The sequence below is a fragment of the Phacochoerus africanus genome, chromosome 8, assembly GCF_016906955.1.
Source record: "Phacochoerus africanus isolate WHEZ1 chromosome 8, ROS_Pafr_v1, whole genome shotgun sequence".
Classification (NCBI taxonomy): domain Eukaryota; kingdom Metazoa; phylum Chordata; class Mammalia; order Artiodactyla; family Suidae; genus Phacochoerus; species Phacochoerus africanus.
Window position 1 is genome coordinate 128,018,408 of NC_062551.1, and position 144,179 is coordinate 128,162,586.

General features: G+C 38.9%; 1 pseudogene; it reads right to left on the reverse strand.

Annotated features, from left to right (window-relative positions):
- Positions 1-5,281: 5,281 nt before the first annotated feature.
- On the reverse strand, positions 5,282-74,846 carry LOC125133375 (ankyrin repeat domain-containing protein 26-like; annotated as a pseudogene).
- Between the last annotated feature and the right edge of the window lie 69,333 nt (positions 74,847-144,179).

Below are 144,179 nucleotides of genomic sequence, written 5' to 3' on the forward strand. Positions count from 1 at the left end.
TGATACTTGTTCTGAATTGTTGGATGATAACTAATGAGAAGTTGTCATTAAACTAATTTTAAGTTTGCATCATTATCCTCCAGCATGTTTCATCACAAGTGACTAGATAGCCATAAAAAAGAATGACATAATGCCATTTGCAGCAACATGGAAGGAGCTAGAGAACCTCATACTGAGTGAAATGAGCCAGAAAGACAAAGACAAATACCATATGATATCACTTATAACTGGAATCGAATATCCAGCACAAATGAACATCTCCTCAGAAAAGAAAATCATGGACTTGGAGAAGAGACTTGTGGCTGCCTGATGGGAGGGGGAGGGAGTGGGAGGGATCGGGAGCTTGGGCTTCTCAGACACAACTTAGAATAGATTTACAAGGAGATCCTGCTGAATAGCATTGAGAACTTTGTCTAGATACTCATGTTGCAACAGAAGAAAGGCCGGGGGAAAAATGTAATTGTAATGTATACATGTAAGGATAACCTGACCCCCTTGCTGTACAGTGGGAAAATAAAAAAAAATTAAAAAAAAATAAAAAAAAACAAGTGACTAGATATAGTTCCCTGTGCTATACAGCATTTTAATGATCTTAAAGCATAAAGATTTTAAAGATATCATCCCAAGACATCTTCTCAGGAAGCCCAAGATGAAGAGCTTATCTCAAAAAGATTCTTGTGAAGGTAGCATGTCCAATGGAATGAACCCCAATAAAATTCACAGGAAACTCAACGTTTTAAAGAGAACTGTGGAAGCAAAAACACTGCTACGACAGTTGGACTGAAAGAGACCAAGACAATACAAAATGAAAATGGTCTAAAAATGGCTTTCCTTAGAAGTTCTACAAGGAGGAAGCTGCCTGAGAAAACTACTAAGCTACAAACACAGGTCACTGCTTATGAAAATGATAGAATAAAGAGATCAGAGGATAGAACAAAGGAGAATTTCTCCCATGGTTAGGACTAAGTTCTAATCAAAGAACAGGCATCAGGCTGTATTTCAGAAGTGCTATGGGCCACTGTGCCTCTCATTTTCCATTTCTGAATGAGAGTCTTTAGCAGTTTACCAGAATGTTGTGTGTGTGGGTGGGTGGTAGACAACTTGATCCTTTATTTCCCAAGTTTTAGTAGTGAGAGGACTGTACTCAAGGGGCTAAACTCTAGAAACAACACCCAGGTACTCATCCCTATCTGTACCTGATGAAGATGGTATGATCTGGGACTCAAGCCTGAACCTGATACCCTAAAAACTGAGACTTGTGGGAGAACTGGATATGGATAAGTGTATTATTCATGTGGATGGAATTAAAACATTGTGCCAGTGAGTAAATAATGCTGGTTTTTAAACATAAACATAAGTTTTAAAAAATTCATCCCATAAAAAGTTATGATATGGGGTAAGCTTAAGTGACTTGCTCCAAATGAACAGAATGTGGTGAAAGTGATGTTGTGAAAACTGCAAGGCTAGGTTAAAAAAGGCAATACAGCTTCTGCCTGGCCCTTAACCTCAGAACCCAGAACCCTGGCTTGTGAGGAAGCTCAGGCCACAAAGAGAGCTCAGGGATTCAGGGCAGGTGTGCCACCTGCCTGCCCCAACCAAAGTTCCAGAAACCACCAACACCAACAGTCAGACATGTGAGTGAAGAGACCTTAATGTGATTCCAGCCCATGGCCTTTGAGCTGCCCCAGCTGAAGCTGAGGGTAACAGAGGCCAAATGTCCTGACCATGTTCTTCCCAAGTATAAACTGTGGACAAAATACACATTTTTAACTTAATCCACTAAACTTTGGAAAGTTTGTTGGAGAAAAACAGATAAACAAGAAAGTGGATGAAAAAAAGATAATAAGAAACATAACTATAGTAGAAACTGGTTTTCTATATACTGGAATTTAATAAATGCTGAGATTAACTTCTTAATGATAATACTTAAGAAAGGAAGCAGATAACTAGAAGAAATACTTAAGAACTACTGAGGAGGAAGTTTTTTAGTCCTTTCAAATTACAACTTCTTATAAGAAGGCATGTATACCACCTTAAAATTTTCCCTCAGTTTTGAGGATGGGGAAACCTGGTAAGCAAGGAGACACATGATTTGAAGCATAGTAACTGAAAAACAACTAGAAATAGTCAGTTTAATAACCAAAATCAGACTTTTTTAACCTCATTTTAATTAACTGAAATTCTAGAGTTAGGCAGCTTTGAGTATTAATCTAGCACTCATCCTTCATTTTCCTTTCCTCAGAGAATATACAAAACTCTATGGAAGCATTTTTAATTTCCTTGGTAGTAAAACAAATGTGGTGATCTTTGGCAGTATATTTAAGTTATTAAATACAGTCTTCCCTTTACTTTACTAAAAGCTTGTCCTTATTTGGAGATAAGACTATCTAATCTTATATTGTACCACAATGCTTACCCATATCACGCAAATAGGCTTTGACATTGTGAAATACAAATTATTAATTCATTATTTGTCTCTGTTAAATTATTGATTGTTACCTGATTTTTCCACCATACCTGTAACATTTGGAAGTTCCTTGACCTGGGATTGAACTTGTGTCACAGCAGCGACCTGAGCTGCTGCAGTGACAACGCTGGATGCTTAACCTGCTGTGCCACAAGGGAATTCTGAATATTATCTGATTTTTAACAGCTTATTATTGAAAATTTTTCTTTGGATGGGATGAAATATTTCTTCCACTAATTATGTATTAAGCTATAAAGTATAGTTATGCATCTCTTCCTCTTTAAGTAAAAGGTGGTGGCTACAAAGAGCTGTAGATTCTGAGAGCAGAATCTATGCCAAGAACAAGATCAGCACCAGTGCTTACACAAGACCAAATCAAACAAGGATTTGTGAATTGCATGATGGGTTAGATATACTTCCAAAGAGGAAAGCTGACAGCCCAGAGTTAATCTTCTTTTCCAGATGGTGAAACTTATGGATGACTCTATGAATTATAATGAATTAAACATAATAGAGTACACAGTAGACTGAGGCAGCAGATCCTGTGACCAGGATTTGATGGAAAGTGCAGTGAAGTGGGAGGCACTGGGTGAGAGACTAAAGGTTGGACTGGAGGGGACAAAAGAAGTGGACTTTATCTTTGCTAGCCTATCTTCTATCACATCATGGAGTCAGCAAGGCATAAGGTGGCCAAAGTTTCTTTAGAAGCAGAAATCTCCACAGCAGTATTTAAAAATGGTCCACTACATTGACTTTTTATCATTACATAAAACAGCTGGTAACAGGCAGGATGATTGGGAAAGAGTTTTCATAAAATCTGACTTAGTACTGGCAGAGGATAGACATACAAATCAATGCATTGCCACCGAGGCTCTAAAGAGAACCCCTTGCATTTACAGTTAATTAACTGACAAAATATTTTAATCTTAACAAATGGAACTGGGACAACTGGATATCCACACACAAAAGAATGAAATGAAACCTCTACCTCATACCATATGTAAAAAGATGTGGTATATATACACAATGGAATACTACTCAGCCATAAAAAAGAATAAAATAATGCTATTTGCAGCAACATGTATGGAACTAAGACTCTCATACTAAGTGAAGTAAGTCAGAAAGACAGATACCATATGATCTCATTTTTATCTAGAATCTAATACACAGCACAAATGAAAAGCAAATCAGGGACAAGGAGAACAGACTTGTGACTAGACATAGTTGCCGAGGCGGAGGGGGAGAGAATGGGATGGATTGGGAACTTGGGGTTAACAGATGCAGACTATTGCCTTTGGAATGGATAGGCAATGAGATCCTGCTGTGTAGCACTGGGGACTATGTCTGGTCACTTATGATGGAGCATGAAAATGTGAGAAAAAAGATTGTATACTTGTATGTGTAACTGGGTCACCATGCTGTACAGTAGAAAATTGACAGAACACTATAAACCAGCTATAATGAAAAAAATAAAAAAATTACTCAAAATGCAAGAGCAATAACAAAATTCTTTAGAAGAAAACAGGTGTATTATTTTCACGACTGGTTTGACAATTGTTTTTCAGATATGACACCAAAAGACAAAAAATAGATTAACTGAACTAGAAGAATTCTGTGCTTCAAATAATATCAAAAATGTGAAAAGGCAAGCTCCTAAATGAAAGAAAACATTGGAAAATCCTGTATCTAGTAAAAAATTGGTGTCTGGGGTGCAAAAAGAACTCTTACAATTCAATAATAAAAGGAAAATCCAATTTAAAATGGGAAAAAACTTGAATAGACAGTTCTTCAAAGAAGATACACAACTGGATAATAAGCACATGAATAGATAGATCCTCAACATTATTAGTCATCAGAAAAATGCAGATCAAAACCACAATGAGAGGCCACTTTATGCCTACTAGGGTGGCTATAATAAAAAAGACAGGGGAATGGGTAAGTGTTGACAGGCAGGTATAGTAATTGAAATGCTGACACACTTTGGATAAAAATGTAAAATGGTTCAGCCACTTTGGAAAAACAGTAGGGTGGTTCTTCAAAAGGCTAAACAGAGTTACCATGTGCTATGGCAATTCCAGTCATAAGTACATTCCCAAGTGAAATGAAAATATTTTCACACCGAAACTTGGACATAAATGTTCACACTGGAATTATTAACAAGAGTCCAAAAGTGGAAACATCCAAAGGTCCATCAACCGATAAATAAATAAATAAAATGTGGTATGTCTATAAAATGGAATAATACTCAGCAATAAAAAGAAATGAAGTAATGATACATGCTACAAAATAGATTAACTTGAAAATATGCTAAATGAAAGAAGGCAGTCACAAAAGACTCCACATTGTTTGATTCTATTGATACATGTTTAGAAAAGGCAAATCCTAGTTTAGAGATGAGGAGAGTAGTGGTTCCCTAGGACTGTAAAGAGTGGGGAAGGGGAAACTGGCACAAAGGTATAGGGTTTCTTTTCAGGGTGATGAAAATGTTCCAAAATTGTGGTGATAACTGCATAACTTTGAAAATACTAAAAGTCACTGAACTGTATAATTTAAAGGAATGTTTTATATTTCCCTGAGGCTGTCACCAAAGAACAGTTGATGCTCTGGGGTCAGTAACAGTGTGTTCAGCTTCAGATCACTGGTCAGGGTTCAAGACATAAGCGAGTCAACAGTGTGCCCTTTTGAATAGGAAAAACCTGGCTTTTTTACTCATATTAAATCTATAAAATTAATATGAAAAGCTGTGTTTCACTGCTCAAACATTGAATCATTTGTATTTCCCCACATTAAGTGATTTTGGGGTCCCAAAACTGATTAAAAATTATCCTCTTTTAGCATATTTATCTGAATATCCATTTCAGCTTGATTGGTTTTCAAATCACCATGGAAACTAAGCCCTCCATTTTCATATTCTTCTTGTCACTTCTAAGAGTTTATTAAATCTATAGAAATGTATAGAATAAGTCAAGTTCTTTAAGAGTAAAGAGTAATTACTTAAACAGATATATGTTCTACCATATAACATAAACCTATAAACCATGATCCTTTCTCATTTGTTCTAACATTGTTTGAAAGTATAATAACTCAATTATAATTTCAGATAAATAATATGAAGAATTTTATAAACATATATGGTAGGTAAAGTGTTAATATATGTACATATATATTACATTTTCATAGAGTTCTTATGTTATTTTTAATATCCATTTTTAGTATGTTAATATGAAACACTAACTTATTAAATATTGGCAATAAATCAGAGATCAGTACTCAAGGTGAAGAAGCAGCATGTACTTATATATGAATGTTTTGAAAAGATACATTACATTTTGGTTAGGCACTGATTACAGCTATAAAAAGAAAATAAAGTACACACAGAAAACATCAAGGCATTTACTCAACACAGAAAAAAGAAGAGAGAAAAATCTTTGGAGTCTTAATTGAGGGGCAAAAAAACCAGGAGAAGGTAATCAGCAGAGAGAGAATGTGTAACAGTCTCCTTAAGATGGTTTTAAGAGATCTAGAAATCTTCACTGGTATAATGTTAGCAAAATGCAAAACAACAAAGAGACAGCTAAATGAGAGAATAACATTGAAGAGAATCAGGAAACAACCCTAAGTATAATCAACCCTCGGAATCCACAGAGGGGGTTTGAAGACCACTGCATACACTGTGGATACCAAAATCCATAGATGCTCAAGTCTTTTCTATAAAATGGTGTGGTATCTGCATATACCCTGCATATCCTCTTCTATACACATGAAATCTTCTCTAGATCACTTCTAATGTCAAACACAATGTAAATACTATGCAAATAGCTGCCATTTTGAGGGCAACCCAAGTTTTGCTTTTTGAACTATCTGGAATTTTTTTTCTGAGGTTGGTTGAATCCAGGTGTGCTGAGGGTGAACTGTACTCAGCAAATAAATAGAAAGGAAGCCATGTGGGGGCTTAACAGTTGCACAGACACTGGGAAAACTTTTTTTTTCTGAGTGGTCAAAACATGATCACTAATTTTATTATTCTTTAAGTCATATATATATATTAATTTATTTATAACTCAAAACAGCAGAAAGAAAATATAAGCCAAACCGAGATAATCTTTGATGCTATTAAACATGATGCAGATAGGTTTTTAGATATTAAAATACTTGAATGCTGAAGGGGGAAGAACACTGCTAAAAGAAGGAAGGATTAACAAAATGAGCAAAGATACCGTGCAGAAATAAAAATTCAAGGTAGACAGTGAAGAGTAGAGTGACTATATGCAACAGTCTCTGCCATGATTATTTTAGAAATCATTAAAGAGTAAATGTACTGCATTCAAAAAAGTTTCAGACTGTGCTTTGAGTTTCCAAAGTCACTTTTAAATAGGATGATTTCTTTAATTATGAAAAACATATATAAAATGAGTTTGTTTTGGGGTTTTAATAATATAAAATTATAGTTAATTATAGTTGAAATTATAGTTAAATCAATGAAGTAATAGTTGAAACGATCTGAAATATTAAAATCTTACCCAGTAAGCTCTTTTTGCAATTTATCATTTTTCTTCATTTCTTGATCCAAACTAGTTTCCAGAGAGCGGTTTAACTTAGTAAGTTTCTTTAATCATTCCTTTCTATCCTCAGACTTTGAAAAAAAATTAAGCAAAATTGTTTTTTTAAAACCTAGAGACTGGAGTTCCTGTCATGGCTCAGTGGTAACGAACCTGACTAGGATCTGTGAGAATGCAGTTCGATCCCTGGCCTTGCTCAGTTGGTCAGGGATCTAGCGTTGCAGTGAGCTGTGGTGTAGGCTGTAGCTCCAATTCAACCCCTGGCCTGGGAACTTCATATGCCTTGAGTGTGGCCCTAAAAAACAAAAACAAAACAAACAAACCAAACCAAACCCAAACACCTAGAGTTTCATTATTCTTTCTTAAAAATTTTATTTCTTGGCATTCCCACTGTGGTTAAGGATCTAGTGTTGTCTCTGCAGAGGTGGATTTGATCCCCAGCCTGGTGGAGTGGGTTAAGGATCTGGCATTGCTGTGGCTGTGGTGTAGGTGGTAGCTGTAGCTTGGATTGGATCCCTGGCTCCCTGGCCTGGAAACTTCCATATGCCACCAATGTGACCAAAATATATACATATTTTTCATGAGTTCATGAGTAATATGTGTTCACAGTGAAACATAGTTTATAAACTTAATGCCGTAAGTACAGATTTCAAAAATAATGACTTTTCTTAAAACAACTTAAACTGATTAAACTGATTTTTCATTTTCATCACTTCATCATTTTTCTGGAATTTAAATTGTCAAAATTGATTTGTTAAAAACAGAGGTTTTTACACATAAAATACTAAGTGTTAATGAAAATATTTTTTAAAGAGTGGTTACATTTACAATTTACTTTCTAAAGATGCCTTAGAAATATTTTCATCCATGGTTCGAGATACTCCAGGTTTTGTTTAGCATATCTTACTAAAGTCACCTTTGAAAAATTCCCACACAATTCCCATTGCTTTTTTTTTGTCTTTTTAGGGCCACGCCCCTGGCATGCGATAGTTCCCAGGCTAGGGGTAAAATCAGAGCTGTAACTGCCAGCCTGCACCACAGCCACAGCCATAGCCATGCCAGATCTGGTCCAAGCCCCATCTGTGACTACACCACATCTCATGGCAACATGGGATACTTAACCCACTGAGGCCGGGGACTGAACCCTCATCCTCATGGATACTAGTTGGGTTCTTTACCACTGAACCATGACTGGAATTCCATTACATTTTATTATGATCACGTGGCTATGGGATGAGATACATTCTCTGTAAGTATTCCTGTATAAGTTTCAGTTTCTCCTTTTCTTTTTTCTTTTTTTGGCTGGGCCAGCAGCATGTGGAAGTGTCTGGGCCAGTGACTGACCCTGGGCCACAGCTACAACCCAAGCCTCTGCAATGACAGTGCTGGATCCTTAACTTGCTGCAGCACAAGAGAACTCCCCTCCTTTTCTATTAGCTATTTTTCTCTTTAAAAGTTTAAGTCTTCTCTATACAATACATAAGAATATAATTTTCTTGATTCATGTAGCTTTTTATTTTTCTCCCTTTCTGTCATATTCTAACATTCTTTAATGCATGGTCTCATCCACAGATTTATATTCTCAATTATTATCTTCTACACAAAAATATGGTCTTTTGGGGGCTGTTCCCATGGTATATGGAAGTTTTCAGACAAGGAATCAAAACTGTGCCATAGAAGCAACACAAGATACTGTGGTGACGGTGCTGGATCCTTAAACTGATGTGCCAAAAGAGAACTCCCTAAAGTCTGATTATCAATCTTGTAATTTCACTAATAGAGTTTTGTAGGTCATCAATGACTTTTTCTTTATTTTTTTATCCTGCTTTACTTATCAGCAGCAACTGGTAATCTGGAAACACCCTTCTCTAAGCCCCTTTCATGTCTAAATTTCAGTAATCCTTGATATTCAGTCCTGAATGTTTCTATACTGTTTTTTTCTTAATGGCTGCTCCTGTGGCATACAGAAGTTCCCAGGCTAGGCAGTGACTCAGACTTGCAGTTTAGACCTACACCAGAGCCATGGCAACACTGGATCCTTGGCACACTGAGCAAGGCTGTATCCTCATGGATACTAGTTGGGTTCTTGACCCTCTGAGCCACAATGGGAGTTCTTGCACAATCTTTTTAATTAAAATCATCCTACAAAAATCACTAATTTTATGAACTCAGTGAATGTCCTCTATAAAGGAATTACGCTATTTGTAGAAGTAGTATCATTATAAATATAAAAAATACTTTTTATTAATGAGATTTTTCATGTTTTCTAAAATATCCTTAAATATTGATAATAAAGAAATTAAAATTCCTTTTCAGTATGACAGAAACTAAAAGACTGTCTTACCACACTTGTACTTAACATCTATCTCTGAAGCTGTTCAATTATGCCCACTTGCTTTTTATTCATCACTTTTAACTTGGCATTTTCAAGTTCAAGCCTAAAATGTGTATTTGAAAATCATTGTTCTCACACATAGATTTTTCAAATACCACACAGTTTGTAAACTAACATCTGCAGGTTCAATCTTATAAGTTCTAAAATTTTGAAAAGTAGATGATCTGGCAATTGTGCCATTTTTTCTAGTTGTGTTCTGTGGATAATGGGGCAAATTTAGAAATAATGGGGCAAAACTGTGTATTTCAAAATGCCCCAAAACTGAAATTTTTAACCAGCTTCACATGGATATATTATTTATTATCATTCCTGATTGAATTCTTATACTATACTGCTTATCTGCTTTATACTTATACTCAAGTTATTCTCTGTGCCACTCTGTTGTACTTTTGCATGTGATCCTGTGTCTTCTCAGTATATTTCATGGCCTCTATATGTAGTTCTTGTGCTTCTTGCAGGTAAAATAAACAAAATTTTGTTTTACCTACTGATAATCTATGACAGATACACCTGTTTTTTTGTCTCTTTTATCTGCATATTGTTTATGGCTAATTTTTGTGCCATAAGAACAGAGCTGAGTTATTATAATGGAGACCTCATGGCTCACAAGGCCTTAAATATTTGCCCTCTGGTCCTACACCGGTTATCGACCTCTCCTCTAGTAGTAAAACACAACATTATTCATGCTTTAAATTATATCTTATCAAATAAAAATACAAATTTATAAATTGGCCACTCAGGGAAAGACAGAGAATTACCTTACAGTAAACATTTACATTTTTGTCTTCCAAGCTCCACATCAGCTATAACATTAAATATCCACATATGTGAGTGGCCATGGTTATTCCAGTGATTATGAAAGTTAATACTGCTTTTGAAGACAATTAGAGGTCTCATGAACTAGTTAGAGAGACACTGTCTACACAGCAGCCAGAACACGTGGTGCTCAGTCCCAGTCCCATCCATTATTAGCCGTGTGTCTTTAGCAGATTGCTTAAATTTTCTGTCTCAGTTTCCCCATCTGTAAAATGGAGATCATACTAGCATCTATCTCACTCAGATGTTGGGAAGATTAAATGTACTTGGAAGAGTAGGTGGCACATAGGAAGTGCTAAGTGTTTGCAATTAGCATTATTACTGTTGCTATAGTGTGTGTTCTAAACAATTTAGTACTTAGGCAGATGGCATGCCAATGGACTTGGTCTTCTATACAAGTCACACAGAAATCATTCTTCATACCACTGAAAGTGGCAGTAAGTGGGCAGAATGAGGCCCAGAATATATGCCCAGTACTTAAAAAACTTAGAAAGACTTACACTTATTCCACCAACCAACTAATACCTCTCCCACTTATAATAATTTGTAACTTGCTTCCTCTCTGTACTACTCAGTGGGCAGTGAGCATGGACTACAATGCAAATAGCACCTTCTGGATTGAGTAGTACAGGACTTACATGACCATTAGAGGAAACGTTCGTTAATCCACTAGCATGGATGTTACCCTACTGTTAAGTCAAATTTCTGAATCAATTTATTCCCAGTGACAGCTCATGTCCAGCTGCTCTGGCAAGTACTCAGATAAAAAAATTAAGGTTATGTGGTATGCAAATCAGAAAAGCTACCACCGGAGCTTTGCAGTTGGTGAAATTCTATCAATCTTTAAATCCCAGTTTTGGCTGCATAATGAAGGAAGGCAAATTAGATTTTTTTTTCCATAGTGGGGGGGAAAATGAGCATTTAATGGAAAAATAATTCTCCATTGATTAAGTGATTTCAATTTCATATTTAATTGCTTAAAGAACAGTTTAGTAAAAGTTTTATTATATCTTATCTCCATGAAGTAATTATTGGTACATTGTAAAGTACTTAATCTTATCCTAGTTCCTGTTAAGCTAAAATATTTTCAATTTATGCGAGGACAGGTGCCATGCATACCACTTAATATGCCCTGAAAGACAAATTTATACTTAGACAAGATTATTTCTCATGAAAAAAAAATTTTAAGTGTAAAATGAAGGTCTAAAGTATTCTGCACAGACCAGATAACAAGGGCTGGAGAGAATAGGGTCAATGACAGGAAGAACAGTCAGAGAAAGCTTCGTGTAGACAGAGATACTGGGAGCATGTCCAAATAAATGGAACATTAGGCTAGAGGAAAAGAAACTGAAAAGACAGAAAGGACAGCAGGAAGAAAGGCCAAGAACAGGTGAAATCAGCCAATTAACTCAGGATCAAATCCAACAGCAGGGAAATTATAAAAACAGGTCTATACCGTAACTTGAAAATGAATGTTCACAGCAGCATTACTTACAGCTGTGGAAAGAACACAAAGACCCATCAACTGATGAATGGATCAATGTTTTAATGGAGTATTGTTCCACAATGAACAGAAATGGAAGTGCTGATAATGGGCTATAACATAGAGATACCTCAAATACTTTGTCAAATGGAAAAAGCTAATCGTAAAGGACCACATACCATGTGATTCCATTTTTATGAAACACCCAGAATCAGCACATCTATGGAGACAGAAGTTAGCCTGGTGGTTGCCTGGGGTTGAAGGAGATGGGGGGCTGTGGGCAATCGCTAAGGGAGAGAGGGTTTCTTTCTGTGGTGATGGAAGTGTTCTAAAATTGATTGTGGGGATAGCTGCATAACTCTTTAAAATAGGAGATATGGAATTATACATTTTAAATGGGTGAATTATAGATATATCAATTATATCTTGATAAAGTTTTTTTAAAAAAAACTCCAATGGAAGGATCTAGTTAATTTTCTTAATTCCCTATTTTGGTTTCACATACTATACAAGATCTGAATATGTCCATGCTTCTAGAATATAGATCAAATGAAAAGAAAATAAAGGCAAAGCCTAACTCTGACTGGTTTATAGATTGACCTCTCTGGACAAATTAATCTAAAATCCATGAAATAAATATACAAAGATTCTATACCCTTTCACCAAAGTGAAGATGAGAAATGACAATTTTCTGGAACATTCCATTAAACATGACCCTGGCTTGTCTCATCATGGTGATAGAGATATTACTAAAAAATTGCTTAATAGAAAAAACAGTCTCTCAGCTTCTCTGAGGAATGGCGAATCATTCTCTACTTTCCCAAGGGGAAATAGCTTAAGAAAAAACATGCAATACCAACAGTCGAATAAAAGTCAGAGTTTAAGAAATAAGTGCATTATAAAGATAATAAAAATGTAACCAAATGATTGTAATGATATACAAAAGAAAGCTGTCCATGAAAATTAGTATCTTAGAACACTTTGTTATACATTAACTGTTGACATTAACATTTAACAATTTCATACATACTTGACTTATGATTTGACATAATTTCTTCTTTAAATCCCATGCCTCATCTTCTAAGTTAGCACAATAATGTGACATGACCTTCAGTGATTCCTCTGACATGGACTGCTTTTTTAGGGTATCTGCCAGTTCTTATTGAAGTTGTCTCACAACTACCTGAAAAGATGCTGTGTCACTGATTTTATAAATCACCTTATTATTTCTTATGTTAATAACAGATAACTTCAACATATATACTTGTAAAACTCACCACAGACATCAATTCATCTTTCCTTCACGTGCACATCTTCTAGCTCACTGAATTTGGTTAAAGATACAGAAGGTGTTACCCTCCTGCCTCATTGTCATTAAGTTACTTAAAAACAGATTCAGCCCTGCTAACCACTCCTCCACCCCCACCAATGAATTTGCAGAGCTTTATCACTTCCTGAAATGTCATAAAGAAGTTGATGTGAAAAAAAAAGAAAGAAAAAGAATAAAGGTGTTCTTTTGTGGCACATCAGGTTAAGGATCCATTGTTACTGTAGAGGCTTGGGTCACTTCTGTGGTGCGGGTTGGATCCCTGGCCCAGGAACTTCCACATGCAGCAGGTACAGCCCATCTCCCTCCAAAAAACAAAAAACAAGAAAAAAAGAAGAAAAAGAAAAAAATGGGCGTATAGGTCTGACAAGTAATGGTAAATTCCACATTGTGGAGATTTTCCCCTTCTTTTTGTTACAGGCTTCAATTAACTTCAGAGTTCCTACTGCAAATCAACCATACTTTCATAAAATTAAAAACAAAACAAAATAGAGTTCCTCACATATTCAATCTCATGCTCAAATCCTTCTGATAGATTCCTCCTTACTCAGAATAAAAACGAGGTCATGCCCATGGCCTCCAGGACCTCTTGATAACCTGACCTCTACCTGCCTCCCTGACTGCAGCCCCTACAGCCCCTCCATCCACCCACTCGATTCCTGCTACTCATGCTCATGACTCTGAAAATGGGAATCCAATGCCAAATTAATCAATTCTCTCTGTATTGAACAAAGTCATATCCAAATATAATAGTAATTGAGCTGTGAGATGAGAATTATGAGCAAATCTTCTGTAAAAATGCTCAAAGTAAATTATAAGTAGCAGTAGAAGATTAAATCAAATGCAGTTTTGCTAAGACTTACCACATTTGTCCCAAATGATGATTTAATTTTTAAAAAGCAGTTGGCTTTAAAGAGTTGAGAGGTTACAAGAATACATGATTTGAGACTGAACTTTTTCCAAATTTAATTCAAATTGACAGGAATAAAAAAACATTGTATCCATGAAAAAGGTATGAAAGGCTACTGAAGGAAAAAGGACTATGAGATAAAACATCTATACATCAGTCCATCCGGGGAAACCTGGGACAGACGATCAAGATCATCTGCACAACTGAATCTTAATATCAAAATACTCATTTTAGGTATGAGTGTTTCATTTATCTTCTCCATCATGATATTACAATTCCATGACATAAAGATTGAAATTATCATCTTAGTATAAATTATTAATACCTGTCTATATCTATTAACAATTTATAACTTAATCTCTTGAAATTTCATAGGTGACACAATGCCTTTACTCAAAATAGCACCTCTCAGGTCTAATTTTTGTTTGCTGGACACAAGATATGCTTTAGGTTGATTTATAGCTTTATATATATATATATATTTATATAGATATAATTTTTTATATTCAACTGGATTCAAATGTGGCCATCATCAAATATTACTCTGAATTTTCTTCAGGATGTCTGAGAATTCTCTCACCTTCTGGATACTTACTTCTCTGTTTTCTCATTTTCATACTGATACATCTTCTCTTTTAGATGGTCACAGTCATTCATTAACTTCTTGTTGCTTTCCTCCAGCGTTAAATGATTTCATTTTTAGTTTAAAGTTTTTTCACAGTATCCTGAAACTGTTCCTGGATATTAATTACAATTTTCTTTTTGCTGTCGACTTTGTTTTGCAAGTTATCCAGCTGCTGTGGCAGCAACAGGTTTTCACTCTCTAGTTGGGATAATCTCTCCTCCAAGGACTCTGGCTTGCCCTCTCCTCCAAGGACTCCAAGGACTCTGGCTTCACTTTGCCTTGTTCATGTTGGTACACGTGTAAAATTTCCTTTTTCTGACACTGAACTTGGCTTAGGTCTCTTTGTACATGTTCTAACACAAAAGACTTTTCTCTGAGAGCATCTCTCATGTGATGCAGCTCCATTCCTAGGCTACTGAATTTATTACTTTCAGCTTTAGACAGTTGCTGGGAATGCATCTCATTGTTATCTTTCATCCAAATTAATTTTGTTCTGTAAGCATAAGCACTTATCTTTTGCTTTCTGGGAGGCAAGGTCCAGGTCTCTTTTTAATGTCTGACTTTGCTCTTGATTGTATATGGCAGCAGCTAGCTTAGAATGGTATGATTCAATTTCTGTTTCTAGTTGTTTATTTTGTTTTCCATTCTCCAGTTCAGACCTTAGCATTGTATTCTCAGTTGTCAGAATATTAAGCTGTCCACTGTAGTGCAAGATTATTTTTATTAATGGTTTATTTAGTTTATTGTCTTTTGAAGTTCATCATTCCTTTCTTTTATAATTTCAAAGTCCTCGAAATATTTCTCTTCCTTTTCCTGGGTCTGATTTTTTTATTGTGTCTATTTCCACTTTTAATGTGGCAATTCCATCCTGCAACATGTGTTTTTTTATCCAACAGATTTTTTGATTTTTCATAACAGAAACAAAAGTAAAACAAAGGAGACTTTTAGCTAGTACTCAATAAATTGACACATGATTTCTTCTGAAATGAAATACTAGACTATATATGTTTATACAATGAGAAATTTGCAGTAAAGGGATATCCAAGTGGAAAAAATAAAAGTTGGCTACACCCATCAGACTTTACACAAGTAGGAATCCCCCAAAATTCAAAAATTTAACTGAAGACAAAGAATCCATGAAAATAAAAAAGAAACAACAAGAGGATTTTTAAGAAGCTCAGAAGTAGAAAGGCCTTTCTCTGAATTACAAGAAACCCAGAAGGCTTAAAATAAAAGATTAATACATCTGATGACACTTAAGAATTGCATATTGTATCTAACCTGTATGGCCACCCTACAGGGAGAGCCTTATCTCTGTACATATTTCAAACAGACTGAATTCTCTAAAAAACATTTTCCAGAGAATATTTCATAAATATTACACTTTCCTAATATTTTTACAGTCGGTTACAAATACTACATCTGCTGATAACTGAAAAATCTTGTCACTGAGAATTTCTATAAGCAGTAATTAACTCACTATGACAATTCTGGAATGAAGAAATTAAAAATATAAGCAAGATGAAGGATTTTCCACAGGTCTTCTGTTTCTACTATGAGTCCTCTACACCAAGCCACATCTACTTCTGTAGTATAAATATATAAACACAAAATAAGCCTTACATTTAACCAATGGTGAATCAAGTAAAATTTAATATTGTGGTTCTTAGAATGTCATGAGATTATTTGCTCCTGCAATAACTTTCATTTCCTCTTTATAATGTTTAAAATAGAAATATATGTGAAATAGCTCGGGTCACTGCTATGGTGCAGGTTCAGTCCCTGACCCAGGAACTTCTCCATGCTTCGGGCAGAGCCCAAAGTGGAACAAATAAACAAACAGAAATACAAACTGCACACATGGATTTGAGTTAATAAGATTACTTTGTTGGAGTTCCCATTGTGGCTCAATGGGAATGGCAGTGTCTCTGCAGCCCTAGGATGCAGGTTTATTCCCTGAAACTGTGGCTTAGATCTGCCTGTGAACTGCATATGCTGCAGGGCAACCAAAAAAAAAAAAAAAAGAAGAAGAAGAAGAAGAAGAATATTACTTTGTTGAATGGACCAAAAATGCCAAACATGATATTAATGATTAAGCTCAATCTACCTTCCATTCTGGCCATTCATAAAACATATACAGAGCTTCTATTAGAAGCCAAAAACTGCCATAAATTAATAATTTAAAATATAATTGTCATAGTTCATATTTAAGATGAAATAACTTTTTATTTGTTTTAAACTTAAACAATATATATCAAAGGGATATGATCAATAACACAGATGAAATAGTGTTAGAAATATGAAATTTTCACCAAAGATTAACTTACCTGGTTCTGATTATTTTTCACAGTCCTTAATTCCATGTTTAGTGTTTTGAGAGTGAGTTCAAGTTGCTGTTTCATTTCAACTTCATTATATTCCTTTTTTTCTCTTAACTGCATCCTAATTTCTTCATACAACATATTAGCATTTCTTCATTTCTTCTTGTTTTAAGGTGCATCTGTAGTTAAATGTGCTTACCTTAGAATTTGTTTTGTTAGAAAATAAAAAGTTCATTTTATGATCTGGTTCTTCATACTATACTTCATCTAATATACTAATGAAATGTCTATGTTCTCCATTTTTTTCCTTTCTAGGTTTCATATTTTGTCACTTCAGACTCTTCATAAAGATAGAAATATTTGAAAGGTAGCAATAAAAAAATCTGCTGCTTAGTTTTAACCAATAGAAATTAGTGAATAGTGCAGGAAAGAAATTGTGAAATTATTCAGTAAAATTAGAGTTGAAAACTACCCTTTTTTTCCCACATAGTCATAATTAGTTTTCCATTAGGACAGATAATTTAGTTACTATTTAAAAAGAGAAGCTGTTGTTTAGAGACAAGTTCAAAAGCTCACTAGAAATGAAGTTGAACCTTCATGAACTATTACAGGTACCCCTAAATGATTATAGTGCAAGATAACATCTGTAGATGTCTTTTACAGAATATCCATTTGCAGATGAGTATAATCCAAAATGAGGCTAAGAAGTCTAAGATCTGTTGCTCTATGTTTTTTTTTTTTCTTTTTCTGGCTGCACCTGTTGCATATAGAAGTTCCTGGGCCAGGGATCAAATCCAAGCTGCAGCTGTGTCCTATGCTACAGCTGTGGCAATGCCAGATCCTAAACCACTATGTGAGTCCAGGGATTGAACCACATCACCACAGAGATAATGCCAGATCCTTACTCTGCTGTGCCATAGCAGGAACTCCCTGCCCTACCCTTTTTATGTGTTTTCTTTTGCAACACTTTCAACTTATCTTGGTGATAATTATATATTTCATAAGTCATATTAAACCCTTTTTGGAACAAGACAGCATTCATATTAATTAATAAAAAATAAATAGTAACATGTGCCTTCAGCATAGACCATTGAAATTATATAGGAGAAAGATGTTGAATAAATCAACAATCACTTTCCATTTTACTTTTTATTCCATCCACACATATGTTAAAAGTAAAACTTCAAAAATATTTTTTAAAATTCTGTCTTGAGAAAAATGGCCATTTCATATGTCTGTGGGTGGGAATGCAAAGTAATATAATCTTCCTTGACAAAAATTCAGAAATATGGATCAAGGAGTTCCTGCTGTGATACCATGTATTAAGGATCTGGCTTGTCTCTGTGCATTGCCAGTTTGATCCCTGGCCTAAGAACTTCCATATGCCATGAGTACAACCAAAAGAGGAAAAAAACCCCAAACAAATGAAAAACAACCAAAATTCAATCTGTTAAATAAGTAATGAGGTTTTCCATAAGGTGGACTTTGGTATGGTCACGAAAATGATTATTTGGAAAAACAAATATATTAAATTATTAGAAGTTTTCATTGTCAAGAACTTACTGTATTTGTTCTAAGAATTCCATACTTCACAATACTAATGATGTTTTCTTCCCTGTAAAATGCTGGAAGGTAAGTTAGCAATTATAAAACTTTTATATATGCATCATGAAAATAAATTAAAAAGTTCAAATATGTCTTCAGATATTAAAACCAAGATGCTCAGTACCTTAATATACAGAGCTCTCATTGCCACTCCATGTTTTTATGCTCTGTGATTTCACTTTTTTAAGTTTATAATGATTTTTATTTTTTTCCATTATGGCTGGTTTACAGTATTCTGTCAATTTTCTGCTGTACAGCAAGGTGATCCAGTCACACATACATTCTTTTTTTCTCACATTACCATGCTCCATCATCAGTGCTATATTTACAGGAACAATTAAAGAAATGGAAAGTAAGATCAGTGGTCTACGAAAGGAGATCTCAGAAACAAAAGAAATGCTGCACTGAAAGAACTGAATCCCACATTTTCAATAACCTAACAGAATCTGCATTCAGAAGAAGAGAAAAATAGAAATGGAATATACAAGTAATTTTTGTAGATAAAGGACCATGCACTTTGGACATTCACTCATCCATACCTTGAACAAATACATATTGAGTAACTATAATATGGAAGGCATGATATTAAGCTCTGCAGCTAAATCAGACAAGACCCCTGACTCTTGTTTAGCTTAAAGTCTAGTAGAAGAGAAAGACAAATAATGATAAATTCAGATAGGTACTATAATACAGAGAGTGCTATGATCACATATCAGAAGTTGATGTAGATTACGTCCAGGAAAGATTTTCTCAAGGAAGAGATGGCTACACAGAGAGATGAAAGCTGAGCAGGAAGCACTGAGCAGAGGGGGAAGAAGAACAATGAAGACAGTTCTGCAGCATATGCCCACCACTTTCTCCTGCAAACTGCTTCTAGCCAAGACAGAGTAACAGGTATTGATTTACCTCATATCTGAAACAAGCAAAAGCAAAACAAACCAAATACACTACAAAAGATTTTCAAGACAAGAACTTCAGGCAATGAAGGACAATGATCTCTAGAAACACATGTGCTTAGCCTAAATAACATCCCAGGTCACTGCCTTGAAAGAATTTCCAGGCCATGACACAGGGAGAAGGAACTGAAGTTGAGGCCACCAGGCTCCTTGAATTGAACTGATAATACTGAAAGTTTGGTGAAAGCAAAGCAGATAGATATCACAGGTCAGAACATGAGAGGAGAGGGAGTTCCCTGGTGTAGATGTAGGTTAAGGATCCAGTGTTGTCACTGCAGTGACTCAGGTTGCTGCTGTGTTGTGGGTTCAGTCCCCAGCCTGGGAAGTTCCTTATGCCATGGGTGTGGCCAAAAAGTGAAATGATTAAAAATAAGTAAGCATTTAAAAAAACATGAAACAAAAATTGAGAGAACCACAAAGAGAAGCAGATAAGTTCACAGTCATACTCTGAGATTTCAATACCCCTCACTTAGTAAGTGATAGAAAGGACAGGCAATTCTGGGTCTTTTGTGCTTCCACACAAACTTTAAAATATTTTGTTCAAGTTCTGTGAAAAATGTCCTTGGTAATTTGATAGGGATTGCATTGAATCTGTATATTGCCTTAGGTAGTATAGTAATTTTGATAATAACTCTTCCAATCCACGAGCATGGTATATCTTTCCATCTATTTGTGTCATCTTTGATTTCTTTCATCAGTGTCTTATAGTTTTCAGAGTACAGGTCTTTTGTCTCTTTAGGCAGATTTACTCCTAGGTATTTTATTGTTTTGGATATGCTGGTAAACAGGATTGCTTCCCTAATTTCTTTCTGCTCTTTCATTGTTAGTGTATAGAAATTCAGTTGATTTCTCTGTATTAATTTTGTATCCTGTGACTTTGCAAAATTCATGGATGAGCTCTAACAGTTTTCTGGTAGAGTCTTTAGGATTCTCTAGGTATAGTATCATGTCATCTACAAATAGTGATAGTTTTACTTCTTCCTTTCCAATTTGGATTCCTGTTATTTCTTTTACTTCTCTGATTACCATGGCTAGGACTTCCAAAACTATGTTGGATAGTGGTGAGAGCAGACATCCTTGTCTTATTCTTGATCTCAGTGGGAATTCTTTCAGCTTTTCACCATTGAGAAGGATGTTCACTGTGGGTTTGTCATATATGGCCTTTATTATGTTGAGGTAGGTTCCCGTTATGCCCACTTTCTGAAGAGTTTTTATCAGAAATGGGTGTTGGATTTTGTCAAAGGCTTTTTCTGCATCTATTGAGAGGATCATATGGTTTTCATTCTTCAGTTTAATAATGTGGTATATCACACTGATTGATTTGCAGATATTGAAGAACCCTGGATAAGATTCCTTGGGATAAATCCCCCTTGATCATGATGTCCAAACCTTGAATGTATTGTTGGATGCGGTTTGCTAGTATTTTGTTGGGGATTTTTGCATTGATGTTCATCAGTGAAATTGGCCTGTAGTTTTCTTTTTTTGTGATATCTTTGTCTGGTTTTGGTATCAGGGTGATGGTGGCCTCATAGAATGAGTTTGGGAATATCCCTTCCTCTGCAATTTTTTGAAATAGTTTCAGAAGGAGAGGTGTTATTTCTTCTCTAAATGTTTGATAGAATTCGCCTGTGAAGCCATCTGGTCCTGGACTTTTGTTTGTTGGAAGTTTTTATTGTATTTTTTTATTATTTTTTATTTTTTTAATTTTTTTTCACCCCAAAGCAGTTAGTTTTATTTATTTATTCAACATTAATATTGATACAGGGTTTCTTTTTTTATAATTTTTTTTTATTTCCCCCCTGTACAGCAAGGGGGTCAGGTTATCATTACATGTATACATTACAATTACATTTTTCCCCCAACCTTGGTTCTGTTGCAACATGAGTATCTAGACAAAGTTCTCAATGCTATTCAGCAGGATCTCCTTGTAAATCTATTCTAAGTTGTGTCTGAGAAGCTCAAGCTCCCGATCCCTCCCACTCCCTCCCCCTCCCATCAGGCAGCCACAAGTCTCTTCTCCAAGTCCATGATTTTCTTTTCTGAGGAGATGTTCATTTGTGCTGGATATTCGATTCCGGTTATAAGTGATATCATATGGTATTTGTCTTTGTCTTTCTGGCTCATTTCACTCAGGATGAGATTCTCTAGCTCCATCCATGTTGCTGCAAATGGCATTATGTCATTCTTTTTTATGGCTGAGTAGTATTCCATTGTGTACATACACCACATCTTCTGAATCCAATCCTCTGTCGATGGACATTTGGGTTGTTTCCATGTCTTTGGCTATTGTGAATAGTGCTGCAATGAACATGCGGGTGCACGTGTCTCTTTTAAGTAGAGTTTTGTCCGGATAGATGCCCAAGAGTGGGATTGCGGGGTCATATGGAAGTTCTATGTATAGATTTCTAAGGTATCTCCAAACTGTTCTCCATAGTGGCTGTACCAGTTTACATTCCCACCAACAGTGCAGGAGGGTTCCCTTTTCTCCACACCCCCTCCAGCACTTGTTATTTGTGGATTTATTAATGATGGCCATTCTGACTGGTGTGAGGTGATATCTCATGGTAGTTTTGATTTGCATTTCTCTTATAATCAGCGATGTTGAGCATTTTTTCATGTGCTTGTTGGCCATCTGTGTATCTTCTTTGGAGAAATGTCTATTCAGGTCTTTTGCCCATTTTTCCATGGATTGATTGGCTTTTTTGCTGTTGGGTTGTATAAGTTGTATATATATTCTAGAGATTAAGCCCTTGTCGGTTGCATCATTTGAAACTGTTTTCTCCCATTCTGTAAGTTGTCTTTTTGTTTTCTTTTGGGTTTCCTTTGCTGTGCAAAAGCTTTTCAGTTTGATGAGGTCCCATGGGTTTATTTTTGCTCTAATTTCTCTTGCTTTGGGAGACTGACCTGAGAAAATATTCATGATGTTGATGTCCGAGAGTGTCTTGCCTATGTTTTCTTCTAGGAGTTTGATGGTGTCCTGTCGTATATTGAAGTCTTTCAGCCATTTGGAGTGTATTTGTGTGCATGGTGTGAGGGTGTGTTCTAGTTTCACTGCTTTGCATGCAGCTGTCCAGGTTTCCCAGCAATGCTTGCTGAATAGACTTTCTTTTTCCCATTTGATGTTCTTGCCTCCCTTGTCAAAGATTAACTGACCATAGGTGTCAGGGTTTATTTCCGGGTTCTCTATTCTGTTCCATTGGTCTGTCTGTCTGTTTTGATACCAGTACCACACTGTTTGGATGACTGTGGCTTTGTAGTATTTCTTGAAGTCTGGGAGAGTTATGCCTCCTGCTTGGTTTTTGTTTCTCAGGATTGCTTTGGCGATTCTGGGTCTTTTGTGGTTCCATATAAATGTTTGGATTGTTTGTTCTACTTCTGTGAAACATGTCATGGGTAATGTGATAGAGATTGCATTGAATTTGTAGATTGCTTTGGGTAGGATGGCCATTTTTCCAATATTGATTTTCCCAATCCAGGAACATGGAATATCTTTCCATTTCTTTACATCTTCTTTGATTTCTTAGATTAAAGTTTTATAGTTCTTGGCATATAGGTCCTTTACCTCCTTGGTCAGGTGTATTCCCAGGTATTTGATTTTGTGAGGTACAATTTTAAAAGGTATTATATTTTTGTATTCCTTTTCTAATATTTCATTGCTGGCATACAGAAATGCCACTGACTTCTGAATGTTCATCTTATATCCTGCTACTTTGCTGAATTTATGAATCGGTTCAAGTAGTTTTGGGGTTGAGTCCTTAGGGTTTTCTATGTATAGTATCATGTCATCTGCATACAGTGACAGTTTGATCTCTTCTCTTCCTATATGGATGCCTTTTATTTCTTTGGTTTGTCTAATTGCTGTGGCTAGGACTTCCAAAACGATGTTGAAGAGCAGTGGTGAGAGTGGGCATCCCTGTCTTGTTCCAGATTTGAGGGAGAAGGCTTTCAGTTTTTCCCCATTGAGGATTATATTTGCTGTGGGTTTATCATAAGTGGCTTTGATGATATTCAGGAATGTTCCCTCTATACCCACTTTGGCGAGGGTCTTGATCATGAATGGATGTTGGACTTTGTCAAATGCTTTTTCTGCGTCTATTGAGATGATCATATGATTTTTGACTTTTCTTTTGTTAATGTGGTGTATGATGCTGATTGATTTGCGTATGTTGAACCATCCTTGTGAACCTGGGATGAACCCCACCTGGTCATGGTGTATAATTTTTTTGGTATGTTGTTGGATTCGGTTGGCTAAGATTTTGTTGAGCATTTTTGCATCTATATTCATCAATGATATTGGCCGATAGTTTTCTTTTTTGGTGGTATCTCTGTCTGGTTTTGGAATGAGGGTGATGGTGGCATCCTAGAATGTCTTTGGGAGTATTCCTTCTTCTTCAACCTTTTGAAAGAGTTTAAGGAGGATGGGCACCAATTCCTCTTTATATGTTTGATAAAATTCACCTGTGAAGCCATCTGGTCCTGGACTTTTATTTGTAGGGAGTGATTTTATGACCTCTTCAATTTCATTTCTAGTGATCGGTCTGTTCAGTTGGTCTGTTTCTACTTGATTCAGTTTTGGCAGGCTGTAAGATTCTAGAAAATTGTCCATTTCTTCCAGATTGTCAAACTTGTTGCCGTATAGTTGTTCATAGTATTCTCTTACGGTTTTTTGTATTTCTGCTGTATCTGTTGTGATTTCTCCTTTTTCATTTATAATTTTGGTTATTTGGGTTCTTTCTCTCCTCTTTTTAGTGAGTCTGGCCGGGGGTTTGTCAATTTTTGTTCACCTTTACAAAGAACCAGCTCTTGGTTTTATTCATTTTCTCTATTGTTTTTTGAGTCTCTATTTTATGGATTTCTTCTTTGATCTTTATAATTTCCTTCCTTCTGCTGACTTTAGGCCTTTTTTGTTCTTCCTTTTCTAATTCATTTAGGTGGAGGGTTAAGTTGTCCTTTTGGGATCTTTCTTCTTTTTTGAGAAAGGCCTGTATTGCTATAAATTTCCCTCTGAGCACTGCTTTCGCAGCATCCCATAGATTTTGAGCGGTTGTGTCTTCATTATCATTTGTTTCAAGGTAGTTTTTAATTTCCTTCTTGATTTCCTCATTGACCCATTGGTTTTTAGTAGCATGTTGTTTAGTCTCCATGCAGTAGGTTTTTTTCTCTTTCCTTTTCCCATGGTTGATTTCTAATTTCATGGCATTGTGGTCAGAGAAGATACTTGAGATAATTTCTATGCTCCTCAATTTATTGAGATTAGCTTTGTGTCCCAATATGGGGTCGCTTCTTGAGAATGTTCCATGAGCATTTGAGAAGAATGTGTATTCTGCTTTTTTTGGATGTAGTGTCCTGAAGATATCAATGAAGTCTACCTTTTCTATTGTTTCCTTTAGGATCTCTGTTGCTTTATTGGTTTTCTGTCTAGAGGATCTGTCCATTGATGTGAGGGGGGTATTAAGGTCTCCTACTATGATTGTATTCTCATCAATATCTCCCTTTATGTCTGTTAATATTTGTTGTATGTATCTGGGTGCTCCTGTATTTGGGGCATATATGTTGACGATAGTAACATCCTCTCCTTGGATGGATCCCTTAATCATTAAGTAGTGTCCTTCTTTGTCTTTATGTCTTTTGTTTTAAAGTCTATTTTGTCTGATATGAGCGTTGCGACTCCTGCTTTTCTGTCATGTCTATTGGCGTGAAATATTTTTCCCCACCCTTTCACTTTCAATCTATATGTATCTTTTGTCCTAAGGTGAGTTTCTTGTAGGCAGCATATTGAAGGTTTTTGCCTTTTCATCCACTCAGCCACTCTGTGTCTTTTGATTTGGGTGTTCAGTCCATTGACATTTAAGGTGATAATTGATAGATGATTCTTTATTGCCATTTGAACCTTGTGTTCCAGTTGATTCTATGGTTCTCCATTCTTCCTTTCTTCTTTTTTTTTTTTTTGGTTGGATGGTCTCCTGTTATTATCTGCTTGAGTGTATTTTTTTTTTCATTTTTTGCAAATGCAATATTTGCTTTTGGCTTGTGGTTGCCTTGTTTTTTAAGTATGCTAACCCCTTCCCATAATTGTGTGTTTTAGCCTGATGGTCCTGTAAGTTCAAACCCTTCATTACTATATTAAAATTAAGAAGAGAAACATACAAACTAACAAACAAAAAGGGTTATTTACTTCCTAACATCCCTTGCCCACATTTTATGGTTTTGATGACTCTTTTTTATTTTTTTCTTTTTAATTTTATTTTGTTTGAGGCCTGTTCATGATTAATCTGTATGCTGGCTTATTTGAGTGACTGCTCTCTGATTGCGGTTTCCCTCAGTCCTAGTTCTTCCTCTGCTTCTTTCTTTCTTTCTTTTCTTTTCTTTTTCTTCCCTTTCCTTCCTTTCTTTTTTGGTTTAGAGAAGCCCTTTCAATATTTCCTTAACCTGGGTTTTGTGTTGCAGTATTCTTTAAGTTTTTGTTTGTTGGAAAAATTTTTATTTCCCCTTCTATTTTAAATGATATTCTTGCTGGATAGAGTATTCTAGGTTGCATATTTTTTCCTTTTAGCACTTTAAATATCTCTTGCCATTCCCTCCTGGCCTGTAGTGTTTCTGTAGAGAAGTCAGCTGATATTCTTATGGGGGTTCCCTTGTAGGTAACATTCTGTTTTTCTCTTGCTGCCTTTAGGATCCTCTCTTTATCACTAACTTTTGCCATTTTTATTATGATGTGTCTTGGTGTGGGTCTGTTTGGGTTCAGTTTGTTTGGGGCCCTCTGTGCTTCTTGTATCTTGAACCCAGCATCGTTTAGATTTGGGAAGTTTCCATCGATAATTTCTTCAAATATATTTTCCATCCCCTTATCTTTTTCTACTCCTTCTGGAATTCCTATTATGCGTAGATTGGCCCGCTTTATATTATCGCATAGGTGTCTTATATTGCTTTCATGTTTTTTGATTCGGTTTTCTGTCTGTTGACCGGATTGAGTGATTTCCATTATTCTATCTCCCATATCACTGATTCGTTCTTCCGCATTATTCATTCTGGTTTTACTGCCCTTAGTTCAGTCTGCATCTCTGCAAATGAATGTTCTAGTTTTTTCTTGGCTCCTCCTTATATTTTCTAGTTCCTTTCTGAGGGTGTCTGCATTACTGTTCATATCTTCTCTTAATTCCTTCAGTATTTTCACTATTTCTCTTTTGAACTCCAGGTCTGTCAGACTGCAGAGATCTGTTTCATTGTTGACTGTTTTAGGTGAGTTCTCCTGTTGGTTTGACTGGGGGTGGTTTCTTTGCTGGAAACCCAAGAGGCTCCTCCCCGGGGCAGCCCGACTCAGAAAAACTGTCCAAAAATTAGGCAGATCTATTCACGGCCTGGCTAGGCTTGTTCTAGCTTTTCTGGGCTGCAGGCCTCTTCTCGGGGGCTGGTGGTGTTTGGTGCTACTCTGCGGAAGTGTAGCCCCTCCAAAGGGCAAGCAGGCCTGTGCAGGGACAGCCCCTGCGGTGGTAGGCTTCAGGCAATTGTTGAGGCCAGCCCTCCTGGATGGCAGGCAGCCCCAGGTTCAGCGAGAGCGTAGGGGGTGGCGGGGGTGGGGGAGGGGATGCACTGGGAAGCACAGCTTTCAGCTAGCTAGTGGGCATGTAAGCTTGCTGTGGCGTGGGGGGTATTCTAAGGGGACCCACCCCTTCTTCTCTCCCCTCCCCAGCACGGGCGCAGACCAGGCTCTTCTCCCAGGTTCCCTCTGATGGGGCTTTCCACTTCCCCGCCCCTAGAGTATTGCTCCCTTCCTCTGAGACAGCTTTTTTTTCTAGTCTCCCAGGCAGTCTCTGCCCCGTCAAATGGTTTCTAGACCTCCCAAGCAGTTTCCGCTCCGCCCCGCCCCCCCAGCCCATTCTAGGGGTCTAACCTCTGGAGCCGAGGTCTCGGTGCCCAGCCCCCACCCAGGTGTCCCCCGTCCCTTTCCCGGGGACTAACCTCTGGAGTCGAGGTCTAGGTGCCCAGCCCCCACCCAGGCATCCCCTGGCCCTTTCCCGGGGACTAACCTCTGGAGCTGAGGACTCGGTGCCCAGCCCCCACCCAGGCATCTCAATTTTTGGTGACTGTGCCCGTAGTTCAGATGGTCCTTTTGGTTCTTGATCGTTTTTTCCGTACTCCAACTTACTGCTACACTCTTCTCTGCATCTGGAGATTCCTCCAGTTCATTTGATCTTTCCCCCGAGTAGGTGACTTTCCAGGGTGTGGGATCCCTTTCTCCTCCGCAGTTCCCTTTCGGGAGCGCCCGTCCCACTCGGATTCACCTTCTCTCACTCTCCTCTTTTCTCCCATTCTGCCCAGTAATGTCACAAACTTCTTGCCGTTATTGGAGTTTAGGTTCCTCTGCCAGTGATTGGTAGCTGTTCTGTGCGAGTCATTTATTCTGTAGATGTGCTTTTTTTTGTTGTGTTTGTGGGAGAGGGCGAGTGTGTCCCCCTACTCCTCCGCCATCTTGTCCTCCGAGGTCGCCATGGAACTCTTATCAAAAAGACAGTATTCTGGGTCATAAAATAAATCTTAATTAAATGAGTAAGTCTAAAGTTTCTAAGTTATACTAAGTATGTTCTCTGACTATGAAGCAATCAAATTGGAAATCAAGAACAAATATATCTCTGGAAAATCATCAAATATTTAGAAACTAAATAACACATCTAAGTAACCCTTGGATCAAAGAGACAATGAAAAGAGAAATTGAAAACTATTTTAACTGAATGAAAATGAAAACATATCATACCACTATTTATGGAATGCTGCCTACTTACAAGGAAATTTTTTAGTACTGCATGTCTATATCACAGAAAAAGAAAGGTCTCAAATCAAAGACTTTTGTCTCCACCATACAAAACTAGGAAAAGAACAAATTAAACCCAAAGCAAGCAGAGGAAAGGAAATAATAAACATCAAAGACAAAATCAATGAGAAAGAATATAAACAAAATTGTGGAAAATCAAACTGAATATTTTCAGGGATAAATAAAAATGATAAATGTCTAGCCAGGATGGTAAGGACAAAGAGAGAATGCACAAATTACCAATTTACAAAATGTGTAATTTGATATTGGTACAGATTTTACAAATAGAATTAGTTCTAGTGGACTGAGCTGCTCTGAGCTGTGGTATAGGTCGCAAACATGGCTCTGATCCAATGTTGCTGTGGTTGTGATGTAGGCTGGTGGCTGCAGCTCTGATTCATCCCCTAGCCTGGAAACTTCCATATCCAGTGGATGTGGCCCTAAGAAGCCAAAAAATAAAGAAAGAAAGAAAGAAAGAAAGAAAGAAAGAAAGAAAGAAAGAAAGAAAGAAAGAAAGAAAGAAAGAAAGAAAGAATACAGGAAAAAAATAAATTCAACATAAACTTTTCTCAAAAAATGAAGATGAAAAATATTTCCCAATGCATTCTATAAAACTAGTATTACCCCCAAACCAAAACCAGACAAAGGAATTAGAAGAAAGAAAATTATATCATGAAAATAGGGATAAAAATTCTAAATTAAAAATTAGCAGGAGTTCCCATTGTTGTTCAGTTGGTTAAGAACCTGACTAATATCCATGAGGAAGCAGGTTTGATCCCTGGCCTTGCTCAGTGGGTTAAGGATCCCAGGCTGCTGCAAGGTGAGGCATAGGTTGTGGATGCGGCTCAGATCTTACATTGCTGTGGCTGAGAACAGGCCTGTAGCTGCAGCTCCAATAGGACCCTTAGCCTGGAAACTTCCTAATGTCATGAGTGCAGCCCTAAAAAACCCCCCCAAAATTAGCAAATTAAATTGAAAAAAAACATTGAAAGGATAATTCATCATGACCAAATGGGGTGTATCCTGAGAATGCAGAGTTGCTTAAACATTTAAAAATCAATTAATGTTAATCACCATATTAACAAACTAAAAGAGAAACATCATATGATTATGATAGTAGATAAAAAGAGGCACTGGAAAAAACTCAACAACCTTTCTGATAAAAACTTCCAGCAAACTAGGAATACAAGGAAACTTCTTTGATATAATAAAGATCTATCATAATCCCACAGTTTACATCACATGTAATGATTAAAAACTGAATATCTTCCCAAAAGATAAGGAACAAGACAGAAACAGCTTCTTCTACTCCTATTCAGCACAATACTAGAGGTTCCAGCCAGAGAAATGGGGCAAAATAAAGAAACAAGATACTGGAGGGGAAATGAAGAAGTAAAGCCATCTGCTAATCAGAAGGAAACATGGTTACATAATAAGAGTTAGTTAACTATACTTTGTAGGCCAGGCTGCTTGTTTTTGTAAATAAAGTTCTCCTGAAATACACCCATGTCCATTAATTTATGTGTTGTCTGTGGCTACACTCACAGCACAATGGCAGAGCTGATACCCAGACAGAGAATGTGCTGGCTGCAAGTCTTAAATATGAAATATCTTTAGTAAAATAGAGTGTAAGAATGAAAAAGCTTGATAATATTTGGTTACATAGAAAATCTGAGAGAATCTACAAAAAATCCTCTAGAACTAATAAATGTTTGATAAGGTTGGAGGACACAGAATCAATATACAAAAATCAACTCTATTTCTCTAATTAGAATAAACAAATTAAAATTTAAAATATACTAATTACAACTGCAATGAGAAAAAAGAAATCCAGTTAATCTCATAAAAGGTGGAAAAATCTATACACTAAAAACTGTAAAATATTACTGAGAAAATCAAGGAAAGTCTATACAAATGGAGAAACAATCTTTGTTCAAGGATTGAAAATTCAATATTGTTAAGTCAATTCTCCCCCAAATAAATCTGTCAATCCATCATAATTCAAAATTAATGTCCAGAAGATCAGCAGATTTTTCAAATTTATTTTTTATTGTTATTTCCCCCAACACACTTTTCCCCCACTGTATAGCATGGGGACCCAGTTACACATACATGTATACATAATTTTTTCTCCCATTGTCATGCTGCATTGTATCTAGACATAGCTCTCAGTGCTACACAGCAGGATCTCATTGTTAATCCATTCCATTAGCAATAGTTTGCATCTGTTGACACCAAGCTCCCAATCCCTCCCACTGGGCAACCACTAGTCTATTCCCCAAGTCCATGATTTTATTTTCTGTGGAAAGTTTTCATTTGTGCTGTATGTTAGATACCAGATATGAGTGATATCATATGGTATTTGTCATTCTTTCTGACTTACTTCATTCAGTATGAGAGTCTCTAGTTCCATCCATGTTGCTGCAAATGGCATTATGTTGTTCTTTTTTATGACTGAGTAGTATTCCATTGTGTATATATACCATGTCTTCCTAATCCAATCATCTGTCAATGGACATTTGGGTTGTTTCCAGCTCTTGGCCATTGTGAATACAGCTGCAATGAACATGTGGGTGCATGTGTCTTTTTTTAAATGAACGTTTTGTCTGGATATATGCCCAAGAGTGGGATTGCTGGATGCTATGGTAATTCTATGTATAGATTTCTAAGGTACCTCCATAGTGGTTGTACCAGCTTACATTCCCACCAACAGTGCAGGAGGGTTCCCTTTTCTCCACACCCCCTACCACACTTGGTATTTGTGGACTTCTTAATGATGGCCATTCTGACTGGTGTGAGATGGTATCTCATGGTAGCTTTTATTTGCCTTTCTCTGATAATCAGTGATGTTGAGTATTTTTTCATGTGCTTGTTTGCCATCTGCATATCTTCCTTGGAGAACAGTCTATTCAGGTCCTTTGCCCATTTTTCTATTGGGTTGTTGGCTTTCTTGCTATGGAGTTGTATAAGTTGTTTGTATATTTTAGAGATTAAGCCCTTGTCTGTTGCATCATTTGACACTATTTTCTCCCATTCTGTAATCTGTCTTTTCGTTTTCTATTTGGTTTCCTTTGCTGTGCACAACTTGTCAGTTTGATTAGGTCCCATTGGTTTATTTTTGCTTTGATTTCTGTTGCTTTGGGAGACTGACCTGAGAAAACATTTGTCAGGTTGATGTCAAGAATGTTTTGCCTATGTTGTCTTCCAGGAGTTTGATGGTGTCTAATATTTAAGTCTTTCGGCAATTTGGAGTTTATTTTGGTGCATGGTGTGAGGATGTGTTCTAGTTTCATCGATTTGCATGCAGCAGTCCAGGTTTATCAGCAATTCTTGCTGAATAGACTTTCTTTTTCCCATTTTATGTTCTTGCCTCCTTTGTCAAAGATTAGTTGACCATAGGTGTCAGGGTTTATTTCTGGGTTCTCTATTCTCTTCCGTTCATCTGTACGTCTGTTTTGGTACCAGTACCACACTGTCTTGATGACTGTGGCTTTGTAATATTGCCTGAGGTCTGGGAGAATGATGCCTTCTGCTTGGTTTTTGTTTCTCAGGATGGCTTTGGTGATTCTTGTTTTTTTGTGGTTCCATATAAATTTTTGGATTGTTTGTTTTAGTTCTGTGAAACATGTCATGGGTCATTTGATAGGGATTGCATTGAATTTGTAGATTGCTTTGGGTAGTATGGCCATTTTTACAATATCAATTCTTCCAATCCAGGAACATGGAATAAATTTCCATTTCTTTACATTTTCTTCAATTTCCTTGATTAATGTTTTGTAGTTCTTGGCATATGAGTCCTTGGCCTGCTTGGTCAGGTGTATTCCTAGCTATTTGATTTTTGGGGGGTTCAATTTTAAAGGGTATTTTATTTCTATATTCCTTTTCTAATATTTCATTGTTAGTATGCAGAAATGTGATTGAATTCTGAATGTTAATCTTCTATCCTGCAACTTTGCTGAATTTGGTGATCAGTTCAAGCAGTTTTGGGGTTGAATCCTTAGGGTTTTCTATGTATGGTATCATGTCATCTGCATACAGTTACAGTTTTATCTCTTCTCTTCCTATTTGGATGCCTTTTATTTTTTTTGTTTGTCTGATTACTGTGGCTAGGACTTCCAATACTACATTGAATAGCAGTGGTGAGAGTGGGCATCTCTGTCATGTTCCAGATTCTAGTGGGAAGGCTTTCAGCTTTTCTCCTTTGAGTATTACACTTGTGGGTTTGTCATGAATGAGTTTTATTATGTTTAGGAATGTTCCCTCTATACCCACTTTGGTGAGAGCTTTTTCTTTTTTTATCATGAATGTATGTTGGACTTTGTCAAATGCTTTTTCTGCATCTGTTGAGATGATCATATGGTTTTCAATTTTTCTTTAGTTAATGTGGTGTGTTACAATGATTGATTTGCATCTGTTGAACCATCCTTGTGAACCTGGGATGAATCCCACCAGGTCATGGTGTGCAATCTTTTTGTTATGTTGTTGGATTTGGTTGGCTAAAATTTTGTTGAGAATTTTTGCGTCCATATTCAGCAAAGGTATTGGCCAATGTTTTTCTTTTTTGGTGGTATCTTTGTTTTTGGAATAGGTTGGTGGTGGTATCATAGAATGTCTTTGGAAGTGTTTCTTCTTCAACCTTTTGAAAAAGTTTAAGGAGGATGGGCACCAGTTCCTCCATGTATGTTTGGTAAAATTGGCCTGTAAAGCCATTTGGTCCTGGACTTTCATTTGTAGGGAGTGCTTTTATGAAATATTCATTTCTAGTGATTGGTTTGTTCAGTTGATCTATTTCTGCTTGATTCACTTTTGGCAGGCGGTAAGTCTCTAGAAAGATGTCCATTTCTTCTAGATTTTCAAATTTGTTGGTATATAATTGTTCATAGTATTCTCACATGGTTTTTGTATTTCTGCAGTATCCATTTTGATTTCTCTTTTTTCCTTTCTTATTTTATTTGGGTTTTATCTCTCCTCTTCTTTGTGAGTTTAGCCAGAGGTTTGTCAATTTTGTTCACCTTTACAAAGAACCAGCTCTTGTTTTGATTGATTTTGTCAATTGTTTTTTTGAATCTCTATTTTAGCAATTTCCTCTTTGATCTCTATGATTTCCTTCCTTCTGCTGACTTTAGGTTTTGTTTGTTCTTTTTCTAATTCATTTAGGTAGTGGGTTAAGTTGTCAAATTGAGATTTTTCTTCTTTTTTGAGGAAGGCCTGTATTGCTATGAATTCCCCTCTGAGCACTGCTTTCATGGCATCCCACAGATTTTGAGCGGTTGTGTCTTCATTTTCATTTGTCTCAAGGTATTGTTTAATTTCTTTCTTGTCTTCCTCATTGACCCATTGGTTTTTTTAGTAGCATGTTTTTTAGTCTCCAAGTAGTAAGTTTTTTCTCATTTATTTTCCTGTGGTTGATTTCTAGATTGAAAGTGATGGGATGGGAAAAGATATTTCATGCCAATGGACATGACAGGAAAGCAGGAGCTGCAATAATTATATCAGACAAAATAGACTTTAAAATTAAGGTCATAAAGAAAGACAAAGAAGGACACTACTTTATGGATAAAGGATCCTTTCAAGAAGGGGATATTACTATCAATATATATCCCCCTAATATGGGAACACCCAGATACCTACAACAAACACTAACAGACATAAAAGGAGAAATTGATGGGAATACAATCATAGTAGGAGACTTTAACACCCCACTCCCTACAATGGACAGATCCTCTAGACAGAAAACCAATAAAGCAACAGAGATCCTAAAGGAAACAATAGAAAAGGTAGGCCTAATTGACATTTTCAGGACATTACATCCAAAAAAATCAGAAGACACATTCTTCTCAAGTGCACATGAAACATTCTCAAGAATTGACCACATTTGGGGGCACAAAGCTAACCTCAACAAATTTAGGAGCACAGAAATTATTTCAAGTATCTTCTCTGACCACAATGGCATGAAACTAGAAATCAACCACAGGAAAATAAATGAGAAAAAACTTACTACTTGGAGACTAAAAAACATGCTACTAAAAAAACCAATGGGTCAATGAGGAAGACAAGAAAGAAATTAAACAATACCTTGAGACAAATGAAAATGAAGACACAACCGCTCAAAATCTGTGGGATGCCATGAAAGCAGTGCTCAGAGGGGAATTCATAGCAATACAGGCCTTCCTCAAAAAAGAAGAAAAATCTCAATTTGACAACTTAACCCACTACCTAAATGAATTAGAAAAAGAACAAACAAAACCTAAAGTCAGCAGAAGGAAGGAAATCATAGAGATCAAAGAGGAAATTGCTAAAATAGAGATTCAAAAAAACAATTGACAAAATCAATCAAAACAAGAGCTGGTTCTTTGTAAAGGTGAACAAAATTGACAAACCTCTGGCTAAACTCACAAAGAAGAGGAGAGATAAAACCCAAATAAAATAAGAAAGGAAAAAAGAGAAATCAAAATGGATACTGCAGAAATACAAAAACCATGTGAGAATACTATGAACAATTATATACCAACAAATTTGAAAATCTAGAAGAAATGGACATCTTTCTAGAGACTTACCGCCTGCCAAAAGTGAATCAAGCAGAAATAGATCAACTGAACAAACCAATCACTAGAAATGAAATGGAATATATCATAAAAACATTCCCTACAAATAAAAATTGGCTTCACAGGCCAATTTTACCAAACATACATGGAGGAACTGGTGCCCATCCTCCTTAAACTTTTTCAAAAGGCTGAAGAAGAATGAACACTCCCAAAGATATTCTATGATGACATCATCACTCTAATTACAAAACAAGACAAAGATACCACCCAAAAAAGAAAACTATAGGCCAATACCTTTGCTGAATATGGACGCAAAAATTCTCAACAAAATTTTAGCCAACCGAATCCAACAACATAACAAAAAGATTGCACACCATGACCAGGTGGGATTCATCCCAGGTTCACAAGGATCGTTCAACATATGCAAATCAATCAACATAATACAAAACATTAACTAAAAAAAGCTCAAAAACCATATGATCATCTCAACAGATGCAGAAAAAGCATTTGACAAAGTCCAACATACATTCATGATAAAAACTCTTACCAAAGTGGGTATAGAGGGAACATTCCTAAACATAATAAAACTCATTCATGACAAACCCACAGCAAATATGATACTCAAAGGAGAAAAGCTGAAAGCCTTCCCACTAGAATCTGGAACATGGCAAGGATGCCCACTCTCAGCACTGTTATTCAAAATAGTATTGGAAATCCTAGCCACAGTAATCAGACAAACAAAAGAAATAAAATACATCCAAATTAGAAGAAAAGAGGTAAAACTTCACTATCTGCAGATGACATGATACCATATATGGAAAATCCTAAGGACTCAACCCAAAACTGCTCAAACTGATCACCAAATTCAGCAAAGTAGCAGGATAGAAAATTAACATTCAGAAATCAATTGCACTTCTGTATACTAACAATGAAATATTAGAAACGGAATAGAAAAATACATTACCTTTTAACATTGCACCCCAAAAATCAAATACTTTGTCATAAACGTGACCAAAGAGGTGAAAGACTTATATGGTGAGAACTATAATGCATTAATATGGGAAATTAAAGAGGATGCAAAGAAATAGAAAGATATTCTATTCTCCTGCTTTGGAAGAATTGATATTGTAAAAATTGCCATACTACTCAAAGCAATCTACAGATTCAGTGCAATCCCTATCAAATCACCCATGACATTTTTTACAGAACTAGAATAAACAATCCAAAATTTTGTATGGAACCACAAAAGACCCAGAATTGCCAAAGCAATTCTGAGGAACAAAAACCAAGCAGGAGGCATCACTCTCCCAGACCTCAAGCAATATTACAAAACCACAGTCATCAAGACAGTGTGGTACTGGTACCAAAACAGACATACAGACCAATGGAACCGAATAGAGAATGCAGAAATAAGCCCAGACACCTATGGTCAATTAATCTTTGACAAAGGTGGTAAGAATATAAAATGGGAAAAATCTTTTTTCAGTAAGAATTGCTGGGAATTGGAGTTCCTGTCATGGCACAGTGGTTAACGAATACAACTACAAACCATGAGGTTGTGGGTTCAGTCCCTGCCCTTGCTCAGTGGGTTACAGATCCGGCATTGCCATGAGCTGTGGTGTAGGTCGCAGACACAGCTCGGATCCCGCGTTGCTGTGGCTCTGGCGTAGGCCAGCAGCTACAGCTCCGATTCAACCCCTAGCCTGGGAACCTCCATATGCCATGGGAGTGGCCCTAGAAAGGCAAAAAGACAAAAAAAAAATTTCTGGGAAACCTGGACAGCTACATGCAAAATAATGAAACTAGAACACACCCTCACACCATGCATGAAAATAAGCTCAAAATGGCTGAAGGACTTAAACATAAGACAAGATACCATCAAACTCCTGGAAGAGAACACAGGCAAAACATTCTCCGACATCAACCTTACAAATATTTTCTCAGGTCAGTCTCCCAAAGCAACAGAAATCAAAGCAAAAATAAACCAATGGGACCTAATCAAACTGACAAGCTTTTGCACAGCAAAGGAAACCAAAAAGAAAACAAAAATACAGCTTACAAAATGGGAGAAAATAGTGTCAGATAATGCAACAGACAAGGGCTTAATCTCTAGAATATACAAGCAATTTATACAACTCAACAGCAAAAAAGCCAACCACCCAATGAAAAAATGAGCAAAAGATCTGAACATCCAGTTCTCCAAGGAAGATATACAGATGGCAAATGAAAAAATGCTCAACATCCCTGATTATTAGAGAAATGCAAGTCAAAACTACCATGAGATACCACCTCACACCAGTCAGAATGGCCATCATTAGTGAGTCCAAAAATAACAAATGCTGGAAGGGGTGTGGAGAAAAGGGAATCCTCCTGCACTGTTGGTGGGAATGTAAGCTGGTACAACCACTATGGAGTACACTATGGAGGTACCTTAGAAATCTGCACATAGAACTACCATGTGACCCAGCAATCTCACTCTTGTGCATATATCCAGACAAAGCTAAAAAAGACATATGCACCCACATGTTCATTGCAGCACTATTCACAATAGCCAAAACATGGAAACAACCCAAACATCCATCAACAGATGATTGGATTAGGAAGATGTGGTATATATACACAATGGAATACTAGTTGGCCATAAAAAAGAACAAAACAATGCCATTTGCAGTAACATGGATGGAACTAGAGACTCTCATCCTGAGCGAAGTAAGTCAGAAAAAGATAAATACCATATGATATCACTTATACCTGGAATTTAATATACAGCACAAAGAGACCTTTCCACAGAAGAGAAAATCATGGACATGGAGTATAGACTAGTGGTTGCCCAGTGGGAGGGGGAGGGAGTGTGATGGACTGGGAGCTTGGAGTTAATAGATGCCAACTTTTGATTTTGGAATGGATTAGCAATGAGATCCTGCTGTGTAGCACTGGGAACTATGTCTAGTCACTGATGATGGAACTTGGTAATGTGAGATAAAACAGCATATTCATGTATGTGTAACTGGGTCTCCATGCTGTACAGTAGAAAAAAAATGCATTTGGAAATAAATTTAAAAAGATGAAAAACTAAAATTATAAAACATCAGTATAACTCAAAAAAAAAAAAAAGAAATGAAAGAAACCAGAAATAACTGGAGAGGATGTGGAGAAAAGGGAACCCTCATGCACTTTTGGTGGGAATGTAGATTGGTATAGCCACTATGGAAAACATTGTTGTGGTTTCTCTAAAAGCTAAAAATAGAAGTACCATATGACCCGGCAATTCCACTCCTGGGTATTTATTTGAAAAAATAATTATACCCCAATATTCATAGCATTATTTACAATAGCCAAAATATGGAAGCAGCTTAAGTGTCTATCAACAGATGAATGGATAAAGTAGATGTGGTTTATGTATACACACACATATATAAAATGGAATACTATTCAGCCAAAAAAAGTTCACAATTTGCAATAACTTGGATGGACTTAGGGGGAATTATGTTAAGTTAGACAAATCCTGTATGATGTTACTTATATGTGGAATCTAAAATTATAAAACAAACTAGTAAAGGTAACAAAAAAAAGAAGTAGACTCATTGATATAGAGAACCAACTAGTGGTTACCAGTGGGGAGAGGGAGAGGGGAAGGGCAAGATAGGGCTAAGGGATTGAAAGTACAAACAACTACATATAAAATAAATAAGTTGTAAAGATATATTGTATAGCCCAGGGAACATAGCTGGTATTTTATAGTAACTATAAATTGAATACAACCTTTGAAAATTGTGAATCGCCATGTTGTACACCTGTGCAATAGTATAACATATACGTCAATTATACCTCAATTAAAAAAAAAGTAAATTAAAAAATTCATGTGGAAAGAAGGGTATAAAATTGGTACAAGATGAAGCTAGAGGATTATGGCCTTTAACCATATAGCAAAGAAAAGCAGCTGGATTTTAAGCAAGGGGGTAACAGGACAAGACCCCCCCCCCCAATTTTTTTTCTGCTTTTAAAGCCACACCCATGGCATATGGAAGTTCCCAGGCTAGGGGTTGAATCAGCGCTACAGTTGCCAGCCTACACCACAGCCACAGAAACTCGGGATTCAAGCCATGTCTGCAACCTACACCACAGCTCACAGCAACGGCATATCCCTGACCCACTGAGCGAGGCTAGAGATTGAACCCGTATTCTCATGGATACTAGTCGGATTCATTTCCACCGTGCCACAACAGAAACTCCCCCCAAAGTTTAAAATACATAATAATTATGGTTACAGTGTAGACTAAGATTCCAGGAGATGGAATGTCAGGGAAAAAATTTCTGAGATTACTTCAGTATTCTAGGAGGAAAATGACTGAGATTACTTTGGTATTCTGGGAGGGAAATGATAACCTGATCTTGGGTGAAGGCACAGGAGAGAAGCAGAGTCAAAAAAAAAAAAGCATAGTGAGTGGGAATTATCACAGCCCTTTGGCTAAGAACACATAATATAATAACTCATTATTATTTTTTAGGTGAATATATATTTATTATTGTCCTACCACTGATTTATTTTTTTCTATAATGATTTTTCTTTCATTATAGCTGGTTTACACTGTTCTTTTAATTTTCTACTGTAAAGAATGGTGACCCAGTAATACATACATGTATACATTCTTTTTTCTCACACTATTATGCTCCATCATAAGTGACTAGATGTAGTTCCCAGTGCTACACAGCAGGATCTCATTGCTTATCCATTCCAAAGGCAACACTCTACATCTATTAATCCCAAATTCTCAATCCATCCCACTCACTCCCCCCATACAAATCATTTTTCTGAGAAGAACAGCACAGCTCCGTATCTGTGCTCCATGTGCAGTACTAGAAAAGGAGTAAAGCAACTCACAATTCTTTTTTTTTTTTTTGTCTTTTTGCCATTTCTTGGGCCGCTCCCCTGGCACATGGAGGTTCCCAGGCTAGGAGTCAAATTGGAGCCGCAGCCACCAGCCTAAGCCAGAGCCACAGCAGCGTGGGATCCGAGTCGCATCTGCAACCCTCACCACAGCTCACGGCAATGCCGGATCCTTAATCCACTGAGCAAGGCCAGGGACCAAACCCGAAACCTCACGGCTCCTAGTTGGATTCATTGCACCACCACGGGAAGTCCTTTTTTTTAAATTTTTTTACAATTCTTGAAAGCTATTTCAGATAACTGAGTTAAATCATCAAGGTCATCCATAGAATTAATTTGCTCTTTGGCTGACAAATAAATAATAATATTTCACAATGTCCCCAAATATTTATGAAAATATTGTGTACAGAGATAAATATTTTTGATGAAAGCAAAAACATAGATACTTCTTAAAAAATTTATTTTTATGAAAAGGATAAATTCATTAATAGTGTTTCTAAACTTTTTTTTTTTTATAGCCACACCACAGCATATGGAAGTATCCAGGCTAGGGGTCAAATGGGAGCTGCAGCTCAGCCTATGCTGCAGCCTATACCACAGCCATAGCAATATGGAATCTGAGTCACATCTTCAAACTATGCTGCAGCTTGTGGCAATGTCAGGTCCTTAACCTACTGAGTGAGGCCAACAATTGAACCTGCATCCTCATAGAGACAACACTGGGGCTTTGGCCCACTGAGCCCCAACAGTAACTCCTAAACTATTTTTTTCAAAGCAAATGTCTCTACAATGAAGCAAGATTTTCTGTTTTTCTTTCTTTCATACTTTTTATCTTGCCCACAGCATGTTGAAATTCCTGGGTTTTTTTGGCATCCTACTCTTGCCACAGCAGCAACCACAGGTGTAGCGGTGACAATGCCAGGTCCTTAATCCACTGGGCCATAAGGGAACTCTCCTACTTTTCACTATACCTTTTTTTTGGCCACATGCACAGCATATGGAAGTTCCTGGTCCAAGGATCACATCCGAGCTGCAGCTGCGACCTATGCCACAGCTGCACCAATGCCAGAGCCTTAACCCACTGGGCCACATAGGAACTCCCTCCACTATACCATTTTAAAGTATTTTTTTACTACAGGATAATATTTTTTATAATTAATTTTTACTATACCTTGTTCTTTTCATTAGATACTTACTTTAGAGGACTGGAAAAAAACCATTTTTTTTTGTCTTTTTGCTACTTCTTGGGCCGCTCCCGTGGCATATGGAGGTTCCCAGGCTAGGGGTCGAATTGGAGCTGCAGCCACCGGCCTACGCCAGAGCCACAGCAACGTGGGATCCGAGCTGCGTCTGCAACCTACACCACAGCTCACGGCAACGCCAGATCGTTAACCCACTAAGCAAGAGCAGGAACCGAACCCACAACCTCATGGTTCCTAGTTGGATTCATTAACCACTGTGCCACGATGGGAACTCCTGAAAAAAACCATTCTTTTCAGGCAAATATTAAATACTTAAAATACAAAGAATACCTGAACTCGTTGTTTTTTATATAAAATCATTGCATTGACAATTAAGATTCTATAAAATGGACTAAACAATAAATAGAAAGAGTAACATTAAAGGACAAAGAAAACATACCAATAATAATATGAGCATTAATATTAGATCACACTGACAATGGAAAAGCATTAATAATGTTACTTGCACTATTTCATAGGAAGAAATATATCAAGGGTTTTGTTGTGGTCATTTCCAATAAAAAACTAGCTTTTATGGCACTAAAACCTATCAAAAGTATCACTTAAGACGTTACCTAAAAGAAACCCTTTTTGAAAAATCATGGTAGTAGCTTTTTACAGACTAACTATGCCACTTGCTATGAATTTTTATAAGCACTTTACATGTCTAAAAGGCATTTAATCCCCACAAAATTCTGGGAGGTAGGTAATACATTAGGGACTTTAAACACAGAGAAAATGAGGCACAGAGAGGCTAAGTAACTTGGCCAAGCTCAGACAGCTTTCAGTAGCAGACCCAGAATTCAAACCCAGGAAATCTTCAACACTTGTGTTTCAGAATATGCTGAGAAAATAATATTCACTTTAAGTGTTTTAAGTAATATGATAGCAAATTAATCTATGTCATTACTCCACGTCTAGCTATAATTATAATTTCTGAATCTTTCACACATTTTTAAAAAGAAAAAGACTTTAGAAATAGCCAATATTAGAGATCTACTTTCAATAAAGATTTGTTTTTCAAAAGAAATTCATCAATAGGCATAAGTTCACCCATTCAGCTGTTTGTTCATGCATTTAATATATACTTATTGAGCATACAATATGTGTTAAAGACAGTTTTGGCACAGGAAGCATAGTTTTGTCATTTAGAATTTTATTATCCAAAAATAATAATGTGCAACAGACTTTATTTTTCTATTGTGTCTAACCAAAATCTTACCCTTTTCCCTGGAATCTCAATAACTATGAAGTTAATATAGTTTGATATTTTAGAGTACCTCACAAACCACAGTTACTCATGATGATACTGTAAAGATACTGTAATATCTAGAATCATCAAGGAATGATTAAATCATATTCAGTAGGGACTAAAGTTTGTATATTTATGATTATATAATTTTTAATACCTATGTATGATAGTATAACTTCTTAGTAATCATCTGCATATTCAATTATTTTAAAATATTACAATTCACAGCCAGTGAATAAGCCCTTAACATAAAACTGTACATGAATTGAGGTATTATGTATAATCAGTTTACTATGCTATTTTTAAAGATAATGGAATACTGGAGTTCCTGTTGTGGTGCAGTGGTTGATGAGTCTGACTAGGAACCATGAGGTTGCGGGTTTAATCCCTGGCCTTGCTCAGTGGGTTGAGGATCTGGCGTTGCCGTGAGCTGTGGTGTAGGTCACAGATGTGCCTCAGATCCTGCATTGCTGTGGCTCTGGTGTGGGCTGGTGGCTACAGCTCTGATTAGACCCTAGCATGGGAACTCAATGTGCTCTGGGAGTGGCCCTATAAAAAGGCAAAAATACAAAAATAAATAAATAAAAATAATGGAATACAATCAATAAGCCTTCTAATGTTGGAAATACAAATAAGACTAAATTGAAGAAACATGTCCTCTACTGAATCATTTCCAACATACAAAAATAACCTAAAAACACCCATCTTAACATAAAAAAAACTCCACTGAACTTCATGTTCCTCTTCAGTTATCATCCAGTTCTCTACCACTTTTCCCAGTAAATATTCTCTAAGGAGTTGATAATGCTTATTCACTCCAGTGCAGCTTCCATGGGGCCTATTTATTGAAACAACTTCCAGTCAAAGGCACTCATTCTCATCTTAGCCATTCAGCAGTGTCCATGTGAAATAGTTGAGAATTCTCTTGCTTTGGCCTGTGTATTATATTATGCTGTTCTATAACCAGAAAAAATATTCAATGATAATATTTTTTCACCTAGAAATAAAGAATTTGTAGATTTTACCTGCCATCATCCTGAGCTCTTTCACTTAAGCTGCTGTCATCATTCACGTGTAGTAAACCACCAGTCAGTGAATCAGTCTTCTCAAATATTGGTGTAATCACGGGTTCTTTTGATGTCCATTTTTCACTTTCGTTTATCCATACTTCTTTCACATGCATGCCAGGACTGTTATTTTAAAAAATCCACTATAAAGACAATGTTTTCTAATAATTCCACTGATAAAGAATAAAAAATGTGTAAAATTCCTACTCTTACCCACCTTAAGTAATTTATAAACTCAAAAAAAACAGGTATGAAGTACAAACAATATGCAAGGAAATACAAACTCTTGCTTCAAAGACAGTTTACAATTATGAAGACAATGTGTAAGAGTTCACATACAAAAGTTTAAGTGAATGTAAGGAAGGTTTTAGAGAAGAGGTGAAATAAGAGAGGAGGTCATGAGAGAAATACATGAGTGAAAATCTTTCTATTTAGAGATTAGAATGTGAGCACAAAGAATAGTCACATGATATCTAGGTGTTTCCAAAGCACTTGGAAGGAAAAGTACAAAATACATGGAAGCAAGTAGAGAGATGAGTCTGGAAAGAAATTCTGAAGAACCTCAAATATTGCACTAAAAAGCTGGAGTTCAATACCAAAAAGAAATGATTCAGACATGGAAGTAATATTTAGGTTTTTACTATATTTTCTTTGTTTCTAAGTATAATAATGCTTAATTTAAGTAATTTTTTAAAAAATAGCACAGTGCACATATAACTTGAAAGAAGCAATCATGGAAATATCTTGTGGGGGGAAATTTACTTTTATAACACCCATATGTTGTGGTGACAGTGACATCATTGCTGAAAGAGTTACCTCATCCTTCCCCCACAAGCCAAAATTTGGAATCCATCCACAGACATAAGTGGCTTTTGGGAGTTGCAGGATCCATCACCAGACACTAAGGGCCTTGGAGGTGTCCTGCCCATCTGTGCATTGAGTAACAGACATACAGAACACATTCCAGCCTTGGACCCAGCCTGCCCTATGAACTTGTTCCAGCCACTCTTAGCCACTTCCAGAAAGCCCATGGAAACGTTGTCTTAGATAATCTCCCATAGATTAGGGAGCCTTTGTGGAAATCCAGGTTTCCAGCAGAGAAGTCTCAGCACACCACTGGAATAAAAAAAATACGTGTTTGGACACACTGGAGAGGGCATTTATTAAAGACAAGAAGAGGTGACTGCTACTTGAAAGGCAAAGACAGCAATGCTAAACTTAAAGGAACATGAAAAATCAGGAAAACATGATACCATCAAAGGAACACAATAATCTTCCACTAACCAATCCCAAAGGCATGAAGAACAGCATTCTACATGATAAAGAACTAAAATAGCCATTTTACGGAAACTCAGTGAGCTACAAGAAAGCACAGAAAGACAACAAAATCAGGAAAATAATAAACAAAATAAGAAAGTTAACCAAAAGATGGAAATAATAATAAAGGGCCAAATGGAAATTCTGGTGACAAAGAACACAGTGAATGAAAGGAAAAACACAATGAAGAGGGCTGACAGCAGAATGGATTAAGCAGAAGAAAGAACCTATGAATTCAGAGACAGGAACTTTGAAATTATCCAGTAAGAGGAGAACAAATGAAAAAAGAAGGAAAACGTGTCAAGAAAGCCTACATGACTTACCAGGTACCAACAAAAGTAATTTCTGAATTAATGCAGTTAAGACAGGGAGAAAGTTGAAGACAGGGATATGAAAATATAGGGACATGCAAAGACAGAGAGGTGAAAAGATAGGGAGAAGGAGGTCCCGCCGCGGCGCAGTGGTTAACGAATCTGACTAGGAACCATGAGGTTGCGGGTTCGGTCCCTGCCCTTGCTCAGTGGGTTAACAATCCGGCATTGCCGTGAGCTGTGGTGTAGGTTGCAGACATGGCTCAGATCCAGCATTGCTGTGGCTCTGGCGTAGGCTGGTGGCTACAGCTCCGATTTGACCCCTGGCCTGGGAACTTCCATATGCCGCAGGAGCGGCCCAAGAAATAGCAAAAAGACAAAAAAAAAAAGATAGGGAGAAGGTGGCAGAAAGCTTACAGAAAAAATGACTGAGGACTTCCTATTTGGTGAGAGATTTGGACAGCCAAGTTCCTAAAGTTCGTAGATCACCAAACTCAACATAAAGAAATCTTCAGCAAAAGACATTATAATCAAACTGTCAAAAGTCAAAGACAAAGAATCTTAAAAGCAGCAGGAGAAAAGAGGCTTGTAAATTGTAAGTGAACCCCTTTAAGTCCCTCAGTGGGTCTCAAGAGAGTAGGATGACATATGCATAGCACTAAAAGAAAAAAAATGCCAACCAAGAATACTCTACCCCAAAAAGTTGTCTTTCAAAAATAAAGGCAACATTGATTTCCCCAGACAAACCAAAGCTGAGGAGTTCATCACTACTAGAACTGCTTCACAAAATATGCTGAAAGAAGTCTTCAAGCTGAAATGAAAGGACCCTAATTAGAAACATTGAACTTATTTAAATAGACATCACACTGGGAAAGGTCAGCATACAGTCAAATCCAGAATACTCTAACACTGTAATAAGTAATACTTACACTATTATATCCCTAGTAAAATATAAAATTTGTTAACCATGAACATTAGTTCAAATTAGAATGGGTTTTACAGGAAAGTAACAATAACTTACCATTAAATATTTATATAGCTTACCTGTCAGAATATACATTGTCCAGAGTAGGAAACTGCTGGTTATTAGTCCCTGACCCACTGCTGAATTAATCTTCTCTCATCAGCAGCATCACATTTGTTTTATGATACTGCCATTACACTCCTTCTGTGCTGCTCCTTTTCTTCTTGGACCTTTCATGAAAGTCTGACACTGAGGATAACTGTTATTACATTATTCATTATAAAGACTTTTTTGTCTTCATTATTTATCATTTGGCTCAGATTTTGGTCTGGTTTTAATTGCTAAAATATTTTTATGCCTACTTCATCATTACAAGTCATTGAAATTTTGGAAATTCTATTTCTGTCTGAGGAAAAGAAATAGAATTTCCAAAATTTCAAAAAGAACTTTCCTACTGTTGTGTTATATTTCTTATTCACATCCTGTTTCCCCTGTCTGACTGGTAGAGATAGAGAAATAACAAGGCAAGGACACAGAATTTATCCTCTTCTGACTTTACCGCCTGGATTATCTATTAATCAGCCAGATTTAGAAGGTGTGATGCTTGAGAACAAAAGGGAAACATTCTTCTTTCCACACTAAAGCTATTCTTCCTCCACTGTCTTTTACAATCCTTTTTTAAAATGTGTGTCCTGAGGATATGATGAAAGTGATGATGTTCACTAAAATACATGAATCAAAGTTGACCAAACCAGAAGGAACAGAGTGAAACTGATGAACTGTTAGTCAGTATGGAATTCTGGAAAATGAGTGCTGTTTCCAAATTTCATATCCAATAACCATAAAATCTTACAGATAGAGGGTACAGAAGTAATTATCTACTTTATCCATACTATTTACCGATAATGGGAATAAAACCAAGAAAGATAAATGATTTGTCTAAAGGCCCTGATGTAGCATTCCCTAGCATTTTAAGGCACCAAGAGATGATACAATTCTGTAACACTGAATCTGATAAATTACCAAATAAACTCATTAATCAGGTTAACTTACTGTAAAGTTACTTAAAGTGTGACTTTGGTAAAGTAATTCAATGTCTTAATTGGGGATAGGGTTCATCTCCTTTTTCTTTTAAAGAAGAATATCACCAGATTTGTCTATCTTTAAAACTCAGGACACCTATTATACAAAAGAGAAAACAAACAAATTTAAAAAATCTATTGCTTGAGGAAAAAAGCTCAATGCACCTTAATACTTAGTTTTCTCTTTTGGAGATAAATACTGATCTTTTTGTTTTTGCTGAGGGTTTATATTACCTATATGATAAAATCATATATGTCAAACCTTACTACATTTTATGAAACAACATAAAGTTCTGACAACAGAAACATCTGAAAGTAGTAATTAAATAATATGTAAGAGTACATATATTTCTTATTAAAAATATTTCAATATTGGAATATTTGGAATTCTAAGTGCCAAGGGACTGAGTAAAGGTAAAGTTGCACACATTAAAACACAATGAATAGATTAGAGTAAATAAATGTTTATGTCCCTTCTTTCAGTCACTGCTACCTTCTCATTCTATGGAAATGCAGTTTATAAATATTTAAGCAAATATATTTTAAGTGGGAAAAAATCCTCTAACTTATATATTTCTTTCTTTTTTTTTTTTTTGCTATTTCTTTGGGCCGCTCTCGTGGCATATGGAGGTTCCCAGGCTAGGGGTCGAATCGGAGCTGTAGCCACTGGCCTACGCCAGAGCCACAGCAACGAGGGACCCAAGCCACGTCTGCAACCTACACCACAGCTCACGGCAACGCCAGATAGTTAACCCACTGAGCAAGGGCAGGGACCGAACCCGCAACCTCATGGTTCCTAGCCCCATTCGTTAACCACTGCGCCGCGACGGGAACTCCTAGCTTATATATTTCTTAAGCAAATTCTTCAGTGCTTATTCTGGCTCAGAAGGTCACATGGTAGCTGAATTAGTTTCCCAGTCCATATGAAAGACTGACAGAGACTTAGGATGGTTAAGGAACAAAACCCACGAAAATATGTTCCTGAACTCCTTTTATTTAGATGGTGAAAATAGATTCTTTTTCACCAATTACATATTTAGATGACCCCGTTTTATACATAAGCTATTTTCATAAGGGAAAAATCAGAATGGATTGGAAAACTGATAAAGAGGGAAAAAAAGTCATAACAAATGAACCTCAATCTCTTTTTGAAGTTGAATTTTCTCTTGTTCTAAAACCAGGAACTGCATGTTTAACATGCCTACCTTACTCTTAAACCTTTTCATATATTGCTGTAATTCTTCATTTAAATATTCTTTGGATGTTCTGTTACTGTTCAGTGGAGAACTCCCATTTTATAATTGGGTTCCATGCGTCTATTATTTTTTTAGCACTGCATTTATATGCATGCCATATGTTCTGGATCCAATCTTGTACTGGTTTATTTTCTTAGAAGTTTTTGTACCAGCAGAAAAATAGTGATTTTTTTTCCTTTGAAAAATGGGTTTCATCTCCTTGGAGCAGAAAAATGGCAAATCAAAAGGGCTTTTGCAATCACTAGACTGAGGCAGATCTAGAAGAAGAAGAACAAACAAAACCTAAAGTCAGCAGAAGGAAGGAAATCATAAAGATCAGAGAGGAAATCAATAAAATAGAGATTCAAAAACCAATAGAAAAAATCAATAAAACCAAGAGCTTGTTCTTTGAAAGGGAAAACAAAATTGACAAACCTCTGGCCAGACTCACCAAGGATAAGAAAGAGAAAACCCAAATAAACAAAATAAGACATGAAAAAGGAGATAGCTCAATGGTTACTGCACAAATACAAAAAAAAAAAAGAGAGAGAGAGAGAGAATTCTGTGAACACTAACCACTAACATGCCAACAAATTTAACAACCTAAAAGAAGTGGATAATTTTACAGAGACATACAGCCCAGCAAAAATGAATCAAGAAGAAACAGATAAGTTGAAGAAACTGACCACTAGAAATGAAATTTAATATGTAATTAAAACAAGCCTTACAAATAAGGTCCAGGACCAGATCCTTTCACAGGCGAAATCTACCAAACATACAAAGCAGAAATTATACCCATCCTTCTTAAAATTTTCCAAAAGACTGAAGGAACATTCCCAAAACATTCTATGAAGCCACCATCACCCTAATACCCAAACCAGACAAAGAATACTAACAAAAAAGGAAAATTCTAGCCAAATACTTTTGATGAATACAGACAAAAAAATTCTTTACAAAATTTTAGCCAAGCAAGGCACATAAAAAAGATCATACTGGGAGTTCCCGTCGTGGCGCAGTGGTTAACGAATCCGACTAGGAACCATGAGGTTGCGGGTTCGGTCCCTGCCCTTGCTCAGTGGGTTAACGATCTGGCGTTGCCGTGAGCTGTGGTGCAGGTTGCAGACGCGGCTCGGATCCCGCGTTGCTGTAGCTCTGGCATAGGCCAGTGGCTACAGCTCGGATTCGACCCCTGGCCTGGGAACTTCCATATGCTGCGGGAGCGGCCCAAAGAAATCGCAAAAAAAAAAAAAAAAAAGACAAAAAAAAAGATCATACACCATGACCAAGTGGGATTTATCCCAAGTTCATAAGGATGGTTCAACATAACCTGAACCAATCAACATCATATACCCCACTAACAAAAGAAAAGTCGAAAACCACAAGATCAACTCAGTTGGTGCAGGAAAAGCATTTGACAAAATCCAGCTTTCCATTCATTATAAAAACTCTTACCTACCAAAGTGGGTAGAGAGGGAATATTTCTTAGCATAATAAAAACCATTGATGACAAAATCACAGCCAGTATAATTACACAAAGGAGAGAAAGCTGGCAGCCTTCTTGCTAAAATCTGGAAAATCGAGGATGCCACTCTAACCACTTTTATTCGACACACTGTTGGAAGTCCTAGCCACAGCAATCAGACAAACAAAAGAGAAAAACAAAGGTATCCAAATGGAAGAGAAGAGGTAAAATTGTTACTATATGCAGATGACATGATACTTATATAGAAAACCCTAAGGATGCCACATAAAAACTACTCAGACTGATCAACAAAGTCAGCAACGTAGCAGGATACAAGATTACCATTCACAAATCAGTTGCATTTCTGTACACTAACAATGATATACTAGAAAATGAATATAAAAAATAGCTTGTAAAATTGCACCCCCAAAATTAAATCCCTAGGAATAAATCTGGCCAAGGAAGTTAAAGACTTATAGGCTGAGAGCTATAAAACATTAATCAAGGAAATTAAATAGGATTAAAAGAAATGGAAAGATATCCCATGCTCCTGGATTGGAAGAATTAATATCATTAAAATGGCTCTACTACCCAAAGCAATCTACAGATTTTATGTGATCCCTACCAAATTACCCATGACATTTTTTACTAAACTATAACAAACAACCTCAAAATTTATATGGAACCAGAAAAGACCTATGATGGCCAAAGCAATCCTGAGGGACAAAAAACAAGCAGGATGCATAACTCTCCAAACCTTCAAACAATATTACAAAGCTATAGTAATCAAGACAGTGTGATAGTGGTACAAAAAAAGACATATGGACAGACAGAATGGAATAGAGAGCCTAGAGATAAACACAGGCACATATGGTCAATTAATTTTCAACAAAGTGGGCAAGAATATAAAGTGGGAAAAAGAGAGTCTCTTCACCAAGTTGTGCTGGCAAAACTGGACAGCTGCACATAAGTCAATGAAACTAGAAAGTACCTGCACACCACGCAAAAAAAAAAAAAACAACAAAAAACAAACAAACTCAAATGGCTTAGAGACTTAAACATAAGACAAGACACCATGAAATTCCTAGAAGAGAATATAGGCAAAAACTTCTCTGATATACAAATGGTTTCTTGCAACTCACTAGAACTAAAAACAAAAATAAACCACTGGGACCTAAATGAACTGACAAGCTTTTGCACAGGAAAGGAAACCATAAAAAAATGAAAAGACAACCTATGGAATGGGAGAAAATAGTTGCAGATGATGCAAATGACAATTGGTTATTCTCTAAAATATTCACACAACTTGTACAATTCAACAGCCAAGAAGGAAACAATACAATTGAAAAATGGGCAGAAGGCATAAACAGACATTTCTGTAAAGAAGACACATGGATGGCAAATAGGCACATGAAGAAATGCTCAACTTCACTATTAGAGAAATTCAAATCAAAACTACACTGAGGTACCACCTCACTCCAATCAGAACAGCTATCACTAATAAGTCCACAACTAACAAATGCTGGAAATGGTGTGGAGAAAAGGGTAACTTCCAACACTATTGTTGGGAATGCAAATTGGTAAAACCACTCTGAAAAACAGTGTGGAGGTTCCTCAGAAAAATAAAAATGTAACTATCATATGATCCATCAACCCCATTCCTGGGCATATATCCAGACAAAATGTTCACTCAATAGATACATGTACCCCTATGTTCATTGTAGCACTATTCACAATCATCAAGACAGGGAAACAACCTAAATGTCCATTGAGAGATGAATGGATTAGAAGATGTGTTACGTATACACAGTGGAATACTACTCAGTCAAAGACAATGCCATTTGCAGCAACATGGATGCAACTAGAGATTCTCACATTAAGTGAAGTCAGTCAGAAAGAGAAAGACAAACACCATATGATATCACCTATATGTGGAATATAAAATATGGCACAGATGAACCTATCTACAGACTCACAGGCATGGAGGGCAGACTTGTGATTTCCAAGAGGGAGGGAGAGAGAATGGGATGCATTGGGAGTTTGGTGTTAGTAGATGCAAACTATTACATTTAGAATGGATAAGCAATAGGGTCCTACTATATGGCACAGGGAACTATCTCCAATCACTTGTGGTAGAACATGATAGAAGATAATTTGAGAAGAATGTATATGTGCGTATGGCTGGGTCAATTTCCTGTACAGCATAATTTGAAAGAACATGGTTAATCAACTACAATAAAAATAATATAAAAAAGAGCATCCACCTCAACCAACAGTCTACAAAATGGCATGCTGCTGTTTTTCTCCATTCAATAACACCAATCAAAAACTAAACAAATAGTAAACTCTCTTTTGCTTATGCTTGTAAATACCTTTGAAAACACAGATACCAACAATAATATCTAACTTATTTATGTCAAATCTTTCAACTAAATTTTCCAAAAAAAGAATTAGGAGTAAGGAAGACTGTGAGAATTTCAAATATTTTAGTTTCCTTTCCAGAGTTAAATTTGTATTGCAAAATTTACCTAATCTGGATGTTTTTAAACCCTTTATTCCTACTGTCTCATTAGCAACAGAATTTTTCACCCCAACTGTAGGGGGAATGGGTTTGGAAAAGAGTTGATTAATAAATGACATACACATGATACAATCTGTAGTTGTATACTACAGATTATCAATATACTACTAGTATACTGCTAGTTATCAATACTCAAGATAAAAATATAAGAGTTTTTACTTACAAGTGGGGATATTTTTTCAGGAGAATCTAAAAGGAAAAAGGGACATATAATCAATTATCTATAAATAAGAAAGCCAGGTATACATTTATGCAGAATTAGTACCATGTGGAATCCTCATGCTTGGCTTTGGCAATAATATGTTAGGTTTTGGTGTTCATTTTGGGGGTAAGTTAGGACTGAAACAAGACAGAAACATGAATCCATTATAGACCCCAAAGAAAAAAGGGGAATATAGGTTTAACAAAACATGCAGTTAAGATTCCAAAAGGAAGATTGCGTTTCAAATTATTTTATAATAGAAAAGTATACATTTATCAATGTGAACATGGTAATTGATGAGGAGAAAAGTAATCTCTAATCAGAGGAACAAATCATTACTCAAGAAGATAAAGTGAAAGCTGATGGTAAAAGGCAACAGGCTAAATTTAATACAATATGGCAGCATCACTGATACCATCATACCCCCAGTGTTTATCATATTTTTCAATTTATCCTGTAATTTAGGAAATACACAGTTGTGATGACAGTTCAGTTGAACATATAATTCATTTCTCATCAGAAAAGGTATTATGAATTGATTAGCTTAGATACACACTTGTAGAATAATAGGTTCATAAAAATATTCCTTTTTCTCCATACCCATGTTGGCTTCTGGTATGCCTCTATTTCGTGGATCCTCTGGTTTAGGCACTTAAAATTTCTCAATCCATTCATTCAAGAAGTTATATAAAACAAATCTATGAAATAATGTATAGTAAGTTTTCAATATCGAAATACAATTATCAAAAAGGATAAAATAATTTCAATTGTAACAGCATTATCAGATGTTAAAGTTCTTTTATATTTCAAAATCAGTCTAGCATTTATGGAACAAACCCTATTAACTTCCTTTGTTTCCAAAATCAATTTGGTTTGGTATATCATGCTAACTGTGAAAAAGATTTTTGTGAGAACTGTCTTTAAAAAATTACCATTCTGTCAATTTTCTACTGTACAGGAAGGTAACCCAGTCACACATACATGTATACATTCTTTTTTCTCACATTCTCATGCTCCATCATAAGTGACTAGATATAGTTCCCAGTGCTATACAGCAGGATCTCACTGCTCATCCATTCCAAAGGCAATAGTTTGCATCTGTTAAGCTCAAATTCCCAGTCCATCTCCTCCCTAAATTGACAGAACACTGTAAACCAGCTATAATGGAAAAAATAAAAATCATTATTTAAAAAAAAGATGCACATAACTTTGCTGATAATTATAGCATCAGATCCTGCAGGATGTGATTATTAAAGTCGGTAGTGGGAGTCAGGGGATCAAATGACCTATAAAAAATCACATAGGTCAGGAGTATACCCCAGATTAATTAAATCATGACCTCTGGTGTTGAAAAAAAAATAGCTATCTTAAAAAAAGCTAATGCTTCCATATTCAAATTAATCTTATGTGCATAACAAATACCAATACAACATACATCTTTGATGCCTGATAGTTATGAAGAGTGGCTGTGATTTGCCCCAATTCTAGCACATCCTCCTGCTCCATTGTCTGGAGCAGCAATGATCTGATTTTGTTTCAGTGCAAATACACCAAAGAATTTATAAGGCCGTCTCTCAAATTTATTCGTTAACTCCAAAATCATCTACTTAATGCTTTTCTTTCCTCTCTCCTTCCTTTTACTATGTCCTTTCCTCTTCAAAGGCAGTCTCTAGATCTGTGGTCTGAATTCTTCCCCTTCTACATTCTTTTTATGGATCATCCCCACCACTTCCCTTTTCCTCTTTGCTTGTCAGTAGTATCTTACATGGATAATTCCTACTTCAATTCTTCACTTCCCTCTGGCTAGAAACATGGAAAGAAAGAAAAACAGGAGTTCTTTGTGGCCCAGCAGGTTAAGGAGCAGTGTTGTTACTACAGTGGCTCAGACTGCTGTTGTGGTGCAGGTTCCATCCCTGGCCTGGGAACTTCCCTGTGCCTTGGGCATGGCCAAAAAAAGAAAGGAAAGAAAGAAAAACAAAATAATGCTTTTTCTTGACCATGTTATGGCTTGAACTATCCAATCAATGGCTTGTCTCCCAGATTTCTCTCACCCAAGTCTACAACCTGACTACTGCAAATGTGGCCTGAAGACCAGTGACCTGGGTGTCCCTTGAGAGCTTGTGAAAAATGCAGAATCCCACACCTGCTTCTCAGAAGATGCATTTTTACAAGGTCTCCAGGTCACTCATTAAAATTTGAGGATATCTTGTCCATACGGAGTCTGCTTCTGCATTACTTCAACTTGATTTATCCTTCTGAAATCTAGTCTCAAGGTTCTCACTGCAACACTTCCCCAAACCTCAATCTACATTAAAAGTTATACATTTCTAATGGCCTCTTTTTCAGGATACAGCTTCCTTCATAGGAATAATGCACCCTGCTCTCTTCTTTCCAATTATCTCCTTTTGGTCCATTTGACATCATTCTATAAAGCAGCAACATTTCCTATGACATTAATGTATATACGTTTACAGTTGAGCACATATGTCCATGTCCAGCCATGGAGGGTAACACTGCACTGCTTGACCAGGGACCGCCATCCTGAATGGTTTCCTAACAATGAGAACTGTAAGAGTGAGGATATTTTGCTGTTCCTCTCTGACAAGTTCTCATGTTGGGTATTCATGTCACGTTTCAAATACCCCCCCTTCCTTTTTCTGAAGAACTATTTTAATTTACCATCTTCCACCACAGCCCCCAGCTTCCTTTTCCTTTATTTACTCCCTGCAGTCTCTGTCTCTCTCGTTCTTCATTCCTCTTTTCCTCTTTCCTCTTTACTTAGCTTGTAGAGGATCCTAAAATGGAGCTAATCATTTAGCTACTTAAACAGGACTCTGAATTTAAACTCTTGCTGACACCTGATAAGCCAAGCAACTTCATTTCATTTCTTGCCTTTTCCCTTGCTATGCATTCAACAAGTGCTTTTCTTTGGCTATTAGAACCTATCAGGGAGTTCCCTGGTGGCCCTGCAGTTGAAGATTCAGTTTTGTCACTTCTGTGGCTCAGGTTCAATCCCTGGCCTGGGAACTTCCTCCTTTTGCAGGTGCAGCCAATAAATAAATAAAAGTAAGTAAGCGAGTAAGTAAAGCAAGGAAGTCATAAAACACCAACACAGAATAATGTTTGAAAAAAGAGACTATATCAGAAATCCTGTTTTATTTTTTTCCTTTATTATTATTTTTTTATTACTCAAATGAATTTATCACATCTGTAGTTGTATAATGATCATAACAATCCAGTTTCACAGGATTTCCATCCCACAACCCAAGCACATCCCCCACACCCAAAACTGTCTCCTCCTGAGACCATAAGTTTTTCAATGTTTGTAAAACTCCTGCAGCAGCATCTGCAGAACTCCTGTTTTAAATCAAAATTCTGTCAAATGTCTTTTTTATAAAATACAGTGCTTACCTTCTACTTCTTCATTTACCCTATTTTTACCTCTTTGACCTGCAGCTCCAGATAAATGATCGATATACTTCTGTGGAAGACTCTGACAGATACTCTGTTAAAATTAACATTAAGAATGAGTTGCATAAAGATTTCCTAATCGTTTAGAAAATACCTGGATTTCCTATTTAATTTTTCTATTACTTTAGAAACAATTAGACTTAAAAATAACACAAGCATAGATTGAAAATAAAAATATTTAAATAGAAGACCTCATATATACTCTCCAGATCAAGTCTACCTTATATCTTCATTTGGCTAATGACTCTCTAAACAGAGCATGAAAAGACAGTAAATATTTTCACTAACAAAACTCTGACTTAATGCACATTTCAATGAAGGATAAACTTCAAAACACGTAACTCTATAGTCTCAAAAGAAAAAAGTATATTTTTAATATATATAAATATAAAATACATATAAACATATAAGCATATTTATTTATATATATTTCTTTAAGATGTATACCTGATATAAATTTAAAATATTTCAAAAGAAAGAAAAACTTTTAGTACTGAAATAACATTCTTGGCATGAAAAAGAAATCTTGGAGTATTAACACTGTTGAGTATAAACAGAACATTGTAGAAGCTGCTTCATTTAGGTAAACAAGAGCTTAGAAAGACCTATTGTTTGATACAATTTTATTGATGGGAAAAATAGTTGAATAGCAAAAGTAACAGCAAGGTATAAAAAAACTTTTATGTTTAAATAATAGCAAGAAAATTTAAATATAGCTATATAATTCTTCAAAAAAGTATAGTAAGATTAATGAAGGAGGAATAAGAACATTAATTTGTTAATGTTCTAAATGTTACAGGCCCTATTATGCATAGTTTCTTTTCTACATGCAACAATAATAAAAATGATCATAAGGAGGGGACCAGGCTGGGGTCCCTGGTGCTCACCCTTGGCATCGGGCTTGGGGCACTGGCAGGGGTCCCCAGGTGGGGCTGGAAAAAAAATGATCAATCACAAGGACATTTACACCACTTCCTGATTCCTGGTCATTCTAAGATGTGGGAACCCACTCTTCTCTGTCCAGAAGGTCCCTTCCCTAAAACTTCACATGACTGGCTCCTTCCCAACCTTCCCTTGGCAGCTCTTGTCATACTCAGATCTTTTCTAATGACCTCATTTCCACCCTCACTTCCATCATCTTCCAAATCCCTTCAATGTTGTCTAACCTAATGTTCTTCATTTTCTTTATATGAAGAACTTACAGTGACTTATAAAGAATTTTCTTTGTACTTGTTTTTCTACTCCTACCACTACAGCCTAACTCCTCACCTGGTATACTCAGTGTGTACCAGGCACATAGTTGGTATTCAATAAAAGGAATTTATTTAAGGTCAAAACATTTAAAATCTTGAGAGCACTATATACCTATAGCAGATCTCTGACAATAGTCTACTGAAACTTCACATACCACAAGTTAGAAATCCACACTCCTATTCTAACTTTCCCATTCTTAACACCACTATCGTTTTATTGTCCTTCAGGTTTTAAAAAGTATCCTTGGAGTTCCCATGTGGCGCAGTGGTATAAGGATTGGAATTGTTAATTTGGCAGCTTGGGTTGCTTCTGTGCTGCAGTTTGATCAATAGCCCTGGTCTTCCACATGCCACAAGTGTGGCCAAAAGGGAAAAAAAAACCAAAGAGACAAAAATACCCTCAACATTCAGTAAGCCACTATTTGCCTCTGGGATCATTTTTCTTTTCTTTTTCAGCAGCACCCAAGGCATAATGGAGGTTCCTGGTCCAGGCTTCAAAATCTGTGCCACCACAGGGACAATGCCAGATCTTTAAGCCACTGAGCCATAGCAGGAACTCTGCCACTCTGATCATTTTTTCTTACATTTATAAACTGCATCTTTTACAGTTTACAATTTGTTTTCCCATTTTTTACCACAACTGTTCACTATACTTACCTGAAAAGTACAAAGCAGTACCATTTTTATGAACAAGGTCACCAATACTCAAACAGGTTAGACAAATTTTTCCAAGATACCAAACCTAGTAAGTGATAGAACCAGGATGTTACTGTGTCTTTGGACTTCAAGCACAGCACTATACCATTCTGCAGCAGCTACCTGTATCTAAGAGATCAGGCCCTTCTTATCTCTTTCAATAGCTGTCACCAGAGAACAGTAATCATTACTTTATCCTTGCATTACTGAAGGTACAGCTGCCATAAAAGGACTCAGTGCATGCTACTTTAACTATCCAAAATGGTTTGTACTCATTAAAACATCTCTACACCAAACTCTTGTTTCACAACCCTACATATTCATTACTATCCCCATGATTTCTCTTGATAGATTCTTTACAGATCTAGATCTAACTGATAATCCAAATGTAGTAAAAGATTTTAAGTCTCAGGCACTATCTTTTCAAGGTGGAAGTTGTAAAAAACTACAATTCAACCTATTTATCTCTGAATTGCACTAGGAATTTTACACATCCATGTACATCAAAGAAACATAGATTTGGCCATAGACTGACCTGGAATAATGCTTTCATTTTTAGATAAACTTAAATTCAAAATTCAAGCCTAGACATTATAACTTCTTAGTCTTGCTTTTGCACTATACTACACTGGGGGTTCATTAGGTGAATCTTGCAAATTAACAGATGTGCCCTATGCCATAGTATTATATTTCACACATAATTATTAATTACTGACTAAAATAGCTAATGAAAGAAATCTGAAGGGTAAATGAAAGGTAAGAAAGTAAAGGCAAAACACTCTCTCTCTTATGTTTTAACATCACTCAGTGCTTATATTTTAAAATAATAATACCAGTAATAATAAAGCACCTCAGAATCCCAAGGTGATTATAAATCTTACTCTTCTACTACTCCTTTAATTTTTTTTTTTTGGCCTTTTAGGGCCACACCTGCAGCATATGGACGTTCCCAGGCTAGGGGTCAAATACGAGCTGTAGCTGCCAGCCTACACCACAGCCACAGCAATGCCAAATCTGAGCCGCGTCTGTGACCTACACTATGGCTCATGGCAATGCTGGATTCTTAACCCACTGGGCGAGGCCAGAGATTGAACCTGCATCTTCATGGATGCTAGTCAGATTCATTTCCACTGAGCCATGATGGGAACTCCTCCTACTCCTAATGCTGACAACACATCTATAAAATGTAGTCACAGATACATTAGTGAGAACATTGACTACTATGAATTTTATTTTATTTTTTGTTTTTTGTCTTTTTAGGTCAGAACCTGTGGCATATGGAGCTTCCCAGGCTAGGGGTCCAATGGAGCTGTAGCTACCAGCCTACATCACAGCTACAGCAACATCAGATCCAAGCTGTGTCTGTGACTTACACCACAGCTCCCAGCAATGCCGGATCCTTAACCCACTGAATGAGGCCAGGGATCGAACCCACAACCACATGGTTCCTAGTCAGATTCATTTCTATTGCGCCATAATGGGAGCTCCACTATGAATTTTAAATACACATAAAAGTCTGTCTCCATTCATGAGTATTTCATGAAGCATGAAACAAATTCAGAAGGTGGAAGAGTCTCAGGAAAAGAAAGTTGGTAGTAGTTGGGAAACGTATGAAGAAAGAGAACAAAAGAAAAATACTTTAAAAAATGGATATTTGAGTTCCCATTGTGGCTGAGGGGTTAAGGAACCAGCCTAGTAATCAATTTTCCCAGCACCACTTATTGAACAGGCTGTCTTTTCTTCATTGCATATTCTTGCCTACTTTGTCACAGATTGGCTGACTGTAGGTGCATGGGTTTAATTCTGGGCTGTCTATCTTGTTCCACTGATCTATATTTCTGTCTTTGTGCTGGTACCACACAGTTTTCATGACTGCAGCTTTGTAGTATAGTCTGAAGTCAGGGAGCTTGATTCCTCCAGCTCCATTTGTCTTTCTCAGGATGGCTTTGGTTATATTGGGTGTTTTATGCTTCCAAACAAACTTTAAACTATTTTTTTGAGTTCTGTGAAAAATGTCCTTGGTTATTTGGTAGGGATTGCATCAAATCTGTAGATCGCCTTAGGTAGTATAGTCATTTTGATAATATTGATTCTTCCAATTAAAGAGCATGGTTCCTCTTTCCATTTATTTGTGTCATCTTTGATTTCTTTCATCAGTGTCTTATAGTTTTCAGAGCACAGGTATTTTGTCTCTTTCAGTAGGTTTATTCCTAAGTATTTTATTCTTTTTGATGCAATGGTAAATGGAATTGCTTCCCTAATTTCTCTTTCTGGTCTTCCATTGTTAATATATAGAAATGCAGTCGATTTCTGTATGTTAATTTTGTATCCTGCAACTTTGCCAAATTCATGGATGAACTCTAACACTTTTCTGGTAGAGTCTTTAGGATTCTCTAGGTATAGTATCATCATCCCCAAAGAGTGATGGTTTTACTTCTTCCTTTCCAATTTGGATTCCTTTTATTTCTTTTACTTCTCTGATTGCTGTGGCTAGGACTTCCAAAACACTGTTGAATAGTAGTGTCAAGAGTGGACATCCTTGTCTTGTTCCTGTTCTCAGAGGGAATTCTTTCAGCTTTTCACCATTGAGAATGATGTTCACTGTGGGTTCGTCATACATGGTCTTTATTATGTTGAGGTAGGTTCCCTCTTATGCCAATTTTATGGAGAGTTTTTTTTTTAATCAGATATGGGTGTTGGATTTTGTCAAAGGTTTTTCTGCATCTATTGAGAGGATCATATGGTTTTTACTCTTCAGTTTGTTAATGTATATCACACTGATTGATTTGTGGATATTGAAGAATCTTTGCATCCCTGGGATAAATCCCACTTGATCATGATGTACAATCCTTTTAATGTAATGTTGGATTCAATTTGCTAGTATTTTGTAAGGATATTTGCATCTATGTTCATCAGTGATTTTCACCTGTAATTTTCTTTTATTGTGGTGTCTGGTTTTTGTTTCAGGGTGATGGTGGCCTCATAGAATGAGTTTGGAAGTGTCCCTTCCTGTGCAATTTTTTTCAAATATTTTCAGAAGGATAGGTGTTAGCTCTTCTATGAATGTTTGATAGAATTCGCCTGTGAAGCCATCTGGTCCTGGAATTTTGTTTTTTGGAAGTTTTTTATTCACACTTTCAATTTCAGTATTTGTAATTGTTCAATTCATCTTTTGTATTCTTTCTTGGTTTAGTCTTGGAAGATTGTACTTTTCTAAGAATTTGTCCATTTCTTCTAGGTTTCCATTTTATTGGCATATAGTTGCTTTTAGTAGTCTCTTATGATACTTTTTATTTCTGTGATATCCATTGTAACTTCTCCTTTTTCATTTGTAATTTTATTGATTTGAGTCTCTCCTCTCTCTTTCTTGATGAGTCTGGCTAAGGGTTTATCAATTTTGTTGATCTTTTCAAAGAACCAGCCTTGTTTCACTGATTTTTCTATGGTTTTCTTCATTTATATTTCATTTTTTAAAATCTTTTATTTATGTGTATATATTTTTTTCTACTGTAAAGCATGGTGACTCAGTTACATTTACACATATACATTCTTTTTTCTCATATTACATGTTCCATCATAAGTGACTAGACAGAGATCCCAGTGCTACACAGCAGTATTCCATTGCTAATCCATCCTGAAGGAAACATTCTGTATCTATTTACCCCAAGCTCTCAGTCTGTCCCACTCCCTCCCCTTCTCTCTTGGCAACCAAAAGTCTATTCTCCATGTCCATGATTTTCTTTTCTGTGGAAAGTTTCATTTGTGATATATATTAGATTTCAGATATAAGTGATATCATATGGTATTTGTCTTTCTCATTCTGGCTTACTTCTTACGATATGAGCGTCTCTGATTCCATCCATGTTGCCACAAATGGCATTATTTCATTCTTTTTTATGGATGAGTAGAATTCCACTGTGTATATATACCATATCTTCCTAATCCAATCATCTGTCAGTGGACATTTGGGTTGTTTCCATGTCTTGGATATTGTGAATAGTGATTCAATGAACATGTGGGAGCATGTGGCTTTTTTAGGGGAGTTTTGTCTGGATATATGCCTAAGAGTGGGATTGCTGGGTCATATGGTAGTTCTATGTATAGTTTTCTAAGGTGCCTCCCTACTATTCTCCATAGTGGTTGTACCAGCTTCCATTCCCATCAACAGTGCAGGAAGGTTCCCTTTTCCCCAAACCCCCTCTAGCACTTGTTATTTGCGGACTTATTAATGATGGCCATTCCTTGGAGAGATATCTGTTCAGGTCCTTTGCCCATTTTTCCATTGGTTTGTTGGCTTTTTTGCTGTCGAGTTGTATAAGTTGTTTGTATATTTTATAGATTAGGCCCTTGTCAGTTGCATCATTTGACAGTATTTTCTCCCATTCTGTAAATTGTCTTTTTGTTTTCTTTTTGGTTTCCTTTGCTGTGCAAAAGCTTGTCAGTTTGATTAGGTCCCATTGGTTTATTTTTGCTTTGATTTCTGTTTCTTTGGGAGACTGACCTGAGAAAATATTTGTAAGGTTGATGTCAGAGAAGGTTTTGCCTATGTTCTCTTCCAGATGTCTTGTCTTATATTTAAATCCTTGAGCCATTTTGAGTTTATTTTTGTGCATGGTGTGAGGGTGTGTTTTAGTTTCATTGATTTGTATGTAGCTATCCTGGTTTCCCAGAAATACTGTCTTTTCCCCATTTTATGTTCTTGCCTCCTTTGTCAAAGATTAATTGACCATAGGTGTCAGGGTTTATTTCTGGGTTCTCTGTTCTGTTCTGTTGGTCTCTATGTCTGTCTTTTCTGCGAGCATTTCATTTATTTCTGCTCTGACATTTATGGTTTCTTTCCTTATACTTGTTTAGGTCTTGTCTGTTCTCTTTCTATCTGCTTTAGATGTAAATTTAGGTTGTTTATTTGAGCTTTTTGTTGTTTCCTGAGATGGGCTTGTATTGGTATAAACTTTCCTTTTATAACTGCTTTTCTTGCATCCCATGGGTTTTGGAGTGTTGTATCTTTGTTGTCATTTGCTTCTAGATATTTTTAAATTTCCTGTTTGTTTTCTTCAGTGATCCATTGGTTGTTCAGCAGCATGTTGTTGAGTCTCATTTTTTTTGGCAGTTTTTTTTTCTTGTTGTTGATTTCCAGTCATATAGCGTTGTGGTCGGAAAAGATGCTTGATATGATTTCAATTTTCTTACAGTTACCAAGGCTTGATTTATAGCCCAGGATGTAACCAATATTAGAGAATGTTATATGTGTACTTGAGAAGAATGTGTATTCTGCTGCTTTTGGATGGAACATCCTATAAATATCTATTAAGTCCATCTGATCTAATGCCTCATTCAAGGCCTGTGTTTCTTTATTGATTTTCTGTGTGGATGATCTCTCCATTGCTGTAAGTGGAGGTTAAAGTCCCCCCAGTATTATTGTGCTATTGTTGATTTCTCCTTTTAAGGTCGTTAGCATTTGCCTTACATATTGTGGTGATCCTATGTTGGGTGCATAGATATTTACAATTGTTACTTCTTCTTCTTGGATTTATCCTATGATCACTATGTAATGTCCTTCCTTGTCTCTTAAAATATTCTTCATTTTATGGTATTTTTTTCTGATATGAGTATTGCTACTCCTGCTATCTTTTGATTCTCTTTGCATGGAATATTTTCTTCCATCCTCTCACTTTCAATTTGTATGTGTCCCTGGAACTGAAGTGGGTCTCTTGAAGACAGCATATATATGGGTCTTATTTCTGTATCCATTCAGCCAGTCTATGTCTTTTGGTTGGGGTGTTTAGTCCATTAACCTTTTAGGTAATTATTGATATATATGTTCTTACTGACATTTTATTAACCGTTTTGGATTGAGTTTTGTTGCTCTTTTTTCTTTCCATCTTCTGTTTTTTCCTCTTGTGGTTTGATGACTATCTTTAGTGTTGTGTTTGAGTGGATTTTTCTTGTTTATCAATTGTAGATTTTTGGTTTGCAGTTGCTCTGAAGTTTTGATATAGGCATCTATATATGTACAAGATTGTTTTAAATTGTTGGTCTCTTTATTGTAAGTGCATCTCCAGTATCCTGCATTTGCACCCTCCTCATGATTTCTGATTTTGGTAGAATATTTGTGTATGGGTTATTTTCTATCTTTACTGTATTTATGCCTTTACTGATGAGCTTTGTCATTTTGTCATATTTTTGTTTCTGGTTGTGGCCTTTTCTTTTCTGCCTAGAGAAGTTCCTTTAGTATTTGTTGTAAAGCTGGTTTAGTGGTGCTGAATTCTCTCAGCTTTTGCTTATCTCTAAAGCTTTTGCTTTCTCCTTCAAATCTGAATGATCACCTTGCTGGTAAAATAATCTTGGTTGCAGGTTTTTTCCTTTCATCACCTGAAGTATATCATGCCACTCCCTTCCGGCCTGCAGAGTTTCTGCTGAAAAACCTGCCAATAACCTTATTGGGGTTCCCTTGTATGTTATTTGTTTCTTTTCCCTAGCTGCTTTCAATATTTTCCCTTTGTCTTTAATTTTGGTCAGTGTGATTAATATGTGTCTTGGGGTGTTCTTCCTTGGGTTTATTTTATATGGTAAATGTTGTGTTCTCTAGATTTGAGTGAGTGGTTCCTTTCCCATGTTAGGGGAGTTTTCAGCTCTTATCTCTTTGAATATTTTTTTCTGTCCCTTTCTTTTCCTTCTGGCACTCCTATAATACAGATGTTGGTGCATTTAACATTGTCCTAGAGTTCTGAGACTCTCTTCATTTCTTTTCAATCTTTTTTCTCTTTTCTGTTCTGCATCCATAATTTCCACTAATCTGTACTCCACCTCACTTATTTGTTCTTCTGCCTCCTGTATTCTGCTGTTGGCTGTTTCTAGTGAATTTTTTATTTCGGTTATTGTATTTTGCATCTCTTGTTTAAGTTTTATATCTTGTATGTCTTTGCTCAGTGTTTCCTGTAAATTATCCATCTTTGCCTACAGTTTATTTCCAATGTTTTGCATCATCTTCAGCATCAACAGTCTAAAGTCTTTTTCCTGGAGGCTGAGAATCTCCTGATCACTTAGCTGTTTTTGTGGAGTTTCTCACTTATCTGAGTTATACTTCTCTGTCTTTTCATTTTTATAGGTTTTTGGTGTGGCAACCTTTTTTCAGACAATAGAGTTGTGGCTTCTAGCTTCTGGTGACTGCCCCCCCTTGTGGCTAAAGTTGGTTTGGGGGCTTGCTGTGGGCTTCCTGATGGGAGGGACTGGTGCCTGCCCACTTGTAGGTGGGGTGATTCCTATCCCTTTGGTGGATGAGACTTTGTCTCTGGGTGAGATTAGATGTGGCTGTGAGCCTAGGGTGTCATTAGGCAGCCTGTTTACTGATGGGTGGGGATGTAATCTCACTTGGATTGTTGTTTGGCCTGGGGTTTCTCAGCACTGATGGGTGGGGCCAAGTTTTCCCCAAATGACCACCTCCAGAGAAATGCACACTGATGAATATTACACCAAGAGCTCTGCCTCCAATGCCGTCTCCCACAATGAGCCACAGTCACCCCCTCTTTTCCCAGGATATCCTCCAAGAAGTGTAATCAGGTTCAACCCAGATTCCTATGGAGCCTTTGCTTTGCCCTGTGATCCGGTGCATGTGTCTGTGTGCACCTTTCAAGAATGGTGTCTTCATTTCCCCAAGTCCTGTGGAGCTCCTGAACACAAGCCCCACTGTCCTTCAATGCCAGATGCTCCAGGGGCTTTCTCCCAGTGCCAGATCCCCAGGCATGGGAATTTGATGTGAGGCTCAGAATTCTCACTCTTGTAGTTGAGTCTCTGTGATAGAGTTACTTTCCAGTCTGTGGGGCTTCCCACCTGGGAGTTATAGGGTTACTTAAATCACATAATCACCCCTCCTACCTCTTGATGTGGTTTCCTCTTTTTCTTCTGAAGTAGCATATGTTTTTTAAAGCTTCCAGTTGATTTGGTTGAAGGTTGCTCAGCATTTGTTTGTAATTTTGTTGTTTTTATAAGAGAAGTTGAGCTCCAGTCCTTCTATTCCACCATCTTAGTCCCATCTCCTTAGTGGTTTGGGCATGAACACAAACCTCATGCACCTGTGGGCACCTGTGGCCAGGCAGGATGGGCCTGGATGGTGCAGTCACCAAGAGGGTGAGTTTGCCTACCTGCTGGTCCCATACCACTCCCTCTGACTCCCTGAGTGAGTACAGTCTTAAACTAGCTAGCTCTTAAAAACCCTCCCAGATGTGCAGATACTTAAGGAGTGAGAGTGCTATAAAAACAGAGTCCTGGTAGCTATTCCTCTATTTTTTTACATACTGCTAAAATTCTTCCTTCCTAGAGGCTCCTATCTCAGATCACTCTTCTTCAGGGCTCAATCCTTTAAGGTTTCAGCTTATGAAGGCAATGATTCCTGAAAAAAGGGTGGGCTCAAACGACCATGAGGAGGAGCTCTCTAGTTCCCTGTACCTGGAAAACAGGCTAACCAGATCCTTGGTCATCCACTCCCAACACAGGCATGGTGCCAGCTACCCAACTAAGGTCAGTGACTGATAATGTAAAAAGAAAAGAGACTCTAGGAACAAAAGAGAAAACTTCAGAGATCCAGACAAGAGTATTAGTCTGAAGGGAAAATCAGACTTGGAAGTCAGTAAGTATAGAAATCAATTGGAAATATGCTCTCTATAGATGTTGAATTTAATTATACAACATTTCTATACATAGACACACTTCTACTACAAAAAAAATTCATCTTAAGGAGAATTGATATCATTATATCTAAGAAGACTTGCCTAATAAGGTCTTGTCTGTGTAAAACTATGGTTCTGTGGCTACAGCTACAAGGGTTCTTCCCTAACATTTTAATGGTAAAAACAAGGTACTAGCTACCACTATAACTGTCAAATACATCAGGACAAAGGTTTGGACTAACCAGGCTTCCTAGTATAGTTCGAAGTCAGAGTTCACATATAACTAGGTTTGACCTTCTGAGTTGAGTTGATCTAATTTAGGCCTATATCTTGACCCTAGTGTTGCATGGACTTCTCAATCTCTACTGAGGGTTGAGAAAGTGGGTCTGGGAGCCAGGCTGGCCAATGGTCAAATCACAGATCAGCTACTTTCTAACTATGTAATCATGGGTCAATTAATCAAACTCCCTAAATGGCAGTCACCTAATTAATGAAACATAGACTATAATAGAAGAGCTATTTTGCAAAGCCATGTGATGACTCTATGAGGTAACAAATATTAAGCACACAATACAGTGTTTAACCCAGAGGAGAACACACACAGATGTTAGTTTCTTTTTTCTGTGTTCCCTTAGTTAACCTATGATTTTTTAAAAATCCATAAAATCCTACCTGCTTAAAGAGTCTTCTTCAGAACTCTCATCCAAAAAAAAAAGGTAAAATACACCTTAAATTACCATAAAAATTTACAGAATATTTGAAGTATAAAACTGGTACTTTGTTTAGAATAACTTCAATGTATTCTTTAAAATTATACTGTGGACATGGAGACTACAGTGGACTGAATACTGATCATATTACTGATAGGCAATTAATGCAGAAGAACCACTTCCCCTCCTTTATATTGTGTCTCAGCAGGTTAAGGACCCAGTGTTGTCTCTGTGAGGATGTGGGCTCAATTCATGGCCTTGCTCAGAGGGCTACCAATCCAGTGTTGCTGTAAGCTGTGGTTTATATTGCATCTGCTGCTCGAATCCAGTAATTCCATGGCTGTGGCATAGGCCAGAGCTACAGCTCCAATTCAGTCCTTAGCCTAGGAATTTCCCTATGGCACAGGTGTGGCCATAAAAAGGAAAAAAACAACTTTTATCTATGCAAAGATATAATATGGGATTTTAGGGGCCATGGTTAAATGAATGGATTTTTTTTTTAGACAATACTATCTTTGATTTCAATTACCTACAATTGATTAAATAGTTCTGAATGCTAGACTACTAAGAAATTAATTTTAAAAATAAAATACATATGAAATTTATACAATATGTTTTTCATTGCTCTTTTCATTATCAAAACTTCCTCACTCTTTATCTATGGTAGGATCACTGAGAGTAATTCAACTACCATAAATATTACCTAGGTTGCCATCTAGAGAAGGACTTTTAGGTCTCTCTGTTTTTTTATATTCAGAAATCAGTTGGCTATGGCTATGTATAAAAATATAATGAATAATATTACCATTTTCATTCTAATGTGAAAAACTATTATGAAATATATTAAATTCTTAGATTATTTCAGACAATATCAGAGATAATGTCAAAACTTCAGCTGTCCCCTATACTTCAAATTTGCAAGTTCTACAAAAAATTATTTAGCCTATAATTAAAGGATTCAAACAAAGGTAGGTGAAGTAGTCATGAATTGAGGGTGGTAAAGCTAAGTAAGATAACTAGGGCAAGCTTGACATATGGAAAGGCTCTCAAAATCAGAAATCCTAGCTCTAAAACCAACAGTTATTTGTTTCTGGAAAAGTTGCTTCTCTTCAACTCAATGTCTTCCTCTATAACAGTGGAGTCTTACTGCCTTATTTCACAAGGGTATTAGTAGAATTTTATCAAAGTAATATACCTGCCAAATGCTCAGAGAAGTATCAAAAGAATGGAATAACTTGATCTTGAACTTTATTGCTAGAGATATTTTGGAATCCAAAGAAAATTATATGTGTGTTTTTTCATAGGTTTAACATCCCAACATTGTACTTTTCAGAATAATACTAATTATGGTGATTAGCTCTTCTCTCTTCGTGGTTTTTACTTTAGGAAATATCAGCTATTCTATAATTTGTAAGTAAATTTCTCTATCAATACATGGCTTCATTAAATTAGAGAACATCATGGTCCCCCATTATTTTAGATAATCACATCAAGAACAGAAAATTAATAGAAATCAGTACCTAGCTTGGACCACTACTGTTAACTTCTCTACATATTCAAACTCCGAACCATCAGGTCTTTATTACAATGACGCTTAATCTCCATGTTCATCTCAGGTTTACATGGAAGACATAATCCTACTTTTATACTGGACAGTGATGATTCGGGGACAGGGTTTACCTCTGCCAATGCGAACTAACCTACTTGAAATTCAGGGATTTCTGGTGAATGGCTTCCTTATGAAGTAGAATCTGAAAATATTTTGAAGATTGAGGTAGATGTAAATCCTTTGGAAGATTTTCATTATTGTGCAGACAAATTACTTGAAGGGCCAACCTTAACTATGGACTCTTGGGCCAGTTAGCACTCTGGGAAGGATGATAAGAGACCTTACATGATCTAAGAAAAGTGCTCCACAGGATACAAGGCAGGCTTGAGGTTTAAGTCTGGTACCAACAGAGAAAGAAAAGTCTGAACTCTCCTTGCAATATCATTGGAACCTCTCTGACATCCCAAAATGGTCCCCAATAACATCTGCTAGAGAAAAAATAAATAAAAGTCTCAAAGAGTAATTCCTCAGGAAGATCTGGGCTAGGATGTAGGCACCACATAAGGCCTGTGGTGAAAGGGACAGGGTGTGTATGACAAAAGATAGGAGGCCCAGCTGCCAGACTGGGTGCTGGTGCTGTGGAACAGTGGCTGAGCAATAAGCACACATAGGAAATTTTTAAAAAGGTGTCATTTTTCAGTCTAAGTGTGGGTCACCATGAAGATGGAAGAATTTGGATCAGAAAGGACCTCCTGGGAGCAAAGGTCAATCATGACCTGACTGCAGGACTGGTTTATTTTTTCCTTTAAAATGAGTATATTCAAGGTCTGTACAGAGCAACATCCAGACTCCAGACATCCAGCTGCCAAGGAGACCTTGTTAAGGCCAGTTTTAGAAGCAATACTGATGTAATAGAATCAATACTGATGTAATAGAATCAATGGAAACAATACAATGATCAGAACACCCCTTTTTCCTCCTCCTAATGATTGTGAAAGAGGGCTGTTTCTTTGATCTTAAAAGAATCCATTAGGTTCTTGGAAAAGTCAAGACAGAAAGTATAGAAGGAAGTCCCTGAGGGAAAAACAGGATTTTCTGCCAAACTAAACATTTAGAACACACATAACTAGTTAGAAAAATCAGAGATGTGACACTGTTTGTGCTCCATGAATAGGGGTTACACTTGGAATGAAATGGACAATTTTAGGATTCCTAAGGATCAAGATCTTAAAAGTTTCTGGATCAAGAATCCTATTCACAGGCTACAATGAACTACTCTGGCTTTTGGTCTGCTTTCCAGCTGTTGATGTGGAATATCTCACTGGCATTCCCAAAACACCTGCATCAAACTATGAACTCTCACCTGTCGTGTAACAAAGAACTGTTAAATTATTTTAAACCTCAGTTTAGTGGTAACTGGCATCTTAATGTAAATACTTACGTACGAAGACCACTAAGATGAGCACATTCTTCTGCAATCCATCCAGAGATATCTTGAGAAAAGACATCAATACCTTGCAAAGAAAAAAACATTTACTGGTTCTGAGCATCTTTGCTTCTCTCATAGTATTTATCAGGTAGACCATAAGTGTAGTTATTTTATTGATCTGCTACTACTCTAAACACTACCCCCAAAATAATAACTTAGCTATTAAAATCAATTGCATTTTAAGGAACAATGCTGAGGAGAAAGATGTAACAGTGTTTGCAATATGCATAATCTATTCAACTATTGCCATGATTAACCTCATAAGGTTTACAGACATTCCAATGGGAAGATGATTATTTACATGTATACGTAAAGAAAAAGAATTCCTCAAAAACTAATTTATGGAGTTCCTGCTGTGAAGCAGTGGGTTAAAGATCTGGTGTTGTCTGAGAGTTTGACCCTTGGCCTAGTGCAATGGGTTAGGGATACAGCATTGCTGCAGCTGTGACATAGGTTGCAGCTGCAGCCCAAATTCGATCCCTGGCCCAGGAACTTCCATATGCCATGTGTGTGCCCGCCCCCCCCCCAAAAAAAATAAAGCAATTTTTTAAGTTCTAACTTCCCATTCTTGAGAGATTACTGTAAAATATGAACTAGGCTATAAATTAATACAGATAATCTTTAAAATCTTAAAATATTTATCAGAATCAACTGTACATCAGGAATACTCAAATACAAAAGAGGCAAAGTGGGTAACCCGAGTAAGTGAAGAACTCAAGTGAGAACAGCAAACTGGGAACACAAGCTCCATGTGGAAGTGGTGGCCTCTGCATAGCAGACCAACAGTCCTAAGGGCTCAAGGGGGACCAGAGGGCTCAAGGGAGTCGAGATCAATTCTCTAAGAGGAGCCCAAAATGCATATTTCTGCATAAATCTCCTAAATGTTAAATGCTGACCCAATGTGTAGAGGCTGAGCCTTCCCTCCTAAGGGGAAATTTTATCTTCCGGGGTAAAGGGTGGCTGGAGACATGGCTTTGCCCTTTCCAAGGACACCACCTTTCTCTGGTACCCTGACATGGTTTCCATGGTACAGGGCATGATGGATTATTCAGTATACATATTGTCATAAACAAAACACATAACTAAAAAACAACATGTATGTAACAAAATGAAGTTAGTTGAGCCATACCTTGTTTCATGCCTAAATATTGGCATTGTGTGAAAGCAGCTTTGCTGCGATGGATATATTTTGACCAAGGGCAGCATAATGAGGGCAGTGTTGTCATTGACGTCCACAAGATTTGGATTGGCACCATGTTCCAGCAGAATACTTGCACGTTCCTTTTCCTGGCACTGGATGCCCTGTCAGTATTATGCCAAAAAACACACGGCAAATTCGAAGAATTCAAGGGAAACACTCCAAAAGTTTCACCAATTCCTTAGATTTAAATGAGGTAAATTCATTTTTACTCTAAGTCATGAAATTGAATCCATCTCCCTGTGACATGGTTGCCTACTACATACCCTTATCAGTGCTGTCCTGTTCTTGTTGTCACAGAGTTAGCTAAGCTGGCATTTACTCTCTACAAGGAGAATTACCACTGCTGGGTGGCCATTGGCACAGGCCAAATGGAGAGCAGTCCTATGAAACAAAAGTGAGAGGGATTTTTTAGGAAATTGTAGTGTACTCTTTCAAAACATACGACTTAACATAACTGTAAACATTCAGTAACATGCTGTTCCTATCCCTTGAAGACAAATACTTAATTTTCTTCTGGAGAAAGAAGAGTACTTTTTAGCTCATATTACTCAGCATATTAATGAAAGAAAGAACAACCTCTTCTGAAGAGAAAGAACATGACCCTAAGATTCAGCTCAACTTGGGTTTGAATTCTACTTAAACTCTATCACTTCTTTTTATGTATGTATGTATGTATGTATGTATGTATGTATGTATGTATGTATTTATTTATTTTTTGTCTTTTTGCCTTTTCTAGGGCCGCACCCGCAGCATGTGGAGGTTCCCAGGCTAGGGGTCCAATTGGAGCTGCAGCCGCCGGCCTACGCCAGAGCCACAGCAATGCAGGATCCAAGCCATGTCTGCAACCTACGCCACAGCTCAAGGCAACGCCGGATCCTTGACCCACTGAGCAAGGCCAGGAATCGAACCCTCAACCTCATGTTTCCTAGCTGAATTCGTTAACCACTGAGCCATGATGGGAACTCTATCACTTCTTATGTGTCACTTGACCTTTCTGTGCCTCCATTTCCTCATCAACAAAATGTGGATAAAGCAGTAGTTATCACACAGGACGCCATAGTGATGCTTAAATGAGAAGCTATGCAAAGTGTTTAGAGAAGGTCCTTGCACAAATAATGGTTAAGTAATTATGAAATAATATTATTACTATTACTATTATTTGGCAAAGATAATATTTCAATTACATAAAATTACATCATACCTTCTTTGCAGATATGTTTTAAGGATTAGAAAGAACACTACACCTCAATGATTCTAATATACTCATTTTCTCACATTTTAACATCTGACATTGGAAAGCAATTGATAATTCACAATGTCTTATAACTATAATTTGGCAGCATTATTTTTTATAGTTCCTCTTTTTTCCTGTTGGACTAATTATCCTAATCTCTTTTGTCTGTTTCTATTTTTTAATGGAAGTACAGTCAATATATAATATTACAAATGTTACAGGTGTATAATGATAAGATATAGTGATTCACAGTTTAAAAAGGTTATCTTCCATTTATAGTTATATAAAATATTGGCTCTATTCCTTGTCTTATAAAACATGTCCTTGTAGGTTATTTTAAAGCTAATAGTTTATACCTCTTAATCCCTATACTGCCTGCTACCCCTCCCTCTCCCAACTGGTAACCTCTAGTTTGTTCTCCATATCTGTGAGTTGGCAGCATTTTTAAAATATTATTTCTTTTTTTTTTTTGGCTGCACCTGCAGGAGGTGTAAGTTCCCAGGCCAGGGATCACACCTGCACCACAGCAGTGACCCATGCCACTGCAGAGATGATGCCAGATCCTTAACCTACTGCACCACAGTAGAACTCCTAAAATTTCTTATCGATACATAAAATAGGCAGGTATAATATAATCCATGGTGCCTTATGGATTAAGTGAAATAATGGTCTATACAACAGGTCTACTGCAGTTCTAGTCATATGCTTGGTATCGAAATAAATTTTAGTTCTTTTTTTTTTTTTTTTTTTTTTTTTTAGGGCTGCCTGTGGCATATGGAGGTTCCCAGGCTAGGGGTCCAATTGGAGCTTCAGCTGCCAGCCACAGCCACAGCCACATCAGATCTGAGCCACGTCTGTGACCTACACCAGAGCTCATGGCAATGCAGGATTATTAACCCACTGAGCAAGGCCAGGGATCAAACCTGAAAGTCATGGTTTCTAGTCAGATTCGTTTCCACTGCACCACAAAGGGAACTCCAAATTTTAGTTCTTAAAAGCATTATGGGCAATACTGTAAATCAACTATTCTTCAATTTTATAAAATATAATTAAAAAAAGCATTATGGGGAAAGAGAACTAAAATAACAAAATAAAACAAGAATTTTTTTAAAAGTCATTTTGTTTTTTTAATTTTAGGGCCACCCATGGCTGCATATGAAAGTTCCCAGGCTAGGTGACAAGTCAGAGCTGCAGCTGTCAGCCTAGGCCACAGCCATAGCAATGCAGGATCCAAGCTCTGTCTGTGATCTACACCACAGCTCATGAAAACACTGGACCCTTAAAAAACAGAGAGGACAGGGTTTGAATATGCATCATCTTGGATACTATTTGGGTTTTTAACTCACTGAGCCAAAAAAAGAACTTCTTACTCTGATTTTCAGGGAAATTTAAGCTCAAGAAAATTCAGGATTCAAATGAATAGGGATGGCTCATTTTATTCAACATTTAGATTTATAGATTTATGAAATCAGACATTTCCAATGGTCAATATTACTATATAATACTATTGTAAGTGTTCAAAAGAGCAGGTAGAGATTATCTTTCATAATTTCTTACCTTCAGAAAAGCTTTTGTTTGAAAGAAGGGAGGAAAAGCTTCAACTGTATTTAATTAATGTCAATTTTATTTTATTTTTTTGCTTTTTATTGCTTTTTAGGGTCACATGTGGCATATGGAATTCCCGGGCTAGGGGTTGAATCGGAGCTGCAGCTGCCAGCCAAAGCCACAGCCACAGCAATGGCAGGATCTAAGACACACCTACAACCTCACTACAGCTCACGGCATTGCTGGATAGTTAAGGCACTGAGTGAGCTGAGTGAGGCCAGGTATCAAACCTGTGTCCTCATGGATGCTAGTTGGGTTCATTACCATTGAGCCACAGTGGTAATGCCCCAATACTTCAATTTAAAATTTTTCATCCTCCCGCCACCCTGGTTACCTGTTTTTCTTCTCTCTGTTGTTTTAGGTCATTTTTCTTGAGCAACAGAATCTGCTGGACTCTGGTTACACTGCCTATGCTGGCTGCCTTGTGGGTCTTCTTGAGATCCTTGTCTGGGATATATATGGTACCTGGCCTGGGAGTTGACTCCGTGGGCTGGTGGAGGAGCCCAAGGGCAAGACGTGTTTCTTCCCTGGGAAGCCAAAAATCTTTTCCATTTTAAGGAAAAGAGGCTTCAGACAGACCTCACCCCACCTCACCACCCCCCTCAGCTTTTCGCCACATCTCAGATCCAAACACCAGTGCTGCAGATAAGCCACTGCAGTCTCATCTCAACATCCAACTGGCAAAGTAAGCAGTTTAGAATCTTTGAGCTCAGAGTAAATGTATCTAAGCAACACCTCTCAACATAGTGTGCATGTGCACCTAGAGGGGGAGGGGCGGCTGGAGGAGGGGGCATAAGATGCTAGGAAGAGGCATGATACTGTACTGGTCATCTCTGGAGGGGTATTTAGGAAGCAGGGGCCCACAAGAAAATTAGCTCTGGGCCTAGCGGCCCAGCCCTATTCCTATGCTCCTCTGACCCACTTGCTCTGCTTTCCAGGCTAAAGCCTCTTCCAGATATAGCATCCTTAAAACCATCCTGGTCAATTGCCTCTATTATTTTGTATAAATTTTTGCATTTTCTTTGTAATTCATTTGCATTTTCTATGTAGATTTTACCTTTGCAGAGGTTAATTAGGAAATTTAGTAATCTAATAAATTTTCTAGCTCTTCTCTCTCATTTTTTAATGATGGTCTAAGGAAAGCCTTACTAAAAGATTTCAAAAGCCAAAGCCAGATTTCTGATTTTCCTACAGTTACATGATTTCATGATTTGCATAATTTCCACAGGATGAAGGCGGGCACCTAGACCATGCTCACAGCTATCTCCCACCCTGCCCTTGCCTGGCTCCTACATCTGCAGCCCCATTCCAAGTTGAGAGAGCCCCTTGGACACTGGCTGCACCTGCCCCCAGCCAGCAGCAAGAGGGTCCCCACGAGGTCCACATCAACTACCCACCCACAGCAGCATTCCCCCACCGGCACTCAGAGTCTGAGGACCGAGTGGGCACCATGCCCCCAGCAGAGTCAGCCAGACCAGGTGTCCCCAGCACCCTGATGTCTGGCTCACTGTCACCAGCTCCCCTCCTCTGCAGCCCTGGGCTGGGCCCATCACCTTCAGAGGAGCACAGAGAGCAGAGATGGAGGGGGCACCATCTCCTCCAACAGGCAGGCTGCCCCAGGGCCAGGGAGCTGAGCTCCTGCTGCAGTAACAGATCTGAGGTGGCTGAGGGATGCTTGGCAGGTCCCAGCTCAGGCAGAGAGCTCCCTGAATTCCCCACACATGCACCCCCAAACCCCACTCCCCACTGCTCAGGTGGCTCCATGCTCCTGCTGACTGCCTGGGCCCACAGAAGGGGTGGGTACCATCATTTGTCCTGTATGTTTCAGGAATCTTCACACTAACTCTTCTAACCCAAGCCCACCTCCTCACACCCCCTCTCAGAAGTTAGCCTAAAGGAACTAACCCCATTAGAAAATATCAGAGTGAAGGCCAGGGCTGTATTTTGGCATGAAGGCTGCATACACACCAGGTGCATGGTAAAGTTTCAAGTCTGGGCCCTGGCTGTGATGACCCCTAAGCACAAAGGAAGGGGCTAATTCCTGTTTGTGCATCAAAACACACTGTTATATATAAGTGATATCATATGGTATTTGTCTTTCTCTTTCTGACCTACTTCAGTCACTATGAGAGTCTCTAGTTCCAACCATGTTGCTGCAAATGAATGAAACTTTCCACGGAAAAGAAAATCATGGACTTGGAGAATAGACTTGTGGTTGCCAAGGGGGAGGGGGAGGGACTGGGGTGGATTGGGAGCTTGGGGTTAATAGATGCAGACTACTGCCTTTGGAGTGGATTAGCAATGAGATCCTGCTGTGTAGCACTGGGAACTATGTCTAGTCACTTATGATGGAACATGGTAATGTGAGAAAAAAGAATGTATACATGCATGTGTAACTGGGTCACCATGCTGTACAGTAGAAAAAAATGTATTGGGAAATTAAAAAAAAATACACTGTAAGGTCTGAGAAGCCAAGAAAGAAATTAGAGGCCCCAGGAAGGGAAAGGCATAAACCACCCTACCACCACCATCAAGGAATGTCAGCTGTATAGGCCAGGCATATCCATTTGCCCTACCGGGTGATTTCTGATCTAGTGAAAACTGAAAGCTGGAAAAAAAAACTGATGCCCACCAGACAAAAAAAATTAAAAGTATCCAAATTGGATGATAAGAGGTAAAATTGTCATTGTATGCAGATGACATGATACTATATATAGGAAATCCTACTTACAGAACCCACAGGAAAACTACTAGAACTGATCAATGAATTCAGCAATGTAGCAGGATACAAAATTAACACATAGAAATCAGTTGTATTTCTTCACATTAACAATAAAATATCAGAAAGGTAAAGTTTTAAAAAATCTCTTTAAAGTGCATTAGAGGAAGGAGCAAGATTGTGGAAGAGTAAGAGGTCGTGCTCACCCTCTCCCACAAACACATCAAAAAAACATCTACGTGTAAAACGACTCACATAGAACATCAACTGAATGATGGCAGAAGAACTTAAACCCCCCAAAAGGGCAAGACACTCTTGACATAACTTAGTAGAACAAAAGAAAAAAGAGAGAGAGAGAGAGAAAAAGGGAATTGGGACTGCACTAGCATTCCAGAAAGGGCGCTGTGAAGGAGAAAAGGAACCCACACCCTGGGAAGCTTCCTAACTGATGGAAAGATCAGCCGAGTTAGAGGGACCTCAAAGTCGCTGAGAAAAGTGCAGCAGCAGGTATGAGAATGGAAAAGTAGAGTGAGAGCCAATGAGTTGATGAGGAAATCAAGAAGGAAATCCAAAAATACCTCAAGACAAATGATAGTGAAGACACAACTGCTTCAAATCTATGGGATGCTGCAAACTACTTATACAACTCAACAGCAAAAAAGCCTACAGCCCAATTGAAAAATGGGCAAAGGACCTGAAGAGACATTTCTCCAAGGAAGATATTCAGATGGCCAACAAGCACATGAAAAAATGCTAAATACCACTGATCATTAGAGAAATGCAAATCAAAACCTCCATGAGATACCACCTCACACCAGTCACAATGGCCATCATTAATAGAACCACAAATAACAAATGCTGGAGGGGGTGTGAAGAAAGGGAACCCTTTTGCGTTGTTGGTGGATATGTAAGCTGGTACAACCACTATATAACAGTATGGAAGTACTTTAGAAAACTATACATAGAACTACCATGTGACCCAGCAATCCCACTCTTGGGCATATATCTGGACAAAACTTTCCTTAAAAAAGATACGTGCACCCACATGTTCATTGCATCACTATTCACAATAGCCAAGGCATGGAAACAACCCAAATGTCCATTGACAGATGATTGGATTAGGAAGATATGGTATATATACACAATGGAATACTACTAAGCCATAATAAAGAATGAAATAATGCCATTTGCAGCAATATGGATGGAACTAGAGACTCTCATCCTGAGTGAAGTAAGTCAGAAAGAGAAAGACAAATACCATATGATATCACTTATATATGGACTCTAATATATGGCACAAATGAACCTTTCCAAAGAAAAGAAACTCATGGACTTGGAGAACAGACTTGCAGTTGCCATGTGGGGAGAGCAGGGAAGGGTTAGGCTAGACTGGGAGTCTGGACTTAATGGAGGCAAACTACTGCATTTGGTCTGGAAAAGCAATGGGGTCCTGCTGCACAGCACAGGGAAGCATAATGAATCCTTTGTGATGCAACATGATGGAGGACATTGTGTAAAAGAGAATGCATTTCTATGTATGGATAACGGTCTCATTTACTCTATAGCAGAATTTGATGGAACATTGTATATAGACCATAATGAAAAAAACTTATGGAACAAGACAAGGATGACCACTTACACCACCTTTATTCAACACAGTTTGGAAGTCCTAGCCACAGCAATCCAAAAACAACAAAAAAGAAATACAAGGTATCCAAATTGGAAGCCAAGAGGCAAAATTGTCATTGTACGCAGATGGCATGAAACGATTTATAGAAAACTCTAAGGACTCCACACAAAAACTATTCCAACAGATCTACGAATTCAGCAAAGTAGCATAATACAAGATTAACCTTCAGAAATCGATTGCATTGCTGTATACTAACAATGAAGTATCAGAAAAGGAATGTAAAAGCATAATACTTTTAACATTGCACCCAATAATTAAATACCTAGAAATAAACCTGACAAGAGGAGGTGAGAGGCCTATGAGCTAAGAACTACAAAACATTAATCAAGGAAATTAAAGAGCATCAAAGAAATGAAAAGATACTCTATGCTTCTGCTTTGAAAGAATCAATATTGTAAAAATGGCCATAACACCCAAAGCAATCTACAAATTCAATGCTATCACTATCAAGTTAGCCATGACAATTTCCACAGAACTATAGTAAATTATCCAAAAATGTATATAGAACCATAACGGCACAGAATTGCCAAAGAAACACTGAGGATATTATAAGAGAAGGAGGAATAAATCTCCCAGTCTTCAAGCAATATCAGAAAGCTACAGTATTCCAGACTTGTGGTCCTGATACCAAAACAGACCTAAAGAGCAATGGAACAGAAAAGAGAACTCAGACATGAACCGAGACCTCTAGCGTTAATCTTTGAGAAAGGATGCAAGAATATAAAATGATGAAAAGAGAGTCTTTTCAGCAAGTGGTGCTGACATAAATGGACAGCTGCATGGAAATCATCAAACCTGGAACCCAACTTCACACCATACAGGAAAATAAACTCAAAATGGCTGAAAGACTTCAACATAAGACAAGTCACCATCAAACTCCTAAAAGAGAATAGAGCCAAAAGTACTCTGACATCAACCTTACAAATGTTTTCTTACATCTGTCTCCCAAGGAAACAGAAAGAAAAGCAGAAATAAACGCAGGGGACCAAATGAAACTGACAAGCTTTGACACAGCAAAGGACACCATAAAAAAGAAACAAAGAAAAAGAAAATAAATAGAGAGCTGACCAAATGAGAGAAACTAGGGTCAAATGATGCAACTGACAAAGGGCTTGATTTATAGAATATACAAACAACATAGACAACTCAACTGCCAAAAAAAACACCAACCACCAGATTGAAAAATGAGCAAAAGACCTGAATAGACATTTCTCTAAAGATATATAGATGGCTAACAAGCACATGACAAAATGCTCAAAATCAGTGATTATTAGAAAAATGCAAAACTATTATGAGGTACCACCTCACCCATGTCAGAATGGGCATCATTAACAAGTCAACAAATAACAGATTCTGGAGAGGGTGTGGAGAAAAGGGAGCCCTCCTACACTGTTGGTGGGATAACAATTGGTATAACCACTGTGGAAAACAGTATGGAGGTACCTCAGAAAAGTAAATATAGAACAACTATAGGACCCAGCAATCCCCCTCTTGGGAATATATCCAGACAAAAATTTCCTCGATAAAGACATGTACCAGTGGGTTCACTGCAGCATGATTCTCCATAGCCAAGACATGAAAACAATCTAAATGTCCATCAACAGATGGGTGGATGGGTGAAGAAGCTATGCCATGTATACACAAGGTAATACAACTCAACCTTAGAAAGGAAAAAAAAAATAGAGAGGAAGAGGACAAGATGGCGGAGGAGTAGGGGGACACACTCGCCCTCTCCCACAAACACAACAAAAAAAAAGCACATCTACAGAATAAATGCCTCGCACAGAACAGCTACCAATCGCTGGCAGAAGAACCTAAACTCTAATAATGGCAAGAAGTTCGTGACATTATGGGGCAGAACGGGAGAAAAGAGGAGAGTGAGAGAAGGTGAATCTGAGCAGGACGGGCACTCCCGAAAGGGAACTGCGGAGGAGAAAAGGATCCCACACCCTGGAAAGTCACCTACACGGGGGAAAGATCAAACGAACTGGAGGAATCTCCAGATGCAGAAAAGAGTGTAGCAGTAAGTTGGAGTATGGAAAAGCCGATCAAGAACTGAATGGAACATCTGAACTACGGGCACAGTCACCAAAAATTGAGATGCCTGGGTGGGGGCTGGGCACTGAGACCTCGCCTCCAAAGGTTGGTCCCTGAGAAATGGCCAGGGGATGCCTGGGTGGGGGCTGGGCACTGAGACCTCGGCTCCAGAGGTTACTCCCCGGGCTGGGGGGGCGGGGTGGAGCAGAAACTGCTTGGGAGATCTAGAAACCATTTGATGGGGCAGAGACTGCCTGGGAGACTAGAAAACAAAGCTGTCTCAGAGGAAGGGAGCAATACTCTAGGGGCAGGGAAGTGGAAAGCCACATCAGAGGGAACCTGGGAGAAGAGCCTGGTCTGTGCCTGTGCTGGGGGAGGGAGAGAAGAAGGGGTGGGTCCCCATAGAATACCCCCCACACCACAGCAAGCTTACAGGCCTGCTAGCTAGCTGAAAGCTGTGCTTCCCAGTGCATCCCCTCCCCCCACCCCCGCCACCCCCTACGCTCTCGCTGAACCTGGGGCTGCCTGCCATCCAGGAGGGCTGGCCTCAACAATTGCCTGAAGCCTACCACCGCAGGGGCTGTCCCTGCACAGGCCTGCTTGCCCTTTGGAGGGGCTACAGTTCCGCAGAGAAGCACCAAACACCACCAGCCCCCGAGAAGAGGCCTGCAGCCCAGAAAAGCTAGAACAAGCCTAGCCAGGCCGTGAATAGATCTGCCTAATTCCTGGACGGTTTTTCTGAGTCAGGCTGCCCCGGGGAGGAGCCTCTTGGGTTTCCAGCAGCCCTGCTACCCGCCCAAGCCCCCAGGGGGTGCCAAGCTCTAGAGGATCAGCTGCATAGGACTGCCAGGTCCAGGCAGGACCCCCTGCAGCCAAGAAAAGCTGCAACAAGCTTGGCCAAGCTGTGAAAAGATCTCAGACGGTCTTTCTGAGTCGGGCTGCCCTGGGGAGGAGCCTCTTGGGTTTCCAGTGGCCCTGCTACCCACCCAAGCCCACAGGGGGTGCCCCACTCCCGCGGAATAGCTGCTCAGCACCAAAAACCCCTTGGAACAGCCCCTGCAGCCCAGAAAAGCTGCAACAAGCTTGGCCAGACTGTGAAAAGATCCGCCTACATTCTCAGGCCATCCTTCTGAGTTGGGCTGCCCTAGGGAAGAGCCTCTTAGGTTCTCAGTGACTCAGATAGCTGCTGCAGCCCCAGGGGGTGCTGCACTCCTGAGGAACAGCTGCCCAACACCGCCAACCCCCTGCAAGAACCCCACAGCCTAAAAACACCAGCGCAAGCTCTGCATGACCAAGTGAAATCTGCTACCATTGTGGTGTGGACCTCCCAGTCCTGTCTGCCCTCAGGAAATCCTCCTTTGCTTCAAAGAAACACTGGTAGCCCCATCAACACTCCAGAAAAGCCACACTGCCTCAAAAAAGATTGACCAACAACGCCAGCCCTCAGGAAATATTCCACAGCAGTGACAAGGCAAACACTGCCCGATAACGGAGAGTACAACTCCCTCAGGAGAAAGAAAACAACAAGCAAGATGAAGAAGCAGAGAAACCACCCCAGTCAAACCAACAGGAGAACTCACCTAAAACAGTCAACAATGAAACAGATCTCTGCAGTCTGACAGACCTGGAGTTCAAAAGAGAAATAGTGAAAATACTGAAGGAATTAAGAGAAGATATGAACAGTAATGCAGACACCCTCAGAAAGGAACTAGAAAATATAAGGAGGAGCCAAGAAAAACTAGAACATTCATTTGCAGAGATGCAAACTGAACTAAGGGCAGTAAAACCAGAATGAATAATGCGGAAGAACGAATCAGTGATATGGAAGATAGAATAATGGAAATCACTCAATCCGGTCAACAGACAGAAAACCGAATCAAAAAACATGAAAGCAATATAAGACACCTATGCGATAATATAAAGCGGGCCAATCTACGCATAATAGGAATTCCAGAAGGAGTAGAAAAAGATAAGGGGATGGAAAATATATTTGAAGAAATTATCGATGGAAACTTCCCAAATCTAAACGATGCTGGGTTCAAGATACAAGAAGCACAGAGGGCCCCAAACAAACTGAACCCAAACAGACCCACACCAAGACACATCATAATAAAAATGGCAAAAGTTAGTGATAAAGAGAGGATCCTAAAGGCAGCAAGAGAAAAACAGAATGTTACCTACAAGGGAACCCCCATAAGAATATCAGCTGACTTCTCTACAGAAACACTACAGGCCAGGAGGGAATGGCAAGAGATATTTAAAGTGCTAAAAGGAAAAAATATGCAACCTAGAATACTCTGTCCAGCAAGAATATCATTTAAAATAGAAGGGGAAATAAAAATTTTTCCAACAAACAAAAACTTAAAGAATACTGCAACACAAAACCCAGGTTAAAGGAAATATTGAAAGGGCTTCTCTAAACCAAAAAGAAAGGAAGGAAAGGGAAGAAAAAAGAAAAGAAAAGAAAAGAAAAGAAGCAGAGGAAGAACTAGGACTGAGGAAACCGCAATCAGAGAGCAGTCACTCAAATAAGCCAGCATACAGATTTAATCATGAACAGGCCTCAAACAAAATAAAATTAAAAAGAAAAAAATAAAAAAGAGTCATCAAAACCATAAAATGTGGGCAAGGGATGTTAGGAAGTAAATAACCCTTTTTGTTTGTATGTTTCTCTTCTTAATTTTAATATAGTAATGAAGGGTTTGAACTTACAGGACCATCAGGCTAAAACACACAATTATGGGAAGGGGTTAGCATACTTAAAGAACAAGGCAACCACAAGCCAAAAGCAAATATTGCATTTGCAAAAAATGAAAAAAAAATACACTCAAGCAGATAATAACAGGAGACCATCCAACCAAAAAAAAAAAAAAAAAGAAGAAAGGAAGAATGGAGAACCATAGAATCAACTGGAACACGAGGTTCAAATGGCAATAAAGAATCATCAATTATCACCTTAAATGTCAATGGACTGAACGCCCCAATCAAAAGACACAGAGTGGCTGAGTGGATAAAAAGGCAAAAACCTTCAATATGCTGCCTACAAGAAACTCACCTTAGGACAAAAGATACATATAGATTGAAAGTGAAAGGGTGGTGAAAAATATTTCACGCCAATAGACATGACAGAAAAGCAGGAGTTGCGATACTCATATCAGACAAAATAGACTTTAAAACAAAAGACATAAAGAAAGACAAAGAAGGACACTACTTAATGATTAAGGGATCCATCCAAGGAGAGGATGTTACTATCGTCAACATATATGCCCCAAATACAGGAGCACCCAGATACATACAACAAATATTAACAGACATAAAGGGAGATATTGATGAGAATACAATCATAGTAGGAGACCTTAATACCCCCCTCACATCAATGGACAGATCCTCTAGACAGAAAACCAATAAAGCAACAGAGATCCTAAAGGAAACAATAGAAAAGTTAGACTTCATTGATATCTTCAGGACACTACATCCAAAAAAAGCAGAAAACACATTCTTCTCAAATGCTCATGGAACATTCTCAAGAATCGACCACATATTGGGACACAAAGCTAATCTCAATAAATTGAGGAGCATAGAAATTATCTCAAGTATCTTCTCTGACCACAATGCCATGAAATTAGAAATCAACCATGGGAAAAGGAAAGAGAAAAAACCTACTGCATGGAGACTAAACAACATGCTACTAAAAAACCAATGGGTCAATGAGGAAATCAAGAAGGAAGTCAAAAACTACCTTGAAACAAATGATAATGAAGACACAACCGCTCAAAATCTATGGGATGCTGCGAAAGCAGTGCTCAGAGGGAAATTTATAGCAATATAGGCCTTTCGCAAAAAAGAAGAAAGATCCCAAAAGGACAACTTAACCCTCCACCTAAACAAAATAGAAAAAAGAACAAAAAAAGCCTAAAGTCAGCAGAAGGAAGGAAATTATAAAGATCAAAGAAGAAATCCATAAAATAGAGACTCAAAAAACAATAGAGAAAATGAATAAAACCAAGAGCTGGTTCTTTGTAAAGGTGAACAAAAATTGACAAACCCCTGGCCAGACTCACTAGAAAGAGGAGAGAAAGAACCCAAATAACCAAAATTATAAATGAAAAAGGGGAAATCACAACAGATACAGCAGAAATACAAAAAACCGTAAGAGAATACTATGAACAACTATACGGCAACAAGTTTGACAATCTGGAAGAAATGGACAATTTTCTAGAATCTTACAGCCTGCCAAAACTGAATCAAGTAGAAACAGACCAACTGAACAGACCGATCACTAGAAATGAAATTGAAGAGGTCATAAAATCACTCCCTACAAATAAAAGTCCAGGACCAGATGGCTTCACAGGTGAATTTTATCAAACATATAAAGAGGAATTGGTGCCCATCCTCCTGAAACTCTTTCAAAAGGTTGAAGAAGAAGGAATAACTCCCAAAGACATTCTAGGATGCCACCATCACCCTCATTCCAAAACCAGACAGAGATACCACCAAAAAAGAAAACTATCGGCCAATATCATTGATGAATATAGATGCAAAAATGCTCAACAAAATCTTAGCCAACCGAATCCAACAACATACCAAAAAAATTATACACCATGACCAGGTGGGGTTCATCCCAGGTTCACAAGGATGGTTCAACATACGCAAATCAATCAGCATCATACACCACATTAACAAAGAAAAGTCAAAAATCATATGATCATCTCAATAGACGCAGAAAAAGCATTTGACAAAGTCCAACATCCATTCATGATCAAGACCCCTCGCCAAAGTGGGTATAGAGGGAACATTCCTGAATATCATCAAAGCCACTTATGATAAACCCACAGCAAATATAATCCTCAATGGGGAAAAACTGAAAGCCTTCTCCCTCAAATCTGGAACAAGACAGGGATGCCCACTCTCACCACTGCTCTTCAACATCGTTTTGGAAGTCCTAGCCACAGCAATTAGACAAACCAAAGAAATAAAAGGCATCCATATAGGAAGAGAAGAGATCAAACTGTCACTGTATGCAGATGACATGATACTATACATAGAAAACCCTAAGGACTCAACCCCAAAACTACTTGAACCGATTCATAAATTCAGCAAAGTAGCAGGATATAAGATGAACATTCAGAAGTCAGTGGCATTTCTGTATGCCAGCAATGAAATATTAGAAAAGGAATACAAAAATATAATACCTTTTAAAATTGTACCTCACAAAATCAAATACCTCGGAATACACCTGACCAAGGAGGTAAAGGACCTATATGCCAAGAACTATAAAACTTTAATCAAGGAAATTAATGAAGATGTAAAGAAATGGAAAGATATTCCATGTTCCTGGATTGGGAAAATCAATATTGGAAAAATGGCCATCCTACCCAAAGCAATCTACAGATTCAATGCAATCTCTATCACATTACCCATGACATGTTTCACAGAAGTAGAACAAACAATCCAAACATTTATATGGAACCACAAAAGACCCAGAATCGCCAAAGCAATCCTGAGAAACAAAAACCAAGCAGGAGGCATAACTCTCCCAGACTTCAAGAAATACTACAAAGCCACAGTCATCCAAACAGTGTGGTACTGGTATCAAAACAGACAGACAGACCAATGGAACAGAATAGAGAACCCGGAAATAAACCCTGACACCTATGGTCAGTTAATCTTTGACAAGGGAGGCAAGAACATCAAATGGGAAAAAGAAAGTCTATTCAGCAAGCATTGCTGGGAAACCTGGACAGCTGCATGCAAAGCAGTGAAACTAGAACACACCCTCACACCATGCACACAAATACACTCCAAATGGCTGAAAGACTTAAATATATGACAGGACACCATCAAACTCCTAGAAGAAAACATAGGCAAAACACTCTCTGGCATCAACATCAGGAATATTTTCTCAGGTCAGTCTCCCAAAGCAAGAGAAATTAGAGCAAAAATAAACCCATGGGACCTCATCAAACTGAAAAGCTTTTGCACAGCAAAGGAAACCCAAAAGAAAACAAGAAGACAACTTACAGAATGGGAGAAAACAGTTTCAAATGATGCAACCGACAAGGGCTTAATCTCTAGAATATATAAACAACTTATACAACCCAACAGCAAAAAAAAACAATCAATCCATGGAAAAATGGGCAAAAGACCTGAATAGACATTTCTCCAACGAAGATATACAGATGGCCAACAAGCACATGAAAAAATGCTCAACATCGCTGATTATAAGAGAAATGCAAATCAAAACTACCATGAGATACCACCTCACACCAGTCAGAATGGCCATCATTAATAAATCCACAAATAACAAGTGCTGGAGGGGGTGTGGAGAAAAGGGAACCCTCCTGCACTGTTGGTGGGAATGTAAACTGGTACAGCCACTATGGAGAACAGTTTGGAGATACCTTAGAAATCTATACATAGAACTTCCATATGACCCCGCAATCCCACTCTTGGGCATCTATCCGGACAAAACTCTACTTAAAAGAGACACATCCACCCGCATGTTCATTGCAGCACTATTCACAATAGCCAGGACATGGAAACAACCCAAATGTCCATCAACAGAGGATTGGATTAGGAAGATGTGGTGTATGTACACAATGGAATACTACTCAGCCATAAAAAAGAATGACATAATGCCATTTGCAGCAACATGGATGGAGCTAGAGACTCTCATCCTGAGTGAAATGAGCCAGAAAGACAAAGACAAATACCATATGATATCACTCATAACTGGAATCGAATATCCAGCACAAATGAACATCTCCTCAGAAAAGAAAATCATGGACTTGGAGAAGAGACTTGTGGCTGCCTGATGGGAGGGGGAGGGAGTGGGAGGGATCGGGAGCTTGGGCTTATCAGACACAACTTAGAATAGATTTACAAGGAGATCCTGCTGAATAGCATTGAGAACTTTGTCTAGATACTCATGTTGCAACAGAAGAAAGGCTGGGGGAAAAATGTAATTGTAGTGTATACATGTAATGATAACCTGACCCCCTTGGTGTACAGTGGGAAAAAAAAATAGTTTAAAATCCTTAAAAAAAAATAAGGCCATTTGCAGCAACAGGAATGAAACTAGGGACTCAATTACTAGGTGAAATAATTCGAAAGAGAAAGCCAAATGCCATAGGCTATCATTTATATCTGGAATCAAATATATGACACAAAGTAAGTGCACCAGAGAAAATAAAACTAGGGACATGAGGAACAGAATTGTGTTTGGCATGTGGAGAGTTTTGGGGAGGGAGTAGACTGGACTGGGAATCTGTGGTTAATAGATACAAACTATGGCATTTGTTGGGGTAAGCAATGGGGTCATGCTGTACAGCACAGTGAAGTATAATGAACCTCTTATGATGGAAGATGATGAAGTATGATGTGTTAAAGGTAATACGTTTATGCACATGTTTAGAGGTCTCACTTTAGAGCAGAAAGTGACTGAAGATTGTATATCAACCATAATAAAAAAATTTATGGAACAAAAGGATACCCCACTCTCACCAATCTTATTCAACATACTTATGGAAGTCCTAACCACAGCAATCTGACAAATGAAATATAAGGTATCCAAATTGGAAGAGAAGAGGTGAAATTTTCACTGTATGTAGATGACATGGTACTATTTATAGAAAACCCTAAGGACTCCACACAAAAACTGCTCCAACTGATCAACAAATTCAGCAAAGTAGCAGGAATCAGAATTAACATTCAAGAATTGGTTGCATTTCTGTATACTAACAATTAAATATCAGAAAATGAATGTAAAAGCACAATACCATTTAAAATTGCACCCACAGGGAGTTCCCGTTGTGGTGCAGTGATTAGTGAGTCCGAGTAGGAACCATGAGGTTGCGGGTTCGATCCCTGCCCTTGCTCAGTGGGTTGATGATCCGGCATTGCTGTGAGCTGTGGTGTAGATCGCAGATGCAGCTCGGATCCTGCATTGCTGTGGCTCTGGCTTAGGCTGGTGGCTACAGCTCCGATTAGACCCCTAGCCTGGGAACCTCTCATATACCGCAGGAGTGGCCCAAGAAATGGCAAAAAGACAAAAAAAAATTGCACCCCCAAAATTAAATACCTAGAAATAAACCTGACAAAGGAGATGAAAAACGTATATGCTAAGAACTACAACACATTAATCAAGGAAATTAAAGAGGATTCAAAGAAATGGAAAGATATTCCATGCACCTGAGTTATAAACACTAACATTGTAAACATGGCCATACTACCCAAAGCTGACAGTACTTTCAATGAAAAATATACAGGCACTCATATGTTCACTGCAGCACTATCATAATAGCCAAGACATGGAGACAATCTCAATGTTCATTGACAGATGAATAGATTCTATGGCACATATATAGAAGGAATACTACTCACACATAAATAATAACAACATGATAGCATTTGCAGTAACATGAACAGAACTAGAGATTCTCATACTGAGAGAAGAAAGCCAGAAAGATAAAGAGACACCGTGGGATATCAATTATATGTGGAGTCTAAAATATGGCACTAATGATCTATCTACAACAAAACCAGATCATGGACATAGACAGACTTTTGTTTACCAGGGGAGAGAGGGGAGGGAGTGGGCCGGACAGGGAGTCTGGAGTTAATAGAGGCAAACTATTGCTTTCATAGTGGATAAGCAACAGAGTCCTGCTGCATAGCACAAGGAAATACATCCAATCATTTGTGATGGAGCACGATGGAGGCCAATGTGTAAAAGAAAGTTTCATCTCACTTTCCTCTACAGCATAAATTGACTGAACATTGTAAATCAAACATATCAAAAAAATTTTGGAACAAGAAAAGGATCCCTACTCTTGCCACTATCGTTCAACATAGTATTATTAGTCCTGACCACAGGAATCAGACAAACAAAAGAAATACAAGGTATTCAAATTGGAAGAGAGGAGGTAATATTGGCACTGAATGCAGATGATGCAATCCTATATATAGAACACCCTAAGAACTCCACACAAAAACTACACCAATTGATCAATGAATTCAGCCAAGTAGCAGGAATCAAGACTAAAATCCAGACATTGGTTGCTGTGGCTCTGTTGCAGTGGCTACAGCTCCGATTAAACCCCTAGCCTGGGAACCTCCACATGCCATGGGAGCAGCCGAAGAAATGGCAAAAAGGAAAAAAAAAGAAAGAAAAGAAAAAGAAAAAAGAAAAAGGATGCGAGAATATAAATATTTACAGCTCCATGTAAATCTTCAAACTTGGAACACACCCTCACATAACACACAAAGATGAACTCAAAATGCCTTAAAGACTTAAATACAAGACAAGGCACCATTAAACTCCTAAAAAAGTTTCTTGGCAAAAATACTCTGACATCAAAGATACAAATGTTTTCTTAGGTTAGTCGCACAAGGCAACAGAAATAAGAGCAAAAATATACCCAGGGGACCAAATCAAACTGACAAGCTTTGGCACAGCAAAGGACAACATTAAAAAAAAGAAGAAGAAGAAATAGGAAACTTAAGGAATGAGAGAAAATAGTTGTAATGATGCAGATGACAGGGGCTTGATCTCTAGAATATACAAGCAATATACACATCTCATCAGTCAAAAAAACCAACCACCCAATTGAAAAATGGGCAAAAGTCCTGAAAAGACATTTCTCTGAAGATGATATACAGATGGCCAACAAGCACATGACAAAATGGTCATATTCACTGATTATTTGAGAATTGAAAATCAATATTATTATGAGGTACAACCTCAACCATGTGAGACTGGGCATCATTATCAAGTCAACAAATAACAGAGGCTGGAGAGGGTGTGGAGAAAAGGCAGCACTCCTACACTGTTTGTGGGAATGTCAATTGGTACAACAACAATGGAAAACAGTATGGAGGTACCTCAGAAAACTAAATATAGAACAACAAGGGGACCCAGGAATCCACTGCTTGTGCATATATCCAGACAATAATTTCCTCAAAAATGGACATGCACCAGTGTGTTCACTGTAGCATGATTCACTGTAACCAAGACATGGAAACAACCTAAACGTCCATCCACAGATGGATGAATGAAGAAGAGGTGCTAGATATACACAATGGAATAAAATAAGGCCATTTGCTACAACATAGATAGAAGCAGAGACTCATACGAAGGGAAGTAATTCAGAAAGAGAAAGCCAAATACCCTAGGATATCACTTATCTCTGGACTCTAACATATGGCATAAATCAACCTTTCCAAAAAAAGAAACCTATGAAGTTGAAGAACAGACTTGTGGTTGCCATGTGGGGAGAGCAGGGAAGGGTTAGGCTGGACTGGGAGTCTGGACTTAATGGAGGCAAACTACTGCATTTGGTCTGGAAAAGCAATGGGGTCCTGCTGCACAGCACAGGGAAGCATAATGAATCCTTTGCGATGCAACATGATGGAGGACAATGTAAAAGAATATATTTCTATATATGTCTAATGGTCTCACTTTATAGCAGAAGTTGACTGAACATTGTATATCAAGTATAATAAAAAAAAATTATGGAACAAAACAAGGATGCCCACCATCATCACTATTATTCAACATGGTTCTGTAAGTCCAAGCCACACAGTCAGACAAACAAAAGAAATACAAGGTATCCAAAGTGGAAGAGAAGAGGCAAAATTGTCACTGTACACAGATGAAGCATTACTATTCAAAACCCTTAGGAATGCACAAAAACAACACTAACTGAACAAAGATTTCAGCAAAGTAGCAGGATACAAGATTAACATTCACAAAATGGTTGCATTTCTTTATACAAACAGTGAGATAGCAGAAAAGGAATGTAAAACACAATACCTTTTAAAGTTGCACCCCCCCAAATTAAATACCTAGAAATAAACCTGACAAAGTGAAAGACTTATATGCTAATAATTACAAAACATTAATCACAGAAATAGAAGAGGATTCAAAGAAATGGAAAGATATTTCATGCTCCTGGGTTGGAAGAATTAATGTCATAAAAATGGCCATACTATCCAAAGGAGAAAAATACACATGCACTCATATGTCCATTGCCACACTATTTGCAATAGCCAAGACAGGGAAACAATCTCAATGTCCATGAACAGGTGAATAGGTTAGGAAAACGTGGTCCATACATAGAAGGAATACCACTCACACATAAAAAATGACAACATGATAGCATTTGCAGTAACATGGATAGAACTAGTAATTCTCATATTGAGTGAAGAAAGTCAAAGACAAAGAGAGCCACCATAGGATATCAATTATATGAGAGTCTAAAATATGGCACAAATGATCTATCTACAAACAAAAACAGATCATGGACATAGACAGACTTGAGTTTGCCATGGGAAAGGGGGGAGGTAGTGGGCTGGAATGGGAGTCTGGGATTCAAAGAGGCAAACTATTGGTTTCAGAGTAGATAAGCAATGGAGTCCTGCAGTACAGCACAGGGAAGTTCGTCCAATTTCTTGTGATGGAACATGATGGAGACCAATGTGTAAAAGAGTGTTATTTATATACATGTACTATGAACTCACTTTCCTCTGCAGCAGAAAGTGACCATACCTTGTAAATAAACCATAACTAAAACATGTATGGAACAAGACAAGGATGTCCACTCTCACTTCTAATATTCAACATAGTATTGAAAGTCCTAGGCACAGGAATCAGACAAACAGAAGCAATACAAGGTATCTAAATTGGAAGAGAAGAGGTAATATTGGCAGTGTATGCAGATGATGTGATACTATATATACTACACCCAAGTATTCCACACAAAACTACTCCAACTGATCAACAAATTCAGCTAAGTAGCAGGATACAAGCTTAATATTCAGACATTGGTTACATTTCCCTATGATAACAATGAAGTATCAGAAAATGAATATAAAATTAAAATACCTTTTAAAATTGCACCCCCAAAATATTAAATACCTAGGAACAAACCTGAACAAGATGAAAAGGTGAAAGATTTATATGCTGAAAATTAGAAAACATTAATCAAGGAAATTAAGGAAGGTTCAAAGAAATGGAAGCTATCCATGCTCTTGCTTTGGAAATGTTAATATCCTAAAAATGGCCATACTACCCAAAGCAATATACAAATTCAATGCCATCACTATCAAATTAGCCATGACAATTTCCACAGAATTACAACAAACTATCCAAAAATTTATATGGAACTGAAAAAGACTCAGAATTGTCAAGGCAATCCTAAGGATCAAAAAATGAGGAGGCATAAATCTCCCAAGCTCCAGGCAATATTAAAAAGCTATAGCCATCCAGACTTGTGGTCCTGATACCAAAACAGAGATAAAGACCAATGGAACAGAATAGAGAACTCAGAATGGAACCTAGACGCCCATGGTCAATTAATCTTCAAAAAAGGATTCAAGAACATAAAAAGGAGAAAAGAGCTTTCTTTCAGCACGTGGTGCTGGCAAAACTGGACAGCTGCATGTAAATCATCAAAACTGGAACACACCCACACATCATGCACAAAAATAAACTCAAAATGCCCTAAGGCCCTTCAACATAAGACCGGATACCACCAAACTCCTAGAAGAGAATACAGGCAAAAATAGTCTGACATCAACCATATAAATGTGTTCTAAAGTCAGTCTCCCAAGGCAACAGAAAGAAAAACAAAAATAAACACAGGGGACCAAATCGAACTGACAAGTTTTGGCACAGCAAAGGACAGCTTAAGAAAAAAGAGATTAGGCCCTTGTCAGTTGCATAATTTGACACTATTTTCTCCCATTCTGTAAGCTGTCTTTTCATTTTCTTTCTGGTTACCCTTGTTGTGCACAACTTGTCAGTTTGATTAGGTCCCATTGGTTTATTTTTGCATTTATTTCTGTTGCTTTGGGAGACTGACCTGAGAAAACGTTTGCAAGGTTGATGTCAGAGAATGTTTTGCCTGTGTTCTCTTCCAGGAGTTTGATGGTATCTTGTCTTATATTTAAGTCTTTCAGCTATTTTGAGTTTATTTTTGCAAATGGTGTGAGGATGTGTTGTAGTTTCATTGATTTCCCAGCAATACTTGCTGAAAAGACTATCTTTTTCCCATTTTATACTCTTGCCTCCTTTGTCAAAGATTAATTGCCCATAGGTGTCTGGATATATTTCTGGGTTCTCTATTCTGTTCCATTTGTCTGTATGTCTGTTTTGGTACCAGTACCACACTGTCTTGATGACTGTGGCTTTGTAACGTTGCCTTATGTCTGGGAGAGTGATGCCTCTTGCTAGGTTTTTGTTCTTCAGGATAGCTTTGGCAATTCTGGGTCTTTTGTGGTTCCATATAAATTTTTGGTTTGTTCTAGTTCTGTGAAAAATGTCATGGGTAATTTCATAGGGATTGCAGCCAACAACCCAATTGGAAAATGGGCAAAAGACCTGAATAGACATTTCTCCAAGGAAGATATACAGAGGGCCAAGAAGCACATGAAAAAAATGCTCAACATCACTGATTATCAGAGAAATGCAAATCAAAACTACCATGAGATATCACCTCACACCAGTCAGAATGGCCATCATTAGTGAGTCCACAAATAACAAATGCTTGGGGGGTGTGAAGAAAAGGGAACCCTCCTGCACTGTTGGTGGGAATGGAAGCTGGGACAACCACTATGGAGAACAGTATGGAAGTACCTTAGAAAACTATACATAGTACTACCATATGACCCACCATTCTTGGGCATATATCTGGACAAAACTTTCCTTAAAAAAGACACATGCACCTGCATGTTCATTGCAGCACTATTCAAAATAGCCAAGATATGTAAATAACCCAAATGTCCATTGACAGATGATTGGATTAGGAAGATGTGGTATATATACACAATGGAATACTACTCAGCCATAAAAAAGAGCAAAATAATGCCATTTGCAGCAACATGGATGGAACTAGAGGCTCTCACCCTGAGTGAAGTAAGTCAAAAAGAAAAAGACAAATACCATATGATATCACTTAAATCTGGAATATAATATATGGCACAAAGAAACATTTCCACAGAAAAGAAAATCATGGACTTGGAGAATAGACTTGTGGTTGCCATGGGGGAAGGGGAGGGAATGGGAGGGACTGGGAGTCTGGGGTAAATAGATATAGAATGTTTCCTTTGGGATGGATTAACAATGAGATCCTGATGTGTAGCACTGGGAACTCTGTCTAGTCACTTGTGATGGAACATGTAATGTGAGAAAAAAGAATGTATACATGTAAGTGTAACTGGTCACCATGTTGTACAGTAGAAAAAAATATATATATGAAATGGAGTTTTAACTAAAGAACAACCCCCACCCCCTTGGCTAAGAAGGCAGCTGCAAGCCTTTTCAGCTATGCTCATCACTATACCACCCTTCTTGTAATAATGTAAAACTGTGTGCCCTCTGTCCAAGCCAGCAGCCCTGCTAGTCAGGTACCCAGCATTGCTTATCAGTTCTGCTTCTGTAACCTTGCCCACTCAGTTTCTTAGAGAGGAACAGTGTCTGCTTGGGGATGGGGGAGGTCTGGGATGCTTACATGGGAAAATCAAGACCTTGTAGTGTATAAAAGTTACTGAGAACAAAGACCTGGTGCTCAGACTCTGGAGGTGACCCCTCTGAGCCCGCACCGGTGCTGAATAAACCTTGCTTTTCCATATCTCCGAGTGCTGTTTGTCTCCTTCCACTGCCATGGTTTTTGCAGTTTCCGCAACATTTTGGTGCATTGGCCAGGAAGCCAACAATCGAGCTGGCCTCTTGTGCCACCGTTGTCGGGGAACCGGGGGAGGCCACGGTCGCCGGCCCAGTGACAGGTGGATAGCACACACCGGCCATTTTGCCGTATCCAGATCCTCACTCAGGCCATGCTGGCCTTGGCCCACACCACTTCCCAAACAGACTCAGAAGGAGAGTGGAAACAAGTTCCTGGACAGGACGTCAGACTGGTGAGTGCCCCGGGGACATCTGCCCAAGTTAGGACCCACCATATGGCGGAAGGAGAGACTGATCACCTCTCAGTGACCAAAGGGTCACTCAGGTCAGGGTTTGCTCCCTTGGGATCGGAAGGCTTGTCAATTCTGGTGTGTGTGTGTGTGTGTGTGTGTGTGTGTGTGTGTGTGTGTGTGTGTGTGTGTGTGAGTGACTGGAAAGAACAAGAGCCCATGCTCCACCATCTTTGGACTACGGAGCCAGAGTGAGTCCTAACCTGTAGTTCCATGGCGACCCAAAATACAGCTTATGGCAACCCTCTTCGGGGGGATCCTGATGTTGGGGTTTATACAGTCCCACCTATGCTAAGAGGCGCCTGAAATATCTCCTGCAGGGGAGTGGTCAGGTGGACGAAGTGATTGTTACCTGAGGCCTTGCCCTCACTGTTTGTCTTGCGTCACCGGCACAGGGTGGGACTTCACACAATGGGTAAATCGGCTTCCAAGCCCACTGTCTTAGAGTATATGGTTAAGAATTTTAAGAAAGGATTTTCTAGAGATTATGGTGTTAAGCTGAGTCCTGGAAAACCGTGTACCCTATGTACCCTAGAGTGGCCCTCCTTTGGTGTTGGCTGGCCTCCAGAAGGGACCTTAGATGTGTTCACAGTTACAGCAGTATATAATGTTATAACAGGAGACCCTGGACACCCAGACCCATTTCCGTATATTGATCAATGGTTGGAAATTTCCTATTTGAGGCCCCCATGGGTTCGGTTCTGCACCACAGGCCAGGGACAGTGTAGGGTGCTAGTAGCCCAGTCCAAGAATAAAACCTTGTCTCAAAAGAAGGTGCCATCTATTTATCAAGGGGAACCTGAGGACTTGCCCCCTATGCCACCACCTTATGTGCTGCCAGCCCCACCTCCAGGAGCCAAAGGTCCCCAGATGCCAGATAGCCCACTGCCTTCTGTTTCTCCTCCTCCTTCTACGTCTAAAGTTCCCGAGGCGATATCACCCCCGCAGCCAGATTCTCCAGAACCTATGAGCAGGCGTCTCCGGTCAGCTCAGGGAGCAGCCACTCCAGCATTACAAATGCCCTTACGGGAGACACGGGGACCACAGCAAGTCACCCCCGATGGGACCATACAAGAGGGGGGATGTGTTTATTATTACCAGCCTTTTTTCACTGCCGATCTCCTCAACTGGAAACACCATACTCCCTCATATTCTGAAAAGCTTCAGGCGCTGATTGATCTCTTAGAATTCATTTTCCAGACACACTGTCCCACCTGGATAGACTGCCGGCAACTCCTTTTTACTCTATTTGACACTGAAGGGCGCTGGTGAATTGTAACAGAAGCCCAAAAATGGCTTCAGGCCAATGAGGGGGGTCAAGCAGACTTGGCAAACTGGGTGAGGGAAGCCTTCCCAGAAGAAAACCCCCACTGGCACTATGACACTGAAGAAGGGAAACGTAATCTATAGAGGTACTGGCAGGCCTTCCTACAGGGGGAAAAAGCTGGGTCTAAAAAGCTCACTAATATAGCTAAGATCAATGAGATACTACAAGAGCTGAATGAAAGCCCAGCCAAATTCTATGAGAGACTATGTGAGGCTTTCCAAACCTACACCCCTTTTGATCCTGAGGCCCCTGAGAACCAATGGATGATAAATCCTGCCTTTGTGGGACAAGCCCAATCAGATATCCATAAAAAGCTACAGAAATAGAAGGCTTTGCAGGAGAGAATGCCACTAAACTGTTGGAAATAGCCAACAAGGTTTTTATTAACCAAGACCAGGTGGCCCGCCGTGATACAGAAAAGAACATAAAACAAAAAGTGACTCTTCTGGCAGCTGCCCTGTCAAAACCGGTGCCCCCAGACACAAGGCCAGGAAAAAGGAGTCCCCTGGAACATGACCAATGCGCTTACTACAAAGAAAAGGGACATTGGAAAAATAAATGCCCCAACCACCCTGAGAAAAAGACCAAGGCCCCACCTAGCCGGTACCGATCTGAGCCATTCAGCACCAATCTGATCGGCCTAGCTGAGTCTGATTGGGGGGACCAGGCTCTCTCCAACTGGGCCCCCATGAGCCTATGGTCAGAATTCAAGTAGGGGGCCACCCCATAGACTTTATGGTTGACACAGGTACTGAACTTTCTGTGGTTACACAACCTGTGGCTCCCCTCTCAGGGAAAGAAACCACCATCATTGGGGCCACAGGTAACCAAACCCACAGGCCCTTCGGTTAGGAGGCCATGAAGTAAATACATGAATTTCTTTACCTGCCTGACTGCCCAGTCCCCATGATGGGAAGAGACCTGCTGGCTAAAATGGGGGCACAAATTTCCTTTTCTACTGATGGATTGGCCCAACTTAAATTGACAGAACCCCCCTCTCCTTTAATCATGGCTCTTGCTGTAAAAAGAAGAGGAATGGCGCTTGTACTCTTCCCCTTCAGAAATGGGGACCATTCCCCCAGAACTAGAGACTAAATACCCATTGGTTTGGGCTGAAGGAAACCCACCAGGACTGGCAAAACACCACGCTCCTGTCTTGATTGATCTAAAACCCGGAGCTCAACCGGTAAAGCTACAGCAATACTCAATTCCCAGAGAAGCTCAACTGGGAATCCAGGTTCACCTGGATAGGCTGCTTCAGCATGGACTGTTAATAAAATGTCAGTCCTCTTGGAACACCCCTTTACTGCCCGTGAAAAAAACCAGGAACACAGGACTACCGCCCAGTACAGGACTTGAGAGCCATAAATGAAGCAACAGTCACATTACACCCGTCCGTCCCTAACCCATATACCCTGCTAGGGCTGATCCCCTCCACTGCTGAGTGGTTTACTTGCCTGGACTTAAAAGACACTTTTTTCCTGCCTCTGGGTGGCACCTGCCAGTCAGCCCTTGTTTGCTTTTGAATGGGAGAATCCACATACAGGGACAAAGGAACAGCTCACCTGGACTAGACTCCCACAAGGGTTCAAAAACTCTCCCACTCTTTTTAGCTGCACCTTAGCTGCTGACCTGGCTAAATTTCCTGGACAAAAACTGGGCTGTGTTTTGCTACAGTATGTTGACGACCTCTTACTAGCTGGCACCAAGGAGGCTCAGTGCCTAGAGGGAACAAGAGCCCTCCTTTCCCTACTGATGGAGGCAGGGTATCGGGTATCAAAGAAAAAGGCACAAATCTGCAAAAAAAAAAAAGTCAAGTATCTGGGCTTCAACATCATGCAGGGCCGACGAATGCTGGGGACTGAAAGAAAGCAGGCAGTTTGTGTCATTCCTGTCCCTACCACCCTCTGGAAGGTTCGTGAGTTCCTAGGGGCAGCAGGATTCTGCCGGATAAGGATCCCTGGGTTTTCAGACCTGGCCAAGTCTCTGTATGAGGCTCTAAAAGGGGAAGAAAAGGCTCCTCTTGAATGGGGACCAAGCCAGGAGATAGCGTTTCAGACAATCAAAACCAAACTCACTGAGGCTCCAGCCTTGGGACTTCCTGATGTAACCAGAGAATTTAACCTTTTGTTCATGAGAAAAATAGGATGGCTTTGGGAGTCTTAACTCAAGCATTTGGGCCTTGGCAGAGGCCAGTGACATATCTGTCTAAACAAATTGACTCAGTTGCTGCCGGATGGCCTCCCTGCCTCTGAGCGCTGGCAGCTACCACCTTGTTGGTAAGAGAGGCTGACAAGCTGACCCTGGGACAAAACCTCAATATTAAAGTCCCACACTTGGTTGTAACCCTAATGGATATCAGGAGCCACCACTGGCTCACACATGCACGAATGACTCAATATCAAGGGTTAATATGTGAAAATCCACGGGTGAAACTGGAGGTTGTACGAACTCTGAACCCAGCTAATTTTCTGCCAGATAAAGCAGGGCCCCCAGACCATAACTGCCTGGAGGTGCTAGATGAGGTGTTTTCCAGCAGGCCTGACTTGACTGATAAACCACTCCAAAATCCTGACCTGGTTTTATATACTGATGGCAGCAGCTTTATGGAGGATAGAAAAAGGATGGCAGGATATGCTGTGGTATCTGACTTAAAAGTGATAGAAGCAGAGGTGCTTCCTCAAGGCTGGTCAGCACACTGAGCAGAATTATGGGCCTTAATCAGAGCACTGGAACTCAGCCAAGACCAGCGAGTTAATATCTATACCAACTCATGATATGCCTTTACAACTTTACATGTCCATGGAGCTTTATATAAAGAAAGAGGGCTCCTCACTGCTGAAGGAAAAGGAATTAAAAACCAGGCTGAAATCTTAAAGCTCCTAGAGGCAGTATGGGAACCTAAAGAAGTTGCAGTTATCCACTGTAAAGGCCACCAAAAGGGGGATGACCCAGTGACAAAAGGAAACCGTAGTGCTGATGCAGCTGCCAGACAGGCAGCCTGGGGACAACAGCCAGACAAACCTAAGGTCTTGCTGGCCCCAGAAGTGCCAGCTGCCCCCAAATATTCTCCAGAGGAAGAAAAATGGATAAGGGAGGAAGGAGGAACTAAAATTAAAACAGGATGGTGGGTCACACGGGACCACTGAGTTACATTCCAGAACAGCTGGCCTACAAACTAGTCTGCCAAGAACATGAGCTAACCCACATGGGCAAAAATGCCTTAGAGACCCTACTGGGTCGGTACTATCTCATTGCTCATCTTCCTGCACTCTGCTCCTCTGTCTCCCAAGATGCATAACCTGTTTACAGAATAATGCCCACCAGGGGCCCCACAGACCAGCTGGGGCACAGCACTGCAGACTGACCCCATTTGAGGATATAGAAGTGGACTTTACTGAGGTCACCCCTAGTAAGGGGTACAAATATTTACTAGTTTTTATCTGTACTTTTTCAGGGTGAGTAGAGGCCTTCCCTACCCGAACTGAAAAGGCAAGGGAAGTAACCAAGGCACTCCTGAGAGGCATTATTCCCAGATATGGAATGCCTCTGACCATTGGGTCAGATACCAGACTGGCATTTGTGGCCGAAACAGTACAACAGGTGGCAAAAGCTTTACAGATCCAATGGAAACTACATTCTGCTTATCGCCCTCAAAGTTCAGGGAAAGTAGAACACATGAACTGAACCCTTAAACAGACCCTGGCAAAGTTATGTCAGGAAACTGGCTTTCCCTGGATAGACATGTTGCCGGTGGCCCTCTTAAAAGTGAGATGCTCACCCCGAGCGGGAATAGGATTCTCGCCATTTGAAATCTTATATGGAAGGCCACCTCCACTAAGTTTAAAAAGAAACACCAGGGAGTTGGGAGACTTGGAATTACATAAACAATTACAAGGACTGGGGCTCACTATTTCTCGAATACATAAATGGGTCACAGGAAGAATACCTGTGTCCTTAGGTATAACAGTACACCCCCACAAGCCGGGGGACCAGGTGTGGATAAAGGACTGGAAAAAGGAGCCTTTAAGGCCGGTATGGAAGGGCCCCTATGCTATAATTCTAACCACCCCTGCTGCTCTTAAAGTAACAGGAATAGATGCTTGTATCCATCATTCCAGAGTTAAACTGGCTGGCCCAGCTGACGACCGTGGAGAGTGGGAGACTGCCCTCGATCCAGAGAGACCTCTTCGCCTGACAATACAGAGAAGGAGACGACGATCCCAAAGCCCTGCTCTGACCACACCGGAAGCTTGTCAGTCAATGCACGGCTGAAGCTTGAGGAATCTGCAGCCTGTGAGCCCAAATGGAAGGAGGGTTTCAAAATAAACATTCACATTGACGGAAGAGGCCTTGACCCTGGAGCTGTGCTACATTTCCAGAAAATCACATTTGCACTCCAAGCTGCCTTTCACAGGGTCTTTCCTTCCTTTTATGTAGAGATAAGAAACACCCCACCTCCCATTCCAGCCACAACTAAGAACTTGTTCTTAGCCCTGGCAGAAACTATTGCACAAACTCTCAAGGTCTCCTCTTGTTATGTATGTGGGGGAATGAACACAGGAGACCACTGGCCTTGGCAAGCCAGAGAACTGGACCCATTAGAGCCTCATAATGAGACTGCATACCCCCAACTCACCAATGGGGTATGGCTCCTCAGAACTGCTATTATAGGGAGAAATTGTCTTACGAGGCGGGGAGGACAGTTTAATGTTTCAGTTGGAAGCCTAACATGTTTAGGCCTAAGGTATTATAATCTGACTGCCCAAAAGACTCAATGGTGGTCATCCTCCAACCGCTCAGGGCCCAAGCCTAATCCCTTGTCTAATTTTTCCCACCTTCAACAAGCATGGGAAGATATCAGTACTAATATCCAGTGGCGGGCACCAAAGGGATTATATTGGATTTGTGGAAAAATGGCCTATTCCACACTCCCCCCAAATTGGGCTGGGGCATGTGTACTGGGAACAATCAGACCTTCCTTCTTCCTGCTCCCACTGTCACTAGGGGAGCAACTGGGAGTTCCTATATATAGGGCACAGGGTGCCCAGAGAGACTGGAGGGCTCTCCAAATTGGAGACTGGAAAGATGATAAATGGCCCCCAGAATGGATAATTCAAGATTATGGACCTGCCACCTGGGCAGAGGATGGCTCTTGGGGATATCGCACCCCTATCTATATGCTGAACCGCATCATCAGACTACAGGCGGTTTTGGAACTTACAAATGACACTGCAAGGGCCTTGACTATATTGGCCCAACAACAAACTAAAGTGCACAGTGCAATCTACCAAAATCGCTTGGCCTTAGATTATTTACTTGCTTCTGAAGGAGGGGTCTGTGGAAAATTTAACTTAAGTAATTGCTGTCTACAAATAGATGACACCAGAAAGGTGGTAGAAGAAATTGCTGACCGCATGACTAAACTAGCCCATGTACCTGTACAAACTTGAAAAGGATGGGATGCAGACAGTCTCTTTGGTAAATGGTTCTCTTGGTTAGGAGGAATTAAGACAATGGTCAGAATAATCATGGTTATACTTGCAGGGTGCCTACTTGTTCCCTGCTTTGTACCTCTTCTGATAAATATTATAAAAGGTTTTATAAAAACCATGGTTGAAAAAAAAAAAAAAACGGCCTCCCACCTGCTACTTATCAGAGGCTACCAAAGGGTTATGACTGATGATGATCTCTAAAGGGTGCAGATGCACCCTGAACATCAAGAGGGGGGAATGAAATGGAGTTTTAACTAAAGAACAACCCCCACCCCCTTGGCTAAGAAGGCAGCTGCAAGCCTTTTCAGCTATGCTCATCACTATACCACCCTTCTTGTAATAATGTAAAACTGTGTGCCCTCTGTCCAAGCCAGCAGCCCTGCTAGTCAGGTACCCAGCATTGCTTATCAGTTCTGCTTCTGTAACCTTGCCCACTCAGTTTCTTAGAGAGGAACAGTGTCTGCTTGGGGATGGGGGAGGTCTGGGATGCTTACATGGGAAAATCAAGACCTTGTAGTGTATAAAAGTTACTGAGAACAAAGACCTGGTGCTCAGACTCTGGAGGTGACCCCTCTGAGCCCGCACCGGTGCTGAATAAACCTTGCTTTTCCATATCTCCGAGTGCTGTTTGTCTCCTTCCACTGCCATGGTTTTTGCAGTTTCCACAACATATATACATATAAATAAAAGGCAAAAAAAAAAAAGAAAAGAAATAGAGAACTTATGGAGTGAGAGAAACTAGGTTCAAATGATGCAGCTGACAAGGTTTAATGTCTAGAATATATAAGCAACTTGTACAATAGCCAAAAAACTAACAGCCTAACTGAAAATGGGCAAAAGACCTGAACAGACATTTCTCCAAAGAAGATATGCCAACAAGCACATGATAAAATGCTCAATATCATTGATTATTATAGAAATGCAAATCAAGACTATTATGAGGTACCATGTCTCTCATGTCAGAATGGGCATCATTAATAAGTTAACAAAAAACAGGTGCTGGAGAGGATGTGGAGAAAATGTGTTCCTCCTACACTGTTGGTGGAAATGTAAATTAGCATAATCACTATGGAAAACAGCATGAAGATACCTCAGAAAACTAAACATACAATATTACCAGCAACTTCCCCCCCTTGGATATATATCCAGACAAACTTTCCTTGAAAAAAAAAGGTATGTATCATTGTGTTCATTGCAGTACTATTCACCACAGCCAAGACATCGAAACAAATCTTTGTCTGACATGAGCAAAATATTGATGGATTATGAATATTTGGTATATATACACAATAGAATAAATCTTAGCCATGAAGAACAAAATAATGCCATTTGCAGAAAGATGGATGGAATAAGTGAAGTCTCTCATAATAAGTGAAGTAAATGAGAAAAAGAAAGACAAACACCATAGGATAACACCTAAATCTGGAATGTAATATATGGCACAAAAGAACCTTTCCACAGAAAAGAAACCTATGGACTTGAAGAACAGACTTATGGTTGCCAAGGGCAGGGGGCAGGGAGTGGCTGGACTGGGAGTCTGGGGTTAATAGATGAAAACTATTGCATTTGGAGTTTATGAGCAATGGGGTCCTGCTTTACAGAACAGGAAGTATATCCAATCCCTTGTGATGGAACATTATGGAGGATAATGTGTGAAAGGGAATGTATTTATATATAGGTATAACTAGCTCACTTTACAGAAGAAATTGACTGAACATTGTAAATCAAACATAATAAAAAAATTTATGGGACAAGATATGCTCACTCTCACCACTCTTATTCATTATAATATTGGAAATCCTAACCACAGTCAACAGATAAACAAAAGAAATACAACATATCCAAATTGGAAGAGAAGAGGTAAAATTGTCACTGTATGCAGACAACATGATACTATTTATATAAAACACTAAGGACTCCACGTAAAAACTATCCCAACTGATCAACAAACTCAGCTAAAGTGTAGGATACAAGAATAACATTCAGCCATTGGCTGTATTTCCCTATACTAACAATGAAATATCAGAAAAGCTATATAAAATTAAATACCTTTTGAAACTGCACTCAAAAATATTAAACACCTAGGAATAAACCTAACCAAGGAGGTAAAAGACTTAAATGCTGAGAACTATAAAACATTAATCAAGGAAATTAAAGCAGATTCAAAGAAATGGAAAGATATTCCATGCTCCTGTTTTGGAAGAATTAATATCCTAAAAATAGCCATCCTATCCAAAGTAATCTACAGACTCACTGTCAAATGAGCCATGACGTTTTTCACAGAACTATAACAAACTATCTAAAAATTTATATGGAACCATAAAAGACTCACAATTACCAAAGCAATTTTAAAGATCAAAAAAAATTAGGAGGCATAACTCTTCCAGACTTCAGTCAATATTACAAAGCTATAGTCATCAAGAAAGTGTGGTCCTGGTACCAAAACAGACATAACAAGCAGTGCAACAGAATAGAGAACCCAGAAATGAACCCAGACATTTACGTTCAATTAATCTTTGACAAAGGAGGAAAGAATATAAAATGGGGAAAAGAGCATTTTTTTCAGCAAGTGGTGCTGGCAAAGATGGGCAGCTGCATGTAAATTAATGAAACTGGAATACACCCTTATGCCATGCACAAAAATAAACTCAAAATGGCTGAAAGACTTCAACATAACGCAAGGAAGGCACTATCAAACTCCTAAAAGAGAATATAGTCAAAGATATTCTGACATCAACCGTACAAATGTTTTCTTAGGTCAGTCTCCCGAGGCAACAGAAAGAAAAGCAAAAATAAACCCAGGGGACCAAATCAAACTGACAAGCTTTTGCACAGCAAAGGAAATCATTAAAAAAAAGACAAGCTATGGAATGGGAGAAAATAGTTTCAAATGATGCAACTGACAAGGGCTTAATCTCTAGAAAAAAAAATTTATATATATAAACACAACAGCCAAATAACCAACCAATGGAAAAATGGGCAAAATACTTGAACAGACATTTCTCCCAAGAAGATATACAGATGGCCAACAAGCACATGAAAAAATACTCAACATCACTGATTATTACAGAAATGCAAATCAAAACTATTATGAGGTGCCACCTCACACCTGTCAGAATGGACGTCAATAATAAGTGAACAAATAAATGCTGGAGAGGGTGTGGTGAAAAGGGATCCTTCCTAAACTGTTAGTGGGAATGTAAATTGGTACGACCACTATGGAAAACCATAGAGGTACCTCAGAAAACTAAATATAGGACAACCATATGATTCAGCAACCCCCCTCTTGGGCATGTATCTGGACAAATCTTTCCTTGAAAAAGACACAAGCACCGGTGTGTTCATTGCAACACTACTCACAATAGCCAAGACATGGAAATAACCTAAATGTCCATTGCCTGGTGGATGGATTGTGAAAATGAGGTATATACATACACAATGGAATACTATAAAAAAGAACAAAATAATGCCATTTGCAGCAACATGGATGGAACTAGAGTTTTTCATACTAAGTAATTCAGAAAGTGAAAGACAAATACCATGGGATATCACTTATATCTGGAATCTAACACATGGCACAAATGAACCCTTCCACAGAAGAGAAACTCATGGACTTGAGAACAGACTTGTGGGTTGCCAAGGGGAGGGGGAGAGTGTGGGGTGGACAGGGATTTTCAGGTTAATAGAAGCAAACTATTGCATTTGGAGTGGATAAGCCTTGAGGTCCTACTGTACAGCACAGTGAACTATATCCAGTTACTTGTGATGGAACATAATGTAAGATTATGTGGGAAAAAAATTACATATATGTATGCCTGTGCCAGTTTTCTGTACAGTATAAATTGACAGTATACTGTAAATCAACTATAACATAAAAAATAAAAATCATAAATTAAAAAAATAAAAGTAATTTTTTTAAAAAAAATTTAAAAAGTACTTCTTGACAAAGTCTCTCTCCGAACATTATTTGGGTGATGCTACATCCAAATTCCAATGTGTTGATCAAGATATGATTCACCTCAGTCAAAAGTATAGGCATTCTGAATCATTCACCTGTGGTATAAAAGGCCATTTAGGCTGACTGAGCTGCATCTCCATGGACCTGTCCACCGTCATTCTGCAGAGTCTCATCCAAAGTCAGCCCAGCCTCTTCCTCCATGGGTGACAATGTTTCCCTATTCCAGAGCTCGGTATGATATTTCATGTCTGAGTCTGCCTTACTTTTGAGGACCTTCTATCCTTCCAGAATAGCTTGGGAGAATAATACCACGTAACCTCCTTCATAGAATCCAGTCTTGCAGTCTCCCTGGCTATAAGAGCCCCCTGTGGGCCTGAGAAGGGAAACCAAAGAGGTTAAAATAAACACAAGTTCACAGAAATTTCATCCCACTGAAGTTTAGCAGGCCTGTTGTGTGCAAGGTCTCCGACTGGGCTGTGACAAGCTTTCAGCTACCACAGCTTCTACCCAGAGAGGATCTGGGGTCTGCTTCTGTGGTCTCCCCGTTAGCTGTGATAGGGGACAAGCTGCAGGGAAGGAAGCAGGCTGACGGCAAAGCTGAGCACCTGTCAGCGCCTCCCTGGCACGTGGCAGAGGAAGGTCTGAGGACTTTCCCTTAGGAGGAGGCAGAAGAGCCAGGGGTTAGCCAGTGAAGACTCCGAGGAGAAGTCCAAGGGAGCCACCAAGCACTGCAGGGCCCCTCTCGCCCCCATGCTCAGGCTTTGGATGGTGGACCAGCAGGCTGTGTCCTGCCTGTGGTGGTTGGAGAAGGAGAGAAGCAGAGCAAGAATGGAGATTCTCCAAGACTCGGTTCAGAGCCTGGCTCCGGAGGAGGCTGCTGGCAGGCAGGGAAGTTCCACCCTCCAGCCCTCTTCCCCCAGTTCTGGGAACTTATCCATGCTTAGAGCCTGCTCTCCAGCCTAACCAGGCCAGAGAGCACCCCTAACTGATGGGAAAGGGGGGCTCCTTCCTATCCTGGCCTCTGGAGCACCCCGAGCTTTCACTCAGTGGGAAGTCTAGACCCTGGGGACCCAGAGATCAGGAATAGTGCAGGTGGACGAAGGGGCCTTCCCAGGCTGTGGGGAGTAACAGCTACAGGTCAGCCATGTAGGGACGAGGAATGGAGGGAGACAATGCCTGGCTCCACAGTGAGTGCAGGCAGAAGAAGCAAAGCACACACATTGCACAACCCGCAGTCATGCCTCTCAGGGCTGCCAAGCTGGAACATGCCGCCCACTGCCACTGCCTGCCCACCCTTCGCTCCAGAGGAGCTCCAGGCACCCCAACAACACTGGGCCAGACCAGCACTCCTACCAAAAGCACCAAGTGGAGAAAGAGCAGGGCACAGTAGTCGTTCCTCCAGTAAAGCTCCAAACTGAAGCTGCATGCCTCAGGAGAGAAGCTCCAAATAGAACCTAGGGGGGTGGGGGAGCTAAGTTGCCCAGGAAACTTTTTGCCTGCCCCCAGCCTGGGTCAAGTGTACCTGAGCATCTGGAGGCTCAGAGCAGGCCTTGGCCACAGTGTTTACAAGAGTATGGCCAGGAAGAGCAGAGAGACTGGCCAGGAGAGGGGATTCCTGAAACTCTCCCAGACCCTCTGCCTTCTCCCAGGGGCACACCCCCCAACCCACACATGGTGATGCCAGTAGGCAGCCCCCTAGCCCTGCACCCAGCAGTCACAAAGCAAGGCTGGGGACAGAAATTGTGGGGCTCTGAAGGAAAATACAGGCGCCTAGACCATGCTCCTGGGTATACCTCACTGTGCTCATGTCTGGTGTCTAGTTCCACAGGCCTGGTCCCAATGTTGAGGTCCCTGCTGGACACCAGCTGCAGCTGGCCCCCAGGGGGAGTTGGTGGCAAGAGGGACCTGTGGTCAGTTTCCCCTGCCCACCCACAGCAGTGTCCCCTGATAGCACCCAGAGGCCAAGGATGGAGGTGGCACCATGCTGCTAGCACCCAGCTCTCAGCAGGGGCAGCCAGCCTGGTTGTCTCCAGCACCCTGATGTCCAACTCAGTGCAGCCAGCTCTCCTCGTCTGCAGCCCCAGCTGACTGGGCTCATCAATTTCAGAGGAGCTCAGCAAGCAGACGATGGGGGCACACAGGCTCTGCCAGCTGGCTGGCTGACCTGGCCACAAGAGCCAAGCTCCAGGCTGCAGCCACAAACCAAGCTTGGTTGAGGGATGCTTGACAATTCTTTCCTTGGGCAGAGAGAGATCCCTGCATCCCCCACACATCCGCACATCCATACCCAAACCCTGCTCTGAACTACTGCTCCTGGGCTCAGGTGGGTATGAGCTCCTGCCAGACTTCAGGCAGCTTCATGGAGCTCAGGAGCTGACAGGAGGCACAGATGGGGCTGCCAGTGAAGGCTGTGGAAGTCCAGGAGAGCCCTGCTAGTCCTGGGCACAGCCCTGTATTTCTTGGTCTTCCAAGAGGACACGACAGAGACAGAAACTTATCTGGAGCATGCCAAAGAGTGAAGTCAGTAAGGGGAACATGCTGAAGCCTGCCATCATCTTCCCACACTGGGCAAGGCACTGGCCTGATGCCTGCTGCCTGGTGTTCATGCCCTGGTGCAGTCAGGATTGCATTGCTGCACTAGAGTGGGCCCCATGCCTATAGCTAGCCTGCACTGCTACAACTGCCACCAGGCTCTGGGAGTAAGGCCAAGCCTGGCTGGAGGTAAGCTTTCTCAGGCTTGTTCTTCCACCTGTCTTGCTGCTACCTGTGCCTCTATTCCTTGCTTTGGGAACTGCAGGTGAAACCACAGGGTGGCATTGCTGAGACAAGGCCCCACCGCCAGGCCCTTGAGCTTGCTCAGCCTGATGAAAGCACTAAAGTCACTGCACCCAGCAAGAGCGCTCCTCATGCACCCACCCTGCCATGTTGCTCCAGTATACCACTTGATATGGACAGGGCATCCGAAACCCATATCAGCTGAAGCAGGGATAAGGGTGGTACATGAGGACTGAACCAGGCACAATTGTCCTGGCTCCCAAACCCTGAGTACCCCTTCTGGATGGGGAGCCCCTGCTGCCTGCCATCATCTGTCCTGTATGTTTCAGTTGTCTTCACACTAACTCTCCTGACCCAGGTCTACCTCCTTGCATCCCCTCTCAGGAATTAGCCTAAAGAGACTAACCCACAAGGAAATATCAGTGCAAGGGCCAGGACTGTATTTCAGTGTGCAGGGGCATGGGAAAACTCCAAGTCTGGGCCCTGGCTGCAATACACCCTAAGGATCAAGGGAGGGGCTAAATCCTGTTTATGCATCAAAATACACTGTTAGGCATGAGAAGCCAAGCAAGAAATTAATGGCCCCAGGAAGGGAAAGGCAAACACCACCCCACCCCACCCCCGCCTCCACCACCAAGAGCCATAAGGAATGTCAGCCAGACAGGCCAGGCAGGTACATTTGCCTGCTTGGATGATTTCTGAACTGATGAAAACTGAAATCTGAAAAAAAAAAAAAGATGTCCACTCTCATCAGACAAGAAAAATTAAAAGGATCCAAATTGGATGAATTAGGTAAAATTGTCATTATGTATAAGACATGATACTATATCTAGGAAACCCTACAGACTCCACATAAAAACTATTAAAACTGATAAATGAATTCAGCAATATAGAAGGATACAAGACTAACATACAGAAATTGGTTGTATTTCTTCACATTAACAATAAAATATTAGAAAGGGAAAGTTAAAAAATAATCCTTTTAAAAATTGCATTAAAAAATGAAATACTTAGGAATAAACCTGAGGACATGTAAGAATTACATCCTGAGAACTATAAAACATTAATAAAGGTAATTTACAATGATTCAAAAAATGGAAAGATATCCTGCTCTTGGATTGAAAGAGATAATGCTGTTTAAGTGGCCATGCTGAGAGCTTCCACCCTGGGGCAATGGATAAAAAATGCAGCTGCAGTGACTAGGGTACCTGCTGAGGCCCCTAGTTATATATATTTCAGATTTGATCCATGCCTGGCACAATGGGTTAAAGGATCCAGCATTGCCACAGCTTCAGTGTAGGTTGCCAATGAGGCTTGGATTCAATCCCTGGCCTGGGAATTTCCATATACCCTAGATGAGGCATAAAAGGGGAAAAAAATGCCATACTACCCAAAGCAATCTACAGATTTTAATGTGATCCCTATCAAATTATCCATGACATTCTTTTTCCATGGAACTAGAACAAATATTCCTAGAATTTATGTAGAACCATAAGAGACCCAGAATTTCAAAAGCAAATCTGATGGAAAAGAATAAAAGAGGTGGCATAACCTTCTCAGACTTCAGAAAATACAACAAAGCTATAGTAATTGAAACAGTGTGATATTGGCACAAAAACAGACATAGGCATCGATAGAATAGAGAGCCCAGAAAGAAGCCCACATAGCTAAGAACGATTAAACTTCAACAAAGGAGTTAAGAATATACAATATGGAAAGACAGTTTCTTCAGCAAGTGGTATTAGGAAAGTTGACAGTCATATGTAAAGTCAATGAAGTTAAAAACACTCATTCACAATATGCACAAAAAAAATCCAAAATGGCTTAAATACTTAAATATAAGACATGTTACCATAAAACTCCTAGAAGAGAACATAGGTAAAACATTCTATGACATAAACTGAATAAATCATTTCTTAGGTCAGTCTTCCAAGGCAATAGAAATAAAAAAGAAAATAAACAAATGGGACCTAATCAAATTGACAAGCTTTTTGCACAGCAAAAGAAACCATAAACTAAATGAAATGACCACGTACAGAATGGGAGAAAATAGTTGCAAAGGATGCAACCAATAAGGGCTTTATCTCCAAAATATGCAAACAACTCATATACCTCAAAATCAAGCAGACAACCCAATCAAAAAGGGGGGGTGGTGCAGAAGACCTAAAATAAACATTTCTCTGTACGGATGGACAGTGAGCCCATGAAAAGATGTTGAACATCACTAATGATTAGAGAAATGCAAATCAAAACTACAATGAGGTACCACTTCTCACCCGCCAGAATGGCCATCATCAAAAAGTCTACAAATAAATGCTGGAGAGGATATGGAGAATAGGGAACCCTTCTACATTCTTATACTACAGGAATGTAAATAGGTATACCCACTATGGAAATACCTGAAGGCATGGAGTTTCCTCAGAACACTAAAAATAGAGTTACCATATGATGCAACAATCCCACTCCTGAGAATATATCCAAACAAAATGACAATTCAAAAAAATACAACATGAACCCATTTGTTCACAGCAGTGCTATTCACAATAGCCAAGACATGGAAGGAACCTAAATGTCCACTGACAGCTGAATGGATTAAGAAGATGTGGTACATTGGAATACTATTCAGCATAAAAAGAACAAAATAATGCCATTTGCAGCAATATGGATGACACTAGAAGTTCTCATACTAAATGAAGTAACTCAGAAAGACAAAGATGAATACTATATGATATCACTTCTATATGGACTCTAAAATATGGCCCAAATGAACCTATTTATAGAACAGAAACAGACTCACAGACAATTTATAGTTGGCAAGGGGGATGGGGGAGAGAGTAAGATGGATGGGGAGTTTGAATTTGGTAGATGCAAACCATTACATTTTGAACGGGTAATCAATGAGGTCCTACTGTATACACAGGGAATTATATCTAATCACTTGTGATAGAACATGATAGAAGGTAATATGAAAAAAATATATGTATATTTGTATGACTGTTCAGCAGAAATTGACAGAATATCATCAATAAACTGTAATAAAAAAAAACACTGAACAAAAATTAGCTGTGAACATTAAAACTGCTCTAAAAAATAGCCTTAAGGAATTCTCTGGCACAGTGGATTTAGGATCTAGCATCGTCACTGCAGCAGTTTGAGTTGCTGCTGTGGTTTTTGTTCTATCTCTTGCCCTGGAAATTCTATATGCCACAGGTGTGACCAAAAAAAAAATAGTCTTAAAAAGAATAGGCGTGGTTTCCTCTCTTGGTGGTGGAGGGATATGAGACCAGAAATATAAGTGGCTGAGGCTGATTCAGGGGTGGTTAAGCAGCCCCCTTCCCGGGTACCTTGGTAATGGTAACTGCAAACTAAAAATCTGTAATAGATACACACACAAATAAGAAAAGGCAATCCAAATACAACACTAAAGACAATCATCAAACCACAAGAGGACCAAAGAAGAAGAAAAAAGACCAACAGAAACAAATCCAAAACAATTAACAAAACGGCAATAAGAACATACATATCAACAAAGAAATTAATTGTAAATGGACTAAATGCTCCAACCGAAAACATAGACTGGCTGAATGGGTACAAAAAACAGACTCATGGAGTCAATGGGCCACTCCTGCAGCCAGGCCTGTAGCCCCAGAGGTGTGCAGCTGAGGGTCCTGGCTGGGAGAGGGACACTGCAAAGCCAGCCTTGAGCTCCCAGCCTTCCTGAGACTGCCCCACCTCACACCAGGAGGGGTCCCATCGGGAGGAGGGGGGAAGTGCAGTCCTGGCCACTCGTGCCCTGCACACCTAAGTACACAATAGCCACTGCTGCCTCTTCCTCCTGCCTTGTCCTCATGGTTGTTGTCATAAAAGTAGTCACAGGTAGCACTTCCTAGGATAGGACCTATAAGCCCCGCCCATTGTTTCCTTCTCTGGACAATGCCACCACCAGGCAGTGGCTGATCATCCTTCAACTGCCTCTCTGGCCCTCTTTCCTCACCACCTCTGCTCCCATTCAATTCAGGCCACTGATGCCCCCTTGGTTCCGGGTGCAGGAGATTTAAACCCCATCACATGACCTGCCTTCATGGCCCCCTCTGCTCCTGCCAACCATGCAGCCTGGATCACAACATGGAGGGTAACATGAGCCAGGAGAAAACATATCCCTGGCTGCTGTGGCCCCACCCTTCTGCTTCAAGTGTGTTTTGCAGCCAGACATCTCTTTCAAGCTGTCCTCAAATCATTGCCACCAGGTTAGCTCAAGTTTTGGTTTGCACTGCGAGTTTTCACTTCTACCTGAAGGGCACAACTTGCTCACCTTAATAGTCTTTTCTGGACTCACGCCAGGGCTTAAAACTTAGTGTCTGAAAGGCAATAAAGAATGAAGCTGGTAGCTTCCTGAAATTCGCTAGGTGGTTGGTCTGTTTTGTAAACCTACATACTCATATACAGGCAAAAGGACACAGTTCACTCTTCACCCTCCTCAAACTATTCTGGCAGCTACTCTTTGGTTCCTATTTTCTCCTTGCTTCTCTCTTTAGGTGGTTTATTTTTCTCCTGCTCTCTATCACTTGAAGGGTCAGATCCTTAGATTTCCAAATCTTTAAAGGCAGGTGTCTGCCCTGGAAAGAACTTTGACCTTGTCGGGGGGGGGGGTGGGGGTGGAGCAGAGTAGAGATCAGCCTGTTTGCTTTCTGGCCCCAGCTTAGCTCCAAATGTGTGCTTTCTGGCCCCAGCTTAGCTCCAAATGTGTGTGATTTCTCTTTCCTGGGCTTCATAAAATAAATACATTGGGTCAAGTAAGGCAATGTGAGGAGAGTTAGATTGAGCATGACTTGGCATCTATAAACAATCTGGTTTGGGTTAGAATGTGAGGTCCTTCTCTTCTAGTTTGAGTAATATTTTACCTTTTCTAAACCTACTGTCCTAATCTCTACAACAATAGTAATGCCTATTTTGTAGAGGTATAATGAGGATTAAAAAGATAGTGGGTTCACAGCATTCTCAGAACTGGTGTTGTCACAGCAGCAGCTTGGGTCACTACTGTGGCTCCATTCGATCCCTGGTCCCAGAAATTCCACTTGAAAAAGGTCTGGCCAAAAAAAGAAAAATTAAAAAGATAGGTAGATGTAAAGTGAGTGCTATATATTAGCTAAAAAATATTAGTTCCTGCCTCACATGAAGGAATAATCCTTACATTAAGGAATATTAGTTCCTTCCTCTAGTTTACACTTTTCCTGAAATCTCAGGACTCTTGTCACTCCATATGTAGAAAAGCTGGAGTAGCAATACTCCTATCAGACAAAACTGATTTTAAAATAAAGATGGTTATGAAGAGATAAAGAAGGACACTGCATAATGATCAAAGGATCAATCCAAGAAGAAGATATAAAAATTGTAAATATATATGCACCCACATAGGAGAACCTCAGTGTATAAGGCAAATGCTAACAATCATCAAATAAGAAATCAACAATAATGCAGTAATAGCAGGGGACTTTAACACTCCACTTACAGCAATGGACAGATCATACAAACAGAAAAACAACAAATAAACACAGGCTTTAAATGAAACATTAGACCTGATAGACTTCATAGATATTTATAGACTATTGCATCCAAAAGCAGCAGAATACACATCTTTCTCAAGTGCACATGGAACATTCTCTAGGAAAGATCACATTCTGGACCACAAATCGAGCCTTGGTAAAGTTAAGAAAGTTGAAATAATAAGAAACATCTTTTCCAACCACAACACTATAAGACAAGAAATCAATGACAAAGAAAAAAATAAAACTGCAAAAAATGCAAACACATGAGACTAAACAATATGTTACTGAACAACCAATGGATCATTGATGAAATCAAAGAGAAAAGCAAAAAATATCTAGAGACAAATGACAAGGACGACACAATAATCTAAAACCTAGGGAATACAACAAAAGCAATTCTAAGAGGGAAGATTATAGCAATACAAGCCTACCTCAGGAAACAAGAAAAATCTCAAACAAACCCCCTAACCTTATACCTAAATCAACTATAGAAAGAAGAACAAACAAAACCCAGAGTAGAAGGAAAGACATCATAAAGATCAGAGCAGAAATAAATGAAATAGAAGCAAAGAAAACCATAGAAAAGATGAAACTAAAAGCTGGTTCTTTGAAAAGATCAACAAAATTGATAAACCCTTAACTAGACTCATCAAGAAAAAAAGGAAGAGGGTTCAAATCAATAAAATTAGAAATGAAAAGGAAGTTGTAATTGATACCACAGAAATACAAAGGATCCTCCAAGTCCATGATTTTCTTTTCTGAGGAGATGTTCATTTGTGCTGGATATTCGATTCCAGTTATGAGTGATATCATATGGTATTTGTCTTTGTCTTTCTGGCTCATTTCACTCAGGATGAGAGTCTCTAGCTCCATCCATGTTGCTGCAAATGGCATTATGTCATTCTTTTTTATGGCTGAGTAGTATTCCATTGTGTATATATACCACATCTTCCGAATCCAATCCTCTGTCGATGGACATTTGGGTTGTTTCCATGTCCTGGCTACTGTGAATAGTGCTGCAATGAACATGCGGGTGCACGTGTCTCTTTTAAGTAGAGTTTTGTCTGGATAGATGCCCAAGAGTGGGATTGCGGGGTCACATGGAAGTTCTATGGATAGATTTCTAAGGTATCTCCAAACTGTTCTCCATAGTGGCTGTACCAGTTTACATTCCCACCAACAGTGCAGGAGGGTTCCCTTTTCTCCACACCCCCTCCAGCACTTGTTATTTGTGGATTTATTAATGATGGCCATTCTGACTGGTGTGAGGTGATATCTCATGGTAGTTTTGATTTGCATTTCTCTTATAATCAGCGATGTTGAGCATTTTTTCATGTGTTTTCTGAACATCTCCTCAGAAAAGAAGATCATGGACTTGGAGAAAAGACTTGTGGCTGCTTGATGGGAGAGGGAGGGAGTGGGAGGGATTGGGAGCTTGGGCTTATCAGACACAACTTAGAATAGATTTACAAGGAGATCCGGCTGAGTAGAATTGAGAACTTTGTCTAGATACTCATATTGCAACAGAACAAACGGTGGGGGAAAAAAAGTAATTGTAATGTATACATGTAAGTATAACTTGATCCCCTTGCTGTACAGTGGGAAAATAAAATAAAGTAAAGAAATGCAAAGGATCCTAAGAGACAACTATAAACAGTTATATGCCAATAAAATGAACACAGAAGAAAAGGAAAAGTTCTTAGAAAGGTACAATGTTCCAAGACTAAACCAGGAAGAAATAGAGAAGATGAACAGACCTATCACAAGGACTGAAACCGAGATTTTAAAATTTCCAGACTTTCCTTCATGGCTCAGTGGTAATGAACCTGACTAGTTTCCATGAGGATGCAGGTTCAATCCCTGGCATCACTCAGTGGGTTAAGGATCCATCATTGCTGTGAGCTGAGGTGTAGGTCACGGACAAATCTTGGATCTCATGTTGCTGTGGCTGTGGTGTAGGCTGGTGGCTACAGCTCTGATTTGACACCTAGGGTTGGGAACTTTCATATGTTGCTGGTGCAGCCCTAAAAAAACAAAACACAACAAAAATTTTGGAAAAGAGTTAATACCTACCCTTCTGAAACTATTCCAAAACATTTCAGAGGATGGAACACTCAAACTCATTCTATGAGACCACCATCACCCTGATATCAAAACTAGACAAAGATACCACCAAAAAAGGAAATTACAGGCCAATATCACTGATGACCATAGATGCAAAAGTCCTCAACAAAATACTAGCAAACTGAATCCAGCAACACATTAAGAGGATCATACACCATGATTAAGAGGGATTTCTCCCAGGGATATAAGGATTCTTCAATATATGCAAATCAATCAGTGTGATACACCACATTAACAAACTTAAGAATAAAAAAAAAATCCTTTTGACAAAATCCAACACCCATTTCTGATAAAACCCTCCAGAAAGTGGGCATAAGGGAAATGTACCTCAACATAAATAAAGGCCATGTATGACAAAACAACAGCTAACGTCATTCTCAATGGTGAAAAGCTGAAAGAATCCCCACCAAGATCAGAAAGAAGACAAGGATGTTTGCTCTCACCACTTCTATTCAGCATAGTTTTGGAAGTCCTAGCCACAACAATCAGAATAGAAAAAGAAACAAAAGGAATCCAAATTGGAAAGTAAGAATTAAATCTATAACTGTTGACAGATGACATGATACTATACCTAGAAAATCCTAAAGATTCCACCAGAAAAATGATAAGTACATCAATGAATTTAGTAAAGTTGCAGGATACAAAATTAATACACTGAAATTGACTACATTTGTAAATACTAACAATGAAAGATGAGAAAGAGAAATTAGGCAATCAATCTCATTTATCATCACATCAAAAGAATAAAATGCCTGGTAATAAACCTACCTAAAGAGATCAAAGACCTATACTCTAAAACTAGAAGACACTGATGAAAGAAATCAAAGAAGACACAAACTGATGGAAAGATATACCATGCTCTTGGATTGGAAGAATCAATATTGTCAAAGGATTATACTACCCAGAACAATCCCCAAAATAGTCAAAACCACCCTAAGAAAGAAAAATGGACCTGGAAGAAACAGGATTCCTGACTTCAAGCTATACTACAAAGCTACAGTTATCAAAACTGTATGGTAGTGGCATAAAGACAGAAATATAGATTGGTGGAACAGGATAGAAAGCCCAGAATTAAGTCCACACACCTACAGTCAACTAATCTATGATAAAGGAGGCACAAAGTGGAGAAAAGACAGTCCTTTTGATAAGTGGTGCTAGGAAAACTGGACAGAATGCAGAAGAATGAAATTAGAACACTCTCTAACACCATACACAAAAATAAACTGAAAATTTATTAAAGACCAAAATATAAGACTGGATACTATAAAACTCTTAGAGGAAAAAATAGGCCAAATACTCTCCAACATAAACAATAGCAATATATTCTCAGATCCACCTCCTAGAGTAATGACAATAAAAACAAAAATAAACAAATGGGACCTAAGCAAAGTTTTTGCACAGCAAAGGAAACCCTAAACAAAATGAAAAGAGAACCCATGGAATGGGATAAAATATTTGCAAATGAAGTGACTGACAAGGGATTCATCTCCAAAATATATAAACACCACCTTCAGCTCAATATCAAAAATAAAAAAAACAACAAACAACTCCATCAAAAAATAGGCAGAAGATCTAAACAGACATTTCTCCATAGAAGACACACAGATGACCAAAAAACACATGAAAATATGTTCAGCATCTCTGATTATTAGATAAACACAGATCAAAACTACTATGACATACCATCTTACACCAGCCAGAATGGCCATCATTAAAATACCTACAAACAATAAATACTGGAGATGGTGTAGAGGAAAGGGAACCTTATTACACTGTTGGTGGGAATGTAAATTGGTGCAACCACTATGGAAAACAGTATGGAGATTCCTCAAAAAACTAACAATAGAACTACTGTATGATCCAGCATCCACTCCTAGGCATCCATTCAAAGAAAACCATGACTTGAAAAAATGCATGTACCCCAATGTTCATTGCCTCACTATATACAATAGCCAAGACATGGATGCAACATAAATTTCCATTGACAGAGGAAAAGATAAAGAAGATGTGGTACATGTATACAATGAACTATTACTCAGCCATAATAAAGAATGAAGTAGTGGCATTTGTAGCAACATGGAAGGATTTATAAATTACCATGCTCAGCCAAGTTAGTCAGACACTGAGACACAAAAATCACATACTATCACTTATATGTGAAATCTAAAAGAAGGATAAAATGAACTTATTTGCAGAATAGTAATGGATTCACCAACTTTTACAAACTTATGGTTCCCAAAGGAGACAGGCTGTAGAGGCAGAAGGATGGACTGGGGGTTTGGGATGTTCTAAAATTAGGTTGTAATGATGGTTGTACAACTATAAGTATAATAAAATTCACTAAATTAAAAAAATAAAGGACCATCAGTAGGGAGTAGATTAAATAAAATGGAATTTCCTTGCAACAAGTACTATAACGCCATCAGAAATAACAAAGTAGACTTATATATACTGACATGAAAAGATACCCATGATTTATTAGGAAGTGAAAAGAGCAAGTCACAGAACAGCATGTATAAATTATTCACATTATTAAGATTACATATAAACCTATATTTATATATAGAAGTATAGATTCATTCTTTCAACAAATAAATGCTAAACTACAACATATACTTATTCAAGGTGTATATACATGCATTTGACAAAAATTTATTGAACTTTTTATGTGCCAGCTTTGGATTATATTCATATATATATTTTATTATGTTATATTTACTTTTCTCTGTGTATACTGTTCATTTGTAGTAGAAAATACTCTGAACACTGGTTATCTTGTATTGGAGGGGATTATGGAGGGTCTTTACTTTCTCTTTCATATATTTCTACATTTATGGAGCAAAGTACTATCATGTTCATTACACATATAATCATTCTGACACAAATGTTAACAAAGTATATGGAAAATTATGGTAAGAAAACTGTGGAGAAAGCAAATAGGCTATCAAATGGCAAAGACTGAATAGGTTATAGTTACAATTTATATGACAAAAACAAAGGAAAACGGAGACATTATTTTCTTCAGAAACTTTATTGGGTATCTGATCACAAGGAGGATGACTGAAACACTGTGGTTGTGTAAAAACAGAGGCTTATATAATCTGTGATGTGTGCTGTGTTACATGTGTCAACCGTCCAAGAAGACCATCCTATCTGAGTACAATTTCTTCCTTTCTTCTTTTCTTCCCTCCTTCCCTCCTTTGTCTTTTTTGGCTGCCCCAAGGCATATGGAATTCCTGGGCCAGGGATCAGATCTGAGCCTCAGTTGTGACCTATAGCACAGCTGCAGCAATGCCAAATCCTTAACCAACTGTGCCAGGCTGGGGATCAAACCTGCATCCTGGCACTGCAGAGACACCTCTGAACCCATAGCAAGAACACCTCTCAGCATGTTTTCTGATTTGAATTATTAATAATGCCCTTGGAGTTCCCATCATGGCACAGTGGAAACGAATCCAACTAGGAAACATGAGGTTGTGGGCTCAATCCCTGGCCCCGCTCAGCAGGTCAAGGATCTGGCATTGCCAAGAGCTGTGGTGTAGGTCACAGATGCAGCTCGGAACCCACATTGCTGTGGCTGTGGCATAGGCCGGTGGCTACAGCTCCAATTAGACCCCTAACCTGGGAACATCCATACGCCATGGGTGCGGCCTTAAAAAACAAAGCAAAACAAAACAAAAAAACGCCCTTGAACTTCTCTATCAGACACAGGTGGAAAAAAATGGAAGATTCTGGAAGACCTTTACCATAATTTGAAAAGCTAAGAAATGAAGAAAGTGTTATGAAAATGTTCACAATAAACTTGAGGAGAAAAATTGACTGGAGGGACCAGGGAAGTAACATAAACTAGGAAACAGGTTGGGTATAAGATAAGAGTGAGTGGCGAGGACAGAACTGGAGAAGTCATGACCCCTCTAAACCAGGCAGCCACTACTTGACTGCATCTATGTAGGTGAAAGAACTGATATTTCCAAGAAAAATTGGAAATCAAGACTTTCATGTATGCAACTAGAGATTATCCTACTAAGTGAAGTAAGTTGGAAAGAGGACAAATACCATATGATATAACTTACATGTGGAATCTAAAATATCACACAAATGAACCTATCCACAGAAAAGAAACATATCACAGACATGGTGAGCAAACTTGTGGTTTTCTGGGGGAGGGGGGGAAGTGGGAGGGCTGGGGAGTTTGGGGTTAATAGGCACGAACTATTTCATTTAGAATGGATAAACAGTAAGGTCTTATGTACAGTACATGGAACTATATCCAATCTCCTGGAATAGACTTATGATGGAAAATAGTATTAAAAAGAGAATGTGCGTGTGTGTGTATACATACATACATCTGTATGACTCAGTCACTTTGCTGTACAGCAGAAATTCGCACAACATTGTAAATCAACTCTAATAATAAAAAAACTCACGAAAAACCTATTTTTGAAATTTTGGCAAATAAAATTCTTTTTAAAAAGTTTAGGATTAGAGTTCCCACTGTGTAGCAGTGGGTTAGTGATCCAGTCTGTCTCTGTGGAGGCACCAGTTCGATCCACAGCCTGGTGCAGTGGATTAAAGATCCGGCATTGCTACAGCTGTGGCATCGACTGCAGCTGCAGCATGGATTCCATTCCTATGCTGTGGTTGTGTCCGAAAAAGAGAAAAAAAAAGATTTAGGATTGGAGTGCTATGGACATCTAAGAAGAGACATGCCAAAAACTGTTTTATATTCCTTCATAATAACTGCGGTTGAAGTGAAAATATATCAGCAGAAGGATATCATGCACACATACAAACACCATTTTTAAGAAGAAAAGAGGATGGAGTTTCCTTCAAGGCTCAGCGGTAAGGAACCTGACTGGTATTCACGAGGATACAGGTTCTATCCTTGGCTTCACTCAGTGGGTTAAAGATCTGGCATTGCCATGAGCTGTGGTGTAGGTTGCAGATGTGGTTCAGATCCCGCATTGCTGTTGCTCTGGTGTAGGCCGGCAGCCACAGCTCTGATTAGACCCCTAGCCTGGGAACCTCCATATGCCTCGGATGCAGCCCTAAAAAAGGAAAAAAAAAAAGAAAGAAAGGATCTGGCATTTCCATGAGCTGTGGTATTGGTCACAGATGCAGCTCAGATCCCATGTTGCTGTGGCTGTGGCTGGCAGCTGTAGCTCCAATTCAACCCCTAGCATAGGAACTTCATATACCACTAGCATGGCCCTATAAAAACAAAAACAAAAAAGAAGAAGAAGAAAGAAGAGAAAAGGGGGAAAGATACTGAGGTTAAGGATACTTGACCATTTGAAGTCTGTCCTCTGAATGTAAGTCTAAAAAGGGTGTTGACAGGAGAGATTTCAATCTATGGGAAGATGAGAAAAAGATTAGTTGACCAATTCCTTTACTGCAAAAATGCACACACCTACCTCAGACACAGTAAGTAGATATCACTACTGTTCAAATGCTGCAGGGGCTTCTGTTTAATTATATTTTCCCCTGGGGACACACAGTAAAAGTCCAGTGGATACAAATCTCGGGTTAGGTCAGCTAAGTTTACCCTGAAAATCTGATATCAAATCATAAGCTGATCATGAAATACTTACTTAGAAATAGCTACAGAAAGACCAGCAAGAATTTCCCAAATGTCCCAGTGGTTTTCAAGCCATCACTAGTGTATTGCCTTATCTCAAAGAAAACTTTTATGATGACTATTTTTTTTATTTAACAGAAAAAAATTGACTCTTATTGGATTCAAAGAAATGGAAAAATATTTCATGCTCCTGCTTTGGAAGAATTATTGTAAAAATGGCCATACTACCCAAAGCAATCTATAGATTCAATGCAATCCCTATCAAATTACCCATGACATTTTTCACAGAATTAAAAAAATTTATATGGAACCACAAGAGACCCAGAATTGCCAAAGCAATCCTGAGAAACAAAAACCAAGCAGAAGACATCTCTCTCCCAGACTTCAGGCAATATTACAAAGCCACAGTCATCAAGACAGTATGGTACTGGGGCCAAAACAGACAGACCAATGGAACAGAATAGAGAACCTAGGAATAAACTCAGACACCTATAGTCAATTAATCTGTGACAAAGGAGGCAAGAATATAAAATGGGGAAAAGGCAGTCTTTTCAGTAAGTGGTGCTGGGAAAATTGGACAGCCCCATGTAAAGCAATGAAACAAACACACCCCCACAGCATGCACCAAAATAAACTGAAAATGGCTGAAAGACTTAAATGTAAGACAAGACACCATCAAACTCCTGGAAAAGAATATAGGCAAAACATTCTCTGACATCATCCTGACAAATGTTTTCTCAGGTCAGTCTCCCAAGGCAATAGAAATAAAAGCAAAAATAAACCAATGGGACCTAATCAAACTAACAAGTTTTTTCACAGTAAAGGAAACTATAAAAAAAACCCCAAAAGACAACTTACAAAGTGGGAGAAAATAGTTTCAAATGATGCAGTTTCAAACAATGCAACTGACAAGGGCTTGATTTCTAAAATATATAAACAACTTATACAACTCAACAGCAAAAAAGCCAACAACTTAATTGAAAACTGGGTAAATGACATGAATAGACCTTTATCCAAAGATATACATATGGCCAATAAGCACATGAAAAATGCTCAACATTCCTGATTAGAGAAGTGCAAATCAAAACTACTATGAGGTACCACTTCACACCAGCCAGAATGTCTATCATTAATAAGTCCACAAATAACAAATGCTGGAGAGGGTATGAAGAAAAGGGAGCCCTCCTACACTGTTGGTGGAAATGTAAGCTGGTACAACCACTATGGAGAACAATATGGAGGTACCTTAGAAAACTATGTATAGAACTACCAGCAATTCCCCTCTTGGGCATATATCCTGACAAAAATTTCCTGGAAAAAGACACATGTACCCATATGTTCATTGCAGCACTACTCACAATAGCCAGGACATGGAAACAACCTAAATGTCCATCGACAGATGAATGGATTAAGAAGATGTGGTATATATACACAATGGAATACTACTCAGCCATAAAAAAGAACAAAATAATGCCATTTGCAGCAACATGAATGGAACTAGAGACTCTCAAACTAAGTGAAATAAGTCAGAAAGAGAAAGACAAATACCATATGATATCACTTATATCTGGACTCTAATATACAGCACAAATGAACCTTTCCAAAGAAAATAAAATTATGGATTTGGAGAATAGACTTGTGGTTGCCAAGGAGAAGGGGGAGGTAGTGGGATGGACTGGGAATTTGGGGTTAATAGATATAAACTATTGCCTTTGGAATGGATAAGCAATGAGATCCCACTGTATAGCACTGGGAACTGTATCTAGTCACTTATGATGGAGTATATTAATGTGAGAGAAAGGAATGTGTACATGTATGTGTGACTGGGTGACCTTGCTGTACAGTAGAATATTGACAGAATACTGTAAACCAGCTATGCTGGAAAAAATAATCATTTTTAAAGTTTCATAACATTTTTTTGATAACTTCCCTAATCAAGAATATGCAAAAAAAAATCAGAAATCGGAGAGCCACGCTCAATAGACCAACAACCTTACACAAAGGCCAATGCATTTTTCACCCAAGAAAACCATCCCCAGTCTTAATGCAGAGCCTACTTCTGCTTTCTCTCAGAGTTCTAACAAGATTAGTCACACTCTGCAGTTCACGGAGCATCAGAGTTGCTATACAGCATCTACAAAGCATATCTGATAAATTATATATTTTATATTTGAAAAGGGTAAAAAGTTTTTCTAGGATAAACTAGAAAAAACAAAGCTTGAAAATCATCTCAAGTTTGTGAGAATTAGGCATCTCTAAAGGACAAGATGAAATTTTATGCTTATTTAAAATTTTGTGAAATATAAGAATTAGGATTTTATTGACACGACTAATATAAAAAGGAGGGAAACTGTAGGTTAAAAGCTTTGGGAAACCTTAACCTTGGTCTTGAGGTCATGTTCTAAACCTCAGCTCCACCCACTTTCAGACTGAGGCAAATTAACTATACTTCTTTGAAACTCATTTTTTTGCATCTGTTAAAAGAGGCCAATGTTAGCACTTAATCCACAAGTGGGCTTTGAGGACTGAGTAAGACAATGCCAAGTTAGGCATGTATCATGGGGCTAGGCAAAGGAAAGCTCTCAGTAAATATTGGCAAACTCACCACTTACAGCTTGGAAAAGTCCTTGAAAACTGGACTCAAAATGGCCCCCACAATATCTCATATATAATAACTAACTTCAGCCTCCCATTCATTCACTCAAAAAATATTTACCACACATCTCTTCTGGGCCAGGCACCTCTCTATACCCTGGGGATAAAGAAGTAAAAGACTCATAAAAATTCAGATTACTAAACTACTATAGGTCATTTTTTTTAATGTTCAGAGAAATTACATTCATGTATACAGAAGTCACAAGGGGGGCTCTATTTCATTTTGAAGGCTGCAGGATACACTGCATTGAGGGTCTCAGGGCCAGAAAGAGAGAGAAGGAGACAAAAGGAAAACAGTGCCCTACAGTGAGGTCTCCTGCATTTCAGACCTTCCGTCTACCAGGAGCTGGTTCTGAATTTCACCCAGCTCTTGCTTCTAGCCAAAGCCACACTGAATTGATGTGCAACTTTCTCATGACTATCACTGGAAAGTCTCTTTCAAAATATTTACTTGGAAGAAAATCTTCATCCTGATAAAACATAAACAGTGATCCTTATATAGTATTTATTATTCACACCTTTAATGATCATCTGCATGGAAGTGATGAGGAGCCTGAATAGGGTGAGTGACCACTGGGAGTGACCACTAAAAGCCAGTTTGGAAGGAGGACATAACCGTATTTCCCAAAAAGCGTCTTGAAACCTATTAGAGAGAGTCAAGAAATCAATGTGGTGGATTTTGACCAGTAGTTTGGGGATGAAATAGAAATGACAAATAGCAGAAAGCACCCCATGGAATGAGGGTAAGTATTATTTTGTGATACACTGATTTTTTTCCATGATGGTAGAGAATAGTGGGGTGGTAAAGAGCAGGCATGCTGGGCCTGAGGAGACAGGGTTCGAATCCCAGCTCCACCGCCTGCTTGCTGTGAGGCCTTGGGAAAGTCACTAACCCTCTGAGCCAAAGTTTCTTCATTTGAAAAGGAGAGGAAGTGATAACACTTCATGGGGTTGGTGAGGATTAATGAGGAAATACGGGAGTGACAAGCAGAATAGGGCCTGCCCCTAGTAAGCATCAGGTCTGTGCCTCTATTTACAGACATAGGTACATAGATGCAGGTCCTGGCTAGGGATGCACAGTAGTTTTTTACTGTGACTGCAGTTTTAAAAAATGTGAAAAACACACACACGGCCCTCCCCCCTCCCCTTTTCCTAGCTTAGTCGTTGGCCACACCCACACCTAGTGACCTACTGGTCAGGACAGAAGTCTCCCATTTCCTCCCTGTCCAATCAGTCATTCAGCCCTAAATGCATGCAAATGTGAGATCACTGTGTAGTACACCTGGAACTAATACATCAAATCATAAGAATTTATCATTAATATGTGTAATCTAAAAAAACAAAAAATACAAATGAACTTAAGTACAAGACAGAAATAGACCCACAAATATGGCAGTGAAACATATGGTTACCAAAGAGAAAAGGAGATGGGGAGGGATAAATTAGGAGTTTGGGATTAACAAATACAACCTACTATATATAAAGCAGATAACCAATAAGGACCTACTGCATACCACAGGGAACTATATTTTATAATAACCTATAAGGGAAAAAACTTAAAATATATAAACACACATATAACTGAATCACTGTTATATACCTGAAATTAATACACTGTAAATCAATTATATTTCAATATAAAATTATACATCAAATATATTTCAATTTTTAAAACATTTCTCAGTCCCACTGCCTATTCTTGAACACATCCTCTCCTCCATCAGCTCCATCACCAGATGTGAAGTCTAAAACAATATCCCTTTCTGCCTGCAGCAGTTCCTCACACCTCTAAGATTCAGCAAGGAACCAGGCACTCCACAACCCAGCCAATCTGCTAAGAAATTCTACAGCACATTTCAAGAACTTTTACTCACAAGGGATGGGGCCTTAAGAACAGTCTAAAATTCCAAGGGACCCTGAGGACCATGAGAAGGATAGAACAGTGTCCTACATCCCATATGGGACTTCTGACATTTTGAGGAGCCTGCCTGAGCACTTGCACACTTGATGTTCATCAGACTTCTGAATAAGGGATCACTGTGGAAGGAAGCTTCCAAAAGGGAAACCTGGAGCTTTGGGGTTTTTTTGTTTTTATTTTTTAAGAAACAGATGTCCTCATTTTCAGCCTTGAGAAAGGGGCAAAAAGGCTGTGGCGAGGGATGCCTCAGCATTTCCTTCAACAGTTTTCTCTGGCCCTTCTGACTCTCCACTCCCAAGTAGCTAGTGGGGCGGTTGAGGCAGGGAAGGCACCCAATATGGCCAAGCCAACAGAGGGCAGCCAGGAACAGCCAGCAAGAGGGGTGGCCCTGAGACAAAGACCCAATGTGGTCACCTGCTTTGCAGGCAGCCCACACTGAGACTGCATCCCCTCTGCTCCTGATCCTTTGGCTGCTCAGAAATAGAATTCAAGAGGCACTGAAAAGCAAGTCCCCTTAAAGGGTTTCACTCACCCTTTATTCTTCGCCCAATTCTTGCCCACTGCATGGAGATGGGTATCTTAGATGTCAGTCTTGGGCCCCTGAGATCATACAGAATGAGCTCACATGGTCATGGTCCCTGAAAGCCTGTGACTTGCAGCTAAGCCTCTGCTGGTGTGGCTGGGAGGCCACCCCAGGTGGAAGTGGAATGAGAAAACAAGACCAACAGGCAGGACTTTCCATGCCCTTTTACAGAGGCACATAAAGCTCTAAGACAGGGCTTAGCAAACTTTCTGGAAATAACCAGAAAGTAAGCATTTTAGCCTTTGCAGGCCATGGGGGGGGGGGGCGTCTATGTCAAAGCTACACTAACCTGCAGTCTGAGTGCTAAAGTAGCCATAGATAAGGTGTAAATAAGTGGGAGTGGCCACATTCTGATAAAACTTTATTTACAAAAATAGATTGTGGGCCAGATTTGGCCTATAAAATCTCTCCTTTAAAAGGTAAACTACCATAATATTTTTTTAAAAAGAAAGACTTTAGATTTTTTTAAACACCTGAGATCAGTATAACCCTCAAACATGGAGTTCTCAGAGAAAGGATTAAGATGGTGGAACAGAAGGACTGGAGCTCAACTTCTCTCATAAAAACCACAAAATTATAACCAAATGCTGAACAAACCTCAACTAAATGGACTGGAAACTTTCAAAAAAGATATCCTACTCCAGAAGACAAAGAGGAAGCCACATCAAGAGGTAGGAGGGGCAATTACATGATATAAGCAACCCATACCTCCTGGGTGGGAAGACCCACAGACTGGAAAATAACTGTATCACAGACACTCACTGACAGGTGTGAGAGTTCTGAGTCCAACATCAAGTCCCCTCGCCCAGGGATCTGGCATTAGGAAAAGAGTCCCTGGAGCACTGGCATTGAAGGCCAGTGGGGCTTGTGTTTGGAAGCTCCACAGGACTGGGGCAAATGAAGACCCCATTCTTGAAAGGTACACAGACTTTCATGTGCCCTGGGTCTCAGGGCAAAGCAGAGGCTCCATAGGAATCAGGGTTGGACCTGACTGCAGTTCTTGGAGGATGTCCTGGGAAAACAGAGGGTGACTGTGGCTTGTTGTGGGAAAGGGCATTGGAGTCAAAGCCTTTGGGAATATTCATCAGTGTGCATTTCTCTGGAGGAGGTCATTTGGGGAAAACCTGGCCCCACCCATCAGTACTGAGAAGCCCCAGGTCAAACAATAATCCAGGTGGGATTACAGCCCCACCCATCAATAAACAGGCTGCATAAAGACCCCCCCCAGGCACATAGCTGCCTCTAATCTCACCCAGAGACAAAGCCCCATGAACAGAGGGAGAGGAATCAGCCCCACCTGCCAGTGGGCAGGTACCAGTCCCTCACATCAGGAAGCCTACAGGAAGCCTACAGGAAGCCCCAGTACCAAATTCAGCCACAAGGGAGGCAGACATCAGAAGTAAGAGAGGCTACAACTATTTTGTCTGCAAAAAGGACACAACACCAAAAACCTATAATAACGAAAATGCAGAGAACTATAACTCAGATAAGGGAGAAAGAAAAACCCCACAAAAACAGCTAAGTGATCAGGAGATTATCAGCCTCCAGGAAAAACACTTTAGACTGTTGATGCAGAAGATGATACAAGACATTGGAAATAAACTGGAGGCAAGAGAGATCATTTACAGGACACCTTGAGCAAAGAAATCCAAGATATAAAACTTAAGCAAGTGGAGGTGCAAAATACAATAATTGAAATAAAAAATTCATTACAAACAAGCAACAGCAGAATACAGGAGGCAGAAGAACGAATAAACAAGGTGAAGGATAGAGTAGTGGAAGTCGCTGATGTGGAACAGAAAAGAGAAAAAAGACTGAAAAGAAATGAAGAGAGTCTTAGAGAACTCTGGGACAATGTTAAATGCACCAACATCCATATTATAGGGATGCCAGAAGCAGAAGAGAGAGAGAAAGGGACATAAAAAAATATTCAAAGAGATAAGAGCCGAAAACTTCCCTAACATGGGAAAGAACCACTCACTCAAATCCAGGAAGCACAATGGGAACTGTACAAAACACCCCAAGACACACATTAATCACACTGACCAAATTAAAGACAAAGAGAAAATATTGAGAGCAGCTAGGGAAAAGAAACAAATAACATACAAGGGAACCTCAATAAGGTTATTGGCAGATTTTTCAGCAGAAACTCTGCAGGCCAGAAGGGAATGGCATGATATACTTCAGGTGATGAAAGGAAAAAACCTCCAATCAAGATTATTTTACCAGCAAGGTGATCACTCAGATTTGAAGGAGAAAGCAAAAGCTTTAGAGATAAGCAAAAGCTAAGAGAATTCAGCACCACTAAACCAGCTTTACAACAAATACTAAAGGCACTTATCTAGGCAGAAATGAACAAGCTGCAACCAGAAACAAAAATACTACAAATGACAAGGCTCACCAGTAAAGGCATATATACAGTAAAAACAGGAAATCATCCATGCACAAATATGCTACCAAAATCAGAAATCATGAGAAGAGGAGGGCACAAATTCAGGAGACTGGAGATGCATTTACAATAAAGAGACCAACAATTTAAAACAATCTTGTACATGTATAGATGCCTATATCAAAACTTCAGAGCAACTGCAAACCAAAAATCTACAATTGATAAACAAATAAGAAAAATCCACTCAAACACAACACTAAAGATAGTCATCAAACCACAAGAGGAAAAAACAAGAGAAGATGGAAAGAAAAAAGAGCAACAAAACTCAATCCAAAACGGTTAATAAAATGTCAGTAAGAACATATATATCAATAATTACCTAAAAGGTTAATGGACTAAACACCCCAACCAAAAGACAGAGACTGGCCAAAAGGATACAGAAATAAGACCCATATGTATGCTGTCTTCAAGAGACCCACTTCAGTTCTAGGGAAACATACAAATTGAAAGTGAGAGGATGGAAGAAAATATTCCATGAAAAGAGAATCAAAAGAAAGCTGGAGTAGCAATACTCATATCAGAAAAAAAAGACCATAAAATGAAGAATATTTTAAGAGACAAGGAAGAACATTACATAATGATCAAAGGATCAATCCAAGAAGAAGAAATAACAATTGTAAATACCTATGCACCCAACATAGGATCACCACAATATATAGGGCAACTGCTAACAATCATAAAGGGAGAGATTGACAATAACACAAAAATACTGGGGGGAATTTAACAACACACTTACAGCAATGGAGAGATCATCCACACAGAAAATCAGTAAGGAAACACAGGCCCTGAATGAAACATTGACCTGATGGACTTAATAGATATTTATAGGATGTTCCATCCAAAAGCAACAGAATACACATTCTTCTCAAGTGCACATGGAACATTCTCTAAGATTGATCACATCCTGGGCCAAAAACCAAGCCTTGGTAACTTTAAGAAAATTGAAATCATATCAAGCATCTTTTCCGACCACAATGCTATACAACTGGAAATCAACAACGAGGAAAAAAATTGCAAAAAAAAAACCATGGAGACTAAATAACATGCTACTAAACAACTAATGGATCACTGAAGAAATCAAAGAGGAAATTTAAAAATACCTAGAAGCAAATAACAACAAAGATACAATACTCCAAAACCTATGGGATACAGCAAAAGCAGTTCTAAGAGGAAAGTTTATAGCAATACAAGCCCACCTCAGGAAACAAAAAAAAGCTCAAATAAACAACCTAACTTTACATCTAAAGCAGCTCAAGAGAGAAGAACAGATAAGACTTAAAGTTAGCAGAAGGAAAGTAATCATAAAGATCAGAGCAGAAATCAATGAAATGGAAATACAGAAAACCATAGATCAGATCAATGAAACTAAATGCTGGTTTTATGAAAAGATCAACAAAATTGATAAACCCTCTGCCAGACTTTTCATCAAGAAAAAGGAAGACTCAAATAAAAAAAAATAGAAATAAAAAAGGAGAAGTTATGATATCACAGAAATACAAAGGATCATAAGAGAATACTACATGCAACTATATGCCAGGAAAATGGAAAACCTAGAAGAAGTGGACAAATTCTTAGAAAAATACAATCTTCCAAGATGAAATAGAAAAGATGAACAGACCAATCACAAGTACTAAAATTGAAACTGTGATTAAAAAACTTCCAACACACAAAAGTCCAGGACCAGATGGCTTCACAGGAAAATTCTATCAAACATTTAGAGGAGAGCTAACACCTATCCTTCTGAAACTATTCCAAAAAATTGCAGAAGAAGGAACACTCCCAAACTCCTTCTATGAAGCCACCATCACCCTGATACCAAAACTAGACAAAGATACCACAAAAAAGGAAAACTACAAGCAAATTTCACCAATGAACATAGATGCAACAATCCTCAACAAAATACTAGCAAACCAAAAGCAACAAATACATTAAAAGGATTGCACATCATGATCAAGTGGGAATTATCCCAGGGATGCAAGTGTTCTTCAAGATCTGAAAATCAACCATTGTGATATATCACATTAAAAAACTGAAGAATAAAAACCATATGATCCTCTCAATAGATGCAGAAAAAGCCTTTGACAAAATCCAACACCAATTTCTGATAAAAAGAAAACTCTTCAGAAAGTGGGCATAAGAGGGAACCTACCTCAACATAATAAAGGCCATATAGGACAAACCCAGTGCTAACATCATTCTCAATGGTGAAAAGCTGAAAGAATTCTCACTGAGATCAGGAACAAGACAAGGATGTCCGCTCTCACCACTACTATTCAACATAGTTCTGGAAGTCCTAGCCATGGCAATCAGAGAAGAAAAATAAATAAAAGGAATCCAAATTGGAATGGAAGAAGTAAAACCATCACTCTTTGCAGACAACATGAGATACATGACACACCTATAGAATCCTAAAGACTCTACCAGAAAATTGTTAGAATTCATCAATGAATACAGCAAAGTCACAGGATACAAAATTAATACACAGAAATTGACATTTGTCTATATTATATGCTAACAACGAAAGATGAGAAAGAGAAATTAGGGAAAAATCCTATTTACAGTCACATCAAAAATAATAAAATACTTAGGAACAAACTTAAAGAGACAAAAGACCTGTACTCTGAAAACTATAAGACACTGATGAAAGAAATCAAAGATGACACAAATAGATGGAAAGACCTACCATGCTCTTGGATTGGAAGAGTCAATATTATCGAAATGAACATACTACCCAAGGCAATCTACAGATTCAATGCAATCCCTATCAAATTACCAAGAACATTTTTCACAGAACTCAAACAAAATATTTTAAAGTTTTTTTGGAAGCTCAAAAGACCCAGAATAGCCAAAGCCATCCTGAGAAAGACAAATGGAGCAGTAGGAATCAGTTTCCTTGACTTCAGACTATACTACAAAGCAACAATCATCAAAAACCATATGGTACTGGCACAAAGACGGAAATATAGATCAGTGGAACAGCATAGAAAGCCCAGAATTAAACCCATGCACCTATAGTCAACTAATCTATGACAAAGGAGGCAAGAATATACAATGGAGAAAAGACAGCCCCTTCAATAAGTGGTGCTGGGAAAACTGGACAGCCTTATGGAAAAGAATGAAATTACACTTCCTAACACCATACACAAAAATAAACTCAAAATGGATTAAAAACCTAGATATAAGACCAGATCTATAAAACTCTTAGAGGAAAACACAGGCCAAACATTCTCCAACATAAACCACAACAATATCCTCTCAGATACAATTCCTAGAGTCAGGACAATAAAAACAAAAATAAACAAATTGGACTTAATTAAACTTAAAAGTTTCTGCACAGCAAAGGAAAACTCTAAACAAAAAGACAACCGACAGAATGGGAGAAAATATTTGCAAATGAATCAATTGACAAGTGATTAATCTCCAAAATTTATAAACACTTCCTACAGCTCAATACCAAAACAACAAACAACCCCATCAAAAAATAGGTAGAAAATCTAGACAGACAATTCTCAAAAAAAAAAAAATACAGATGAAAAGATGTTCAACATCACTAATTAGAGAAAGACAAAATCAAAACTACTATGAGGTACCACCTTACACCAGCCAGAATGGCCATCATCAAAAGTCTACAAGCAATAAGTCCTGGAGAGGGTGTGGACAAAAGAGAACCCTATTACACTGTTGGTGGGAATGTAAATTGGTGCAACCACTGTGGAAAACAGTATGGAGATTCCTCAGAAAACTAAAAACAGAATTACCATTTGATCCAGCAATCCCACTCCTGGGCATCTATCCAGACAAAAACCATGACTCAAAAAGATGCATGTACTCCAATGTTCATTGCAGCAGTATATATAATAGCCAAGACATGGAAACAACCTAAAGGCCCATTAACAGAGGAATGGATAAAGAAGATGTACATATACACAATGGAATATTACTCAGCCATTAAAAGGAAAGAAACAATGGCATTTGCAGAAACATGGATGGATCTAGAAATTACCATGCCAAGTGAAGTCAGTCAGACAATGAGACGTCAACAGCAAATGCTATCTACATGTGGAATCTAAACAAAGGACACAATGAACTTCTTTGTAGAAGATACTGACTCACAGCCTTTGGCAAACTTATGGTTTCTAAATGAGACATTTTAGGGAGTGGGGGGATGCACTGAGGGGTTGGGATGGAAATGCTATAAAATTTGGTTGTGATGATCATTGTACAACTATAAATGTAGTAAAATTCATTGAGTAATAAAAAACCTATAACTTCAAAAAAAAAACCCACATGGAGTTCTCATTATGGCTCAGTGGGTTAAAAACCCGACTAGTATCCATAAGGATGCAGGTTTGACCCCTGTCATTGCTCAAGAGGTAAAAGATCCAGTGCTGCCATGAGCCCGGATTAGGTTGCAGATGCTGCTCAGATCTGGCTTTGCTGTGGCTGCAGTGTAGGCTGGGGGCTACGCCTCCAATTCAGTTCCCAAGTGAGGTCCCAAAAAAACAAACAAAATTATCAAACTAAAAAAAAAAAAAAAAAAAAAAACACTTCCACACAGGACTTTGAGGCCCTATGCTATTCCCCTTCCATGCCTCTAACAGACAACCTTTTCCTTGGAAGGGGTACATTGCCTTGAAGTACCTTGCTAAGAAAATAACTCTTTTCTTTACTCATATTGCTAATTTCTTTCCCAGGACCCTAAATATCAAATAATCTTATTTCCTACATCATACAGAATACCTGCAACCATTTTTTCACTCAGCAAGCTCACTGGCCAGAGGTGTTAGATAACTTGGCTCGACCAAGAGATTTGTGTCCAGCGAAAAGGGAGATCATTAATAACTTACCAAAGTATTTCTTTTGACACTTAAGTACCAGTCATTTCATGTCCATTAAGCAGGTCACAGTGGGAAAACCAGGAACAAACACACAAAATAGCTACACTTGGTAAATTCAATGGTAGCCTAAACTCTTTCTATCCTAGACTACACTACCAGGAGTAAAATGTGGAGTGTTCCTAGCCTTGGGAGCTGAAGCCCTGATGACCACTGTAAGTCTCCCGTAACTATGAGTTGAACCAGCCTGAGGACAAATGAGAAGTCACAGAAAGAACCTGGATCCCTAAGGCCATGCCACACAATGGTGGGCCACATCCTTCTCTGTCTTGTTATTAATATTAGTGAGGTAATAGTGAAATAATAGTCTTTACCATTTAATCCAAATCGAGTCAGGCTTCTTTTACTTGCAGCTTAAAGCATCCTAAGTGAAATCCAGAATAACATACCCACTTCCCTGTTGCTGGATAAGGAAGCTGAAACTTAATATGCGTGTGTTGGGAAGGAGGATTGATATCACCCAGTTAGGTTCTAAGTTCCCAGAAAAACATATTGTATATTTCCTTTTCTTCATATTTACCAACAAGGCTTACCGCTACCTTGACTGCAAGAGGTGCTGGATTTGGTACAAACATGCCCCCCCCCAAGTATCTCACATCCATGTTTGTACATCCATACACACTCACAAGGAAGCGTGAATGTTCAGCTACTTAAGGCTGAAACTCAACACAGCAACATACAAAGTACTCCCTAAGGGATACAATTTGCTATAAGCCCAGACTGCTCAAGGAAAATAGAGAACAGTAGAGCCACAGTATCACAGAGAAAACTTGCTCCCTTTTCTGAAATAGTGCTTTTCAAACAATGAGCTGGGCAGGCCCCATACATATCATAAAACCAATGTAATAGTTTGCAAAATCTCCATTTAAGAAAACAAAGACGAGGGTACAAGAGAAGATAGTAGCATCATTACACATTGTAAGAGTTAGGATATTTTGTGAAGCGTCTGTGTCAAGTGTATGTTGGGGGTGTAAGGGCCATGAAAAATATGGTCTTATTGTAGATGGCAGTTTGAGGGACACTGATTTCAAAGGAAGCATCTTGGGCCGTCTAGTTGTAAAAGCCTATCTGCAGCTAAAGCAATGAGGATAGACTAGAGATGAGAACAGGCATCAAAAAGGGACCTTAGTCAACCCCAACATCCAAAACAAGGACCCTTTCAACAACATGGAGCCACTGTTGACTATTCCCTACAGAGTAAGACCTTGCCCCACCGTAGAACCATGAACTGCTGAAAAGCTCACCAATTTGCCTCCCTCTGGGCACTCCTTGCTGGATTTATTAGTGCTCTCTTGAGTAATAAGGCACAGTTTCTACTTTTTCCAACTCTGCATTATTAGCAAATTTAATGCTGCTGATTCAATCAAGCAATATTTATTGAGTATGGAGTTCCCGTCATGGTTAACGAATCCGACTACGAACCATGAGGTTGCGGGTTCGGTCCCTGCCCTTGCTCAGTGGGTTAACGATCCGGCGTTGCCGTGAGCTGTGGTGTAGGTTGCAGACGTGGCTTGGATCCCGCGTTGCTGTGGCTGTGGCTCTGGCGTAGGCCGGTGGCTACAGCTCCGATTCAACCCCTAGCCTGGGAACCTCCATATGCCACGGGAGCGGCCCAAGAAATAGCAACAACAACAACAACAACAAAAAAAGACAAAAGACAAATATATATATATTTATATAAATAATATTTATATATATATATATAAATATATATATGTTTATATATATATTTATATATATTATTTATATATATATATAAATAAATATATATTTATTGAGTATCTGCAAAGTGCTAGGCACTGGGTTACAGTGTTGAACAAAACAGAGAAGGGACAGTGATGAAGATAGAGATTATGACAAATGAGGGATAGAACTGTGCGGAGGATGGAGAACCTACTCTAGAGGTGAAAGTGCATGAAAATGGCATGACTGAGGTGAGTCCTAGAGAATGTGGGAGAGTCAGCTGCACAAAAGGCATTCCAGACAGGAGGAACTGCAGATAGAAACACCTGGGGGTGGGAATGAATGAAGAGGGTTCCCATAACAGGAAGGAGGCAGGGAGGCTGGAGAAGAGGAAGAAAACAGAAGAAACTGGAGAGGAAGTTGGAGACAGAAGCAGACTGAGGTCACACAGGGTCTGGCATGGATCTCCAAAGCACAGTGGATGTGGTCATCGATGTGCAGCAGTACAAAGAGATGGGGAGATGCAGGTATAAAACAAGGCCCGCATCACTTGGGGAGATGCACAGACATAACCTAAGGTCCCTTGTCACTTAGGGAGATGCATGGATATAACACAAGGACCCCCATCACTTTGGGAGATGCAGGGACATAACACAAGGACCCCCATCACTTGGGGGAGATGCACAGACATAACACAATAATCCCTGATCACTAGTTCTCATGACTCCTACTTCCTAATGTTTCCAACACGTGTCTCTTCCCAGTCCTCCAATCCAGATGACTAGTAGAAGGTGACCAGGAGACCAGCCAAGATAAAAAGATGGGCAACACCCTGTTGGGAAGAGGTGGGAAGAGGGTGCTTCTGGGCACTGCTGTTGGAGTTCTAAAGGGAGGTTACCACAATGATTCAGAATTTATAGGCCACTAACTGGTGCTGAGCTGAGCAAGTTACAGTGCATTCACACAATGAATACCAACCAGTCATTTAAAATATGAACTAGAAGAACTGGGCACAGCAAGAAGTTCATGAAACATATTTCCTTACATCTAAAACACCATCAATTATAAGATGGGAAAAAAAACAATTAAAAAACCCCTGCAAATTAGCTAATGTTTTTCTTATTGCTTGGAATTTTAACTTTGGGGTTACTAAAAAACTCATTTATTGAGACAGAGTGTCATCACTGCTCTCCTTTTTACAAATGAAAAAGGAAAAGGTGAGTGAAATACATTGGCTGAAGCTTCGCTTTCAGGGTGTCTGTGCCTTTCCACACAATACAGATGTTTGTGCCATGGAGGACATTGGTGAGGAAGGTTTCATGAGAGCTCTCCACCACCCACTGTGAGGTTTTCTTCCAAACAGCTAAACTTAACTCTGGAAGTTTTGATACTCACTCCTTCTTGATCTCCTCAGAAGGTATCAATGGATGACTTTCAAAAGAAATCAGGATATGTGCTTTTTCTCCAAATGGCCCTTAGATGGTATGTGAACAAAAGCATGAGGGCCATGGTCACAGCCATCCAGCCATACCAGGCCACCAGAAATAACCATCATGACAGCCTGAACAGGAAATGGCAGCTCTAATGCAACTTGACAGTGACTGACTGCAGGACAGGTCAAGAGTAAGTCACATCTGATTTCAGAGAAGTTCAAATGCATGACCATCTGTCACAGAATGTCATATTTATAAACATATATATGTATAACAATCAATTTGCTGTATACCTGAACCTTCCACAATTGTAAATCTGCTGTACTTTGATTTTAAAAAATAGTATTGTCTACAGTTCTCTTGTGGTGCAGCAGGTTAAAGTTCCAGTGTGGTTGCTGCTGTGACACAGGTTTCATTCCTGAATTGGGAACTTCCACACGGTGTGGGCAGGGCCAAAAAAATTGTATTGTCTTCCTAACAAGAAGAGGAAGTTTGGATTTCACACAAAAATAAGAGGCAAATATTAAACAAGGAAAACATCTGTACCAGATCACAAAGTGCTAATATCCTTACAATGTAAAGGACTCATAAATTTAAAAAACCAATATCCCAGAAGAAAAATGAATAGATAAGGAAAATAATGGACAATTCACAAAAGAAAATGGAACAATGAACATACAAAAATCTCAACCATATCAATGACAAAAAAAGGCAAAATGAAAAGGCAAGTAAAAACAGAAAGCAGTATTGCTACTCTCAAATCAAAGTAAAACCTTTTTTAAAAATAGAACCTAGCTTTGGAGAAGGAAGAGTAAAAGGGCCTTGGAGCACCACCTGTCGAATTGTCAAAGGGCATATTGGGCTGTAGGGCATTGTGGCAACAGGGAAAAAAGCCAGAATAATGTGAGAAAACAATTAACAAACAGTCCCAAATCTGGGATTCTGAACTTAGGCAATAACCAAGAATTAACATGCAAAAAAATTTTTTTTACAAGACTGAACTTGGAGTTATCAGGTCAACAAAACAGTCTTCAAGATTACATAGATGGGACAGTGCCAAGTTTGTTCAAATGAATGTATACATATATCAACTGCCCAGAATAGATACCAAAATGTTAATAGTGGTTATCGCCACACCACGATACTGTGCACCTAATTCTGCTGCCTCTTCCACTGCTGTCCTCTGTTCCCCAAACCCAGAGAACATCCCTTCCATTTGAATATTTGATTTTATGTTTCAAATGCAGAAACACTCAAAAATCTCAGATTTGGAAAGATCTGAGTCTCTCAATCATCCACTGCTTCTTGAAAAATGTTCATGACACTTAACATATCACCTGTTTAATGGGACATTAAACAACTCAGTTGTCTTTAAATCAACTCAGTTTTCTTAGTACTCAGGTCTGAGATCTGAGATACTACCTGATATTTTCTAACACATACTGCAAAAAATACCTAACTATTAAACAGTTAAAGAATCTATCTGTGGACCACCTACAACTTTTACACATTCCTCTTGTGGGAATCACTCGTCTGGCCCAAACACCCATTCATTAAAGAGATATTTACTGATTCTGTCCTATTTGCAGCAGTGTCAACTGCCAACACTGGAAAATTCATGTGAAACTATGAAATGCCCTCCAACGTGAATTTCTTCATCTGAGGATTCAGGCAATGGGAAGGGGCCCTCCCTGTTCTCCCAGACTCTAAGGGTTGAGGCCAGGGCTGGTTCATTTCACTTCTCCTGGACCCCCACTGCATGCTGTGTGCGAGGCATTATTCCAAATGCCAACAAACAGGAACACACAAAGCCCTAGTAACAACCTGAAGGTAGTTCCCCCAGGCTGTGGAACTTTTAGGGGAATTAATTTGACTACTTTCTAAACCTACCTACCCACCTGGATTTTGACTCCTCCCCCAACATTCAGGTGCTTAACTGGTGTGTATCTGTGGTGTACATGTATGTATGGATTGCTTAACTGCTTACAGATGTATACATACATATGTATGTGTACATATGTATATCCATATATATATATATGCAATTGCAAAAATCAAATGACTATTCTCAGAGTTAAGTTTCAGCCTTGGGATTTTAACTGCGTACTGTCCATGGTCTTTAAGATACTCCTCTTTTAATTTTATTGTTGTTCTTTTACATCTTTTACTTCCATTTTTTGCTTTCTATTTTCCATTGGCCTTATTCTTGGATTATAAATGGAAGAGGGGAATCAAAGTCTTAAGGGCAATGGACTCTGTACCTAAACATAGTGAGGATTTGCTTCCTTTCCTGGGAGTTCCTGAAAGCCTCTTGCTGCTTTCCAAAGGAGATCCACAAGACCTTCAGTGTTCAATCATCTAAAATCTGGGCCTGAGTAAGAAGACGCAAAGCTAGTTTCCTCCAAAAGGAGACTACTAGTATTGTCTTTTGGCTTCATCTAATATATATTACTTTACAAGGAATAATGTGATCTAAAACTACCATCTTTCTTGTAAGAAGCCTTTTTTCCTGTCTTTTTAGGGCCACACCTGTGGCATATGGAAGCTCCCAGGCTAGGGGGCTAACTGGAGCTGCAGCTGCCAGCCTACACCACAGCCACAGCAACGCTAGGATCTGAGCCATGTCTGTGATCTACACTGCAGCTCAGAGCAATGCCAGGTCCTTAACCCACTGAATAAGGCCAGGAATTGAACCTTTGTCCTCATGGACACTAGTTGGGCTCCTTACCCCTGAGCCACCACAGGAACTCCACTTCAAGCAGTCATTGAATAGTGGGCAAAGTGTAAACAGAAAAAGAAACAACATTCTCAGAGAGTGAAACAAGTGTGAGAATGCAGTCCAAGTAAGTAGGAAAAAATGCACTGTCCCCTTGATACAATATCTTATATCTAAGTTTTTAACAGCAACAAAAAACCCTGCATAGATGTTAACACAATTAATATAAAGCAATAGTAACAGGATGCCATGGACCTGAATGATGGAAATGTTCTTTTGGAGAAACTAAAGCATTTAAGAATGTATAATCTGAATATTTTCTCCTAGTCTATGGCTTGCCTGTTCATTTTATTAGTTTATCTATTTTTTTCCTTTCTAGTTAGGGCTTTTCAGGTAAATACAAAATATTTACCTATACTAAGGCTGCACCTATTTTTTTCTTATAGAAGCTTTATGGTTCTAGCTTTTGTATTTAGGTTTACAATCCTTCCCAAACTAGTATGCATTTATAGGATGATATCAAGGCTCATTCTGTTTCCACTTGAATATCTAGTTGATCAAGAACTGTTGGTTAAAGAGACTTTCCTTTTCTCCAGTGAACTGACTTGGCCTCTGGGCAGAAATCAACTGATGGCGCTGGAGTAGGTTCATTTCCGTTTCTTTGTTCTGTTTTTCTACCTTTCTACCAAGGCCAAATTGTTTTGATCACTGTAGCTTTACAGTTAGTTTAAGCAGTGTAAGTTCCCCAATTTCCCTCTTCTTTTGAAGATTTTTTTTGACTATTCTAGGTCCTTTGTGTTTCCATACACATTTTAGAATCAACTGATTAATTTCCTTACAAAAAAAAAAGATGACAAGGGTTTTCTCTTGAATTTAGACAGCTGGTTTTTTAATGCTATAGTAAATATTTAAAATTTTCATTTTCTTACACATGTACATCTATTTACGATGCACCTATCTGATAAAAGGTTCCTATCCAGAATATATAATGAACTCTAATAAGTCAAAACCAACATTATCTTCATCAGCAAAAATGAGCAAAAAACTTGAACAAATTCACAAAAGAAGATGTAAGAATAAGCACATAAGAAGTATGCATTTGTCACCAGGGAAATGCCATTTAAGACTATAATGAGATGCTTTTTCACATCCACTGACAATACCGAATGTTTAATAAGGATATGGAGCAACTGGAGTTTTGATACATTGCTAGTGGGAAATGTAAACTGATAAACCACTTTGGAAATCAGCCTAGGAGTTAAATACATACCCACTCTATGACTAAGGAATTCTCCTCCTAGATATTTATCTAAGAGAAATTTAAGACTGATAGAATGTTCATTGCCACCTACTGACAATGGCAAAAAATTAGATACAACTTAAATGCGCATCAACACATGAACAGAAATGAGTCATGGAGTATTCACACAACACAAAAAGGAGCAAACTATTTTACACTGACCAAGGTTCTCTCCTTGCCCAACCTCTAGTCAGGCTTCTCTCAGCCTGTTCCTGGACTAGACTTCAACCTTTGTTTATAATATAAAGACCTGAGCAAACACTAACCTAGTTTCTAACAGTAAAGTCCATATCACTAGGTTGACTCCAGGCCCCCTTATCATGCTTGTTTGAGAAAACCCAGGCTTCCAAAAAAATTTACGGTTTGCTCCAGAAAACACCATGTCTCAGAGTTAGCAAATCAGATGGTTTCACATGGACCAACCTCCTCTTTCCCACTGTCCGTTATTTTTCTCAAGCTATACTGAATCCCTGATTGCTGGCCTCCTTCCTCCCTCATTCTCCCTTTAAGACACCCTCTGTACAAATCAGACCTGAGTTTAGTTCATGCTGGATTCTTTTCTGTATTGCAGTAGTTATTACTGATTAAAATATGACCTTACATCTTTAACTGGTATCTGGCTTTGTTTCTCTTTGAAAATGTGTACAACATGGATGTATCTCAAAGAACATGTTGAGTGAAAGAAGCCACAAAAAGAATGCATGCTGTATGATTATATGACATTTGAGAACAGGCAAATCCAATCTATGGTAGCCAGAATCAGAAAATGTTGCTAGGTGGGTGTAAGGAGACTAACCAGAGGTACACGGGAATCTTTTGGAGCTTACAAATATTTTGTCTTGTTTTTTTCAGTAGTGCCACACAAATATATTCAATTGTCAACCCTCATCAAACTTAAATATTTTATTCTGTATAAATTATTACCCTCTCTCTCCTGCCCATCCACCTCTCTCGCTCTCTCCTCTAAGAATATCTGAGGAAATTCTAGAGGGGGAAAAAAAGATGAGGGATGTAGCAAATCCTCCAAGATCCCTTTCCAATTCCAATTCCATCTTCCTCCTAAGAGGACCCTGATTTTTTCTGAAGCATTTATCTGTGCTAATAGAAAGTCTTACCTCCCCACACTTTGCTGCATCTAGGAGTGGGGCCATGTATCCTAACTCTGGCTAAAGAGAAGTACACAGACTTCAGTGTAGGGTTTCCCAGAAAACTGCTGATTTCCTGATGAAAAGGGGAAGACTCAGACACACACATCTCTTGCTAGTATCCCTTCCCTTTCTTTCTTCCTGGAGCACAGCTGCTCAAACAGAATTTTAAAAATTCCAATATCCCTGCTACAAGCCTATTCATAGGCTTTGAAGCATGATATGGGAGCTTTGAATCAACTCAGAACTAAACAACTTGGTGAGTCAAAATTTTCCAGACATTGGAGTTCCCTGGTGGCACAGCAGATTAAGGACTTGGCCTTGTCACTGTTATGGCTGAGGTTCAATCCTTGGCTCGGAAACTTCCACATGCTACCAGTATGTCCAAATAAAAAGCAAAACAAAAACAAAAACAATGCATGCAGTCAGACAAAAATGCTTGGTCTCACTCCTGGTTTAGAAATACAAATTATCTTCCACTTCACACTGGTGAGAATGGCTATCACTAATAAGACTACACATGCTGGAGAGGGTGTGGAGAAAAGGGAGCCCTCCCACACTGTTGGTGGGAATGTAAATTGGTACGACCACTATGAAAAACAATATAGAGATTCTCAGGAAACTCAGTAGTGAACTACCATGTGATGTAGCAATCCCACTCCTGAGCATATATCCATACAAGTTAAAAAGTAGATATACTATATATGCTTCAAAAAGATATGTGTACCCGTATGTTCATAGCAATACTATTCACTATATCCAAGATGTGAAAACAACCTAAATGACCATTGACAGATGAAGGATTATGATGTGGTACAGAGTTCCCATCATGGCTCAGTGGTAACAAACCCAACTAGTATCTATGAGGATGAGGGTTAGATCCTTG